General features: G+C 35.0%; 1 protein-coding gene and 1 pseudogene across 2 annotated transcripts; both read left to right on the top strand.

Annotated features, from left to right (window-relative positions):
- The first annotated feature begins 45,099 nt into the window (after positions 1 to 45,099).
- Positions 45,100 to 115,798, top strand: Klhl4 (kelch like family member 4). Of its 2 annotated transcripts, none has more exons than XM_016009427.3 (11): positions 45,100 to 45,703; positions 83,368 to 83,532; positions 84,053 to 84,189; positions 90,264 to 90,460; positions 94,813 to 95,025; positions 100,543 to 100,711; positions 106,398 to 106,622; positions 108,258 to 108,420; positions 110,322 to 110,534; positions 113,690 to 113,861; positions 114,404 to 115,798. In XM_016009427.3, the coding sequence occupies exons 1-11, from the start codon at positions 45,282 to 45,284 to the stop codon at positions 114,461 to 114,463; spliced, it is 2,136 nt and encodes a 711-aa protein (XP_015864913.1). In that variant the 5' UTR covers positions 45,100 to 45,281; the 3' UTR covers positions 114,464 to 115,798. The 2 variants fall into 2 exon arrangements, with proteins under 2 accessions (XP_015864913.1, XP_006991217.1); XM_006991155.4 differs by having other exon boundaries at positions 45,131 to 45,703; positions 100,543 to 100,729.
- Positions 61,521 to 62,914, top strand: LOC102923865 (tubulin alpha-1B chain-like; annotated as a pseudogene).
- Positions 115,799 to 144,179: the final 28,381 nt, after the last annotated feature.

The raw sequence follows: 144,179 nt of genomic DNA, 5'->3' as shown, positions 1-144,179 counted from the left end.
AAACAGATAGAAAATAAAGGATAGCCTCGAGAGGGCCTGGAACCTATTCCAACAGGCCCCGACTGTCTCTGCCCCAGGGTTTTTATAGAGACGCCAAGGGGTGGAGCAAAAGACCTCCTCCCCCAGCACAGCCAAGTGCAGACCATCTCAGACACCTGCACTAAGGCCCCAGTTCCTGATCATCCTCTATTCGGACCAGCTGGGTAAAGCCACCAGGAACCTGAGAACGGGCTCCCACAGCTTTCATGACTCCTTTGTTCCCCTCCATCTGTTGATCCCATCTAAGTCATCACCTGTTTTATGGGTTTTATTCTTGAAATACATATATTTATTCTGTACATTTTATATTAATTGAAACTGGTCTAGTCAATTATAAATTTTATTCTCTCTTGTTGTATCTGATTCTATGCTTAGACTCCTGACTTCTCTGACCAGTTATTTCTCAACATGCTCTTTGATAACCATCATGTTGGAAGTATTTCCTTTAATAGCATTATGTTTGTTTTCTTCAAAGTACTTACTACAACTTGTTGCTTTCTTCTAACTTGTTAATTTATTTTCCCTCTTCTTTGCTAGAACTAGTACTTTTGAAAGCAGAACATACAGCTAAATCACTTACTTCTTATTCCCTAGTGCTTAGTACTATACTTGGCATATATAGTCAACTAATAAATAATTGCTAGGTGAATGTATTATTGTAATTCAGCTTATGTTTTTCTATTTACTGAAATCCTCCCCAGAACCTTCATGAGAGACCAGAGATGATCAACTACAACTAAATTGTATGAAATAAATGGAATATTTGATTAACAAAAAGCCTAAAAATGATTGCTTTATCTCTTATTAACAGTTATTCTAACATGCTACTGAAATTGATAGGAGAGGATCACAAGTTTCAAACAGCTTTTTTTTCTAGTTTAATTATGATAGCAACAGCTCTCTGCTAGAACTTTAGAATAGGTATTGTCCTAATTAGAGCATTGGCAAGATATAAACCTATCATTCAAGTTTGTAAATCTCCTTAAAGGAAAATTGAAAATGCAGTCACAAAGAGACTCAGAGTATGAATTTTCCATTTTTTTTTCAAAGATTATTTATTATGTGTACAGTATTCTGCCTGCATGTATGCCTTCAGGCCAGAAGAGGGCACCAGATCTCATTATAGATGGTTGTGAGTCACCATGTGGTTGCTGGGAATTTAACTCAGGACCTTTGGAAGAGCAGCCAGTGATTTTAACCTCTGAGCCATTTCTCCAGCTCCCAAGAGCATACATTTTCCATCTACACTTCTTATAATTGAGAAAATGTATTCTTAGCTGGGTGTGGTGGCACACTCATGTAATTTCATCAACTGGGAGGTGGATGCATGGGGACACAACCTCAAGGTAAGCCCAGGCTACATAGTAAGAATCTGCCCTAAAAATTTGGAGTTAGGAATGGAATGTAGTTTAGTGTTAGAACAATTGTAAAACATGTGTAGGCCTAGGTTTTATCCCTAACATGCACACATATGAGGGGGAGAGGAGAGAATTTACCTTAGTAAGGGGTTTAGCTAATGGAAAATGTAATTTGTCTTCAAATATGTGTCAATGTGCTAGTGTCCACCAGTGGAAGTATTTGTAAGCACCTCTATAAAGCATTATCAACCCTAGCATGAGAATCTAGTTTGAACTAATTTTACATTTCAAAAGACTGAATTATTTTTTAAGAATTTGTGTAAAATTTAATTCAAATGTCATTATCTATGATTTTCCAGATAATAGGTAACACTATTTACTTTATATTATGATACAAATTATAATTGTCATATGACTAACTGCTGGCCTTTTATGCCACCACATTATTTTGCTTTCAAAAGGGCTTTTTTATATATTGGTAAGCACAATCTTTAGTTTGCCTAAGAATTATTAGGATTGGTATCATTATACCAATTTTATATATTATAAAACAAACATAAACATGTAGTAGGGTCCTTTCTGTTGTTCCCTTTGGGGGCAGGGGCCAAGTAGGCACAGAGTCAAACCACACAGACTCTGGGAGAATGTCAAAACAAGCTCAATTTATTCAGGAAGAGGCAAGCCTTATATACCCTCCACCCCACCCTTGGGGGAGGTCTGATGAATATGTATCTGCTGGTGTGACATGGCTGCCTCTCATTGGTCCAGGCCATCTCCAGATCATGTTTCAGCTGCTGTTGCTAAGACCCTTAGGCAGACCCAGGCTGGCTCTCAGAAAGTATCTTTTTTACTTGTTTGGGATGGCTGGCCCTCAAGCCTTTGGGGGATTAGTCATCCCACATAAACATATGAGTTGATTGGTGTAGAGGCAGACCAGGCATGTGGCTCAAATTTAAAAGGTTTTCAATTATTCTTATTATTTACTTGCTCTTGTTGTCTCTCTGAATTGGGTTGCTATAGCTTAATTAACAAATAAGGACTACCTGTAAACTCTTAGGTAATACTGAAATAAAAATTAAGTGCCCTGTATAGAAGCAATGCCAACTTATGTCTCTCTCTCCTCTCTCTCTCTCTCTCTCTCTCTCTCTCTCTCTCTCTCTCTCTCTCTCTCTCTCTCTCTCTCTCTCTCTGTATGTGCACATCTGTATGCATATACAGGGCAGAAGACAAGATTGGGTGTCATTCTTCAGGTGACATCTATCTTTGTTTTGTGTTTGTGACACAAGGACTCTCATTGACTGACACTCATGAAGTAAAATGTGCTGTCCTAACAGTGACTCCCAGGAATCCACTTGGCTTTGTCTTCCTGGAGATGGGATTATATGTTTGTACTGCTATACTTAGCATTTTTATGTAGGGTCTAGGAATCAAGCTTTGGTCTTCATGTTTCTAAGAGTAATACTTTATTGACTACAATCCCAGTGTATGTTGATCTTTATGGACTTTTCAACTGTTTCATTATATTAACCTGTGAACATTCTATAGTATTTTCTTGTATTATGTTTCTTTTGTAAATCTTATTTTATTTTGCCAAATTCACCCCTTCCTTATCCACCTAACTTTCTCTATTTTTTAAGTTCTTCAAGACTAATTTGTGCCATCCAAGCATTCTTGGATATGTGGTCTTCCACTGAAGAGTGGTTGACTTACCAAGGACTACACTATTAAAGGAAACTGTCTCTCCTTCTACCAGAAGCTAACAATTTCCAATAGCTCCACAGATTGAGGAGGATTTGTGTGTCTGACTCCACCCTTTGTGCTGGGATATCCTCTGGCCTGACTTTGCACAGGTTTTGTGCATGCTATTGTAAGCACTTTGAGTTCATATATGCAGCTACCCTGTTGTGTCCAACAGTCAGTTTTCTTATAGCAATCCACCACCTTAGGCCTTACACTCTTTCTGCTTCCTCTTCCAAAATGATCCCTGTGCCTTGAAATGGGAAAGATAAATTTATGTTACCTCTAAGGCTGGAAAAAAAAATTCTGAAGTGTCTTTTTCTCTACATCTTGACCAGTTGCATGTCACTGTGTTAATAACCATATACTGCAAACAGAAGCTTCTCAGCTGAAAGATGGGAGAAGCATTGATGTGTGGATAAGCCATTACTGTTCATTTAATTTTTTGTTCAATTATCCGACTATTGTTAACAGGTTCTCCTCTAGCATCTATGACTTTTTAACCATAGATTTTTAGACTAGTAATAGTGCCAGGTATGTTTTTTTTCTTGTGCAGTGGAATTTAAATCCAATCAAAAAAGTGGTTGGACATGTGTGGTTGATATATTGTGCACCCCAATAAATTTATCTGGAGGTCAAAGAACAGAACAGCCACTATATTAAACATAGGTTTAGGCAGTGGTAGCACACGCCATTAATCCTAGCATTCAGGAGGCAGAGATCCATCTGGATCTCTGTGAGTTCAAAGACACACTGGAAACAGACAGGCATGGTGACACACTCCTTTAATCCCAGGAAGTGATGGCAGAAAGTAGAAAGGTACATAAGGCATGAGGACCAGAAACTAGAGCCATGTTTAAGTTTTTAGCTTTTAGCAGTTCAGGTAAAATCCATTCAGATGAGGATTCAGAGGCTTTCAGTCTGAGGAAACAAGATAAGTTAAAGAATTGGCAAGGTCAGGTTGGATGTGGCCTGTTCTGTTGTTCTGATCATTCAGCATTCATCCCAATATCTGGCTCCAGGTTTGTTTTTATTAATAAGACATTTTAGAATTTCGTGCTACAAGCATGCCTCTCTTGCACCATGTATTTCCAGCTCTGTCATTATTGCATTTCACAAGGTTCATTACTGAGTACTTTTGATGATTACATTTCTCATCTGGTTGTTTATATAGACCTTTCAGCACTATGAAAGCTAGCCATTAGGGTTGGAGCTAATAGGTGTGTACCAGATTGTTTTTAGCATGCTCTGACCCAACTCCACTCCTTCACCCCAGTTTTACTTCCATGTTCTGTTATTTCCTTTTAACCCTTTATACTGGTACATTATATCTCCTCTTCCTGGCAGTCCCTCCTCATAGCCCCCTTAGTAATTCCCTGATCTCTATGGATATTCCAAATAAAACATATACTTCTGAACTTTCAAAAATAGCACCCCCTGGTTACAGAAAATTTGAGATGTTTATGTTTCTGGGTCTGTATTATATTATCCAGAATACATATTAAGAGCTAATATATGCAGTAGAGAAGTACTTGTTTCTTATATTAACCTGGAAGATTTTTCCTCACAAGTACTTTGATAAGATACAACTAATAAGTCCATGAAAAAAATCTTGGCAAAATTAGTTTAAATTTGCTTTGCTAAAATTGATAACATTTAAGTAAATATTTTGGAAGGCAAAGTAATGTTCAGAGTAGCTAAAAAGTAGATTTAGATATTATAATAAATTAAAGGATGTGAGACCAAAATGAGCCATCTTAGAAATAAGACCAAAATGCTTTCACCCTAAAATTAAGGCCTAAGATTTCTCCTTTTGGGAATAGGCCATTAGTTACTGAAACCAGTCAGTTCAGATTCCAGAAAACAGGAAGTGTAAAAGTACAGAGTCACAAGATAATCACGAGGTAATGCCTGCCAGACTATGGAATGTCCTCTCCCTGGTTTCCAGGGTAACTGACCACAGAAATGTCCCCATCTGAGGGCAGCCAATGAGAAATGGTGGCAGGCAACCACTCCCTTAGAAGTAATTTCTAGAAGTCCCTAGAAGCGAGCCAATCAGAATTGTACCCGTACTAGCACCCCTAAATGATGTAACCTTATGATTTTTCCCTTTAAAAGCTGAGCTTGCCGATAGGTGGGCACTTCCTCCAGCCTCCACTGCATTGGATGTATTGGATGAAGTCCCTGCCTAGGCTTGTATTGCTTTTGGATATCCTGAAATTAAACCTTGCTTTTACATTCCAGCATGCTCGTCTTTGGTGGTCTCTTTGGGGGTCACGATCTGGGCACAACAGGAAACACTAGATTAACGGTTCAAACAATATAGTGTGTGAGAAGAAATTTTAACTCAAGTCAAACATCCTTTTTTAAGGAATTAATATAACTAAATGTATTAAATTTCAAAGTGGCATCCAGAGCAAATATACTTAGCAGAAAATTACTGTTAAAGAATTCTCATGGAAATTAATTTACTGCATAGATGGTATTAAATGTTCTAGAGATATGGTAGAACATAATTTATTAATTTTTGTAGCTAGTTTGACACAGATTAAATTCTTTGAAAATGTGTTAGCATTATTTTATTGAGTACCCGGGGTCCAGGGGCTCAGCTAAGTCCAGCATGGGATCTGAGGGGGAAAAAAATCTACATACACTATGTTCTTATGTCATTAACTTTATTCCTCTAAGACAAAATTACATCAATACAGCTATAGCTCCACCAGGCATTCAAGGCAGGAGTAACTCTAGACATACCAAGCTCTTTATCTGTCTACTTTATTTCTCTGAGATGAAATATTGTTTCCATAACTACAGTTACATCCAGTTCCCCTAGTTCATAGCCCTGGTAAAGACTAAACTCCTATGTTTCCAGCCTCATTTTTGTCCTCTGTATCCTCTTTCTCCATCTCTTCTACTCTCTACTCTTGGCACTCAGAAGACTCTGAGATCTGCTTACCTTCTAAGGAACCTCTCTCATCCTCTCTTCTATCTTGCCATGCTGTTCTGTCCTTGTCTACAGAAAATGCCTGCCCTTTCTTTCACTGGGCAAGTGGTTCCCTACCTCCTCAGGACTGTTATTTTACCTCTCACCTTGATATGTAAAAACCTTTTTTGTTCTCAGTAAAATGCTCTGGAGAACACTAGGCCTCCTCAAGGGGAGGGGATAGTCTGAGCTTCATTAGCACAGGAAACAAAGCAGAGTGTCTCTGGCCAGCTTATCTCCTAAGCTCAGCAGGGGAGTTAGTAACTTAGTAGGTTCAGCAGGTCTGGGGAGCTGAACTGTTTACCAATTGGTCTGGGCACAAAAGGATCTCATAGCAATAGACAGCTGGAATATTAAAGGCTGGATAACACCAAATATTTGTAATAAGTGGCTTTGCCTTTTGACAGACCTTTGGCTGGTCAAAGTTTAGCTTTAATACACAGCTGAATCTCCATGATACATTCTTGCAGCTTGCAAGACTATTTTAATTATAACATACTTCTTTTACACGTTATAATTAGTAAATTAATTTTATTAGTCTAATCAGTCTGTTCTCTTATCAATAGTGATAATAATGAGAATATCTGAGGAAGAAGAATAAAAACACTGAAATAATTGAATGTTGTTATTTACAAAGACCATATGCAAACTGATTAAAGTAGGCTTTGCTTAGAAATGGAAAAAATTAAATATATACATCAGCCAAGACATTAATATATGTATTTGCAGCTGTTCTTAATAGAAGTACAGACATATTGATAATTCCTAGCCACTTCCCAAACACATAAAACTTAAATGTAATCATTATACCTTTAACATTTCATTATGTCAGACATTCAAAAATTACTTTGTAAATATAAAACAAATATTATTTAACAGAGTCTCACTGTTGTGATGCTATAATTTCTAATTCTTGAAACTGGAAATTTCAAAGGTAAGTATTTTTTGATATCACAATGTGTAAAACAATCAATCCCTGTGATTCACAATTAGTGAATATTAAGATTATCTGTAGTTTTACATATGTGCATATTCTATAAAAATGTAAGTCCTGCTAAAAGGAATTAATTATATTGTTGTCAATATCCAATGTTCCTTAAATTCTTCTTTACCTCTTTGAGGTTATTTACTATAGATTCACTAACTATATCTTGAGACAAGTGATCTAGCCTACAGAATCAATACTATATTATACTATTAATTTTATGCTTTATCTTTGGGAATCAAAAGTGAAATATATTTAGTACATTTGCTTTGAAATTTAATATGTACTGCATAAACCCTGAATCTTTGCTAACATTGTAAATACAATTTTAATTAATTATACTTAGAAAATCGATAGACAATATTAATCTCCTGCTATGCATAAACACTGTATAGGATTGAAAGAGAAACAAGAGAAATCCATGTTATTAAAGAACTACTTTAAGCTGTGCTAAACATTTTGTGTTCTCATTTCCAGTTATGAAGATTAAATTATCCTTATTTTTGGCAAATACATGCAGACATTGTAATTTCTACAGCTTACTTTATCAAATTTATCAAAAATTTATTGAGTTTTAGTAAGGTCTGTGCCAGATACAGGGTATATCATGGCACTTATCTCATAACTTATTTTTCCTCTTAATTAAGAGTTAAACTAATTAGATGAAAGTGAGCAAAGAAGAGTAGGATGGTTAAAGAATATAAGAGTCTGAGATAATAATTTTGTGGTCAGACAGCATCTAGTACTTAACTCAAAAAGAGTGATATAATTTTATTATAAATTATTTGGGGACTGTGACTGTAAAGGTCATCAAAGTTTAGAGTGTATATGGTTGTGCTCATGATGACTTAAGTAAGGCAGCAAGTTACTTCATGTTCAGTTTCCTGCATAGGATTCCCTCTAGTTGCCTCAGAAACAAAGACACTTCAACAACAGCAAACATTAAAATATTTGTTGTATAACTATACCTTAGAAATGGCCCAAACTGAAAAGTATTGTGTCCTGAATTAACATCTCTTTCCTGGAACTTTCATTTTGATAAAAATGAATTATTCTATATTTTTCAGCTATAACATATTTTTTTTGTACATAGAGTAATACATAAGAAAAACATGCCACTAAGTGGAAGCCATATATCTATATATTAATATATTATGGGTTCTTATTGATCATAATTTTCTTTGATAGCACACTTTTAGACACAGAATGACTATTTCTTGCCTTCTCACTGTGGGATAAAATGTTACTGGATAATTTAAATTCCATTTACTTCATTTTAACAGTTTGTTGAAGCTGAGGTAATTGAAAGCAATATATTGAAGTGCAGTTTGAAGTCCAATAGAAATAGTTGTTTTCAGTGTAATGCATGCCAAAGGGCAGTATGATTCAGAGTGTGCACTGTTTGTTTTTCCTTAGTTTAGGGAGTTGTGTGCTATGAAAAAAGGGTAAAATTGGCCAGTAATAATATTTTTGTTATTATTGTTGTAACAGTGACAAAATATTTTTTTTACTAAAAGCTTTTATTTTGTTTATTTTGGTGGAAGTCCACTAATTATCCAGTAGTAGTTATTAACTAAGAAATCATCATTATAAATAATTACAGGAGAAGAAAATATCAGTATTTATTTCTTTTGCTCTTACTTTAGTTGTAACCACTAAGTTGCCTTTGTATACCATCTAAATATTATATATTTTCTCTCCACCTTAAATAATGGATTGGTTGATTGTGGGGAAATTTGATATATGTATTTAATTCTAAAGATGATGACTAATTTACTAGTTTTCCATTGAAGTCATCTCAAAGATTTATATGCCTACTATTACAATTTTGGTAAATTAAGTTGTGAAGTTTTAATTTTCTGGAGATAATTTTCTCCTCTCTAAGGCAAACTTGTGCCTCTTCTGGACTATGATTAAAAGTTTAATGGAAGGAAGGTATGTGAAAACTTGATTTCAGAAAGATTTTCTACCAGGCACTAAGAGATGTAAAAGGGTTTTGGTAGTTATCGGGATGAATTTAGGGTCTCATGTATGTTATGGGTGAGCTCTACCACTGTGCTTCACCCAAGTTCCAAGAGATATGATTCTGATTTTATTCAGTCATAATCATGCAATTTCATAGGAAACATAGGATTTTGTAGTCTTCTGAATTCATGTTCAGACTTCCTGCCCTTTTCAGGTTTATCACATCAGGGTTCAAAACTGATATGGGCAAAATTATGTTATAAAATAAACATTAACAGAAGAAAAGAATAGAAACATTTGACAAAAGAATTTTCAGAACATTTTAATATTTTAAATTAATGAATTTTGTTAGATCATTTGCAATTTAATAATAACTTATGACTACTTATGAAATACTAACAACTGTTCCTCATTCAGAGTTTGAAGTCAAAGTAATCTAGATTGTATCAATTATATTTTTAAAGATAAGCTGCAGAAGACGTTTTTATTGTAATTTTTATGTTATTGAAGAAATAAAAGTTTTACCAATTCAATTTATTTTGCACATATTTGAAATTCAATGTTTTGTACAACTTTGTGATAATTCCAATATTCAAAAAGCACCATAAGCTGAATGTTTACTCTTTATTTAATGTAGTATTGACCCTTCTACAAGCTATAAACCCAAATGGATTCTATGTAAGAATTGTAGTGTCGCATTGACTAATGAAACTAAGAGGATCAAAATTTCCTTTAATGTACACATTGTTCAAATCAGTAATGGCTGGTGTCCATAGTACCTGTTATGTCTACTCTTGAATGACAAAAGACTTAGCATATTAATTAATACCTTGTGAAAATAGAGTTATATCTTAGAGTTATCTAAATTCTGTGCCAAGATACATTTCTACAGTCAGAACTAAACTGAATGACCATTATTTTCCTTAGGAAAAATGTCAGCTAATTGGCAGTCACTTAAAAGAGAAAATACAGATTATACCAACTGCAGAAACAATATTTCATATTTTTGTACAGTTTCTGGAGAAAATCACATTTAATATACTTTTGTCAGCTGGTCTAAATGTCCTCTTATGACTTATCAAACAGTTCTGTTTGCACACCCTTTCAAACTTTCTCTAAAATATGACAACTAAGGGTTACAAACCGATAATCTATACTACAGTGGGCATATGGGCAACACAAATTGGACTTAAAGGTTTTTTAAGAAGCATAAATAGGAATGGTTCAGAAAGTAATGAGGTATGGGTGCCACCTGGAGAAATTGAGTAGTGAGTTCAAAGCACATTGTGTAAAACTCTTAAAGAAATAATAAAAATATTATAAAGAGAAAGATAGTCTTTACTGGGAAGTTTGATACTCATTATTCTGCATCTTTTGTCAAAAATATAATTTCCAATTTTGGAAATGCATAAACATTAATAATTGTTCATTGCATCACTGATTTCAAACTTCATCAGGATTCTTTGTAGTATTACTTCTCAAAGTCTTTATCATGCTAAAGCAAATTATGAGTCTCCTACAAGATGATTTGAAATCATTTAAATAGTCTCAGCACACAGCCTATTTTGTGGAAAAACTATACTAGTTTATAAACAACCTACCCTGCTTCAGTGATCCTACCCATCATTGTTATCTCCAACTCCCCATATCTACTGATTTTAATGAGAAGTCATTAAATGTCAGTCTTAAACTTTTTCATCTATTTTGGTGAATCATTGTTATGAATTAAAAATGGTCACTTATCACCTGGGCCAGGTTTTTCTCGTATGAAAAATCAATTAACTATATATATTAACAATATATATGCTCAATTTAAAAAACCTATTATTCTCATATATCATACTATTTCAAGGAATGACACAAAAGTATATTTACCTTATGAATTACAGTATAAAATTCATATTTGGAACACATAAATTATTCTCTTGATGTTAATAATTAAAAGAAGTAAATGAATCCTAGACTCTCCACACTAACTCCCATATGTTCATTATCTTTCAGTTACCAAAGAGGTTTCTTTGCAAAGTATTTTTCTGCTTTTGTTAATAGCACAGCATTATACAGGAAGATTTGCTTTTGTGATTATTTGTAATAGAAAAAAAAATCATTGACAGACATATCTAAACTCTATGAAGACAGAATTAGGGATACTTATACAATCTATTAAGAATTTCTTTCTTTAGGAATTTCCTCTGATTAAATTGAATATGTCTGAAAACCAAATTTAGAGCATGGCTCTCACTAAAATATTATAAAGAAGCATATTTTCAATCTAACCTTTGTTTCCATTTTTTCCACATAAAGTAAGGCTTTGCTAACTTTTGAAGCTTAAGATATTCCTGAGTCTCTATCCCCGATATTAGTATATGATACTGATTTTTTATTCAATTAAAAGTATATGTTACAGAGCCATTAAATCTCTGATATTGAAATGTATGGGTGTTCTTGGATTAATTGAGGGGAACTAATGTCAGTTAAGATAATTTCATGTGTCAGTGTCTTCAAGTGTCCTCTCCATAAGTTGTCTAGGAAACCATTATTAGAGAAACATTGTTTGTACATTAGTTTTCATACAATACATGAAAATTATATATAATGGCTTGAGGACCACACACAGAGAGTCCTACATAACTCCACCAAGTAGAGATACCCACAACTTTCACCTTGCCACCAGAGTATTACATGTCCTGAGCATCTCCCCAGGTAGCATCATCCACTCCAGATGTGACCCCAGCACCTGTCATCTCTGGACTAACTTTGAACATTATGAACCTTCCATAGATGTCTAAATTTTGCAACTAGTACCTGATAACTCTACAGAAAGCTTAATCTATACAAAGAAACTGCATCTAACCTTGGTTAAGCTATGGACTACTTATGTCTTATTTGCACATCAACACCAAGTGGCCCTAGGATTGAACTCAAAACACCACTCAGTTGGTTCAAAACCTGACAAGTTAGGGTAAGACCAAATAGAGATCCAAATACTTTTAAAGCACAGTGATGGAGGTGGGGTACATATATCCACATCAAAAACAACCACAAATGACCTAACCCTGAGGTGTGTAGGTTCCATCAGAAAAATGAAAAGAATATAAATAATCAAGACAATGTAAAAATTAGATGGCATAGTAATGTTCCCTGAGGAAAACAGCTTATTGACTCACAGGGCAATAATTTCCAAATAACAATTTCAAATATTTTTTAAAAACTCAAAGAAGATATTAATTAAATGCCATCATGAAAACAAAGCTGAATTAAATAAGATACAAGTCAAGATATGAAAAAAATAATGAAGAAAATAATTTACTTTTATTAATTAAATGTGCTGTTTAACATTATTATATATGTGTAAAAATGTATTCTAATTATTCTCTTTTTCCATCATGGTCAACCATTCTCATTCCTTAAAATTCTTTTTCTTACATTCATGTCTTTTGTTTTTTTGTCCCATTTCCTGCCTTTAGTTCCTGACCTAACTTCCATTCATGATGGACTGTAATCTGTGAGGTGAAATAAGCCCTATTATCCCCAAGATTTTTTTCTTTATTATTTGTTATTTATTTTCAGTGTTTTATCACAATAGAAACCCTAACTAAAACTGGAATCATGCACTGGAGTGTGGCCAATCTACCAGGAACCAGACACTTAATGAAAACTGATCTTCCCTCCCCTAGAAGGCTCAGCCTTCCATACTTCTCAGTTTCAGGGGATCACTCACCCATTTTCATTCTAAACTAGAATGTAGACTGATCTTGTAAAGGTCTTGTACAGGCCACCACAGCTGCTATGAATCCATGAGTGCGGTAGTCATGTCATGTCGAAAAGACCCTGTTTTCTGTAGTCCCCTGGATCTTAAATGTTTCTGATTTACGCTATGATGGTCCATAAACTTTAAAAAAAAGTGGTGTGATATACATGTCTCATTTGAGGCTGAACACTCCACTAATACTTATTCTCCACATTGTGACAAGTTGTGAGTTCCTGCATTAACCATATCCACTACACAAAGAATTTTTCCAATGAGGTCTGATTAATAAGTTTAATGCTATGTCCATTTAGCAAATACGAATAGTTGGTATACACCTGGTTCTCATGAGCTTCCAGACCATGGGTTCTTGACCAGATTTGCCCTATAAAGTATGCGTTTCCTCATGGGAAACAGGCCTTAAATTTAATCAGGAAGCACTTGACTTCACCTTTAACATTGGGTCACGATTGCAACCACGGTCCTATCTTGCCACACTGGTCTTTATTATAGTTCAGAGGTTTCACAGTTGGGTAAGACTGTTGATAACTTTCCCTACCAGCTACCTATCAGAGATATGAAAACTAGTTATCAGGGAGAAAGTTTTCTAATAAGTACTGAGTTTATTTCTCTTTGTTATGACCAATGTGTTATGACTTGACCAGTTGTGTATTGGCATCAAGTGATGAGGGGTAACTAAGACCAATACCAGTAGCTTATATTGTTTTGGAGTTCTCTAGGACAACCCTGACCAGTAACTTATGAGGAGATATTCCACACCTGAAATTGGGCTTTTTATTTGGTGATCTATGGCCCACTGAATGAGCATAAATCCCCTAGTAAAATAACTACAATTAAATTACCTTATAGGAATATATATGCACGTGTGTGTGTGTGTGTGCGTGTGTGCGTGCGTGCGTGTGTGTGTGTGTGTGTGTGTGTGTGATCATTTTATACAACAGTAGAATTCTATATGGCTTTTCCCTCTTGCACTCTCAGAATGCAAATTGGCAGTTACTTAGAACATCTGAGATACACCTATTTCATTCCTGGGTATACACTCAATGGACTATTTTCTACTATCAAGACACATGCTCATTCATGTTCATAGCTGCTCTATTTATAATAACTAGGTCATGTAAACAGACTAATTGTCCATCAATTAATGTCAATTAATGGCTAGTGAAAATTCAGTATTTATACACAATGGGATTTTATGTAGCTGTAAAGAGAAATGAAACTTGCAGATAAATGGGAGAAGAATGGAGAGGGAGGGCAAGAGATGGTGCTGGGGAGGGAAACAAACACTAGCATATTTGTTATGATGTAATAATCTTCAATTTGACTCGTGTTTTCAAAATGACAAGACTCTTATAAGGATACCATTATATCATATTTTACATATTGATTAATCATTTGGTATACACTGAAACTATTTCTGATTCTGGGAATAAATTCAGGAACTTTGTTCAGTTTATGAAATCAAAATATAATAGTGGGGAAATAACTGTTGACTAGTCCATTTCCCAAGTCTTAGATGAACTAGAAGCTCCTGATATTAATAATGTACTAAAATAATAATTAACATCTGAATATTAGTAAGCCTTATTTGTGGAGAAACACCAGCATCTTGATACATAACTTTAACTTACAGCAATACATGAAGATATTCATAATAGGAAAAAACATATGTTTTGGAATTAGGCAAACATAAAAAGCTTCAAACCCACTTCCTATTAAAATGAATTTAGATAAATTAATTGCTATTATATTATGTTAAACTCTAGTCCTCAATTTTTTACATAAATTTTCAGTATAATGATAGAATTTGCCAAAAAATATATTGCCAGAGGACATTATGAAGATTGTGTTCAGAATGTTTGTGAAGTGCTTAGCATAGTGTCTTCTGGCATCGAATTAAAATTAATTAAATGTTGCTGAGGTCTTGGTTCATGATACTCTCTGAGACTGACTCTAACAAAGATTGCTAATAAAGATCTTGTAATTACTTCAGTATACATTTGTTGGGCAGTTACTTAAAAATATTGACATACTGCATGTCCCTGAATTTCCTGGAACTCAAAATTGTAGCTAAAAGGATAAGTGATTGTAAGTTTATGATCATTCTCTCAAGAGTGCTTGTTAAATTTTCTTGAACATTATCATGAATTTTTGAATGTTTCACTTTATTGTCTTTGAAAGATATAGTAGAATTTCATTCTAATTTGATATTTCATATTCAAACTTAATAGATGCAAATAAGGTTATTAAGATAACTTTAATCATACATTTTGATTTATATGGTCAAAATTTTAAAAGATACATTCATTTAATATCTTTGACATAAGTGATAATGTCTGGAAAGCTGATAAATCTCTGTGAAAACTAGCTTCTCATTAATTTTGGAAACATTGTATACGTTCTTGTTTTTAAAAATTAAGCAGAAATATGGCATTAGAGAATAAGTCATCATTAGCACACAGAAGAAACTTCTCCAGAATTTGCTAATAGATGGTGATAATTAATAGAAAGCATAATATCTTTCTCAAGGGGTTGTGATCTTGGAACTTTTTACTATTCATAGATGTTCTCCAGGGTTAGAGAAAACTTCACCAAAGAACTATTTCCACTCACAAGTGCTGGATCAATTAAAGTAATAATGAATTTTATAGGTTCACTGGTAAGTTTAAGAAGATTGTGTGTAGCAGTATAATAATAAAATCAAGTTTAATGTTTCTAACCATTCATGTATTCCTATAAATCGTCTCAGAGAAAGTATTTGCATTGACATCTTCGTGTGGGTTACTTAGTTCTCTTCTTGAATCTGCCATATGTTAAGGTTTGTTGAGAGAAGTGTAGTAAGAAAAGAGAGAAGCATTTTTGCATCATCCAACACACTGCATGTCATTTGAAGATTACAACGGTTTCTACAGTATTTCTCTAGAAGTAAACTTAGTTCATCAGATCATTAAAATTTCATTATTTTTTGTAATATGCTTGTTTTAATTGAAATAATATTATTTTAATGCTATTAACATTTTATGTGCTCTAGCTTATTTCCTTTGTAATTTGTTAGTGGGAATTGAAATAATATTATATTTTAATGCTCTGCTTTTTTTAAATGTGTGTGTATGTGTTTATGCATGTAAGTAAATGTTCCACGTGTGCTGTGGAAGACAGAGTTCAACATCAAGTGTCTTTCCTCAAAAGCCATCTACCTTGAGTGTTTTTAATATGTTATTAATATGTGTGTTTATGATATGCCTGTATGAGTACAGGTGCACGACTGCCATGACTTAGTTACAGATGTTAAAAGACAGCTTTGGAATTCAGTCTTCTCCTTTTATCATGTGTTCTGGTGATAAAACTTGGATCATCAGGTTCATGAAGAAAGTACTGTTTTACCAATTCTACTTTAAAAAAATTATCTATATCTATCTATCTATCTCTATCTATCTATCTATCTATCTATCCATCCATCCATCCATCCATCCATCCATCCATCCATCCATCTATCTATCTATCTATCTATCTATCTATCTATCCATCTATTTTTGAGACATGGTCTTTCATTAAGAACTGAGGCTTGTCAATTTATTGTGAGACTTGAAGTAAACTCAAGGGATCAACCCATTTCCACTTCCAAAGCCCTGGGAATACAATTGTGTACTGCAACACCTGGATTCTGCTGTGGAATGTTCTGTATGTGCTGTGGGAGCCCATTCTTGGGTTCCTCGTGGTTTTACCCAGCAGGTCCGCATAGAGGATGATTAGGACCAAAGGCCTGAGTGCAGGTATCTGAGATGGTCTGCACTTGGCTGTGCTGGGGGATGGTCTGTATGTCAAGTTGCTCTGATTGGTAAATAAATAAAACCTGATTGACCACGGCTAGGCAGGAAGTATAGGCGGGACTAACAGAGAGGAGAAATAAAAGAACAGGAAGGCAGGAGTCACTGCCTGGAGATGCCACCAGGACAAGGAAGATGTAAAGTACTGGTAAGCCACAGTCACGTGGCAGGGTGTAGATTTATGGGAATGGATTAATTTAAGCTATAAGAACAGTTAGTAAGAAGCCTGCCACGGCCATACAGTTTGAAGCAATATAAGTCTCTGTGTTTACTTGGTTGGGTCTGAGCGGCTCTGGGACTGGCGGGTGACAAAGATTTGTCCTGACTGTGGGCAAGGCAGGAAAACTCAAGCTACAGGATTCTTATTAGGGACTCAACACAGGTTCTCATGTTTAAGACAACCAATATGAAATTAGTTTATAATTAAATTTAAATTATAACACACCTTTAAAATACATCAGGTACAATCAGCAATATAATATCCTTTGTCCTATAAATTAAATGCTTTTGTTTCTTTGGTTTAGTCCCACTTTATTCAAGTGTAATAACTTATTCATAAGATATAAAACACAAGACACCTCTGATTATTAACCTAGACTGAATATACTTATCTATTTAAAATTAATAACAACTTAAATCACAGATGAACTCTCTACATTGTTGTTTTCTCCAACACACTTTGTTACTGAAACAAATGTCTCGATTTTGTACATGTGTATCAATTTAGAAGTCTTGGGATTTATTGTTATTTTTAATTCTTTTACTTAAACTTTTATATTAAGGTTAAGATTGATTTAATTACCATCAATTCAATTTGTTTAAGCATGTACTTTACCAGTAAGATTTGTATTCTCATGTGCTGTTGTTTGAAGTTTATTCAGCTGGACTCCAAGGTCAAAAAGGCTGTTGGCTAGGCTCCCTGGTAGGGTGGGGCTGTTATTTAGACTTTTGGTTAGCTTTCACTGTTGGCTAGGCTCCCTGGTTGGGCGTGGCCTCTCCCACAGAGTTCAGCATCCTTAGCGGATGCTAACTTGCTTCCTCAGTCAGGCAGTACAAATTAGAGGAACTCCATGTTTGTGTGAAGTTATTGGTGGCAATTCTGGCGACTAGTGCATGTGGGTCCAGAGTCACCATTTATGGTTCTGTGTGATGCCCCCTCTTACGTTCTTTGCCTTCCCCAGTAGCATAGCTGTAGAATAACCAGCATGCCCTGTTTCCATAGTGGAACATAATGAAAGTGAGCCCAGAACCTCCTGTTCCACTATGGAACATAATAAATACTGAGTTTCTTGCCCAATGCCTTGAATTGTTGTCATTGAACACTCATCTTGGTCTGTGTTTCTTGCTCAAAGAGCAACTGATTTCAATGTGATCTTTTCCTATATGGTGCTTTACTGACGCAGGTAAGAGCAAGTAGAAACAAATGCCATTTCTACTCTTAGCATTTATCATTCCATTGAGTTTCTGTGCCCTCACCTTATGTTCTAGAATTCAAATAAAGGCATTCTTCTTTATAAATAGTTAAATTTGTGTTTAATTCAAGGGACCACAACTGTGGGCCCCCTGTTCCAGTCTTTCTGAGATGAGTTCAGAGTCACCATGAAGTTCTATGTATTAATCAGTGTGATGAATTCTGTCTTTCCAAGTGTATTTAACAAACTTGGTAATTTACTGTATTTTCTCTGAACATAATTGGTTTCATTTTTTTACATTTATTTATTTATTATGTACATAGTGTTCTGGCTGCATACATGACAGAAGAGTGCACCAAATCCCATTGCACATGGTTGTGAGCCACCATGTGGTTGCTGGGAATTGAACTTGGGATCTCTGGAAGAGTAGTCAGTGCTCTAACCTCTGAGCTGCCTCTCTAGCCCCATAATTTGATTCTGAATCTTTACATATGCAACAATTTCTGTCTCCTGTATCTATCCATCATGTCTTAATATTAAGACGAATCACCCATGTAATTTATTTGTACAAAACTCCATATAACTGCTCCATATTATTTTATTATTTTTTAAATACAATTCTCCAAAGAAAAGTTATTCCTTATCACTATTAATTCAAAATAATTTTATTTTTTGTCCCCATAGTTCCATTGAATTTCCTAAGTCATTTTGTGATTATGACATCTGATTTGAGAATGGAAATCATGTAATTCTGTTGGGATATGTGGAATGTCTGTGGAATTCCCTAAGAGAATATTAAATAGAAATGTTTTGAATCATGTAGATTTCAGAAAATATTCATGAAATTAATTATCTCTTAATAATAAGGTTGAGTATTAAAAATAGAATCTCTATAGAGTTCTATTATTAGCTAGAATGATGATTGCATTATTGAAGCAATTCTAATGAGGTGACCTAGAATGATTCAAAGGCCAAACTTTGCATCATTATTAGGTTATCTCACAACCACAAAGTATAATTGAATTCTTACAAAATCTCTTTTTTAGCATATATTAATTTTAACAAATGAAATAATGGGTTTCAGTTATGACATTTTCATACAAATATGTCATACACTTTGAAAACATACGTTTTTCTAAGTCTGGTTTACTTCTGTAAAATTATCATCTTTGTTTTCATCCATTTTCTTGTAACTGATGTAATTTTACTGTTCTAAAGAATATGGTCTCTATAAGCAATGAAGTTTTATTCATCCATAAATTGTGCTGTTATTCTAATGATAATTATTTATAATGAGATACAGTGTTTGTGTACAGATTTAACATGGCATGAGCACACTGCCATTTGATCAAAATCAGTACAAAGATCAATCAAGTCTATCTTCAGTAGCTACTGTGTGTATCAGCATTTAATTTCCGTTGAGAATGTAAAAGGCATATAAATAAGTAACTTCTGAACTAAGTGAAATGATATGAATGATGTATTTAGACAGGAAAATAGCAAGCAAAGGGATCATGACTGAGCTAAATGATACCATTAAGTTATTGATTATTTTACATCTTATTTGAATTACAGCTTTGAAATTGTCATTAAAAAAACTCGACTTTCTCCTAATGAAAATGAAAGCAATATTTTTACAGGATTCAAGGACCTACTGAGACCCACTGAAGTATCTTACAAGGATAAAGATATCCTGATGTCAGAAGAAAGGAGAAATCAGTGAATATGGATCAAGTAGATGTGAGTCCTGAAGAAAAAAAAAATGAGTTGTCCAGAGTGGAAATGGTGATTTTGATTTTTAAAATCAGAGAAAAGAGTGTAAGCACAGATCAACGTTGATAATGAATAGTGTATTGTTCACTAATATGGCTAGAATTGAGAATCTCACATAGAAATTTGTAAGCAATATAGGGGAATAACTATACCACATTTTAGGATCCATAATACACCAAGAAGTGAGAGGACCAAAATAATCTTGAATTATCCAGATTGTGCTTGCTCACATAAGTTGTTCATCAGTTTTACTAGTATTCTTTACTCTGACTGATCTGTAACACTTTAAAAGTTTAGCTAGTGCTATAAACCTGCAGGACTAATGAATAACAATCTCACCTTAATGTTGTTTCCAATTTCTTTTATGAAACATGATTCTTGTTCCACATTTTCAACTTGAGACTAGCCTTTTAAGAGGAAAAACTGAAACATTATACTCTATAACATACCGTGCTGCCATATATGAACAATAATAGATCCAGCTTTCACAGGAATGGCCTTTTCTGAAGCACAGTAAATTGCTCATAGCTTTTACTCATATCAGAATTTATCTCTTAATTTAATGTTTTGAGTTGATACTCAGTAGTCGCATTTGAGTGTTTGTGCAAATGGACTATTTGCTGTTTGGGAAATGACAACTACACATATGCCAAGTCACTATAATACTTGTAAGTAAGTTATAAAATAACATCCATTACACTGCATCAAGTAATTATGGTGTAGAAGAGTGGTAATTTCTGTTTATAATGGAGGGGAGAGGTAAGGGAAAACATTCAGTCTTAGTCTTTAAAAAGCCTTAAGATAGCATCAAAACCATGTTGCAGGACTTCTTTCTCTACTACAGACATAATTTCATCTGGCTACTGGATTCCAACAGCATATCATATAGACATCCCCAAGACCAAAATATTACTTAATCAAACACTCTCTTCCACTAGTGGTCATACATCATGGTTGGTGAAACAATTTAAGGTAGGACAGAATTATGCAAATTTGGGCAGATATTCCTTATATCTTGTATACAATTAAAAGGTCTATTGATATTCCACTGGAAATGGACCACACATTTTTTCTTTCTTTTGTATTCATAACTCTCCTCATTTCACGCAGGCCTATGTCATCTCTTACTACAGCTGTTATAATGTCTTTCATTCTGCCATCTTTAACATTTAAAAGTTTTCTCAACATTCACTCCCCAGTTCAAATTAATTTGTTTATTGATTTTGTATTCTTAATTTGGTAAGGTATTACAAAACTTTGTACATGTTGTAGTTTGCCTTGCTTTCTACTTGGCAGATACATTTGTTTGACTTATGCTAAAGGTATAGTTAATGAAATCAACTGAATTTCACATGAAAGTTTAGAAACATATGAGATAGTAATTTATACATGTTTCTTGTTTCCCATTTTTATCAATAAAATTTTAAAAGAATTTTGGGCCAGTGATATGACCAAATAGGTGAAGTCAGTGGCTTCCCTGAGTTCTAGCTGCATGACTCAGAGTGAAAAGGGAGAATCAACTCTTCAAAATTTCCTCTGACTTCCACATGCACACCATGGTAGTTTAGCTCATATCCATATGTGCACATGAGCACCTGGACACATGTGAATACACAGACACACACACACACACACACACACACACACAACACACACACACACACACACACACACACACACACACACACACACACACACCTCAACCAAATAATTTCAAGGTTTTTTAAAATTATGTATATCTGCATGTGTCTGTGTATGTGAGTGCAGCTATTCATAGTAGCTAGAAGAGATGTCATATCCCTTGGAGCTGGAGTTATAGGAGATTATGAACCTCCTTTCATGAGTTCTAGGAACCAAACTCTGCTCCTCTGCAGGAACCATACATACTCTTATATTGGTGAAATTATTAAGGCCACTCCACGTAGATAAAAGGGAGGTTTATTAGTGGCATAACTTACAAATTATGGGATAGGTAGGTCACAGGGTCTGGGGAAGGTGTTTCGCAGTCCAGGGGTGTTCTCTGGAGAACTCTGCTTGGTCAACCTCCACTGTCCCGGGGTCCAGGAACAGAGGGAGCACGGTGCATCTGGATCTCATGTCTTCAGGGTCCTCTCTTGGCCCTGCCTTGTAGGCATGACAGTTACTGAAGCCTCAATGGGGGTTGGAACTTCCAGACGAAAGCTGGAATGGCTACCCACTACATCTCCCCCTTTTGTCTAAATAAGAAGGTTCTAACTAAATACAAGACTATATACAAAGGAATGGTTATCAAGTATTGTCCAGGAGTAATGAGGGATAATGACCTAGATAAGTTGGGACTACAATTAATGTGAATAATATCAAGCAAGAAACACATACTAAAATCCAGAGAAGTCTAGAGCATAGGTAAATGGTATGTTACAATGATCATTCCAAAAGGTGTCCCATCCTAAAAAACCTGAATCTAATACTTAATATGTTTTATCTAAGATATAAGATATATATATATACTAAATTGTAACTATAACTGCTAGTCTTTAATCCCATCAAAGACCTGAGAAGGAATATAATGTTACCTGAGAAATGGTAGATGGATGCAAGCAACTTTCAGGAATCTTGTAAGAGTAGACTGACAGCTGGCAGCCTGGACAGTCACCTAATGTTTCTCAGCATTGTTGGTGCAATGGTAAATTATTGCAGGTTTTGACGGAATACAATGGAGTGTTTTAACCTGTTTCTTAGGAAGATGGATATGATCATAGTAAACATGCTATAAAGTAGTAAAGATTAAAAATAGTAGGTAAATTGGAAAGCCCTTATCTAGGAATACAGTATAGTGTTTTAGTTTCAGAATGAAGTAATCTAGAAGTGACTTCCATGAAAAAATGCACACCACCTTCTACGTGCACTTAAACTTAGTGCTAAAATATAATAAAATATGTGTGAGCTAGGAAGACAACTCGGGTTGTAAAGTATTTTTCATACAAACATGAGGATCAGAGTTCAATCCTAAATACCTACATGAAAAAATAAGGGGCTAGGACTAGTGTGCTCCTGTAACTACTCGCAGAGCTGTGGAGGCAGAAAGGAAGAAGACTTGGTTCTTGATGGTCTGACAATCTACTTCAGTGTGCCCCATGTTTAGTGAGGAACAATCTCAAAAAATACAGTGGAGAACAATGTAAGATAATACCCCAAATTGGCTTCTCATCTACACACCCATACTCAAACAGGTTACACACTCCAGAAACACATGTAATACATGAAGAAGCACACATACACACACACACACACACACACACACACACACACACACACACACACGTGCGCGCCTATTTGAAAGCATTTAAAGATGTTTACTCTCTGATGATAAACTGCAACCTCTGCCAATAATTAGTACTGAAATGACAAAATCACAGTGTTGATACCTATATAAAATATATAACTGATTTCCCATAAAATTTAAATTTAAAAAGTTGTCTACCATCTAATAAAACCATTGGATAGAATTGATTTCTAATAGATTTATGTTGCGCAAGCAAAAAATACCTCCTATGCTTTAGGAATTATGGAAGGCTAGTATCAAACTTTTAAGAGTATCTTTAGTCAGTAAAATAGATTAAATATACAAACCAAGTCATCATACATGATTTATACATTCAACAAATATATTCATAACTAGTCCTTTCCAAAGTCAAATCTGAAGATGAAATAAAATCTGAAATTCTTTGAAAGTTTTAATAATTAAATTTCTTATGTACATGTGTTTAGGTACAATATACATTTACCATAATTTTTACTGTTAATGGTGGTTTATATAAATTCATAATAAAAATAGATATTATAATTAGGAATTTGTGGCTGACTTCCTGTTGTACCTAATTAGATGATCATTAGTTTATATTAGCTCTATACTGAATAATCATATTTGTTGTTTACTTTCCTATTATTTACAGGCGTTTATACTGATGCTATAACTTCAATCTTCCAGTTTTCTGATAGTCACACAAGCACAATAAATTTGAATTATTTGCAGTAATTACACACTTACAAGTAATTGTGAACTCATAATTAATAATGATGAGGCAAGTTTCCTACGTAACTTTCTGACTCCTTGTTCATAACATTTTCCTTAACTGATCAACCTATAAGATTCTTTTTAAAAATGTTTATGCAGCCGGGCGTGGTGGCGCACGCCTTTAATCCCAGCACTCGGGAGGCAGAGCCAGGCGGATCTTTGTGAGTTCGAGGCCAGCCTGGGCTACCAAGTGAGCTCCAGGAAAGGCGCAAAGCTACACAGAGAAACCCTGTCTCGAAAAAACCAAAAAAAAAAAAAAATGTTTATGCATGTATGTCTATGTGTGGTATACTCATGGTGCCTGCACAAGTGAAAATGCATCAGATCCTCTAGGAGTTGTAGTTACAGAAATTTGTGAGCTGTTGGATGTGGTTGCTGGAAACTGAACGGGTCCTCTGCAAGAGCCATCTTCACTCTTAACTGTTGAGCCATCTCTCTAGCCCTCAAGTAAAGTTCTTAAAGCATATTTCTTCTTATGGACATCTCAGATTTTATCATCAATGTACTTTAATGATTTTAACAGTATATTCATAACCACCAATATTATAAGTCATGATTGAATGAACTCTAACACATTTTTTCCCCTGCAAGACACATTATAACCTCCTTGTTCAGAAGCCAAATTACAGAGCACTATGCATTAAGGGGCATTTAAAACAATAAACTATTAACCAAAATTATGAAGTGGAATAAATTTGGCACTAAACAGACTGCAAAAAATCAGTTGTTTATGATATGAAACACAAAACAAGAAAGTAGAACAGATAAACTGACTATGCAAAAATATGTGCATATACATACTTATATACATGATATAAAGCAAATCAAAATTTCTCACTCTCTTCATAAGGGTTAGCAATGAATATGTGATGGTATACTATACTGCTAGGTTGTGATGTTCAGTGGTAGGTATATTTAATGTGTTTTTATCTTATAATTTCTTTTTACTGCTAATGGGTTTATTGGAACCCAACCTCATTGTAATCCAGGAACATAAATACTTGGAGTGTATAAAGAATTAATTTAGTTAATTATCTCTAAACATCCTATTATGTACTATCATATCAGCAATCCCAAGATTTGGACAATTGTTATATACTATATTTAATTCTTTGATACACTCCAGCTTCTCCTAAGAAATGTTCCATAATATGAGTCATTTTTAATATTAATCAGTATTAATTATGAGTGAAAGGAAATGCAAATTCACTTTATTTTGGGAACTTCAGTATATTCTCTGATCAAAAAAAAACCCAAGAACATAGGATTGCTTTAAATTAAATTGCATGTGTTCAATAGGTAAGGTATGGGGTATAGGCACAAATTCAAATTGTACCTTCACAAATGATAAGTAATGATTAATAGTTTATAAAAATACAGCATTTGATAGAATATAAATTCCCAGTGTTTTATTTGCTTTCATATAAAAATACAAACTGAATTATACCATTTATTTCTACAAAAGAGACTTTTGTACTTTTTTATTTATAAAAAGTTGCTCCTGTAATTACACATATTTCAATGATAGTTCATCACGGCTTGCACTTTCTCAAAAGTAAATACTTGCACATATGAAGTAAGCATATTTTATTTTTATGATGTAAAGAAGTCTTAAAATGATAGTGATTGTATCTTTATGGGGTCTGTAGAGAAATAGAACTGACATAATGGATATATACAGGATTTATTAGATTGGATTAAAGCTTATGGCTCAACTATTCCTACTTCTACCTAATGCCCTTATCCCTCTCTCCTCAAGAGTCCCTGGGTAGATAGAAGTGGGAGCTGGTCTCCCACAACATAGAACCACTATGATATCTTTCTATGAACCAAATCTACATTCATTATTTGTCTGTTACTTTGCAAATCAACAATTGTTCTCCTTTCTAAAACTTTGTGCTTTCAATAACACAATAGAAGTAGAATTATAATTAAGAGAATCATAAGATGATGGAAATAGAATCATTTTTGTCATGGCCTTTTTGTAATAGGCATGATTTATTTGAGATTTCAAAAAAATGTTTCATATATAAGAAGCTTATTATTTCAGATGGTAGGTAATATATCACTATATAAATATAACATAGACTCTTTATTCATTTCTTGAAATATAGTTGAATAATTTACATATTTGGACTATCATGATAATAAATCTCATGAATATTATGTATGTTTCTGCATGAAAATAAATTTTAATTATTTGGGGAACAAGTTACTCAAGAATAACATATCTGATTGTATGGCAGTCATATACTAAATTTTATAAGACACTATCAAATTCTTTTACATTACCACTATTCAACATATAAGTGATTGACATTCTAGACATTCTTACCAATACTTGATATTGCAACAATCTCATTTTTGCCATTTTGTTAGAATGTTATTGTCTGTTCATAAAACAAAATACATCACAGTGGATAATTTAAGAAGAAAGGAGGTTTATTTTGGTATACTGTTCTGAAGGCAAGACATGAAAGTACATATTACCCTGTATTTAGCAGTATGGAAAAATTGAGGAAAGGTGCTCACTTTGATTGACAACTAACTCTTTGAAGAACTAATCATCTCTCCTTAAAAGTAATCTAGATTTCCAAATAATCCATTCTTGAGTGTGATAAGGTTATAATCTTATTACCTCCTATAAATCACACTATCTTAAAAAATGATTCACACAGAGCAAGCCTCAACATGTGGCAAGCCACCGTCATACTAGAACAGTAGTCAGGATGTAAATCTTTATTTTTCCCAGCAGTGAAAGATACTGAATAGCTCCTCATACATCCTCAAATGGCACCTTACATTCATTTTCTTTCTAGTCAGCTTATGTCTTTTGTCAGGTTTTTAGCTGAATGATGTCTTTTCATTTCATTGAGTTCTTTATATATTTTAAATCCTAGTCCTTTATTAGCTATGTGACTTGCAAACATTTTTATTTTTATTTTATATCTGTGGGTGTTTTGCATACATGTATATCTATGCAGTGCCCTCAGAGGCCAGAAGATACCACCAGATCCCCTGGTATTAGAGTTACAGATGGTTGTGAGCTGCTATGTGGGTTCTGGGAACCAAACCCAGGTCCTCTGGAAGAGCAGCCAGTGTTCTCAAACTCTGAAAAACTTCTCCACCCAACTCCCCAGCTTATTGTTATTTTTTTCCATTGGACTGATTTTGTAACTTTGTCAAAATTCAGTTGGAACTGGAGGGTACAAGACAGGCCTACAGCACAATCTACTCCAATGGCTGTGATGGGATGATTATTTGAGTTCACAAGTTTGAGATTTGCCTAGACACATATTGAGACCACATTTCAAAATATTTCTCAGTTGTTCATCAAAGTGTAAGTCAGTTTTTAAGTTCTCTTATTTTCACCATCAATTTATGCCTATCTCAATTAACATCACAAAGTCTTGGCTACTCTTAGGATATACAAAAGTCTCATTGTTAAATGTCAGGTACTGCTTTTTCTCCTACTTTTCCCTTACTTTTCTTCTTTGTCCTTTTATTTTTTTAAAGTTTAAATTTCATTTGAATTATCAGAAGCTTTACAATGGTTTTGTTCTTTTCTGTTGCTTTTTAAATTAATTTTTATTTTTAAAATTTTCGATATTTTTGAGAGTTTTATACCTGTAAACAGTGAAACACAGTCATATATAGCCTGTATTTATCCCCTGCAACTGCTCCCATTTATCTCCAATGTAAGAATCTCCAAACTTCATGTCTTTTTCTATTTGTCTCTCCAAACTTCATATCTTAAAGCAATAACCATAAAATCCAGTTAATGCCTCCCACATGTGCCTGGGTGTGGAATCACCCACTGGAATTTGTGAATCCTATCCTCAGTTGTCATATCCTTACAAAAGAATATGTCTCCTTTATCTATAAACTTTCAACTACCAATAGCTCCTAAGTTCAGGATGGGGCCTGGAGATTATTAACGCCATCAAGGACAGAATTTTTACTCTTCTACAAGTCCCCCTGGCTGTCATGAGTTCATGTGTCTGTCAGATACATCATGCCTGGAAGACAGTGTTTCATAGTACTCATTCCCATCTTTCAGCTCTTTCATTCTTTTAACCTTCTCTTTTATGATCTTCCTGGAGCCTTGGTGTGGTGAGGCTAATATTAATACCCTATTTATGACCACGAATCCATTCTCTTTTTTCAGCACTTTTACAGTTATACACTGTCTCTGCTGACTGCCATGCACTGAAAAAAGGAAGCTTTTCCAGCCAAGACTGAGATGAGCCTAGGTCTACAGGTTTAAGCATAAATATTTGGTGGCAATTTGACAACACAACCATTAAGTAAAATAACAATAGCAAGTACCCTAGGGTTTATGACCACCCTAAACATGGGCTTTTATCCATGATTGCAGTACTGGGTCTGAAATCCCCTATTGTGAAACAGGCCTTAATTCCAATCAGAGAGTAGCTAGTTACTCAATAACAGCTTTGCTACTATTCCATCAGTGTGCATACTTTGCCTGGCAGGTCATTATTGCATCATGCTGAATTCAGTGCTGGGTAAGACCATTGCTGACATTTCTCCCCCAGTAGCTTATATAATAATTTCTGGTACCATGGCAGCTAGTCAGTAGAGAAGAATTTTCCCTGTTGGTTTAAGATTTATTTCTTTATGTCTTGCAACCAAAATATGTGGTATCTTAGGTAATAGGGTCTTACCACAAAGTTCTGAGAGATAACCAAGAGCAATCACATTAGCCCACCCTGTTTTGGAGAGCTTTGGGGTCTCCCTCATCCTGATGATTTGCACTGAAATTTCCCTTTAATAACTACTGTATTTGAGGATGGTATTGAACCCAAATGTACGGTAATTCTCTTCCAGTTCTGTTTATTTTAAAGTAGTATTTTAAAATTAGCACACTGACTTAAGATTTCCATAAAGCTTTTTCATATATCCTTAAGTTTGGCTAATGGGTCTTCTATCTCTTCCTTTCTCCCAACCCCCTACACCATTCTCACTCAAATTTTTAATCTCCCAATATTCCTTACTATGTTCCATTTTTCCTGTATTATATATTTTTACTTTTCAATAATGTCTTTGCCTTTTAGGCTTATATCTTTCCTCATAAATATTGTGGTATCCTGTCTACATCTACAAAAATCTTTAGTACTGTTGATAGTAGTTTCATTAAGGTGCTCTATCATTCTTGTAAGTGTATGTTTTTCACATATGTGTATATTGACTATATATATTCTAACATTCTAAATTTAATCTGTATATGTCTCAAAATATATATCCTAATACATATGCATATGTACTTTTCATATCTATATATGCACATATGTATTTGCATTGGTTTGTCTTGCCTAATACCTGCAATAAGACAATATTTTAGTGTACTACATTGTGTTTCTCTCTCAGATTCCAAGCTCTCATTCTTGTGATGATATTTTATTTGTGCACCCCAATAAAGCTTATGCAGGGATCAGAGTACAGAGCCAGCCACTATATTAAGCATAGAGGTTAGGCAGTGGTAGCACATGCCTTTAATCCTAGCATGGGGGGGGGGGGAGATTCATCCGGATCTCTGTGAGTTCAAGGCCACACTGGGAACAGAGCCAGGCATGGTGGCACAGGCCTTTAATTTCAGCACTTGTTAAACATAGAGGTCTGGAGGTATGTACAGACAGACAGGAAGTGATAGAGCTCGGTAGAAAGAGGAAGTAATGTAGCTGGGCAGAGAGAGGAAATAAGATGGCAGGACACATAAAAGTATATAGGTGTGAGTATACAGGAAATAGTCTCTCTTGGGCTGATGATTTCCTAGTGGTAAGAACTTGTGGCTTGGCTTGTTCTATTCCTCTGATCTCTCAGTTTTCACCCCAATATTTGGTTGGTTCTGTTTTTTTAATTAATATGACTATTTAGCAATTTGTCTTATACCTTCTCTACCAATAAATACTGGCAGACAATTCTTTCCATAATATTCTTTTTGGCTATCCTACAACTTCTCCCAAATGCACCCACCCAAATGTGTGACCTTTATTGTTTTTAAACATCAAGATCAGTTTATCATGTCTACATGTCCTTGGATGTGTGGCCTTCTACTGGAAAATGACTATCCTACTAGGGGCCTTAGTCTTAAAGATAACTGATTTTCCTCTCCCAGCAGCTGTCAATTGCCAATAGTTCCTTATCTAGGCATTGGACTTTATGCCCACCTCTTCTGTCCATGCTGGGATTTGTTCTTACTTGACATTTTTCAGGTATTATGCATGCTATCCACAAACTGCCATGAGTTTGTATGTGCAATTTCTCTGCTGTACCCTGAAAACACTATTTCCTTATATCTATCAAATGTTTCTCACTCTTTATAGAAATATTTATGCTTCATCTTCTCTGACGATTCATGAACCTTGAAAGGCAGGCATGTTATATAGATTTCACATGTACTCTGCACTTTCTTTTTCTCTGCATTGACAAGTTGTATGTCACCGTTTTAATCTCCATGCTCTGCAAGAAGAAGCTTCTCTGTTGAGGGAGGGGAGATGTACTAATCTGAGTGTAGTGATTAAGTCATTAAGAGTTTGCTTGATACTGTGTCCATTTAGCAGTTAAATAGATACAATACCAGGTGTATTTTTCATGTGGAGTTGAGCTTAAATCCAATCAGAAAGTGGTTGGTTACTTCTGTGATGTTTGTTCCACTATTTCACCAGTAAACAGGTCTTTTCAGACAAGTTTCTATTGTAGTCTGTAGGGCTTAAAGCTGGATAAAACTATTGTTTGCTTTTGTCTATTGGTAGCCAGCATAGTACTTTCCTGTACTACGAGAATCAATCAGTAAGAATGAAGCTTCGGTATTTGTACCAACCAATCTCTCCCTGTTCTGAACTAAGATATAGAGTTTCCTCAGCAAGAGGATCTTACACCAACTTCTAGAGGATAACTGTGATACTTGTCAATTAGATTACATCTGGAATCAACTAAAACCCAAATATTTGTAAACATCTGTGAAGGATTTTCTTGATTGGATCATTTGAGGTGAGAAGACCTGACCTAAATCTCAGCTACAGTTTCTGGTAGCAGTCTACATAAAAGGATATGGAAGAAGAAAGCTTTTTACTTTTTGCTTGCTTTCTCTCAGTCTCATTGGCAAGTTCATCTATCCTGGTGCTGACATGGCTTCACTGTATTAGAACCTATATCTTCAGGATTCCAACATAGACTGAAGACCAGTTGTGATATCCAACTTCATGGGCTGATTTATTGACTTTTCTATCAGAAGGTAGTCATCATTGAATTGGCTAGACCATAGCATGTAAAATCACTCTATAAATCCCATATTTATATATTAACTGATTCCAGGCACTGGGCTTTTCATTTACTGGCATGAGGTGTCTAATTGTGTGTTTTCTCCCTGTTATATTGTACCTCCATTCTTACTCTTTCCTATGTGTGTATTTATATATTTTAGGAAGATTCTACAGGAATAGGTTTCCCTATGAATTTTTCCACTTGTATTCAACATTATTCATCCCTTCTAGTATTACTTATAGTATGCTGACCTCTCTTCTCCACCCCATTTAATAGATAGTGCTCTATTATTTCGTTTAAATGGTAGCTACTGCTTTATTTGAACTATACATGTATACATATATGTAAAATGATAGAATATATGTATAACTTATATACATGTATGTAGATGAATCTTAAAAGGTCTTATTAATAAAAAAAACTCAGTGCCAGGTATTGAGGTGAATGCTGAAAGATCAGAGAAACAGAACAAGCAGAATCCAACCTCACCTTGCCAATTCCTCAGCTGATCTTGTTTCCTCAGATAGAAAGTCTCTGAGTCCTCATCCAAATGGAACTCAACTGAACTGCTGCTAAAAGCTAAAAACTTAAAAAGCCTAAGCCGGGCGGTGGTGGCGCACGCCTTTAATCCCAGCACTCGGGAGGCAGAGGCAGGCGGATCTCTATGAGTTCGAGGCCAGCCTGGGCTACCAAGTGAGCTCCAGGAAAGGCGCAAAACTACACAGAGAAACCCTGTCTCGAAAAAACCAAAAAAAAAAAAAAAAAAAAAAAGCCTCTAGTTCCTGGTCTTCATACCTTATATACCTTTCTGCTTCCTGTCATCACTTTCTGTGATTAAAGGCATGTGTCTTTCCCAAGCAAGACATGAGATCTCAAGTGCTGGGATTAAAGGTGTGTGCCACCATGCCTGACTATTTCCAGTATGGCCTTGAACTCACAGAGATCCAGATGCATTTCTGCCTCCAGAATGCTAGAATTAAAGGCATATGCTACCACTGCCTATGTTTATTATAGTGGCTGTTCTGTTCTCTGATCCCCAGACAAGTTTATTGGGGTGCACAATATATCAACCACGTTTCCCTTTTTTGCTTAAAATAAAAAATTGTAACTAGTGTAAGAAAAAGTATATACAATAAGTATATACAATATATACAGTCAAGAATTATATTAACAATGTCTAGTCCATTAACATTTGACAAATTCAGACAAAAAACTCCATCATATATATTAACAATGTCTATTCCATTAACATTTGACAAATTAAACAAAAACTTTCCTTATTTATCCTATTTTGGTGAGTTCAACACAAAATTTGTGTACAATGTAAAAAATCCAATCCAATGTAATATGTTTAAAACAAGTAGTTTCTTTTTAAAAGTAGATTCAATAATCTACATTTTATCTTATCATTTCTATATCTTCCCTTTTCCTTTTCAGAGTAGATTCAATTATCTATCCTTTTATCCTATTATTTCTACCTTTTTTTCCACAGTAGATTCAATTATAGACATCTTATCTATATCCTCTGTTTTTTTAAACAAGAGCCCTGACGCCAATCTCCTTTGTTTACCCTTTTCCCCGACTATTAACAATTAACAACTTGTAACCAACCATCATAAAAAATGACAATATCCATAACTCATTAAACAACAATAAAACATTGAAAGACCAAAAACCACCCACCCCACCTCTTAGGAATGTGGGCATCGTTGTCTTAAAATTACTTCCTGCTGTTTGTGGGTGAAGGCATCTTTAGGGGATGCTGAAAAGAAAAATTTGGTGTTAATAGTCAAGTCCTGGGAGAGGTAGCTATATCATTTGTTGTCCAGTCTATGTACAATGGGAAAATGCAGGGCTTATTTACGCCCTTGCTCAAATAGTCTGTGAAGCTGGATGAAGCTGGATCATCTTAGCTAGCCACCTCAAAATTGTCCTGAGTAGTTTGTAGTTCAAAGCCGATCTTTTGGTGGTGTTAATCAGCCTAATGGTATTATCATAGTCCATGTGGAATTGTCAATTGTTGTGGGGTCCTGTCATCTTTTTGAAGATTTCTAAGTCACTGTGAGGTGTGGTCATAGTTCCCTGCAGAATTTATTTGTTTATTTGTCTATTTTTTTTTATTTTTTAGTTTTTGTGCCTCCTCTGTGGTTTAGAGCAATCACAGTCTGATGTCTGCCTCTTGGAACCACAAATGTTCCTTACTACAAGCAAACATCTTCACAGCAATGTCTCTCTGCCACTTGCCCCACCAACTTGTCCATACTGACCTTTGCTGATGCTTTCTTGTAACATGATGGTCCTGGCAACTGTTCTCTGAACAAGCAATGGTAAATGCTTCTGTGGTGGTATTCTAATTGTACTGAAATGTGATTTTGATTGTATGTTAATAAATAAAGTTGCCCGGGGGTCAGAGCTAATAGAGCCATAGCAAGAGTGTGGCAGTGGTGGCACACGCCTTTAATCCCAGCACTTGGTAGAAGAGCTAGGTAGATCTCTGTGTGTTCAGGGATACAGCCAGCATTGGAGACATATGCCTTTAAGACTTGGGGGGCTGTACATACAGACAGTGACGAGGCAGTCACATGTTTGGGTTTACAACCAATGACAAGGCAGAACAAAAAGACTATGGAAAGATGTACACACAGGAAGTAGCTCCTTTTCAGAGAGCTAGGACCACTGCAGGAGGAAGGGTGAGATTTTAGCTCTGAGCTCTGACCTCTTGGCTTTCTCTTTTACATTGGTTCTGTGTTTCTTATTTAATAAGATGGTTGGTTATATCTACATGCTTTATTCTCAGTAGTAGCACCGTGGCTGCCACCAACATGATGAGAAGCAGCTGGCAATGTGGAGCAGCAGCTGCCACCTCCTTGGTCCCACTGCACACAGTTTGTGGTTTGGCCCAGCCGCAGCTACTCCTCAGCAAGCCTCTCAGGCTGGCATCGAACTCGGGATCCTCCTGCCTCTGCCTCCTTCAGCAAATCCTACCATCATGTGCCACCACAACTGGCTGTGTGCAAGGCCACAGGCAACTAGCTTTTTCGAGAATTTGTACCCAACAAGTTGGGCACCACATACATAAAATATATCTATGATATGATAGGATATATACATATATATGTATAATTTGCTTTTTATTCTAGTTTCACTTTTTACAAACATATTCACAGGGCTGTACAGGTGGCTCAGTGATTTTAAAGCAATTTTGGTCTGGCCTAGGACCCGGTTTTAGTTCCCAGTAGCAGCATTGGTGGCTCACAACAACATGCATGTCCTGTTTCAGGGGATGAAACTCCCTATTCTGACTTTCATGTGCATTAGGCAAGGAAGTGGTATACATTCATGCATGTAAGCAAAACATGAACACAATTATTTTTAAACTTATTCTTCTCTCATATATTACAACCTAACTACAGTTTCCTCTCTGCTCTTCCCAGTTGTCTCTTCAAGATCCACTCCTCTTCTGATTCCGTTCAGAAAAGAACAGTCTTCCCAGGGATATCAACTGAACATGGCATAATAAGATATAATAAACCTAGGCACAAACTCTTATACCAAGGCGGTTTTTATATCTTTAAAAATAACACTTCCAAAATGATTTTTTGTACATGTATCTTCATTTCTTGGATATATATGAAAATTTATCACAGTCATATATTTGGGGGTGAAACACCTGCCTGGTATCTAAGTATTGTGCAACTTCAATTTTGTGGAGTTATATCACAAGTATTTTGATAATGTATTACTGTAGTAGAACTGAGAATGGTTTCCTGTTGCATTACTTAATATTCTAGTCAATGATTGATATTTTGATGCTATTAAATAATATTTATTATTTTTTCATTTTGTTATTAATATTTCTGGTATTTTTTCATGTAGGAGCCTTTAGTTTTCCTATTTTTTTAGTTGTCTTTTATGTACTGTGCTGATTTTAAAATTGATTATTTTTAGGGAGACCATTACAGAAAATTACAGCTAATTAAAATGAAGACTTTTGGAGCTCAGTCCCAGTGGATATATCTATAAAACAATCCCACTCCTAAGGCTCAGGGAATATTGTGAAAGAGAAGGCATAATGTATCCAAGGATCAAAAACTTTGCTGTGAGATGGTATATCCCTGGAATGTCAGAAGCTGTACCCATAACATCTCACCAACATGACTGCCCAAATATGAACTGGACAAGAATGGCACCAAGGGATATTCCAAAATGGATAGGGGAAGGCTCTCCATTCTACACAAAGAAATATAGGGAACTTGAGGATAGCCGGGAGTAAGAGAGGTATTCCTCTAGAAATTAATACAACAATTGTTACAATGAAGACTGGTCAGCCCTGAAAAAATATAGCACTTAGCATTATATGGACAAAACAGATTATATTTAAATATTTAAATATATATTTATGCATATGCAAACAGAGGCCATGAATTGTAAAGGGTATATTGAGGAACATATGGGAGGATTTGGAGAGAGGAAAGGGAAAGGAAAAATGTTCTAATTATAATCTCAAAGAAAAAAATGTACATATAAAAATTATTTGCTTAAATACACATATTTTTAATACAATTATAAATAATATAGATTCCTAATACATATACCTTACACATAGACATATATATAATCAATACTCTAATAATAAATACATATTATATATAATGTATACATATATTTGAACACACAGACATTTCACATACACACACAGAGAAAGAGAAAAACAGGCAGAAAGATATAGTCAGAATTAGAAAAAACTTTTGTTAAAATAATATAATCACATTAAAACAAATTTAATCAAGTTTATCAGTGACAAAATATATATTTTTTACTATAAAAACTATAAACATTGATTTTGAAAAAAATTGAAAAACAGGAAAATCAAAGCACCTTCCTCATATTTCTGATTTTAATTCAGTACCATTTTTTTCTCTGACAGCACTGACGGCAGCACACTTTAATGTATTTTCTTGTTATATTGCTTTGATCACTCTAAACTGGCAGGTCTACACATGCATTCACAAGGGATAAATGCATTATTTAGGTGAACAGTTAGCTCTCTGAATGTGTTTTATTTACCTTTCACTAAAAGAACTGCAATTTCATTTATATATAACACTATTAACCTCAATTCTAATAATTCCAGTGTGTCTGCCCATATGGGGTGGTTTGAATGTAATTGACACCCATAGGCTCATAGGGAGTGGCACTATTAGGAGGTGTGGCCTTGTTGGAGTAGGTGTCACATTGTTAGAGGAAGTATGTCTCAGTTCACTTCCTATTGCCTGTGGATCAAGATGTAGAACTCTCAGCTACCTCTCTAGTACAATGTCTGCCTACACCTTGCCTTGATTTCTGCCATGTCAATAATGGGCTAAACCTCTGAAACTGTAAGCCAGCCCCAATTAAATGTTTTCCTTCATAAGAGTTGCCCTGGGTCATGGTGTCTCTAAATAGCAATAAAAACCCAAACTCAGACACCATCCTATTACATATTATTTTATTTAGGACTGAAAATTGAGGACTACAAATTGTTTTGTCATGGCAGTTGTTAGACAAAAAGATGCATGCAAATACATTTTACTAACAGTAAAAGTACTCTAAAATAATAGCTATGTAATGGAATTTTTCTACATTGCTTATTTGTAGATATCTATAAACACTTTATAGTTTAATTTGCCTTTCTTTAAAAATTTTATACACTAGAAAACTATTTATTTACTTTCTTTTATATAGACAACCTGAAGCATGGGAGAAATTTTTTTCATAATTTTTCTCAGAGGTGCCTGTGGTAAGGAAGCTGTGAACACTATACTTCAATTATTTCCCCTTTAAATAACTCTAATTATTTCATTGTATGTTATTATTTATTACAGAAATATTGAAATATGCAATTGTCTTAAAAAATCTAGGAACTTCTTTTAAATGTAATTTTACTCAGAATATCTCAAATATACACTATGAGTCTTCTATAGAGCTCTTCATTTCTATATGACTAAGTGAGCACGAATCATATTTGAATGAAATAAAATTGTAAATTTAGCTCTTGGACTATTATTAACAGCTATATAAATGCATTCACTCAGCCTTGATATTAATTGCGATTTCTAATTACCTGGAATGCTTATAGTAAGAACTGATAGTTGTGTGCATTTTTATGTATGTTCACAATTCATATTTACAAGACTGTTGAAAATGCTGGTTATATAATGCTCATGTGAATGCCTTTCAATTTGATAGGTAATTAATATAAAGAATGAATCATGAAATATGCCTGTCTATTATTCTTTACATGAAATGATGTACTATATAAGCAAATACTAAATAGAATTTTTGTGACCATGAGCTCAGTGTTCACTTCTAAACAACATTATTCTTCTAAATAATTATAATTATTCCAAAAATTGGAATTATAGTATATGAATCATATAATATAAATAAGTCAACTTTTAGCTTTGTTCCACTGTGCCTAATTTGTGTGGTTTGAGTAACTCAGCATGAATCTAATTTTTCCTATATTTTATTTTCATTTAATCACTATATTGAGTGGGAGGGAAATCATGAAGTTGTGTGTAACATGAGTTGGTTGGGTGGGTAAGGATATGGGTAAGATTTGGGAAGAGTTGATGGAGGGGAAAAACATAATCAAAATATATTGTGTGAAAAAGATTAATTTTAAGAAAAGTATTTCCTAACCTCTGACTCTCCATGATTCTTTTTTGTATCCTCCTCCATTTTAACAGCCATCTCTGTATAATTTGGTACATAAATTTATTTATTTTAATTGGCAAATAATTATATACATATTAAATTGTAAACAGTGATATTTTGGTATATGTTTACATTGGAAAAAGAACAATTCAGACTAATGTGATTAGCATCATTTGATTTAAAAAATTATCATTTCTTTATGGTAAGAATATTATAAATAATCCCTAAATGTTTTAGAATATGCAATCAATCATTAATTATAGCCATCTTATTGTGAATAGAACAATGGAATTCACTTCTGACATCTGACTGTAACTTTGTACTCCTTGACTAGTTTTTCCACTTTTCATTTGAAACCCTTTCCCAACATTGATAATCATCTTTTTATTTTGTAATTGTGAGTTCAATTCCTTTTTGATTCCATATATAGATTAGCTAATACTGTGTTTCTCTGTCCCTTGTTTTTTCTCCCAAACATTATGTTCTCTAGATTCAATCATTTTGTCAAAAGTGACATAATTTGTGTTTTCAAAGTTCAAAGAGTATTGATTTGTGTAGTTATGTGAGAATTTTAATACGTTCACTCACAGATGAACATCTAAGTTATTTCCATATTTTCATGACTGTGAATAATGTTTCAATGAACATAGTAGTATTGATGTCTGTTCAATGCACAGATATTAATTCTTTTGTGTATATTCCCAATAATAAGAGTGTTGATTTATATGACAGATTTACTTTTAATTTTTCAGAAGCTTTCATACTGTTGTCTACAATGACTGTACTGATTTATCATCCTATCAAATGTGTAAAATTTCCTTTACTTGAACATTCTCTGGACCCTTGTTTTATTTATTTAATATCTTTTAAGTTAAAATATAACCATACCCATAACATTTTCCCCCTTCTCCTTCATCCTTTAATAATCCTCTCTCTCCAGTCTCTCCAATGCCACCAACTCTCTCTCAAATTGATAACCTCTTTTTCTTTGATTATTACCACTTTGTAATGAATAACTAGTTAGACGGTTTGTCCCTGTGTGAGGTTAATTCTCCCACTCTCAGCAGTTATTGGTTGCCTGTAATTCTCTGTCTAGGGGATGGGACTCCATCTGTATCAGTCTGTCTATTGATATTGATTAGGCAGCCATTTCTAAAATACACAGTCTCATAGCCAACTTCCTGTTCCTCTGGCACTTAAAATCTTTGTGTCTCCTTCTCTGTAATGTTTCCTGAGCCTTAGGTGCAGGATCTTTTTAGCAGTAGCTAACAGATGCAAAGTGATATTTTTTGTATATTTAATGTAAATTTCTTATTATTGAAGATGTTGAATGTTTTCACATACATCTGCTGGCAAATTTTTGTTCAAAATTCTCAAATCTTACAGTGGCAAAAAATAAAAAAAATCTCAGATCTTTATTTCCAAACTTGATCAGCATTGAACTAGAGGTATAAATATTCAAAGTACAGTTGAAGCTATTCATACCAATATTTCTTTAAGATACTAAAATATTGATTTCAAATTGAATTTATCAATTCAGAGTAGCTATACTTTCGTTCTACTTAATAATATTTTACTATTTTTGTAGTTTTTATTTTTGTCATCAATCTCTGCTGTGGAGGGCAAAAAAATGTTTTTACCTTCTTGAATAAATTTTGAATAAATGTCTTAATTAGCAGCAAATTTCACTGGTAAGTAGATAACTGTGATAAACCAAACTGGTAGATTTATAAAATTGAGAGAGTAGGTTTAGTTCAGTCTGTACTTTTTTAACCTTCTTAAATTTATACTTACTTAAAATAACTATGAATTTATGTGTGTACACTTATTAATATGCTACATGTCTCTGCTAGGTTTCATGTGCTTATCAGTGTATTTTTGTAGTGGTGGAAAATGAATATCATTTTGTAGAGGATTTTTTATTTTAAGTTTTTTAAATGTTTATCTATAAGAGATAATTTGTTTCATCCTATGTCAATGTATGTATAGCTTTTTGCATTTTAACAAATACATGTATACAATCTACATTACAAGATATGTATTTATAAAATGTTATACTGAATCTGTACCCAAAAACTTGGGATTAGATTTTTCTGTTACAATGAAACTTTTAAATTCACTTCCAAGTTCCTTCTGGCTTTCCTAATTCCAGAGTGTTAGAAATTAAATTTAATCACACTCCTTTAAAATGCAGACATTAACTTACATAAAACATTAGCTATATTAATCCAAATTAATGTATACAATAATCTGGTATCAAATTTCCTTGTTTTCAAGAGTGTGTCCCTCTAGTTCAAAGACATCTTGGTCTTAAGAAAAATAAATTATGCAAAGGCAAAAAAGAAGAAATTAAATTTAACTATACTTCTTTAAAAATTTAGACATTAAGTTATATGAAACTTAGATATATTAGCCCAAATCACTATATACAATTCAAACCCAATATTCTTCTTGCTTTGAAAGCAAGGTACTCAAAAGTGGAAAATTGTTTTAGAAGAAAGGGATTCCATTGAAAATACTGTAAAACACACATGGGTACCACCACACACACTTAGAGGTACTTTATTTTAAAGTCTCCTTTTTCATATTTTCATATAAAATAAGGAAATAGACTGCAAATTAAAACGAAGACATTCTTGTGGTGGTATTGTGTTCCCCAAAATATTGTGTACTCTAATAAACTTCCTGCTACATCTGGCGCCCAACGTTCGTGTTACGAATTCATGAAAAAGCTGTTTGCCTGTGGCCTTGTGAGCCCCAGCTCAGGCCCAAGCTACATTCAGGCGGTTGTGGTGGCGCACACTGGTAGGATTTGCTGAAGGAGACAGAGGCAGTAGGATCCCGAGTTTGAGCCGTCCTAGGAGGCTTGGGAGAAGCTTTGGCCTGGACTGAGCCACAAACAGTGGTGGGACCATGGAAGCAGTGGCTACTGCTCCACGTTGCCAGCTCCTTCTCATCGTGTTGGTGACTGCGGTGATGCTGCTACCTGGGACGAAGGGTTTAATGCTGCTGGTTCAGAGAAGAATTGCCAGGACCATCGTGTTACAAGAAAGCATCGTCAAAGGTCAGTTTGGAAAAGTTTGGCAAGACAAATGGTGGGGAGAAATTGTTGTGAAGATTTTCTGTTCTAGGGAAGAATGTTCATGGTTCCGAGAGGCAGACATTTATCAGACTGTAATTGCTCCAAACCACAGAGGAGGAAAAAAAAAAAAAAAAAAAAAAAAAAGGATGACAGGACTCCACAATGGTGATTCCACATGGACTATGGTAAAGCCATTAAGCTGATTAACACACTGAAAGATTGACTTTGGACTACAAACTGGTCAGGACAATTTCGAGATGGCTAGCTGAGATGATCCAGCCTGACAGACTACTTGAACAAGGACTTGAAACAAGCCCTGAACTTTCCTATTATGCAGAGACTGGACAAATGATACAGGACTTGATGATTAACCCCAAAATTTTCTTTTCAAGATTCCCTAAAGATATCTTCACCCCTAGAAAGCAAAAAGAAAAAGAGAATATAGATATGAGATAGATCATCGAATCTACTCTGAGAAAAAAGATAAAGAAATAATAGGATAAATAGATAGATCATTGAATCTACACTGAAGAAAAAGGGGAAGATATAAAAATGACAAAAGGTAGACTACTGAATGTATTATGAATAGAAAAAAGAGAGAATATGGATATGATAAGATAAAAAGGGAGATTATGCAATCTACTTTTAAAAAGGAACTACTTGTTTTAAATAAGATAAGTAATGAAAATTTTTTGGTCTGAGTTTATCAGATGTTACTGGACTGGACATTGTTAATATATATAATGGAGTTTTTATCTGAATCTGTCAAATGTTAATGGACTAGACATCATTAATGTAATTTTTGGCTGTATATATTGTATATGCTTATTGGATAGTTTTTCTTGTATTAGTTATAAGCTTTTTTAATTTTAGACAAAAAGAGAGGAGATGTGGTGGTATTGTGTTCCCCAAAATATTGTGTACCTTAATAAACTTACCTGGGGTCAGAGAACAGACAAGCCACTAGTTAGGCAGTGATAGCACACGCCTTTAATCCTAGCATTCCAGAGACAGAAATCCCTCTGGATCTCTGTGAGTTCAGGGCCACATTGGAAATAGCCAAGCATGGTGACACACGCCTTTAATCCCAGAAAGCCAGCCTTTAATCCCAGGGAGTGGTGGTAGAAAGCAGAAAGATATATAAGGCGTGAGGAACAGAAACTAGAAGATTTTGGCTGGTTAAGCATTTGGCTGGTTAAGCTTTCAGGCTTTGGAGCAACACAGTTCAGCTGAGATTCATTCTGGATGAGGACACAGAAACTTCCAGTCTGAGGAAACAGAAGCTTCCAGTTTGAGGAAACAAGACCAGCTGAGGAACTGGCAAGGTGAGATAGCTGTGGCTTGTTCTGTCTCTCTGATCTACCAGCATTGACCCCAATAACTGGCCTTGGGTTTGATTTTATCAATAAGAACTTTTAAGATTCCTGCTACACATTCTACTTTTATTATCTATGGTTATATACAAAATATATATTTAGTTTTTAAAATTAAATGACAACAGTAACCAGTTTTGCATTATTATGTATTCTTTCTTCCGTAGAATATTGCTAATGCTTCTATAATATGTTCCTTCATTCTGCGTGATGTTCTCTTGGAACTGAATTTAACTAAAAATATGAATTTTTGTTTAGAGTATCAAAGCTATAGCACCTTTGGCAACTTGCTTCTAGGTAAGAATAGTCTTATCCTTAATTTCACCATAGAGGTAAGAGCACATGCAAGAGGGCAAGAGGGGAGAAAAATCACATGACACAGGAAGCCAGAGAATGGTTAGAGAATCAATCTTGACATTTTGTGTTTTTCTATTTCATAAACTGTTGGTTCCTATGACAACTATGTTATTTTTTTCTAATTATAGGTTCTCTAATCACTTTACTCCCATAGTTCCCATTCAGTCAGATTTCTACTATTGCCCTCATGGCTACATAGCAGAAGAAGCTTCCAGTACATGTACTCTAATGGGAGAACCTACCTTCAAACCTTAGCATCATTTGAGCCAAATTGGTTGGAATTCAGTACTTATTCCTGTTACACATCATGTACGCATCTATTAAAACTCTTCAGTCATTCTATCTAGTATATACAATTTAATTTTTCTTTGTGCAGCAATGTATTTTATGTATAGTGGGTCTAAAACGTATACCACAAGTCCTAGATGTTTACTTAGAGTCTTACATACTTAGATAACGAGAAAGGATTCCAGATATAGTTGTCTGCACACATTGGCCACATAAAAAGTACTATTTGAGATTTTATTTGGTTATTGAGAGTTTGCGTGATGAGTACTCTTCACAAACTGTTGAAAATGTATGACTACAGATGTTAACACTAGGATTAAAGAATCTATGGGAAAATAGTTTAAAATTTTGGAGATGAGAATAAATTGCCCATAACTCATAAAATGAGCTCTATATCTGATCAATATGTATTTAGTGACTTTTGAATATCAGACAAACCAGAATTAGCAAGAATTCTCTAGAGAAGATAGCTAATAGAGTACATGGTGGGAGCGAAGAGGCTAGAGTTTCCATATCTGCAACAAGGAAGCTGGAGAAGCATGGGATCTGGTGCGTAGTTCTAGTTTGAATGATTTCAGGCATGAGTCCCAGGAAAAGGCAACATTAGTTTAAATCTGGACAACGATTCATGCATCCAACTGGTTAGATGTGTCACACTGAATTATGCCAATCTCTTTTACTCACTCTGTTAATGTAAATATTAAACTTACACTGACATCCTCACAGCAACAGCCAAATGAATGTCTAATCAAATATCTGGGCATTTTATAGCCCAGTCAATTTCCCATAAAATAAGTCATGCTTACTAAAGCAAGATGGAAAAGGGAAAGTTGCAATTAGATTTATACACAACTGGAGATTAACCCCAAACTTAGAAGAGTAAATTTCCTTCTCTAATTTCTTCTTAAAGTCATTTTGCACTGGTGTTGGTAGATGCTTAGAAATCATTTCAACTTCTCCATATTATAGTGACGTTAACAGGGTCACACAACTTACTAACTACAAAATTGAAATTCAAAACTTACAAATTCAATATTGATTTTAAGGATGTTCTAAAAATAAGTTCCATTTTATTAATATGAGTGTAAACCACAAGATCTGGGTGTACTTCAAAATATATTGCACCATGATGTTAGTGTTATGCTATTGATATATGCTTGTTTGAATTAGAAATACTTGCCTTGGCATAAAATAGTCATTCTGAATCAGATGTCAAAGTATTTTGGATACTACTAAAGAGTGGTGATTTTGAGTGAATTTAAAACATGCCCTGCTGCATCCTTTTATAAAGACTTCTGAACAAAGAAAATAAGCCTTACTGCCTGTGAAAGTACAGGGCATGATAAAGAAGTGTTTATATAGGCAAGAGGCCAGAATGATGTGTTCATTTTCAAGCTATGGACAACGAGAGAAAACATCTATTTCAACCTAACTTAGAAAAGCACTGTTTCTCCATATGTTAGCTTAAGTTAGTTACTATTCCTACAGCACTTAGTGGTGTGTGTGTGTGTGTGTGTGTGTGTGTGTGTGTGTGTAGGGGTGTGGGGGTGTAGTCATGGCTAATCAACATGATTTTACAATTTTCATAGCTTCTATTTTCAAGTAGAATGTTTATCCAGAGGCGTTCACATTTTTAGAAAAGCTTTGCATATAATAACTGCAGATCTGCATAAGGGGACTGAGGATACGTCGCTTTTCCTTAATGAGCTATATTCAAATTTTACATAAGAAGAATCCAAAATAGATCATAATGAATTCACTATGACAAACTCTCCTGGGACAAATTGGCACAGTTTTGGAAGTGGGCTACTGAGGAGTGAATATGACAGTGGGCTAGAGCAGGAGGGATGTAGAAGTGACTTTAAACAGGTTGCTTTTACTCACATGCCTGGGTTTATGTAGCAGCTAGGCACTTTGGCATCCAAGAAGCTGGGTTAGATATTTACGAGTTCAGGCGTGAGGGCTGTGAGTTTGCAAATCCAGCAGCTGGAGTGTGTTTGTGGTAGCTGCTTTCCTGTGCTAAGCTGATTTACTTGTTTAAGGTCTGACCTCATCATCCTGTCAGTATGGGTTCCCACCTACACTGTTAGCGGCAGCTTTCTGCTTGAGCTAGGCTGGAAGTATTCACAGTGTATCACAGGCAGAGGGGGAGGGGAGAGAAAGCAAGAAAGACTGCTCTCTCTCTCAGCACTTGTGCTTTTGTTAGTTCTACACAAGAGGCAGAGAAACAAGAGATAACAAAGGCTCCATTTCCTTTCTGTTAGAGAAGGCTTTTGTCTTTCCTCCGGCAACAATGTCAGTGTCCGGCAAGAAAGAGTTTGATGTGAAACAGATCCTGAGGCTTCGCTGGAGATGGTTTAGTCATCCTTCTCAAGGATCGCCTAACACTGGAAGCTGCCTTCAGCAGGAAGGATATGAGCATAGAGGGACCCCGGTTCAGGGCAGGTTGAAGAACCACTCACGGGACAGAAACGGACTGAAGAAAGGCAATAGTCCTGTCCACCACAATATACTGACGCCGGTGCCAGGACCAGCCCCTACCCATCAAAGAGTCCTCCAGAATTGGCACCAACAAAACGTGATAGTACATCTTCAAGCAAATGAAGATACTCCTAAAGCCGTTCCAGAGGAGAATTTGCTCAGAGAAGCTTGTGAGAAGCGCTCACGAGATTTGGAGATGATGGGTGATGACAATATAGAAGATTCTAGAGCACGGTAGGAGTTTTTGGTTATGTAATTGAAAGCTTTAGCCTAGAATAACTTATTCTACAAGACTCTCATTTCGTACTAAATAGAAGTGTTACAGTATCTCTGAGTTTGTGAGCAGCCAATCAGGGTCTTCAAGAAACCCCCGTCTCTAGTCTATGAAAGAACACTGTAATCATGAATTTGTTTTGATAATTAGTGAAAAGTTATTTTCCCTATGGTCGGTTTACTTCCTTTACATTCTCAACCCATTCAGAATTCTCTTTCGGTTTTAAGAGACGTTTCTTTAAATGACTAACTTCTGTAGATATCTTAAGCAGCTTAAATGTTCCAACAGTGAGGATTGTTAAACAAGTGCATTAAATCAGAACTCTTGCTGATTTTTTGAACAGAGCTAACTTTGACAAAAATAAATCCAAGCTTGAACTGCTGAGCATATTGTTGTTTACAGATTAGGACATAGTAATAGTTTGAAAATTGTGTGTCTCTTTAAATAAGAATATGTAAAATTCCTTAGCATTTGAGAGTCAGTCATTTCAAGTGGCATTACTTTCACAGCCTGTTTGTAAACAGAAATGTTCATTAGGCAAATAATAAAAAGCTGCTCACATTAGCAGGATTTTAAAATAGGAAATGCCAAGTTTCTCAAGACATTAAAATGAGCTAAGAAAATGAAATGTGTATTTTGGATTAGAATTCTTATGACATGCGATTTTATCCTAACTTGATTTCATCAGTAAGGTTTGAATGCAAGAAATGTTTATTCTATCCTCTAGTATTGTCAAGTATAAGTAAACCTAGTGCATTGCCCATTTTTTTGTATTGTTTTGTATTGTTAATTTGGTTTAGTCATAATTGAGTTTTGAATTGAAATTAAGTTTTGGAAGTGATGTAGAATAAAGAACCTGCTTTGATGTGTTGAAAAATCACATACTAATCTACAATGATCCTATATAAACTTCCTTGGAAATCTAAATGCCTGACAGTATGTTCCTGTTAAGGAATGGGATATTTTCCTCATCATGTGGGCTTATTTAGTATATTTAGAAAATGCTATCTTATTTCCATGAGTTCAAATCAGAATATCAAAAGAAAATGAAGTGTATCAACATTATGATAGAGAAAAATCACATATGCAAAATGACAATTATATAGGAACTTGGTCTTAATGAAATGCAAATGTAAAAAAATTGTGAAATGATTTTAGGCACAATATTAGCTCTCCTGTAATATAGATCTTTTAAGATATCAAAGTGTTTCTTTGAGAGCATATGTATTTTTTCTTTACCTAAAGAAAACAATATAACTATTAAGATTGAAAACTGAATTTAGCACAACTAAAGGACTTTCAGAGGAATATGCAATTAGTGTTTTTCAATTCAGAGCATTTTTCTGTGAGTTGTTCTCACACATTTTAACTAACATTTTGAAGGTTAATGGATATATTTAACTCTGCTATATACAAACTTTAAAAGTCCACTGTCATTTCCTAAGAAAATTCTTGGGTATCTGGGAATAAAATGAAAAGAATAAAGATGAGTCTAATAAATTAGATGCTAGAAGAAAATGACAGGTAGTTGTCCAGTCTAAAGCATCACCAGATGATTTTACTTATGATTTTGACATTCCTTATGTTCCAAAGAATTTTACTGATAATTAAAATTTCATTGGAAAGTTAGTATTTCTTAAAATAAACACAGGAAGTACTTATAGGTGTGCCAGTACTATATCAAAGCAGAAGGGGAGGACTAAATTGAGGAGCTTATTAGTTAAAACATTATGTCTTATTATCTTCTTACTGCCTATTATAAATTTCTATGTTTTGTTTCAAGAGAGTTCAAAGAAAAGCTTTTGGATTTTTTGCTCCTTTAATTCTCTCTTCTGTAGTAAGATAGCAGAACTGGAGGAAAAGACTGTGCTAAATTGGTAGCAGCCTGCCATATCCTTGATACAATTATTTTGACTAAAATGAAATAAAATAAAAACAGCAATCAGTATGGAGAAATTATTAAACTACTATGGGTGAGCTCTGATATCACAGCAAAGAATGCTTTCTATGACATTCCACTTTCTGTAAATATTATAAAAATTGAATCTGTAATGAGCTGATTTATAAGTGTCTAGTACAACAAAATAAGTCAAAATAATTCCCCAAAGATATTAAAATCCTTGTGCTAGTTTTATTAATATGTTGATATAATAAATTTAAAAATTTAAAAATATACCTATAAGCTTGAATCACAAGTATGTAGTATATTTAAGAATGGCTGTCATATGTTTAATCACTGTGAGGATGCATATATCAATATTCCCATCATTAGAGTTCTGAATTCTTTTGTCATTTTATTTTTATGATAGTTATCTGCCAACTCTGCATCTTTACTTTTGTGTAACTACCTAGTTCAAGAAAAGATTTTCTCTTCTTTGTTTCAATCATAAAGTTCCAATAATAAACATTTTAATATTACATTATGACTGTGCTAAGCTATAGCCACAGTTAATTACTCCTAAATAAATAATTGTATTAATGTTTAGGTGGAAATTACAGTGTTAACATTAATCCACATTATACTAAACAACAGTTATTGAATAAAATGAATGTGACATGTTTATGGTATCAACACACACATTTATGGTAGCAACACACACCTTAGTAGAAAGCTTCCAATTAAAGAGCTATTTAGTTTAAAGACATCAAAAGGAATGGGGATCATGCTGCTGTCCTGTTGGACTTACAAGGTTTTGAAAAAGTGAACACTCTACAGATAAATTAATCTGTATATATTTCTAGTTTGGGAGTGTGAAATGAAACTCAAAATTGTCTTTGCTGAACACTTTCTATTTTACAAGTGAAATTTGCCTTGAAAAATTGTAGTTGTAATTGTAAATATCAATATAGAATAGGAAATTGGAACTGTATTAACAGAATTTTTCAGGAAGTAAATCCACAAATATTGAATATCCATTGTGTTCAGGAATTCTTCTAGGTGTTAGAAATAAAATGGAATCAAAAGAAATAACCCATTTTCATTACATATACATATTATGAACTTATATTCATAGACAGAAAGAGAGGGAATAAGCAAGCCAAAATATAAAATTTAAATGATTGTAAGTGGTCTTAAAGAAAATTAAAGGGGAAAGAGTAGAAAATGAGGTTTTCCTTCAGATAGTGACAGGTTTTCTGAAGCAATGAGAGTTGAGCAGAGATTCAAGTACAATGAAAGAAGCCAAGCTTCTGATTAACAAATACAAGGCAAGTGAGAGGTCACTGCCCCTGTTCCACAGAAGAGACCTTAACTACTATACATCATTTTTCTGTGCAAATCAGTACTACATGTCCCCACATAACAAACTGAATCAAGTACAAAACGTCCTCAGATTAAATGGTGACTACAAATTTCACATTGCATTGTTCATTGTGGTGTTCTTATGATCACATTCATTGCCCTTGGACACAGAGGTGACTTCTCAGTCATCCTGTAAAGATGGTGACATTGTGCTATCTAGGGAACTGGATACCCTGCTCCCATACAATATGCCTCATGCACAGAGGCATATGCCCTTTGTAGGAAACATAAACATGATAGTGTACAAGATTTTTTTTTTTACAAAATATTCATGTAGAGACAAATTCAGTATGGGCTTTTATTCTCTGTCCAAATCCACCTGTAATATGGATTCTACTTAGAGAATATTTAAGCATAAGGAGAAACCTGAATTGAAAATAATGAAACCTATTATAATATTTTTTTCTAATACAAAAAAGTGGCAGCTGTATAGTATTGGTAGGCAGGCTCCAAGAAAGTAAAACAGTGATTTCAATGACCCTATGCCTGAAATGTACTAGGTACATTCAAATACCAGTGCATCTTCTAGTAGAGTGCTCAACAGAAACAGTGAGTGAAGAGATGTTTTGACAGGTAATATTAATAAGATAAAAGTAATGCTAAAATGAGACTGACTTAAAAATATCATTGTTATCTTTATTTCTAGGTATGAAACATGTTTTAAGAAACCAGTTTTAGATGTCCAAGTGAGTGTTATATCAAAAAGTGTAAAATATGTCTTTTAATCCCTCATTAGTGTAAGGTTTCTTCAAAATGAATGTACGTTGCAGGATAGGATGATGTGTGTATAAAACATCACCAGTACAACACCGATGGTTACAGTTAGGGTATACAGAAAGCCTGATAAGTATCTGGGAGAAAAAAAATAAATTTATCTTTTATTTGTTAAAAAGATATTTTAAGGTATAAATTATACACTTTTATATGCATTAGAAACAAATTTTCATCTTAAGTAAATCACAATTTGAAAACTGAAGGATTTGCAAGCACAAATGAAGAAACAAAAAGAAAAAATGGTACTTTAAAAAAAATAGTACTCTTTTAAAAACTGATAGGCAAAATGATGTTTACCATTTCAAATTTTACAATGAATATTATCACAGTTTATTTTGAATGCTAAGCTCAGTACCTAAAAATATGGTGAGATTGAATTGATCAGTGCAATTTTCTCCTACAATAGACTCTCTGATTTCCACAATAAAAAGTTGTACTCTTGCATTTGTGTTCTCATACAAGCAAAATACAAATGTATCTGTTATCTGGAGTAATATGCATAGTGCATGTTTTCCCAAACATACAAAAATGCATTGATTTTTTTATTTAAAATCTATCTAGTACAGTCACAAGTGCCTCACTGTTTTCTTTCTCATCCTTTGCACACATAAGCTTATTCTAAGGTATTCAAAGAATTAATAATATATAACATATGGATAATTTAGGGTTAAAAACCTTGTGGATTTGGTCAGTGTTGCTTCAATTAGCAATGACAACTCTTAAAGTGACTGTGATCCTAAAAATTCAGTTTTTACTTTGCCATTAATAAAATGTTTTGTTAAAAAAAGCATTTTTGTATATTAACAATAAATACTTGCAAATAATCAGCTAGTCCATAATGAATTGTAGTGATTTATAGCAAAGGGACAGAGTAGTAGCTGGTTTTGATGTGGCATACCTGAATGGTACCTTATTTCAACATTTACTGTATTCCAGGTACACTCACTCACACACACACACACACACACACACAGAATTTTTACATGATTTTTTTCTCTCTCATTCTTTTAAAGAAAAAAGTTCATTGTAAAGTTCATATTCACATGGATAATTAGTATTTCTCTGGGATTGTTTTTCTGGATATATTTTTTTGCATATTGTTATGCAAAAAGTTTGTGTTTTTCTAAGGAAGAAGGCCTGCATTATTTAACTTTACACTGCATTATTCAACAAAAACTGATTTCATATTGAACAATTAGGAATAAACTACATTTTTTTAAATAAAAGAGTTGAGGCTAAATTTTCTTAAATCTGATTTGAAACAAACTATACAGAAGTATATGAGTTCCCAAAGTGTTTTGCTGAATATAAAACATTTTAACACATAATTTAAATTCAATGAAGTAATTTTAGACATTTTAGAGATGGAACCCTGTTTCTGATTTTTAAACTCTTTTTACCCATAGTGTCTTTTCTGCAAAAATTAAATACTGTGGTTTTCATGTTAAAGAGATTTACACTCTTTTTACCAATAGCTTCCTTCTGACAATTAAATCCTGTGGTCCTCAAGTTAAATAGAGTTTCTAAGTCAACACTAGTGGACCACAAAATTATAAAAAGTGAGTATTTGCTGTTTCTTAATTTGTTTGTATTCTTCCATAACCATTAAAATGATAATGCTGTTGATTCACCTTTTCTAATGAATATGTCATATTTTGTGACAAGATAATATACTAAAGATAATATTCTAGTGGAGGGAACTGAAGCTCTAATAAAAAATAACAAGGAGTAGTTTTATCCAGATAAAATTATTCATGATTATCATTTAATGTGTATCTATTTGAGGGTTACAGAACTCACAGAATTACAGTTTCCCATTACAAAAAGTCACATTTTAATCACTAAGTATACCATGGAGACTAGTGAACTAGTAAATATTTATTGATGCTTGAAATAAAAATCACATCTAATTTTAAAATGCAATTTCATTTTTGTCTATTGCTTCTCCTTTGGAAGAAAATATTGATACATATGAAACAATAATCATTATATAAAATCTTTACCTTCCAATGATAAATGGATCATATTGTCATTTAGTATATTTTATTTGTTTATTCTATTCAATTCAGATGTTTTCACTAAAGAGAATGCCAAATATTTAGGCGTAGTGGGAGAGAGATAATATTTTTTAATTGTGTATTTAAAAAACAACTACTTAAGGCAAGTAAGTTGGAAGTAAAATAATTTAAATCAAATTGTTTCTAGTCATCTAACTGTAAGGCTGGAAGAGCAATTGTTGGCATTTTAAACAAAAAGCATTATATATGTGTGTGTTCTGGAAACAGTATAAAATATGAGTTTTTCAAGTCAACAAATAGACACAATACTTTAGACAGCATTATTATTTACATTGGGGGAGACAAATACCGATGATCATTTTTATGCAACTTCTAGAAACGCATCGTTAATCCTCTAGTAATTCTCATTTTATTAACCTGTCCTGTATTGGTCACAGTGACTTAACCTTTATTTACTTTCAAATGTTGTAAGAAATGTACCTCACACCCTTTTATCTTCCTATTTCTATTGGATCCTCAATAGCCAAAGTTTAGTAGTACTTATAAACAATCACATCCTACAGGAACATTTAATGAAAAACAATTCAAAATGCAGGATTCTAATAAAGTAACTACCAATTTAGCATATTTAAAATATCATAACTTTTTAAGTTCTTTAATACTTGGAAATACAGATTTATCGTCCCTGAATCTCAAAGAGTAACGTGCCAGCATTTGAAAACACTGAGAAAGTTCATGGTGTGTTATACTTCTAAATTGTACCATTGTTAATGAATAAACTTACTTTGTTCTTATTAGTAAAAAGTTTAAAAAACTTTTATAAAATAAATAATCTTAGAGCTGACTTAGAGACTAAAAGCCATGTGCTTTTAATCCTACTCTGAATGAAGATGAAGCCAATAATAGAAAAATGAGAGACACCATAAGACAATAGATGGCTCTATTTCCTATCATAAAATTTAACTACATTGCTTAATTATAAATCTCTAGGTTAATAATTAGCTATCTTAAATCTCAGGTACTTCCTGTTTCAAGTTTATTAGTCCATTAGTATACAATGTGAAGTTTTAACGAGAAGAAGCAAATAATGCTCAAAATAGCAGGCCTGGTGTGTTAGAATTCATCTCCTTGAAACTGAGATGTGATTTAGATGCTAAAACTTAGTTTGTTGGCTCAATTTTTTTATTTTTGCATCTAAATTTTATTAGCAAGAATAAGTGTAGTGCAAGAAGTATGATTAAGTAAAGGGAGTTGAATAGAACTAATACTCATTTTATTTGGCAAAAATCGGAAGTTTTTTACCTGTAAATTTATTTTTATAAAGCTGGAAGTCTGACTCTGGAGTTAAAGAAGCAGAAAAGGCACCAATATTGTAAAGCTAACCTTTAAAGCTCAACAGGAATATAAAGAATAAAGCACCCTTAGTAAGTCTCGACAGCTATAAAGAGTGCAGCAAAGTAGCCTGAAACAGAGAACATACTACAATCAGCTGCTCCCTGGAGAAATTCTGGGATTTATAGTCACAATTACTCATAGTATTTCTAAAGGAAAAGTCTTGACAAATAGTCCACAGCATTACTTAAGCCTTGTGCCACTTTGATATTTAATGGGCTTTATTAAATTCTACCATAGAATAGCAAATAGTTAAAGATCATGCCCTTAAGAAGTTTACAGTGTAGTCTGAATGGTAAAAAAAAAAATGGAAAGAGGAGATACACTTCCCCCATAAAAACCTTAAATGCAATTACAACAGCAGAAACTTGTTTTAGTGTGGGACAGTGAAGATGGAAGGAAGTCTAATGATTCACAATACAAACAGGGAAAGGCTCAATTCAAGAAGAGAAACAAATTCGACAATGTGAAATTTTTTATTTGGTTTCCATTTTCCAGCACCAAAAACAAAATAACCAATAATGTACTATTATCACTAGGGTTCCATTCAACTCTCTGATGAGCAGTTTGGAAGATTTCTAATACAGTCCTATATATGCTGCAAATATTTCTTCTGCCAATCATGTTCTGTCACAGCGCTCAAAGATTTCTCCTCACCTTCCCTAGGTCCCCCAACAAATTTTCATAGATATTGTATATCTAAGGATAAGCAATACTGCTGCACAGAATTTTGATCATTTTATTTCCACTGAGCTGCCCATGATAATCTCACTCTAAAATATCATGATGTTTCTGAGCTTAAAAGGTTTTAAAGAACTATACAGATTTACAAAGTAAAACACAACTATAAAATGACCACAGCTAATTCAAGGGAAAAAAATCAAACTGTAAACACATTTTTCTAATGACTCACCATTTTCCTTTCTCAGTTTCTTGTTTGGCTTCTTTATTCTGAAGAATTTTGTGCTTGAAGTTAGCATTATAGTTGAAATTAGAAAGTATCAAGATTAAGTTGTACAGAGAATCCTGTGGAATTAAGTATTTGAAGTAACTGCCATTTTAAAATGGAAAATTGTCATATCAAATATTCACATAAAAATACTTCACAAACCTTTAGAGAATGGACATGGTTAAAGTACCTTGCTCACTATTTAGAAAAAAAATACCTATTCTAGGTAGTCAATTTGTAAGTAGGTATTAGTCTCTGTAAGTTGTATATTACAAAAAGGAGCTTTGCAGATTCTGTGGAATTTGAAAGTCAGGAGAATAAGGTCTATTGTTTGTTTGGCTTCTGCCTGTTAGTAATATAGAGAGCAAAGAACTAAATGAGTTGCTATTTGGGATGTTTTTGACTATTGTATTTGGTTTTGGTTGGTTTGAATTTAAGACAAGGTTTATTTCATACAATATATTCTGATTATGGTTTCCCCTCCCCTTACTACTTCTAGCTCCTCCCCATCTCCTCTCCAATCCTGATCCACACCCTTTCTGTCACTTATTAGAAGACAAACATATGTCTAAGGAATAAAAATAAAATAAAATAAAGCAAATGAATCAAAATAGGATGAAACAAGAATAATAACCAAAGTAAAGCATATGAAATGCTTATAGACACCGTGACACACATGTGTACACACACAGGGATTCAGTTAAAAATGTATACAGAATGCACAGGTAAGATGTGTGTGTGTGTGTGTGTGTGTGTGTGTGTGTGTGTATGTGTGTGTGTGTTTGTGTAAGATATACATGCACAAAGGACTTGTAAGGTAAATATTTTTTCAAGCCCTGAATTGACATTATTAGACAAAGAACCTCCAAAATTTGTGTTGAATTAATTTTTTGTTTGCCATCTAGTAAGCATGGGGCCTGACCTTACAAGCGGTTTGTTTCCCCAGTGAGACTCCCTTGGAGAAAACTATCTTTTTATTTGCAAGTGGATATCAATTGGAGATAGCATGTAGGTTAGGGAGGGGGACATGTTTCCACGTCTCCTCTCAGCTCTAGGACCCTGTCTGAGGCAGAAACATGTAGTCCCTGTGCAGGAGACACAGTCTCTGTGAATTCATATGTGCATCAACTCTGTTGTGTCTAGAAAGTCTTGATTCCTTGCCATCATCTATCCCTTGTAGCTCTTACACTTTTTCTGCCTTTTCTTTTGCAGAATTTCCTGAGCCCTCAGGTAGTTATTTGATGCGGATATCCCTTTTAGCGCTGAGTATTCCGAGGTCTCTCACTCTTTGCAAATTTTCTGACTGTGGGTCTCTGTATTTGTTTTTATCTGCTGCAGGAGGAAGCTTCTTTGATGATAACTGAATAATGAACAAATTTATGAGCATAGCAGAATTTTGTTAGGAGTCATTTTATTGCTATGCTCCTTTATCAAAGCAATAATATTTGGCATTTCCTAGGTTCCTGGCCTTTCTAGTCTCAGATTCATGGCCTCCCAAACAGTGTTACGTATGGGTTCCATCTCATGGAGTGAGCCTTAACTCAAATAAGATATTAGTTGGCTACTTCCACAGTCTCTGTGCCACTATTGCACCAGTGTATATTGCATGTGTGTTAGCTATTCTTGTAAATCAAAGGGTTTGTAGGTGAATGGAAAGATGACTCAGCCGTTAAAGGCTAAACTCACAACTTTTTTTTAAATGTTCCTTTAAATGAAGAATTCTATTTTGTTACAGTTTGGTAGAATGCTATAGGGAAGTATAAAGAGGTCCTCAATTCCACTACTAGATATTACTCATGATATGAATGAGTTTTTACCATCACCCACTCTCCATTCTATTGTTCTCCTCCAGTTAAACCTTAAGGGTTTACTGCAAGAAAGCAAGGTAAGATACTACAGACCCCATGATGCACCTCTTATTGTTTTTCAATTGCTTCTAATTCTGGACAATTATGCAAAAATCCTTTAATATTTCTCATATTACAGTCAAGACGGTAGGTCCTTTACATACTAAATGAAAGAAACCATATGAGATGTAAAATTTATTTTCCTTTTAAGGAGTAGCTGTGGCTGAAATACCTTTCAGTATTTTTTCATACAATAAATTTTAGTCATTTTCTGTCCTTTTCCCAACTCTTCCCAGATCCTCTCCATTTCTCTATGCTCCCAATTTTATGTTCTTTCTCTATCAAGCACTAATAAAATCCTAACAATCAAAGAGACAGTAAGACAAAAAAAATGAAACAAAATACAACAAACATAAATTGGGTCTATTTTTGTGTAGGCCAACTACTCCTGGGCATTATCCCTGCCCTGGAATGTGGTTGATATACACAGTGACACTCTATTGTAGAATACTTCTTTTTCCTTTTTCCAGCAGGTACCAATTGCAAATGCCTTCATGATCAGTGGTGAGAATTGGCGTCAACTGCCCCTTCTCAGTGCTAGGACTCTGTCTTGCTTGAACCTGTGTAAGTCCTGTGCTTGCTGCCACAGTCTTTGTCAGTTCATAAGTGCACCAGTCTGGCTGCTTCAGGAAGACACTGTTTCTTTGGATCCATTCACCATGTATCTGGTTCTTACAATCTTCCCACTTCCTCTTCTACATAGATCCTTATTTAATGAAGACATCCCATTTAGTGCTGTTTGCTCCTACTCACTGTCATCTGCACAATGTCTCACTTAGTTACCATCTATTGCAAGAAGAAGCTTCTCTAAAGAGGCTTGAGTGACACAATAATATACAGGTATAGCAATAGGTCATAAGGAGTCATTTTATTACTAAGTTCCTATAGCAGGATAATAGTAAGATTTTCCCTAAGTCCATGACCCATCTAGTCTGTTCTTGGCCTCATTAGCAGTCCTTTATTTGGGTTCCATACCGTGGAGTGTCTCTAATACAATAAAGCAGTGGCTGTTTATTCTAATCAAATTTGTATCATTATTGCATCAGTACATTTTGCAGGCAGGTTGTTGATGTAGGTCACAGACTTTGTAGCTGGGTGATACTCACAATTACTTTTCTCCTCTGGTAGTGTGGAAAGTACCTTCCAGCACCATGAACTCTAGTCAGTAGGCAGAAAGTTTCTAGTTGGGTGCAGCTAAATATTTCCATATTGGACAGCATATGTAAGTGTTAGTCATCAGTAACAGAGATGTACCATCAAGTTATAGATGGTAGTCAATAGTGTTGGCAATAGCCTATAATGATAGGGTGATATATGGGTTCCCTTTGGCCAACAGCTGAACAATATGTAACCCATTTTTGGCATGGTGGGTTTTACTTGTTAGCATGAGATATCTGATTGGAGCATTGTATCCCCTATTATGTGTTGACCCAATTTAAAACTCACATATACGTGTGTGTGTGTGTGTGTGTGTGTGTGTGTGTTAGGAATCTTCTAAAATAGTTTGCTTTCATATGGCTTTTCAAAAGACCTTTAGTATTTTGTCTTTTCCTTTTATTCTCTTTTATCCTACCTTCCCATCCTGCTCCCCATTTAACCACCTTATTCTCCTTTCTCCTTTATCTCTTTATGGGACTATATTCTATTTCCCTTTTTTTGAAAGTGCTCCTTAATAGTTACCTAAACTCTGTGGTTAAAATGTTTGAAACATACATGCCTAAAGCTTAAAAGCTAATATCTGCAAATAAGAGGAAAAAGGAATATGTGTTTCTTGGGTCTGGGCTACCTCACTCAGGATGGTTGAGTATCTTTCCATCTATTTATCTGCAAATTTCATAATTTCATTTTTCTTAACATATGAATAATATCTCTGTACATAAATGTGCCACATTTTCATTAGCTGTTCATTAGTTGATGGATATCTAGGCTGTTTCCAATTTCTAGCTATTATGAATAAAGCAGCAATGACCATGGATGACCAAATACATCTGTAGTAAGATGTAGAGTCCTTTGAGTATACGCCCAAGAGTGATGTAACTGGACCTTGATATCCCTGGGAGTCCTGCTTTTTCTTTTTTCTTTTTTTTCTTTTCTTTTCTTACTTTCTTCTTTCTTTTTATTTCTTTCTCTCTTTCTTTTTTGAAGGGAAATAGAGGAGGAGTTGATCTGGGGAAGAAGGGATGTGGGGGGAGGGACTGGGAGGAGTGGAGGGAGAGGGAAACCTGCAGTTGGGATGTAATGTATGAGAAAAGAATAAAAGTTAAAAAGATAAAACAAAACAAATTAAAAATAACTTAAAAGAGTATACCTAAAATAGATATAACTGCTTGTAATAATTTCATGAGATTAACAAATATTAAAATAATTAAGAATACAAAAATTGTATTCTGTCTATTTTGTATAAATATTGATAAATAGGAATGCTCATATGTGGTAATGGTTGGACATTCTAATCATTTTGTGTTTAGATTATTTTGATGCTATCATCTCAGTAATTTGCAATTCCTGAGGATTCTCAGCATTATATATCATCTACTGCATTCCATAAAGAGAAATACAGAGGGCATAATAATTTCTTCTAAATTCAGTGTCCTTTTCACTCTTTTCTTTTATTTTCATTTTTTGCTTGTTTGTTTGTGTCTTTTTATGTACTTTGGCTGTGCCTGTAGTGGAATTTTACTATTTAGTGGAACTTACTAGGTAGATCAGGCAGACCTTGAGCCCACAAAGATCTGTCTGCCTCTGCCTTCTGAGTGGGATTAAAGGCATACACCACCACACCCAGGTCAATCATTTCTAATAAATGGCATCAATCTATCTATCTATCTATCTATCTATCTATCTATCTATCTATCTATCTATCTATCTATCTATCTATCTATCTATCCAGTTTTTGCCCAGAGAATATTATTGTTTTAATGTCTCTTCTCTATACTAAAATAAATATATCTCTTTTGTTAATACATTATGGTTTTCTTTTTTTTTCTTTTGTTTTTTGAGACAGGGTTTCTCTGTGTAGCTTTGTGCCTTTCCTGGAACTCACTTTGTAGACCAGGCTGGCCTCGAACTCACAGAGATCCTCCTGCCTCTGCCTCCTGAGTGCTGGGATTAAAAGCCATGTGCCACCACTGCCCAGCACAACATGGTTTTCTAATTTCTCCATAATCTTGTGTGTTTGATATAGCTAATATACAAATTTACACTTTATGGCTGCTAACAATAATATAAAACTTGATTTGTTGTCTTTTACAGCTCTCTCCATTACTATGATATTATTATCATATACACAGTTTTTCACATCAAAAATTCACATTGTGTCACTGTGTTAATCAGATTCTGGTAGTGGCTAGAATCTTCATATCTGCCATTATAGATGCAATAATGTTTCTTACTAAGTAGTTTATTATTCAGTATTCTCTTGGCATATTTCTATCAATCAAGTGGCATTTCATTACCATTTACTACTTAGTTTTGGTTTCCATGATGCAGTTAGAAGGTATGGAGGGGAAAGCCATTGCAAGGTAAAATTTGCAGACATTTGGAGAGCAAAGACTTGGTATGTACATATTTGAAGTTCAATTTCTTTGATTTTTTCAGGAAAAATGGAAATAATTCTCAAATTTTAAAGTATAGATACACTGAAATATAGATAATTCTAGCAAATTAACAGACTTTTATTGTAACTGAAAATTATCTCGGGATATTTTCTAATATGTGAAACCAGTTATTTGAGATTCCATATGTGCAGATTACCTAATAACAAGGAATAAACAATGGTGAAGTAATCTTTACCTAAAACAATACTGAAATCATATACAATTATATAAATACATCTCTAATTTTCACTATGATCTGACATTAAAAAAGTCAAAATGGGAATTTGTTAAGTTTAGCTTCTTGAATCAATATCTCAGAATTTCAAGACAGCTTTACCATAGTCAATTCTTAGCTGACTTATAAATATCTATTGTCGCTAAGCAGATCCAAGCCAGTTTTCCTCCCAACTTCGGATTTTTTTCACTTTGCTACTGGCTCCAAATGTAGAGATTAATAATTGTTATGGATAACAGACAAAGTGTGACATTGTAGTTAGTTGTTTGATTTCCTAGTCTGTGTCAGTTTGTAGTCATCACTGCTTTTATAAAGCTACCAGAATGAAGAAGAAAACACTTCGATCAGATTTCTAATATGCTAAATGAATAAATAATTAGTCGACACAAGCAATGGAATTTATTTTTAAATTAAGGAAACCAACTTCCAAAAATGTTTATTATAGGTAACATAAAAGCTATTGCCCTCCAAATGAAATGTGTGCTTCTTGCAAAGTCTATATAGAAAAGTATGATTGAGTGCCTTTGCAAAGTATCTAATTCCAAGTGCCAGTTTCTGGTATTTAATGCTGTTGTGAACTCCATTGAACTGTTTAATCTCCTTGAGCCTCAATTTCTATCATCTATGAAATGAAGTGCAGCTATAAATATTTCATATGACTATGTGGAGTATTTGCAGAGACAATAAATTGAGAAATTTTGGAATATTTCCCTATCCAAAAGTGCTCAGTAAATGTTAGCATTATGAGTTCACATGTCTGAATAATTTTAGAATGCCTCATCTGTATTTTATGAAAATTAAAATAATTAAGGAAATTTAGCCAGCATTGCTTTGGAGTGAGGAAAAATTCCTCCTAGTCATTTCTGATTCACTGAGTTATTCTATAGAGTGATAAGTAATTGTTATTATTATAAGCCTTTCATTTCTCATTTGGAGAGATTTCTATAATCTAGTCTATTATAAACACCATTTGCTAAAATTAATTTCTGGAATAATAATGTTTAAAAACTAATATTTTCTATTAATCCAAGCAGTGAATGGAATATAAGAAATTCAACCTGAATACAGGGAAAGATGCTTGGTCTTATGTCAGCTTGATACACTATGCTTTGCTGATGTCCATGGGAGGCCTGCCCCTTTCTGAGTGAATATGGAGGAGGGGTGGATTGGGAGGGTGAGGAAAGGTGGGAGTAAGTGGGAGGAGAGGAGGGAAGGGAGGCTGTAGTCAGGATGTAAAATGAATAAATAAATTGATTGATTAAAAATAATGAAATGCCAAAGTTGGAGAATTCTTTGAAAATCGCATATAAAATATGTATAAACTTAAATTCTTCTAAATCAAAAGAAAAACTATAAATTTATTATGTAAGTTTTACTCCCAAATTAAGATAACTTGAATTTCAGCTCTCATAAAAAAAAACAAAATAATTCAACAATTTCTTATGTTACTTAACTGTACTCTTAGCTTGTTGGGGAGTGTAACTGGACACAGTATCCACATCTGTCACCCTGGCCTCTTATCCTGTAACTACCACGCATGAGTGAATCTCCATATACGTTGGCTAGGCTGGTGTCCAGATCAACAATGCCTGCTCATAGCTGTAATACCTGGAACATATCATCCAGCTGATGGCAAGTTGCCAAATGACAAGACCATTGGGGGAGGAGATGACTCCTTCAACACCTTCTTCAGTGAGACAGGCACAGGCAGGCATATGCTCAGGGTAGTATTTGTAGACATGGGTCCCACAGTTATTGATGAAGTTCATACTGGTATCTACCACCAGCTCTTCCACCCCACATGGCTCATTACCGGCAAGGAAGATGTTGCAAATAACTATGCCTGTGGCCACTACACCACTGGTAAAAAGATCATTAACCTTGTCTTGGACCAAATTCTCAGGCTGAGAGACTAGTGCATAGGTATTCAGGGCTTCCTAGTTTTCCATAGCTTTGGGAGGGGAACTGTCTCTGGGTTCAACCTCCCTGATGATGGAGTGGCTCTCTGTTGAAGATGGAAAGTAGTTCAAGATGGAGTTCTCCATTTTCCCAGCACCTAGGTTTCCACTGCCATTGTTGAGCCCTGCAATTCCATACTCATCACCCATACCACCCAGTAACATTCTGATTTTGCCTTCATAGTAGACAAAGATGCCATCTATGGTATCCGTCTTAGAAACCTCAATATTGAGGGCTCAACATACATTAACCTTAACTGCCTTTTTAGCTAGATTGTGTCTTCCATCACAACTTCCTTCCTATCTGATGGGTCCCTGAATGATGGTCTGACAGAATGCCAGACCAATCTGGTGCCCTACCATTGAATCCACTTCCTGCTGGCCACATATGCTCCTGTTATCTAAGCTGAGAAAGTCTAACCAGGGCAGCTTTCTGTAGCAAAGATCATCAATGCCTACTTTCAGCCAGCTAGCCAGATGGTGAAATGTGACCCTTTCTATCAGCTTCCTCCTGTGCAGTGGTGATATGATTCCCACAGATGTCACTGCTGCCACTGCAACCATCAAGACCTAGTGCAGCAGCATCTAGTTTGTAAACTTGTACCCCATTGGCTTAAGAATTGGCATTAATTATCAACCTCCCACTATGGTACACGGTGGGGAGATGGCCAAGGTACAGAGAGCTATGTGCATGTTGAGCAACACCACAGCAAGTGCTGAGGCCTAGGCTTACCTCGACCACAAGCTCGACCTGATGTATGCCAATGATCAGCCCTTGTGCACTGATATGTTGGCAAGGGCGCAGAGGAAGGGGAATTTGCTGAGCTTCTTAATGACATGGCTGCCCTAGAAAAGTTTATCAGGAGGTTGGTGTGGATTCTCTTGAAGGAGAGGGTGGGGAACAAGGAGAGGAATACTTACCATTCCTTTTAGCCCCATAGTGATTCAGATTCCCAGAACTTCACCTTCAACATAGCTGACAATCATAAATGTCTCCAATTATGTTATTTTCATTCTGTGGTGATGTTTATCTTGTATATATGTTCCTTAAAGGGTTTTCATGATGTCTCAAAGAAAAGCATTTAAAAAAAGAAATTGAATTATTATCTTATTCCATCATTGCCTTGTTTATATTATATTAAATGAATTATCAAATGCATAAGACATGATAATAAATGTTATTTTAGTCTTTTCTATGTGTTCTAGAAGCACATCCTGAAAAAATGAATTTAGCAAATGTTTTAGAACACAGGTAAATTTATTTTTTTCTATAAAAACACAAAGAATAAATATTAAGGTTTTGTGGTCATCTGTTCAACTTTGCCAATTGTACATGAATTAATTTCAATAAAACTATATTTACATAAGTTGAATTTTAAATTTTCCATAGTCCATTTAAAAATTATAAAATAGAATCATAATTCATGCTTCATGAAAAATAGCTAGCTTGTCTTATTTAGCCCACAAACTGTAACTATTCTAGCATGCTGGGAGACACAAAATTAATATTGCCAGATTAGAAAGACACGAAAAGTACTCTCAAGTTGGCAGACTTCTCTGAGTTCCTTAGAGCTTTGAACTTTCTTAAAATTCTCAGTAGATGACTCTTGCTTACTCTTTTAGAAGTGTTTCGATTTCACACTGCATTTAGACTCACTTTGTTATGTCAGGATGCTCTGAACACTGTTAAACTAAAATAAGCTGCCTGCAAGTTGTTTTACACTAATATAAAACAGTAAAAGAGCATGCAGAACATATTTCCATACGTGATACTTAAGTTCAATAGATATTTGTAAAATGTATAATAAATGTATGAAAGGTCAAAATGGAAAATACATCTTAAAAACTTGCTTTCTATTTGTTTCCATTCTAGGGAAGAACAAGTAGTGTATACCAATAACTATAATAATACAGTAGTAAGTTCTAAATAACAGTATATCCCAAAAGTCATAAATAACATGTTTAACTAAATTAGGAAAAAAAGCTTGCAAGAGCTAAACTTTTAATCCCAGTATGTTATCTACTAATGAGTGTGTGTGTATGTGTTTGTGTGTGTGTGTGTGTGTGTGTGTGTGTGTGTGTGTGTAAATATATACTTCTCATTTGAAGTATATAATTTAGGTACCTACTACTTTCATAAATGACTAGCTCTTTTATGTATACAGGGAATGCATTTGTATAAAAATAAAATCACACTACTTAATGGTAATATTGCCAACAAGCACTTATTTTTAGAATCCTATCACAATATTACTTCATTCTTCCTTTAAAATTCCTCATAACATAAAGTTAGGTAAGCAAAGAATTACTTAAAGACTAGTAGAAAAACATTTCACAGCCCAGATATTCTGCCCTCATACATCTAGCTGATTTCCCGCATTTATTTTTGGAGATTACTTCCTCTCTTTCAAGGCTGTCATTGTCTTTTGTTTAGCTGTAAATAGCCATGGCCTTTCTGTTACTACTTTCAATAGGAACATGTTCATTTGTAAACAACAAATATACTTTTCCATATGTTACTGGCTCATTGTATTGTGGCAAGTATTCTTAAAATTAGTTCTAAATGCTTAACAAATGTAAATGTACAATACTATAGAATGATATTATATAGCAGATCTCTGTAATTTATTCTTTCTGTATTACTGAAACTTTACACCCAATCTGGAACAATTCCATGTTGCCATTGCCCATAACCTCCTAGCAACTAATGTTCCACTCCATCTTTCTATGAGATTGTCTCTTGAGGATATACCATATTAGTTGAATAATGTAGTATTTGTTCTGCTGTTGTTGCATAATTCTATCTAGCACAAAATAATTCAAATTTATGCATATTTCACATCACAGGATTCTCAGCACTGAATAATATTCCATTGGATGAATAAACCATGATTTATCCATTAAACCATCTTTGTTAATTTAGGTGTTTCCCTATTTGTGGATAATGCTGCAATTAATACGTGATTATATTTAGTATCATCTTCATAGGGTTTAGAATCTTCCAGCAGACAACCTCTGGGCATGCCTATGTGGAGTATCTAGATATCTAGTTATATAATTATCCCCCTACTCCAACTATTGCTTCCCATATATTAGTGACTGTGGGACTACCCACCAGGGCATAGAAAACCTACTGGCAGCTGCAGCCTCAAAGAAAGCTGATTCTACTTCCCTGAGCAGACATCAAGTTCCACTAGTTCCTCAGCTAGGGGAGAAGACTGCTGAGCCCTTCCCCTAGTTCATATTGGAAATTTGAATGGTGTGATCTGATGCAGAAATTATGAAGTCAGCTACAGCTAATGTGAGTTCATGTATGAATCAGCCATGTCATGTGCTTTCAGCCAGAATAGATTCTACTTCTTCCATAAACCTATTCCTCTCTAACACACAGTTGTATTATCTATTCATTGTTTTTTTTCTGGCTATTTGCAAAATTTGAAAACCCATACGCCTTACATCCTTCCCATATTTAAATTTATACTATTTGTTCATACTTCTTTTCTTCTTGGATATTTCATTTTAGATTTATTCTGAATTTGATAGCACTCATTTATAATAAATTATATATAAGGGTCTGTTATCAGCAATACTCCATAGTCTGCACATTACAGTAGAGAAATCATGCTAAGTATCTAATTATTGTAATAGTCTTTTTGTCACTTGTATTCCACACTATACTGTGAACTGTTCATAGCAAGTATATTACCCCATTTCATATATTTGAACTTATTATATCTAGCAATTGTTTTAGAATAATCTATCATGTTAAAAAATAACATTACATTATAGTTTATGAACAAATTCTAGGAAAAGTATAACTCAATGGATGAGATAGCTTTACAGTTCAAAGAACAGTGACAAACTTACTGTTCAATTTTATACTCAGCATTATAAAACAAGTTATGATTGTCACCAATTTTTAAATTTGTGAGTTATAAATATATATTATATACTCTCACTCATTTGTCATATTACCAAATCTAGTATCCTCCTTCCATACTATAAACCCTCTCCAGATGTTGCTGATAATTACATACATGCACACATGTATTAATTTTGCTGTTTCCACAAATTTCAATCCCCTTATTCATAAATCCATTTCTTTATATTCTGCCTTATTGCAAAAGAGGGTTGAAATTTGCAAACTGAAAGGCAGACATTAGGTAGGTAAGTTTAATTATTGTTCAATGTAGACATTTAGGAAAAGACCATTTAAAGCTTTATTTTAAAAAATATTTTATTTAATATTTATACATGATATAATTTTGAATCAAATTTGCTCTCCTTTTTCACTCCAATCCCTCTCCTATATCCCCCCTTCTCTTTTACCTCTGAACTTCATGTTTTCCCTTTTGTTTAGTACTCAATGATTCCCATTCAGTGCTGTCTTTATGGACATGAGTGTGGAACCATATACTGTAGCCTCTCAGAGCCCAGTCTCTAAAGAAAATGGAATGTCCCTTCCCCAACAGCCATCAATTGCAAAATGTTTCTCAGATAAGGGTGGGAATTGATGATCCTCTCCTCCATTCATGCTGAGATTTTGACTACCCAAATGAATCTTCTCCAATGAGGATAGAGAGAGCCAATAATCTGTGTGTATAAAGTTAACAACATAGGAGAGAGATTATTTTATGTCCACTTAGCAGAATAGTAGTCCTAGGTTTTCCTCTAAGGTCTATGACCTAAACAGCACGGAACTTTTGGACCAGTTAATAGTACTAGACATGTGTTCTAGCTCATGGATCTGGATTTAAATCCAACTAGAAAGTGTTTTGTTATTTTCATAATTTTATGACACTATTATACCAATGGAAATATCTCGCTATCTCAGCTGTTACTGTAGATTGCACAAGGTAAGACTACTGATTACTCTTACCTCCCTAGTAGCATGCATAGAACACTCCAGTGCTATGAAAGATATTGAGTAGGAATGAAGCTTACAGATCATTACCAACTTGATTTCTTCATACTCTATGACACAGATATGTGGTATGTTTAGCAATTTGGTCTTATAATCGAATTCTAGAGGGAAACCAGGAGCAATGAGAATAGGCTGTCATGATTGGGATTGTGTCTGTAGGAACTCATTAATCAAAAACTTAAAAAGAGTTAATATATATATATATATATATATATATATATATATATCACTGTATCTCCATTATAGGGTAATTCCATTTAAACTCTCTCCTCTCTGTTTCTCTCTCTCTCTCTCTCTCTCTCTCTCTCTCTCTCTCTCTCTCTCTCTCTCTCTCTTTCTCTCTCTCTCTCTCTCACACACACACACGCACATATATATATTAATAAGTTTCTCTAATAGTTCTCATAATATAATACATATTGAAAAAAAACATTAGTTGTGGACAATGAGGTTGTTCCATTAAAATAGTTAAGAACAATATTTGACTTTTACAAAACTGTGTCACACTAGTTAGCTTTAGATGTCATGGTTTAGAATTAGTCGTGTGCCCATTATATCTTCTCAAGATACATGGGTATTTGCAATTCTTTGTTTTAGAATAAAATAATATTCTAAGATCATTATAATTGGGGTTATTATTCATTGCCATCACATTTATATTTGAATATACGTTATTCAATAATTATTTCTCTCTTATAAATTCACACTTTATTCACTGTATGTCACAAGCATATTTGCTATCATTCATTCACATAATAAATTGTCTTAATTGTGAGAAGATCTTAAAATTGAATTAATTAATTAATCTGTTATTGGTTGTCATTGTCTTAGTCAAAGTTTCTATTGCAGTGAAGAGACACCTGACCATGGTGACTCTTAATAAGGAAAACATTTAATTGAGGCTGGCTTACAAGTTCAGAAGTTTAGTCCATTATCATCATGGCAGGAACTCAAAGGCACACAAGCAGACATATGCTAGAGAAGGAGCTCAGAGCTCGATATCTGGGTCAGAAGGCAGCAGGAAAAGAAAGTGAGTCATTGGGCCCACCACCAGTGACACAGTTCCTCCAACAAGGCCACATTTACTCCAACAAGGCCACAAGTCCTAATTCTTTCAAATAGTACCACTCCCTTTGAGCCATGGGGGCCATTTTCATTTAAACCACCACAGTCACTAAGAACTTTCTATCTCTTACCTTAGTTAGGGTTTCTATTGCTACAACAAAAAAAAAAAACATGACCAAAAAGATAGTTGGGGAGGAAAAGGTTTATTGACTTAAATTTCCACAGCATTGTTCATCATTGAAGGAAGTCAGGACAGGAACTCAAATAGGGAAGGATCCTGGAGACAGGAACTGATGCAGAGACCATGGAGAGTTGTTGCTTCCCCTGGCTTGTTCAGCCTGCTTTCTTATAGAACCCAGGACCACCTCCAAAGGGATGGAACCACCTACAGTGGACTAGGTCTTCCCTCATCAATCATTAATTAAGAAAATGCCCTATATCTGGATCTTATGAAGGCATCTTCTCAGTTGAGATTCCTTCCATTCATATAAAACTAGTTTGTGTGTCAAGCTGATCTAAGAATAGTCAGTCCACAACTCTAATTTTTAATTTTTTCATTCAGTTAACTTGGGTGTCCTTTGGCAATTTCAAACATGTATGTAATGTATTCAGAATACCCTAGCTCCCTCCCCTCCCTGACTCTTTTCTTGCTCCTGCCCCTATTATCTTCCTACTCAGTACAAGCCCCTTTCCCAAATCTATCCTCTTTTGTTTTTGAGTGTGTGACCTCTGATTTTAACATGTACTTTCCTTATGGCCACTTGTTTGGAATTATATACTGGAGTCTGATGGGTAGAAATGTATACTAGAGCTTGGTGAGCCCATCAGTTGCCTAATTTACACAGAGAGAAAATGCTTCCTGAACCTCCCATTGATCTATGACTGACGTTTGACCGACACAGTCTCATAGTAGCCTCCATGCCAAGGGCCTGTTGTATGACTACATTTGTAGTGGTGATGTCATGCCCTGAAGATAGTATCTTACATATGTTCTACCTTCTAGCTCTTACATTCTTCCTATTCTATTCTGAAATGTTCTATGAGCCTTAGATGAGGTGGTATAAATATCCTGTTTAGGGCTGAACACTAAGATCTCATTATTTTACTTACTGTCATTTTTCTTTAATATTCAACATTAAATTACCTCATCTAATTTTTCACATTATTTGGTCTCTTACTGTTAATATCCTATGTAATGTCCAAAATACTGAAGGAACATTGGGATTGTGTGATGAATTTCTTTTACATTTTTGGGCAAGGTATTATACATTTAGTTTTAGCGCATTGGGGGTTTAGACTATTTTTTTTTCAATTTAAAATTTGAAATTTCATACATGTGTGTTATAATTATGTCACTTTCATTCCACTTTTTCCCCCTTCTTCCTGTGTCTGTCCCACACTTCCTCATGAATTCATGGAATTTTCTCATTTAATTGCTACCATTTAATTGTATGTACATATATAAATTTAAATACCACATGCTGAGTTCATTTAATATTGCTCATTTATACATGTTTAGGGCTTACCACTTAGGTGTGGATAACCTATTACGTATTCCATCTCTTAAAATACCATCTCTAAGAGAGGTTCAGCATTGAACATTAAATTTTTATAATGCCTACATATCAGATGATTCTATGCTCTGCTTTTATATAAAACTAGTATTGTTCTCAATAAATTGTCTCACCATTCATCATGGAAATGAATCCCAGGATTATCATTTATAATTTCATCAACAACATGGACTATTAATATGCCATGTTCTATCCTTCCCCTTCAACTAATTCAAGACCGACTTTTCTAATTGTTCTCCATACTATAGTGTTTCTCTAATGTATTCACAGCACTAGTCACTGCTGAAATTATCTTACATATTTACTTATTTACATGTGTCTCTGCCTCTCTTCATTCCACAGTAAAAGCACCAAAAGAAGTAAAATCTTGTATGTCCCATTTTTTTGGTACATAGAATATTCTTAGTAAATCTTTTTTGGTTTGGTTTGGTTTAACAAAATAAAATATTGTATGATAAAATAAAAACCATAATATTGAAGTTGAACAAGGCAAACCTACAAGAGAAATCATAAGAATCAGACTCACTCATTCACACACTCAGAAGTACCACAAAAACACTAAACTGAAAGCCATCATATACATTTAGATGGCCTAGTAACAACTTGTGCATCCCTGTGTATGCTGCTTTAGTCTCCATGAATTCATATGAGCTTTGGTCATGTTGATTTGGAGGGACTTTTTCTCCTGGTGTCCTACATTCCCTTTTGTCTCTTATACTCTTTCCACCCCTCAGTAAATAGTTTAAAGTTGTGACTTATTAGAGAATTCAACAGTGAATCCATTACCAATCACCACAAGTTTAAGTAATAAATGCTTGAAAGTATAAGTAATTAATATGTGAAAGGCACAAAGAAATGGATGGTTTTGTGTGTCAACTTGACACAAGCTAAAGTTGTCAGAAGGAGTCTCAGCTGAGGAAATGCCTCCTTGAGTTTCAGCTGTAATGTATTTTCTCAATTAGTGATCAATGGGGGGTGGACTAGACCATGAGGGTGTTGACATTCCTGGGCTGGTGTTCCTGGGTTCTATAAGAAGGTGGACTGAGCTCATGGGAAGCAAGCCAGTAAGCAACTCCCCTCCATAACCTCTGCATTAGCTCCTGACTCCTGGATTCTGCTTTTTCAGTTCCTGTCCTGACTCCCTTCTGTGATGAAGAGCAATGCTAAAGCCAAGTAAACCCTTTATTTCCCAACTTGCTTTTTGGTCATAGTGTTTTATCACAGTAATAGAAATCCTAATACAAATTGGTACCAGCATAGTGGGATGTTGCTGTGACAGACCTGAGCATGTTCCAGAGGTGGTTGTGGTTGTACCTCATTCTAGTAGCTGGACTTGGTAATGTGCAAGTGTCACCCAGGTGGTACTGGTTTTGAAGGCATGAAGGGGTCATGGAGAGAAGTGGAGGGTTCACACTGTGAAGGTCCAGGAAAGGCAATTGGTGAAGTTGCAGCCTCAGTAGCAGTTGAAGGCCCAGGACTGAAGGAAGAAGTTAAGTATTGGCAACATAGAGAGCCTATGAGAGGCTTTTGGTGAAAGTGCAGCCCAGTTGCAGCAAGGGACCCAAACATTTTGGAGATGCCAGATGACCACCAAGAACAGCTGAGCTGCAGCAGTGGAGTGGAGCCAGCCTGAGCCTAGAAGACAAGCTGTATTTGCTGCAGAGGGAAGAGCTGGAGAAGTTATTCAAGTCCTTTGCAGGAGGAATCCAGAAGGTTGTGAGTGGATCCCAGATATTGGCCAGTTAGAATTTTGTTTTGCTTTGATTTGATTATGACTGTGCCCTGTTTTTTTTTTTTTTCCTTTCTTTTGAAGTAAGAGAATTTCACTGGAGCCCACAGTTGAGAGACTTGAATTTTAAAAGACAGGATTTTTTCAGAGTTAGCTGTTTTAAAGTAACTGAAATTTTAAATGTGTTTGAATTTGTAAAGACTGTCTGACTCTAAGTTATTTAAGATCTTGGGGACAAATAAAAAAAGGAAGGGTTGTGACTTAATAGTGATTTGTTTGTGTGTCAAGTTGACAAGTTGTCAGTTGTACTTGGTTTTGTGTGTCAACTTGACACAAGCTAGAGTCATCAAAGGAAGGTGTTGCCGGAGGGCTTCTCTCCAGGTTCCCCAAGCCCCGCAGTCCCACAATCCACATATAAAATAATCACTCAGACGCTTATATCACTTATAAACTGTATGGCCGTGGCAGGCTTCTTGCTGACTGTTCTTTTATCTTAAATTAACCCATTTTTATAAATCTATACCTTGCCACGTGGCTGGTGGCTTCCCAGCATCTTCACATGCTGCTTCTCCTGGCGGTGGCTGCAGTGTCTCTCCTCCTTCTTCCTGTTTCCCCAATTCTCCTCTCTCTTTGTCCTGCCTATACTTCCTGCCTGGTCACTGGCCATCAGAGTTTTATTTATATAGAGTGATATCCACAGCAGGAAGGAGCCTCAGCTGAGGAAATGCCTCCTTGAGTTCCAGCTGTAATGTATTTTCTCAAATAGTGATCAATGAGGGAGGGTTCAGCTCATGGTGGATAGTCTCATCCCTGGGCTGATGTTCCTGGCTTCTATAAGAAAGCAGGCTGAGCAAGCCATGGGAAACAAGCCAATAAGAAGCTCCCCTCCATGGCCTCCAAATCAGCTCCTGCCTCAGGGATCTTGTCCTGTTTGAGTTCCTGTGTTGACTTCCTGTGATGATGAACAGCAATGCTGAAGTTTAAGCCAAATAAACCCTTTCCTCCCCAAGTTCCTTTTTGTCATGGTGTTTTGTCACAACAATAGAAGCCCTAAGTAAGACAAACAATAAAAAGTATTATATCAAAATCAAGCAGATATGGCTTTATTTTTGTTATTAATTTTTATTAATTTTTTTTATTTAATTTTTATACCAATCAAAGATCCCCCTCTTCCCTCTTCCCACCCTTCCAGCCCCCCCCTTAACGTACCCCCCATTCCCTCCTACAAGAAGGTAAGGCCTCCCATGAGGAGTCAGCAGAGCCTGGTATATTTAGTAGAGGCAGGTGCAAGGCTCTCCCCCTGCTGTGTGAAGTGTCCCATCATAGGTAGTGGACTCCAAAATGCCTGCTTATGCACCAGGGATGGATTTATTTTTATAAAATATTCTAACCTGGGTACTAGGCTTACTAGAAGAATTCTGGGTTTTGGCTGAAGGAACTGGTGTTGTTTAAACATTTTGCCAGCATTTTACTAATATAATCGTTTCAATAGATAGAGCTGGTCAATGTTTGAAAGCCAATGAGCTATGGAAAATTGTAATTTTCTACGTAGGGGATTTATATAATTCTGTCTCTGTTATATCATCAAGATGCATTAATAAATGAATTTTACAATGTGGTAATTAAAACTAATACCTTTGTTGAATTTATAATTTATTTATTGCCTTCATATTTCATTGTTGGCCACTGAGAAACTTTTATATGAAAATCTTGCTGACTTATATGACTCTAGTCAAAGAAATTCTCTTTGAGTAAAATAATATTTATTATTTCAATGATTCAGCAAGAAATAGTCTCCCTCACAATGAACTTGTACACTTAAGGTTTTATAAAATTTATGACAACATGCTTTCCTTTTGTATTGGTTTATGTCAAGTGCACAATAAACTTTAATGTTCTACTGTAAAAACTAATTTGCTCTATATACCCAGTAACTGAATCTTTTATTTGAAATATTAATTTGTGTCTAGAGCTTTCTTTTAAAATATTCATTTTGATTATAATTGTTCTTTCATGCACATTTTAATATTTTCAGATAACAGACAACCTATTTAGTAAAAAGTAGAGAATATATTACAAAAACAGAATTTTTACATAAAAATCGGAATGTATCTTTATTTGGGTACACAGATGTACATGAGTATTAGTCATCCTAAAAGTGGGAACTCTTCCTCTTGCTAAAGGAACTCCTCAGGCCATATATTACAATCCACCCTTCTTTTATAATCATTTTCTTGGAACTTTGTTATTGATTTTGTGGATTGAAGGGCTATACTTGTAGACCAAACACCAAATTTTTGTTGATGCCAGAGGAGAGAAAGGTAAGTAGACAATTTGAGAATCAGTTCTCTATGTACTTTAGTTCCCAATAGCACTTAAAGTAATATGATTCATTGAGAAGTGTGTGGATGTGAGCTTTTGAATGCTACTGTGCTGTGCTGTGAAATTGAAGTTCTGAAAGCACATTGTGTTTACTAATTGACAAAAATGTTCACCTTAATACAGCTATTTTAAGAAATAGAAGTACAAATAAAATTTCAAGTTATTGCCTAAATGTTATTTCTTATTTCTCATAGTAATAAGAGTTTATTCTTTTAGCAAGTGCATCAACTTCTCCTTAAAGCCAAACACTAGACATTATATTCTGTTTTTCTCAATATTATTTTATTTTTAATTTTAAATGTAGTGAATATACAGTTCTTAATGATATCATAAGAAATAACCAATATATATCACAAAGAAAAAAAGAAAAATAAATATGGAGTTCTACCAGGCAAAAAGATATTCTTCAGAAAAAAAATATAAAATTGTCTTAGAAAATATCTATTTTGTAAAGAATGTGTATACTGCAGTTTAAGAGAAAATATAAGACTACTATGATTGAATAAAATTTAAATGCTATATAACACTAAAGAAAATGTTTTTAAAGTATTTAAGCATAGCTAATATTAGAGGAAACATTTTTTTTCTATTTTTCATGATCTTATTTTGTGTAGTGATTTATTTTAAATCAAATGAAGAAACCACTACATTTTTTCATACTACTGGGACCACATCTTTCTTGATATTGTTAAATAATTTAGTCATTAGCAGATTGTGAAAACATAAATTTGATCTTTGCTGCATTTGATAAACAAATTTGAGTTGTTTTGTGGTCTGGACAACATTTGAGTTTTTATCAGTTGTGGGAAAAAACATTATTCCTGATGCTTAAATTGTCAAAGAGTGAGAGTTTCCTGGATAACTTTTTTTTTTTTAAGATTTGTAATCAGATTTATTTTTTACTAAGAAATTTTTTTTGTTCATTTTACATACTAACTACAGATTTCCCTCCTCCCTCCTCCCATCCCTCCAGCATTCTCCCCAACCCAGCCCCGCATTCCTTCCTACAAGAAGGTATGGCCTCTTATGGGGAGTCAACAGAGCCTGATACATTTAGTAGAGGCAGGTCCAAGCCCCTCCCCCTGCCTCAAGGCTGTGTAAAGTGTCCCGTCATAGGTAGTGGGCTCCAAAAAGACTGCTCATGCACCAGGGATGGATTCTGATTCTACTTCCAAGGACCCCACCCCCACCCCCCAAGCAGATCAAGCTAAGCATCTGTCTTGCTATGCAGAGGGCCTACTCTGTGAATGCTCTACAGGTGGTAGTCTAAATTCCATGAGTTCCCATTAGTTTGGTTTGGTTGTCTCTGTAGGTTTCTCCATTGTGAACCAGTTGTGGTGGCTCATGGCAGTAGAATTTGCTGAAGGAGGTAGAGGCAGGAGGATCATGAGTTCAAGGCCAGCCTGAGCTGGATAATTTTTATTTATCCTTGCACTTTCCTTATTTATTCTTCTTTTTTATATTTTTATTGAATACACACACACACACACACACACACACACACACACACACACACACATTCCGACCACAGTTTCCCCTCCCTCCATACCTACCAGCTCCCCCTACTTCTCCTCTTCCCCAGATGAACTCCCCCTCTATTTCCTCTTCAGAAAAGAGGCAACCTCCAAGAGATGACAGCCCAACAGGACAAAACAAGATACAATTAAGACAAGGCAAAAGCCTTCACATCAAGGCTGGGCAATGCAATCCAGTAAGAGGAAAGAGTCCCAAGATCAGGCAAAAGTATTAACTCAAAAAATTAAAAACAGAGGCTCAAGTAAATAATTACAGCAATTTTCATAGAATCATTAAATATAAAATATATAAGACATTAGCCGGGCGGTGGTGGCGCATGCCTTTAATCCCAGCACTCGGGAGGCAGAGGCAGGCGGATCTCTGTGAGTTCGAGGCCAGCCTGGACTACCAAGTGAGTTCCAGGAAAGGCACAAAGCTACACAGAGAAACCCTGTCTCGAAAAACCAAATATATATATATATGACATAAACAATGTATGTACATATTTACTTGTAAACAAAGTAATATATTCATGCGATGAGTCATCCTCACCTTAAAAGGATTAAAATCTTAATACACCCTACAACATGGATGAATTTTGAAATATAACTTGACAAAAAATAAGGCAGACAAAAATGAAGAAAACTGTGTTGCTGTGCTTAGATATCTGGAGTAGTTCACTATGATTACCACTAAATCTGCATACTCATCTGAGAAGTTAACATGTTTTCCCAGAAAGGTCACATTTTACAGGACTACTCAAAATGTACAAGAGTTCTCATTTCTCTAATTCCCTGTGAATACTTACTCTTTTCTTTTTTTGAGGGGGGGTATTTTTGTTTCTGATAATAGACATTATCAAAGATATGTGGTGGTATCTTGTTATGATTTTGCATATCTTTATTTTTTATTTTATAATTTAATTTAATTTTACATATCAGCGACGGATTCCCTTGTTCTCCCCCCTCCGGCCTCCCCCACCTGCCTTCCCCCCCAGCCCACCCCCCATTCCCATCTCCTCCAGGGCAAAGACTCCTCTGAGGATTGAGTTCAACCTGATAGATTTAGTCCAGGCAGGTCCAGTCCCCTCCTCCCAGGCTGAGCCAAGTGTCCCTGTATAAGCCCCAGGTTTCAAACAGCCAACTCATGCACTGAGGACAGGACCTGGTCCCACTGCCTGGATGCCTCCCAAACAGATCAAGCTAATCAACTGTCTCACTTATTCAGAGGGCCTGATCCAGTTGGGGGCTCCTCAGCTATTGGTTCATAGTTCATGTGTTTCCATTCGTTTGGCTATTTGTCCCTGTGCTTTATCCATCCTTGGTCTCAACAGTTCTCACTCATACAAACCCTCCTCTTTCTTGCCAATTGGACTCCTGGAGCTCCACCTGGGGCCTGGCCATGGATCTCTGCATCTGCTTCCATCAGTCATTGGTTGAGATTTCTAGCATGACAGTTAGGGTGTTTGGCCATCCTATCACCAGAGTAGGTCAGTTCGGGCTTTCTCTTGACCATTGCCAGTATTCTATAGTGGAGGTATCTTTGTGGATTTCTGTGGGTCTCTCTAGCACTTTGCTTCTTCCTATTCTCATGTGGTCTTCATTTATCATGGTCTTTCATTCCTTGTTCTCCCTCTCTGTTCTTGATCTAGCTGGGATCTCCCGCTCCCCTAAGCTCTCTTTCTCTTGACCCTTGCCCTACATTACCCCCACTCATGTCCATGTTATTCATGTAGATCTCATCCATTTCTTTGTCATTGGGCGATCCCTGTGTCTTTCTTGGGGTCCTGTTTTCTAAGTAGCCTCCCTGGAGTTGTGAGTAGCAGTCTAGTCATCTTTGTTTTACATCTAGTATCCTCCTATGAGTGAGTACATATCATGTTTGTCTTTCTGAGTCTGGGTTACTTCACTCAGGATGATTTTTTTCTAGATCCATTCATTTGCCTGCAAACCTCATGATGTCATTGTTTTTCTCTGCTGAGTAGTATTCCATTGTGTATATGTACCACATTTTTATCCATTCTTCATTTGAAGAGCATCTAGGTTGTTTCCAGGTTCTGGCTATTACAAACAATGCTGATTAAATAAGTTAAGATCTTCTGATTTTCATAATCACCTATCAAGTGAGTAAGATAATTTCTATTCCTAATTTGCTGATTTCATCAGGAATAGATACTAGATTGTATCAATGTGTTGTTTCATTGGTTGACACATTCTTTTACTTTTGATTATTTTAAATGGTTTTAAATATTGGCTAATTTTTGAATATTGAATCAACTTTCATGAGATAAATTTCACTTAGTCACTGCATGTATTCTTTTAATCTGCTGATATTGGGTTTTTGGAATTGTGTTGATGATTATTTTGTGTTTGTATTCATGAAATAATTGTTTTTTATTTTTGTGTTTTTTTTATATTTTTGTTACTTTAATTTTTCACATAACACAGAAAATATTAGTTTTGTGATGTTTACACATATAATTAGCTTAAGTTCACACTCTCCTACCACATGCTCTTCTATCTCTCTTTCCCCTGCCACCATTTATGTTCTAATACAAGTATTCTCCTTTTTACTTTCATATCACATATATTGTTAACCAATTTGGTCCTCCTTTGATGCCTCATTTTATCTATCTCATGGAATAATTTCTAATATCTGAGGATCTATCCACACTCAGGACTGCACGCACACATACATATACATACACAGTTTAAAAGGTAGTATCCACATATTAAATAAAGAATTAAATATCATGAACTATTGCTCTTTCTGAGCCTGAATGGCCTCACTTAAATATAATATTTTCCAGTCCCATCTGTTACTGCATTATAGTATCTGGGCTGGCTTTTCTTGACCTTGAATTTGAAATAATCGCTGATAGGGATTTAAAAAATAATGAGAAAACAATATAGGAAACAAATCAACAGTTTGTATCAGAAAGAAATATGCTGTCAAAATTAACAACAATCTACATAAATGAGGGTAATCGTAGGCTACCATTTTCACTAGTGGTTTTCTTTGGTGGAATTAAAGAGAAGGAGGACTTTGGTTGCTAAGAGATATATTGTGGATGGTTCTTTGTTTTGGATTATGTAACCTTTGACTAATGTATCTATCCTTTCCCATGATGTTTCAATTTTTAACTTATGTGTGCCCAAATGTCCATAGACATAATATGGCAATGAAGAGATACTTAAAGTGTTCCCTTGCAGGACAGAGACTCTTATTATACATGTACCCCAGACTATTTCAGGCCATGTTGCCCATTATGTTTCTTTTTCTTTCTTTCTTTCTTTCTTTCTTTCTTTCTTTCTTTCTTTCTTTCTTTCTTTCTTTCTTTCTTTCTTTCTTTCTTTCTTTCTTTCTTTCTTCCTTCCTTCCTTCCTTCCTTCCTTCCTTCCTTTCTTTCTTTCTTCCTTTCTTTCTTTCTCCCTTACATTTCTAACCACAAGTATTAGGGATGCATTATAAGAGAAATTGCCCAATTTTGATTGTCATAAGTGGAGAAAAAAACTTGTTCCATTGTTCAGAGGGTAGTGTGCTTGAACCTCAGTACAGGAGAGGTCCTAGGTTACCAACAGGTATACTTTTAACTTTTAGAACAGGATGAGGATATCTCAGGTTGTCAAATGCATTATTAGAAGAGGTGTGTATGTATAACCTAAGCCAAGTGGAATTCCAGGCTGTTAAGCTATTTCCAAAGCTTATCTACTTCATATCTATTTTCTTGGAAACATCTTTCTCTATGGATGAATAAAATTTCTTGCATAAAATTACCACATGGATAAAATTATCCATTCATCTGTTGCTAGGCATATAGTTTGAATCCATTTCCTTGCTATTATGAATAGAGCAGCAATAAATATGGATTAGCAAGTATGGTAAGATATAAAGTTATTTGGGTATATACCCAGAAGAAGAGATATAACTGAGTCATAAGGTAGCCTTATTTTAGGTTGTTTATTGTTGTTGTTGCTATTATTATTATTTATATTACTTCCCTAACCTCAGCAGGGCTTATTGTCTGCCTAGGCATGTGCATTTGACCAGGCTTACAGCACCAGATTTGAGTTCTTTCCTGTAGAAGAGGCCTCTCATTCAATCAGAAAGTGGTTGGCTATCCATCTATAAGTCATAACACCATAGCACCAATGGTCATATTTTCTCTGGTAGGTCAGAAGTGTAGTAGGTGATGTCTAATAGTGTTGTTGAAAATTCTCCCCCAGAAACATATTGTGATATCTGTAGTAACTGTACCATTTTACAGTCCCATCAGCATTGAATAAATGTTTATCATTCTGCTATTTTCACTAGCATTTTTGTCATATGTTTGGTTGTTTTATTTATTTTTTATGATGATAGCCATTCTGGTTGGGATAGTATGGGATTACAAATTAGTTTTGATTTGAATTTTGCTGATGGCTAAGGATATTAAACACTTCTAGGAATATTTATTGTACTTCTTCTTTTGAAAACTATCTTTTATTTAGTAGAGTTGATTAGCAGGTACATTTATTTTTCTTTTTGGTTGACAAAAAATGTTTCATTCATTTTACACACCAATTAAAGATCCACCTCTTCCCTCCTCCCACCCCTCAGCCTGCACCTCCCAACCCATCCCCCACTTCTCCCCACAAGAAGGCAAGGCCTCCCATGGAGAGACACATCCAGTAGAGGTAAGTCTCAGCCTTTCACCCTGCCTCAAGGCTGCACAAGGTGTCCCATCATAGGTAGTGGGCTCCAAAAAGCCCCCTCATGCACCAGGGATGGATTCTGATCCTACCACCAGGGGGGCCCCCCAAGCAGATCAAGCTACACAATTGTCTCGACATGCAGAGGGCCTAGATTTATTTTCCACAACTCTAGAGAGGAGGGATTCTATGAGCAAGAGATATGCAGACCATGAGTGGAAAAAGTACAGAGACAACTGGCCAAACTAGTGGATACACATGAATTGTGGACCCAAAACTGAAGAGCCCCCATGGTACTGAACTAGGCCCTCTGGATAAGTTCTCAGTTGCTTAACTTGAACTGTTTAGGGAGTCCCCAGACAGTGGGACCAGGACCTGTCCCTAGTGCATGAGCTGGCTTTTGGAACTTAGTGCCTATGGTGAGACACTTTGCACAGCCTTGGTGCAGGGAGGAGGGGACTGGACCTGTCTCAACTGAATGTACCAGGCTCTGCTGACTCCCCATGGGAGACTTTGCCTTGGAGGAGGTGAGAATGGGGGATGGGTTGGGGGGAAAGGCTGGGGGTGGGAGGAGGGAGGACAGGGGAATCTGAGGTTTATATGTAAAATGAATAGAAAAATCTCTTAATATTTTTCATAACTCACTATGAATTCTACATAGTAAACTCTTATTTGAAGTATGGATGGCAAAGATTATCTCCTATTATGTATTGTCTATTTATTCAGGAAGTAGTTTATTTTGCTGTGCAGAAGATTTATAATTTCATGTTATCATGTTTGTTAAATATTAGGGACATTTTCTGTTTTATTAGCATTCTATTCAGAACTTTCTTACTTAAATATATATATATTGAATATTTTTCTCCAGCAGTTTTAGTATTTCAGGCTTTGTGCTAAGGTTTTTGATTCACTTTGAATAGGTTTTTGTGCAGACTGAGAGATCTGTATCTAATATTCTTCTGCAGGGGATTATCCAGGTTTTTTTGGGGGGAGCATTTATTAAGTAGATTGTCCTTTTCTCTAAAGTTTGGAGGAGGATCATCTGCAAGCAGGATCTTAGAGTGCTGAGAATGAGATGGATGACAAAAAGGACAATGGATTGCCAACCTGGGTCCCAGCCAGGTGTGGCCACTGCTGGAAATGGCCACTGGTAGAAAATGTTTCTAGTTATCAGCAGCTGGCATAAAGCAATGGGGATAGGCTAGAATGTAGGGATAAAAGGTCTACACAGAATAGTCAAGCTTAGTCTCCATTAAAATGCAGATTATCCAGGGAATGGAGGTACAGTGACACAAGGAACATCTGCAAACAGGCTGTCACAGGACTGTGAGTGAGAATCAGCATATTTGAGAAAAAGAAGGGTAATGAAAATCACCTCCCTTGAGTCCCAGCTTGGTGCGGCCAATGGGGGTCCATGGTAGAAGGTGTTTTGGATCCCAGTTGCTGAGTCAAATGAATGGGAATAGGCTAGAAAGGAAGCTGAGAGGGTCCACAAGGAGGAGCAAAACTGAGTCTGCACCAAGAGCCAGTGGAGTCACCAGTAAAGGAAGGAAGCATTAATATTCCCTTCATATAAATTTTGTAAGATAAAATTAATATTTGGAAAGATGAAATATTTGTTCAATATAATTTATCTAATACATAGCTATGGTTGCATTTAATGTAAGCATTTTAATCTCATAGACTATGCTTTTCTTGATACCTTATACTCCCCATCCCCCATGTTACAAACTGTGGTTAGAAAATCATGAAGGACAGAGAGTCCAATGCTGTGGTTTTCATTGTAATATCTGACCTAACAGTATAGTATTAAAAATATGGAAGGTGAAAAACTTATGAACTCTACAAAATTATTAAAATCAATTTAGGAAAATGGGCTGGCTTTGTTTATAGTAATAGTGGTTTGATTATTTGTTTCATTACTCTCTCTTTAAATAATAACAAGACATTTTATTTTTATTTCATATTATAACTTAAGATAGATATGTATATTTATAATATATTATATATATTGCATTTGCATTTTCATCTACACATCTTCAAGTACTGATTTCTTATTTCTTAAACTGACCAAACACAGACTTATGTCTTTGTTTTGAAATATTGAAAACTTGATGCTCCAGTGGTACAACTGCTTATAAGTCTTGTGGTACTTACATAACATTTTGTGAGCTTATTTAGGGTCATCTTTGTAGGATGTTTAGGGTCTAAATATATGCATGATAAAAATAAATACACTTAAAATATCTCATCAGTCATTATATGTTAGTAAAAATCTGAATTAGTTGGTATTTAAAGAAATTACTTTGTTGTTAACCAAATTGGTCCAAAGAAATATCACAAAAAAATCATTTCTGGTCACAAAATTCCAATTATCCAGTCCTCTCTATTGAGAATATATTCCACTATTTTAGTAACTACTGGTAATAACTAAAACTAATAGATACTAAATACTTGATTGACATATTAATGTAAATTAAATCATCAGAGGAGATGGTGAGTTAGGTACAAAAATCTTGACCCCAAATTAGTGAAAGTAGGAAGGGAGCTAGATGAGAAGTGATGGAGCATGATATTGGGGATGGGCTAAGTAAAGGCAGTGAGGGTGAGAAAAGATACTATATTTTTAAAAGGTCCATTCAATGAAGGAATTGTCTTTCAAAAAGTGGTACAGCACAGTCATAGAAAACAGAATAGTCTATTTTTAGTTTCAATTTTATTGTATTTTAAATATCATTTTTATTGAAATACAAGTACATGCAGAATATTATTTTAAGCTGTGTTACTTTTGTTTATGTTACATTTGTTTAACTCTGTGAAGCTGTGGTACTGTGCCTGTTTAAAACTCCTGATAGTCTAATAAAGAGCTGAACAGCCAAGAGCAAGGCAGGAGAAAGGATAGGCATAGCTGGCAGGCAGAGAGAAGAAATAGAAGGAGAAACCTGGAAGAGTAAGAGTGAAAGTAAGATTATTGAAGTAAGAAAAGGAAAAAGCCCGGAGGCAAAAGATAGATGGGATTATTGAAATTATGAAAAGCTGAGTAAGGTGAAGAGAGAAAAGAGGGATTCTATGAGCAATGACATCAAGATCATGATGGGGAAACCTACAGAGACAACCAAACCAAACTAGTGGGAACTCATGAAATTTAGATCAATAGCTGTGGAGACTGCATGGGCCCTCTGCATAGGCAAGAAAGTTGTGTAGCTTGATCTGCTGCTGTCTAAATGTTTATTTTTTATATGATTTAAAATATTATTTTGAATTATGTCTAAACATAATCATGATAACTATAAGAATTAAAGAAATAGCAAAAAATAGGGTGATATTTTGTTGATTATATTTATACATATAAAAATACTGGTTGTAGTGTTGTTCTGAATAAAAATACTTTAACTCATCATTTGAATGGAAGTTTAAGCAGTAATCATAGTGAAATATTTATTAGAAAATTTTAATGTAATTTACTCAAATATGTTGTATATAGAATTTGTAACTAGATTTCCACTAGACATATATATGTATATGTATATATACATATATACATATATTAGAAGATGGAAATGTGAAAAATAGTGATATGATAAATCATATTCTCATTTTCACTTAACTTTCAGACTATATGCTGAAGAACCTGAAGAAATGAATATCATTTCTGAGGATCACTTCCGTTCTCGAAACCATGCAGATCATACTCTCTGTAAAATGGAGAACTATTTGAAAGAGAAAAAATTGTGTGATGTGCTACTTATTGCTGGACCTCTCAAAATCCCAGCTCACAGGTAAGTATCATTATGCAGACAGAACATCCAAAGGATACAAGTATGAATGAGGAGGAGTTTGTAAACTAATTATAAATTGGACAATGTGAAAATCATTTTCACTTTGAAATATTGAACAAATATTTTTGTCTGATATTTAATACAGGCAAAGTTTGATATTTTGATGATGCAAATGAAACAACATGAACTCTAAAAAGATCAGTCTACTTAATTGCCCTTTCTAACAACAGTACAATTTAACAAATTGTGATATTTTGTATGTTTGTTTTGAGACAGACTTTCACTGTATATCCCAGTCTGGCATGGAACTTGCTATGTAGACCAGGCTAACCTAGAACTCACAGAATTGGCCTGGCTCTGCCTCTCTGAGATTAAAGGCATTTGCAACCATGCCTGGTAACTGTGAACTTTTAATGAAGAAAGCATACTGACAAGTTTCACAAACTTATTGAAAGTATTGCATGATTATTTTTGATACTGTTGACTGAAAAAAGTATTGATTGAACATTTCTGTTTCTAGATTGGTTCTCAGTGCTGTGTCTGACTATTTTGCTGCAATGTTTACTAATGATGTGCTTGAAGCCAGACAAGAAGAGGTCAGGATGGAAGGTGTAGATCCAAATGCACTTAATTCTTTGGTGCAGTATGCTTATACAGGTAAACTCTCATTGTTCATTAACTAACATTAACTCTGCATTATATATTGGGATATTTTATTTGTGCTTAATAAATAAAAAAAAGTTTTCCTGGAGATCAGAGGAAATAACAAGCCATTTTAAGTAAACAAAGAAGTCAGGCAGTGGTAGCACATGCCCTTAATCCTATCCCTTAGCATGCAGGATCTCTTTGTGTTCAAGGCCACACTAGGGAACAGAGCAAAGTGTGGTGACACACACCTTTAATCCCAGTACCAACTATAGAGACCTGGAGGTCTGTACAGATAGACAGAAAGTGAAAGAGCTGTGTAGGAAGAGGAAATGAGGTAGCTGGGTTAAGAGAGCCAATGAGCGGGCAGAACAGCAAGGGAATAAAGGTGTGGGTAGACAGGAAGTAACTCACATTTGGAAGCTTCAGAGTTGGTGAGGTAAGGTTGGCTGGTGGCTTTCCCTGTTTCCCTGAACTCTCTAAGGCTTTCACCCATATATTTGGCTGTTTTTTTTTAATAAGGCCATTTAGAAATTCATCTACAATTATACATCATGTGTTATAATTATTTATGCTCTGCAAGTATGAAAATATAACATTTAGCAGTTAAATCACTTTCTAAAACCGGTAAAATAAAAAAAGACAAAATAATAAATTAATTACCATAATATAAAATATAAAGAAAGTGTTGTTAAATATTACTACCATGAAAGGATTGGGGTATTTTAGCATAAATATATAAGAATGTGTCTTGTCTGGGTTAAAAGTATGGAGTAAGCCGGGCTGGTGGTGGCGCACGCCTAATCCCAGCACTCAGGAGGCAGATGCAGGCAGATCTTTGTGAGTTCAAGGCCAGTGTGGTCTACAGAGGGAGATCCAGGAAAGGTGCAAAGCTACACAGAGAAACCCTGTCTCTAACCGTCCCCCAATGTATGGAGTAATTCATCTATATTAATTTTAAATATGTGTACTTGGTGGGGAGGCAATGTGCAACTGATTGTAAGTGCCATCAGGGATACAATGGATTATTGGATTATCGAGCTGGAGTTAAGGGCAGTTGTAAACTCTTGAAATGAATAATTCATCAAAAAGAAAGAACAGTTATAAAATCAATACAGCATCTATCTGATTGCAATTGAGTAAAACCAGAAATCAATAAAAAAAAAACCCACAGAAACTATAGAAACTCATGGAAATTTACCATATATTATTAAATGATTAATGTATCATCATAGACATCAGGAAGGAAATTAAATATTCCTACATTCAAAGGAAAAATGAGAATAGCATACTAGAAACAGTGGGATAAAATGGAAGTATTTCAAAGAGCAAAATTTATAACTATAAATGTCTACATTAAAAAGTTAGGTTTATCTCAAATAAGCAACTTAATGAACATTATGGGTATCACAACAATGTAATTTCAATATTAGTAATCAGAAAACAATAACTAAGATCAGGGCATACATTAATTAAATAGTTGAGAATAACACAATACAAAGGATCAATGAAACAAAGAATTGGGTCTTTAAAAAAATCAAGTTTAATAAAATTAGAGAGGAAACGGGAAACATCAGAGAAGATAATAATTAAACTCAGAGAATCATTTGAGTATACTTTGAAAATATGTATTTCAATATATTAGAAAATCTAAAGAAAATGACTAAATTATAAACACATATGAATTACCAACTTTAAATTAAGATAATGTAAAAAACAAAGCTTCAGTAAATCTAAAACAAATAATGAAATTGATAAGGCAGTTTAAAAGTTCCAACAACGCAATTTAAATAGCTCAAACCCAACTTCATTCACTTTTGAATTTTACCAGACATTTAAAGGACTAATATGAATACTTCTTGCATAATTCCACAAAATAGAAAGGAAAGGCATGCTTCTAAATTCATTTTATGAAAAGAGTCTTACACAAATAAATAGCAAAATGAGTAAACAACAAAAATGCAGTTACAGGTCAAACTCCATGATGAATATGGATGCAGACAGTCTTGATAAATTTTCAAGTTCAACAACAGATAAAAATATTAATTGTCGCCGGGCGTTGGTGGCGCACGCCTTTAATCCCAGCACTTGGGAGGCAGAGCCAGGTGGATCTCTGTGAGTTCGAGGCCAGCCTGGGCTACCAAGAGAGCTCCAGGAAAGGCGCAAAGCTACACAGAGAAACCCTGTCTCGAAAAAACCAAAAAAAAAAAAAAAAAAAAAAAATTGTCAGGATCAAATTGACCCAAGAGAAGTAGAATATGGCATACAAAAGTACGTCCACAAATGGCATAATAGTGTCAGTCATAATTATAAAGAATGAAAAATCAGAATATTTATAACCTGATGAAGAATATAGATCAGTTAGATGCATAATATGCACTGTTAATAGGCAATGAATTTTTAAACACCATGCTAGTTGAAGGAATCCTACTGTGAAGACTATCATATGATTCCATAGTTGCAAGGATGTAAGAGAAATTGGAGGTTTAAAAATACAGGATATGATTATATTTCTTATTTTATGAGATATTAAGAGTTCTCTCCTCTTAAACACATTAAATGTGTAGATTTACTGCACACCTTGGAAAGTATTTTTTGATCTTTTTGTTTGTTTTTATTTTTTAAGTATTGCTTAATTCAGTGCATTCTTCATTGACTACAGCAAAATTTAACATGATCATGTCAATTTTAAATCTTCATAAACTAAGAATTGTTTAATAGCTTCTCATAGCACATGTGGTCCATTTTTAATATTTTATTTTATATACCAACCACATTTCTCCCTCCCTGTCCTTTTGCCACTCCCCCCTCCCCGCCCCTGACGTATTCCCCACCTCACTTCCCAACCACTCCTCATAGGGGATAAGGTCTCACTTGGGTAGTCAATACAGGCTGGTTTACCAAGTTAGGGCAAGACCTAACCCCTGTCACCTGGATACTGGCTGAGCAAGGCATCCCACTATAGGGAATGCACTCTAAAAAGGCAATTCATGCACCTGGGATAAGGCCTGGTTCCTCTTCCAGGGGCCCTACAAACAGATCAATCTACACCACTGTCACCCACATTGAGAGTTTGAAATAAATAGAGCAAATGACAGTACATATTACTTTTATTTATGATTGTGAAAAACCTATTGTTGCTGGAGAGCTTCTCTCCAGATCTCACCAAGCCCCACAGTCCCACAATCCACATATAAAATAATCACTCAGACGCTTATATTACTTATTAACCGTATGGCCGTGGCAGGCTTCTTGCTAACTGTTCTTATATCTTAAATTAACCCATTTTAATAAGATTTCTTAGAATGAAAAACAAAACTTTTAAGAATAATATTATTGTAGCTAGAGTTTTCCTGCTTTGCCCACAGTCAGGACAAATCTTTGTCACCCGCCAGTCCCACAGCCGCTCAGACCCAACCAAGTAAACACAGAGACTTATGTTGCTTACAAACTGTATGACCGTGGCAAGCTTCTTGCTTACTGTTCTTTTATCTTAAATTAACCATTTCCACAAATCTATACCTTGCCACGTGGCTGGTGGCTTACCAGCGTCTTCACATGCTGCTGGTCATGGCGGCGGCTGCAGTGTCTCTCCGCCTCAGCCTTCTGCTTCCCAGAATTCTCCTCTCTCCTTGCCCCACCTACTTCCTGCCTGGCCACTGGCCAATCAGTGTTTTATTTATTGACCAATCAGAGCAATTTGACATACAGACCGTCCCACAGCACTTCCCCTTTCTTTTTTTTAAAAGGAAGGTTTTAACTTTTACACATCTCCAAAGTCAGCTTAGTATATTTGGGAATTTGGGCGTAGCTTCTCTTACTACTTCCTGCTGGAGGGGGGCGCTGTATCTTATGGGGACACAAAGAAAATTTTAGGATCATGGAGTAGTCCGTGAGACCGTATCGACTGAGCCAGTTGCCTTGAAACAATTCTGGATGTTGGATCATCTGGGCCATGGTGTCATCGGAGACCTTTCAGGTGGTCTTGGCTGGTCAAACCTGATGTATCTTAATCTGGAACAAATCCATAGCCTCTGGCTTTCTGTGGAAACAAAAGCAGAGCCTCCTTTCCAAAGCAACATATCCTTACATCCAAATTTTGAAGTTAAGGTACCTTTAAAACACACATTTTGGCATAACTCAACAGCTTTTGCAATCAAATGTTTCTCTTCAGTTACGAATATCAAAGAGAACATAATCCAGATTCTCTGTGTGGTAGCCATCTTTATGTGGCTTATGTTTTATATTACCTTGAGCCTATTGCTTTAAACTGCAGCCTTCTAAGCCTGAAATGGCGCTGTGGCTGCTGGCTCCGCCCACTTCAGCTTCCCAACATGGCAGTGGTACATTTTCCGCCAGCTCTGGGAGCCATCGTGGGTCTATGCTTTTATCTAAGCAGCGTGTAGCCCAGAAACCTCTTTTTTTGTACTAGCAAAGGCTAAATTCACCATGCAGCTTAATGTGCCACTTGCAGAGGCCTCATTCCCGCCATACTGCAGATCGAGCTTGCATGCTAGGAACCCGCCAGTAGCTCAAACCGGCAGGCTGCCGCTCATTTGAGAGAGACAATTAGGAAGCTGTTTTTAGTTCCGTTTTAGAATCTTTTCTCAGGTTTTAGGTGGAAACTCTTGCCAACACGTTGGGCGCCATTTGTTGCTGGAGGGCTTCTCTCCAGGTTCCCCAAGCCCCGCAGTCCCACAATCCACTTATAAAATAATCACTCAGACGCTTATATCACTTATAAACTGTATGGCCAGTGACCAGGCAGGAAGTATAGGCGGGACAAAGAGAGAGGAGAATTGGGGAAACAGGAAGAAGGAGGAGAGACACTGCAGCCAACGCCAGTACAAGCAGCATGTAGAGACTCTGGTAATCCACCAGCCACGTGGCAAGGTATAGATTTATAAAAATGGGTTAATTTAAGATAAAAGAACAGTTAGCAAGAAGCCTGCCATGGCCATACAGTTTATAAGTGATATAAGCATCTGAGTGATTATTTTATAAGTGGATTGTGGGACTGCGGGGCTTGGGGAACCTGGAGAGAAGCCCTCCAGCAACATATTATTTCTATAAATCATTTGAGGCTAGGCATGGTGGCACATGTACCTAATCCCAGCAATTGGGAGGCAGAGACAGGCAGATTTCTGTGAGTTTGATGCCAGCCTGGTCTGCATAGTAAGTTCCAGGACAGCCAAGGCTGTTAGAAAGAGAAACTCGCTGTTCACAAACCAAAAAATAGTAATATTCTTTGTGTAAACCATTGGAAACAATGTTTATAACTTCTGTAACTTGGCTAAAATGACAAAACATAGGGGTATATTTTGTTTACAAATTTTTGTAACAAATCATCAATAATTCTTCCTAAAACATAACAGAGCATTATAAACACATGATTTAAATTGCTTCTGATAACTTCATAGTAAAATGTTAATTCAAATGAGCAGTTTTTCACTGTGAACTCTGCAATATTCTCCTCATTTTCAGAAAGAGTCAGAGGTAATTCTGAGCCTAATGTTTGGACAAAGATAACCCTTACCTGATAAATTTATGTATAAAAAGCAGAAAAAAAAATATTCTTATGTCTCTTGTTTATAAAGATATATACCCTTACAAAATGGTCACTATACTTATGATCAATGTTATTATCCTTAGAAAATATGACATAGCATTCCCTTAACTCGTAATGTGAATTTTTCGAGCTTCATTTATATATTATTAAAATTTAAATTGTATAAATTTAAGGTGGTATTCTTATATATGTATAGAATGTAAAATGATTAGTATAAAATTGAAATGCAAGCTTTTCTTAAGTTGATAAGAGAATACTGTTACCATTCTTTGTAATATTCACTATTCATTTACTACAGTCATTTTGTATAATCTTGCTGGACAGCCTTTTCCCTCCTCATTTGTATGTACACAAAGACTCCTTTGTGTTTCTATCTTAAAACCATATTCTTAGAGAAGCTACTGAACACTAAAAGGCATAGATGCCCCTATAAAGAGCAACAAAAATGTCACCTAAATTATCTGTGTCTTATTTTATGTGATATACAATAATTTTTTTACTAACTTAAACCATTTAGGTGTGCTGCAACTGAGAGAAGACACCATTGAAAATTTGCTGGCTGCTGCATGTCTCCTACAGCTGACGCAGGTCATTGATGTCTGCTGCAATTTCCTCATAAAGCAACTACATCCTTCAAACTGCCTAGGGATTCGCTCATTTGGAGATGCCCAGGGCTGTGTGGAGCTCCAGAACGTGGCACATAAGTACACTATGGTAAAATCATTTGTTTCAAATTAACTTATTGTAATAATATATACTTTCTCTGATAAAACTGAAAGCCTATATAAACTCACAATAGTTTTCAGGTGACTTGTACATAATACATATTTTTAAAATGTTTTGTTAATTTGAATAATACTCAAAAGTTTCTCTTTAGAACTAAAGTTTTACTAAATCTCTAAACTCCAGAAAATTAAAATATTGGTTATTATTAAACTGAACAACTCTGTATTTGTAATTGAATCTACAGCATTGAAAACATTACCTCTATGAGTTTTTGCATAATTAGCAATTTTTGTAAAATTGTACAAATTAGGATTTCTACTGAAATTATATATTACTCAACTTTAAAAACTGCTAGGACTGTGGATACAGCTCAGTTTTTAGATTGTTTACCTAGCATGCACATCATCATGGGTGCCATTCATAGGCCTTTCATAAACTGGGCATGGTGGCTAATATCTGCATTCTAGCCTATATTCTAGGAGGCAGGAGGATTAGGAGTTCTAGGTCATCTTCAACTCCATAAAGAGTCTGAGGCCAGGCTGGGATACATGAGACTGTCTCAGAAAAGCAAAGCAAAGTGTAAATAGTAACAGATCATTAAGATTAGTAACTCAAATGTTTTTTTTTTAAATTGCTTTATGTATTAGAAAAACCTTGTAGTTTGGTTAAAAAGAGAGTTTAGTTCATTCATTGAATTTTAAAAATCCCTCTTACCCCTACCAATTATCATGAAGCAAGTGAATATATCAGTAGATCTTACTTATTTAGAATTTGTTCAGAATAAAACCATCTTTATTTAATTGAAACAATCAAATGAAATACAGAATATAAAGGGGCAAGGAAAACTGGACATTCGATATAAAGTAAAATCTTTACTGTGATTATTAATACTTGTCTGATAAAATGAAAACAAACTATTTAACCTCTGAAACAGTAGCTTAAAAGAGAGACGGATTGCTTTGAAACTTCATCACAAGATAAATACTTTGAACAAATTAAATTGCTCCATTCATTTGAGTTTTTTTTTTGTTTTTTTTTTTTTTGTTTTTTTTTTTTTTTTTTTTTTGGGTTTTTCGAGACAGGGTTTCTCTGTGTAGCTTTGCGCCTTTCATGGGACTCACTTGGTAGCCCAGGCTGGCCTCGAACTCACAGAGATCCGCCTGGCTCTGCCTCCCGAGTGCTGGGATTAAAGGCGTGCGCCACCACCGCCCGGCTCATTTGAGTTTTTAAAAAGAGCTAATTGCATACTAATGAAAAACATAAAACTGAATGTAAAATTATTCAAAACAAGTAACAGACTGTATGACAAATACACACACACACACACACACACACACATATAAGTACTTTTCTAAAGCTTAGCACATCAAATTTGAGTTGTGTAAGTTTTTTTTTTTTGTAAATTTTCTTCTTCTTTCTTCCCTCACCCCCACCAGCTCATTGCTCAGAATTTGAAGTTTCAGATACAATCTTGAAACAATGCCAGTATGTGAAGAATCACATTATCATAGATTGACATTTTACAATGTGTTATTTAGTCATGCTATTTATATTCCTGTGTCCTAAATACAGATGCCATATAATCTAAAAGAACAGCAGTTATGTAGTTCAAAGGTTAATCTTACCATAAAAGCCAAACATGAAAACTTCCTGTTAAATTGCTTAAATTCTTGAACTAAGTATTATCAGTTTCCTGTCTGGTATCTTACTCTTGCAGACAAAATACACTTTGATAAACAACTTGAATTATTTTTGTTGCTCAAAATGAACTTGTCTTCCTCTTTGCATTGTGCTCTCCAAACTGAGTGTCAAAGCAGGATGTCCATAAAAATGCAATAGAGCTTTGTCCCTTAACATCCATTCCAATAATATTATTATCTATTCTGATTACAATAAAGTTAGAAATACTTCTTATAATATTTTTACAATTCTGTATTGATAGGATAAGAACATAAATAATTACATCCTAAGAAAAATGTTAGAGAAAATAAGTATTAAATTATTGCAGCTATGTAATATTGTTAAAATATCTCTTACATTCTGAAAGACTGTAGCTTTACTAGACCTCACAGCCACTTAATAGTACACCTTGAAATCACTTAAAATTTAAATCTGTTGCCCTATTGTGTACTCAAATTGTCCATCTAGCCTACTTGTAAGAGAATAAGTTGACAAACAAGCTTACTTCCTTTGGATTTACCACATAACCAAGTTTCACAGCCTAAGATAAGGAATGCATACCTACAATTTGAAATTATATACTCTTCCAAAACCCTGACCTAGACTATTCATGTGTATACTATGGTGAAAGCAGCAAACACAGAAGTTGAAAACAACTTCCTAAAATCTAACATAAAAATTAAAAGCAGTGGATATTGGTTGATGTTTGTTGCCTGGATCAGTAGGAATCAGTTGGAGCCAGTGACATAATATCTTATAAAACTCTGTTAACTATTTCTGTAAAGTACCCCATTCCTTCTCCATGTGATGTTTTCTGTGCTGCTCAATAAATACAAAGTTCTTGGTCAGTGGGAGACACAGAGACTCACACAGACAAATACAGAAGGACAGTTACAGATACATATTCAGGAACAGATTCAGACTCATACAACAGACAAAAGAGATCAGAGCACACAGGGAGTATAAAGTAGAGAAGTCAAATCTAGCCTCAATCTTGGTCAAATTACTCCAAAGGGAAGTGCTTTCATTTCTTTCCTTAATGAGACACCAATGCACTATTGGTGACTCAGAGTTAATCCCTAAATTGTAGTTGAGTTGGTAGAATAAGAAAAGCAGCTTGCTCAGCCTGATTTGGGTGGTATTCATCCACAGTCAGCCTCAGATACATACCACAAGCTGACACGTAAAAAAAGTCTATCTCAGTCATATAAATACTCAAAATAGAATAAACAGTACATTTATTTTATAAAACTTATATGAAATTAAGTACAGATCCTAATGGTTAACCAAAAACATAGAAGAAATTTTTGGGAGAGGTTGCATAAAGAAAAGAGCATTAGGTTTAATAGAGGACAATTTAAAAGGATTTCTTGTCTACAGTACGAATTTCCACAGTGGCATGCACAGATATTTGAACATATTATATATACTTTTATTTAAGCGAATCTATATTGCTCATCACTTTTCAATATTCTTATGAAGCAACAAACTCTGTTATCAATTAGATCACAAATTGTAATATATGTTTTTATATTACATATCATATCAACAATTTCTTATCATTGCTTTAACTCTCCATAGAGGCTTTTTAAATAAACTTCTCTATGACCCATTTTGGCATTGAGTAGGTTTGGCACACTGAAATCTTCTGTCTCTGGTTTCCCATTTTTATTTGAGGAATAAATACATTTTCAGAATTAACACCTGATAATGGTGACAGTTAAACATACATTTAATTTTTATAGTGTTTCATTTTTTCTTAACATTTCTATAAATGCTTTATCAACTAGAAAAGACAGTTGTATAATTAAGCAAAATATAATAAACATGATTTCAGATATTAATGCTTGAGTTCAGAGTTTTCAGCTCATTATATAGGAGTTCAAACAATGTTTCTCATTACAGTAACTCCATGTCCTCATAAGATCCCACAGTGATTAGTTAACACTTGCATAATTATTTATTAATGTGTGAAACAGCATTGCAATGATTTGCTATAAATGGGAGGAATGTTAGGCATAGCGGTTTGCTACAGGAAGAACATCAATTCTGTCTCAACTGATTGCATTAATCAAAAAAGGGTTAATTGTCTAAATAGGCATACCCATTTGTGAATTCATAGCATCAGCCTTTTATTATGGAACTAGCAGCCTTTTTTATTTTTTTACTTTATGGGCAATTTTGCTACTTAGTCTCCTTTTGCTAATGACTAAACTAGGAGTAGAGGTGATGTAATGATTTGATTTAATCAAAGCTCCCAATTATTTAAACTCTGTTTTAAGATTCCCACAGAATATCTACTTTGTATGCAACTCAAATTACAAACTAAATACTTAATTCTGTTTTAAGAGTATAATAGTTTATTATACTTAAAGCTTGAGTTATTCAACTATGTAAATATTTGAATAACCTGTTCTAATAATATGTATTTAAGAACTAGAAATTATGGTCGTGCTTTGATGAAAAATTGAAATATAGCTGCTTGTACTTTGATACCAGATGAAATATATGGCAATTACAAACATGAAAACATGAAATAAAATACATTAAAATGTGTTTTCTAATCTTTGTGGAAGTTAACAAAATAAAAAACTGTGTATTCTTATTTTTATTAAGCAGATTCTCAACTACTATATCAGAAGATGTTGTTTCTTTTGTAGGAACATTTCATTGATGTAGTAAAGAACCAAGAATTCCTTCTGCTTCCAGCTAATGAAATTTCAAAACTTCTGTGTAGTGATGACATTAATGTGCCTGATGAAGAAACAATTTTCCATGCTCTTATGCAGTGGGTAGGTCATGATGCCCAGACTAGGCAACGAGATCTGGCGAAGCTGCTTTCTTACATCAGACTGCCATTACTTTCGCCACAGGTATGGAACTTTATTAAGGTAATGTAAATTAGATTTCTAAATAACAGCTAGGCAGCAGGCCAGTCATTATATAGATAGTAATGGTGTATAAAGAATTCACTTCATAGAACAACATACTCTTCAATTAAAGATATTATAATGGAGCAAAGGAATTGCAGCTTAAAAGAGTAACCTACAGATGATCCTGAACATTGTGATATCCATCAGTTTCAGTTTCCTCCCTTGCCAAAGAGCATTATAACAAGCAAAGAAAATGACTGGCGATCCTTTTCTGTTTCCACTCACCTTCTAAGCAAAGTGGTAATAATCAAGATAGCAGCTTTGTGTAAGGGGCTTTAGGAGGAGTCAGATACAGGATAATACCTATAAACATGGACAATTATCTGTTGTAATTGAAAGCAAGCTCCTGTCTTTTCATATGCACTCATTATAATGGTATTCTCATTATACATACTGAATTAAAGGGTTGTAGTAAAGATGATTCTAAAAATAAATGTCCTTACTTAAGACCTAGGATTGGCTCATATGTTGTTCAATTTTAACATGAATTTTCACTCAAATGCAGTGCAGGCCCATTGTATAATTGCAACATTTGCATTAACAACCATTTATCACTTGTAAAATGATCTATAGTAAATATAGTTGGTACAATATGGAAAAACACATTGCTCATATGAATTTCATATTTATTGGATCTGGCTAAAGTGCCCCAAATAATTTACTTTTGAATGAAAAGAAGTCTTGTAAAATTAATATAAAATTCATACATTTTATAACATATTCCTCAATTAAATTTTAATATTGAAAAACAAATGTTACTGTATTGATAATTTCTCTCTTCATTTTCAGTTGTTATTTATTTGTATGTGTTTATATAAAACATTATGAAACCAAGCAATAGGCCAAATTTGTTTTCTAAGGTGGTTGCTACTCACATTCTAATGGCGTGAAGAATAGTTGTCTGACATTTTTATTTTTTTTAATTTGCATACAGTGCAATTAAGGCTCTCCTAATGACATTTCATATGCATCAATTATAGTTTGTTGATATTCAGCTTACTGTCACCTCCCATGTCCCTTTTCTGCTTTTCTTTTATTCCCCCACAAATAAACATGGCATGAAATTATAAGGGACACACCCTTGAGTACACACACATATAACTAAAAATAGATTTTGTACATGAGTGGAAAAGGTGATATTTCTCTTTGTGACTAGCTTATTTTGCTGAGAATGGTTTTCAGTTCTCTCCATTATCTTGTAAATTGTATTGTCTAGTGCCTCTTTATGGCTAAATGAAACACCATTTTCTTTCATCCAGTCATCTGTTGGTGGGCATTTAGGTTTATCCCATATCTTAGATTCTGTGAATAGTGTTGCAATAATCATGGGTGAGTAGGTAACTGTCTACATAGAATGTTGAATTAGATTTCTTTGGATATATTTCTGGGATAATGTAGCTAGACTATATAGTAGCTCTATTCTAGATTTTTGAGGAAACTTCATACTAATTTTCTTTTAACCAGATTACATTTGCAACATCAATATACAAGGGTTTCTTTGTGTTTACATCAGCCAAATATGTTATTTATTAGAGGTTTTAAATTTTGAATTTTAAATCCTTAAAAAAAATTCTTACAGGTATATATTGATGATGTCCATTTGGACTGGTGTGAGATGGAATGTCAGTGTGGTTTGTGTTTTCCTGATGGCTAAGGATGTTGAAACTTGTTTTCGTTTGTTGAATGGTCATTTGTGTTTTTTAGTTTGAGGATTATCTGTTCTGTTCAGTTCATTTGTCCTTTTATTTATTGGATAAATTGTGTATTAGTATTTAAAGTTCAGAATGTTTTTTGGATTCTAGATATTAGCCTTTGTTAAATGTAGAGTTTATAGAAATTTCTTGCATTCTGAAGAGGTCTGTTATACTTGTTTTCTGTGAAGTTTTTTATTTATTTTATGCAATCTTCACCCTGTTCCTTGATCCATTTAGAATTGATAGGTGCAGTGTAATAGGTAGAAACTTATACTTACTCTTAAGCATATGGATATCTGATTTGCCTCCCTCCATGTGCTAAAGAGAAAATCTTTGCTACAGATAGTCTTTATCCAAAGTTAGGCTGTAGGAGTATAGTTTATTTCTAAGTTCTCTATGTTGTTCCACTACTCTATATCTCTGTGACCCTGCCTCGTGTGTGTATGTGTGTGTGTATGTGTGTGTGTGTGTGTGTGTGTGTCCATTCATTTGCATGAAGAACACTATTGTCATTTTGTTTGGGATGGCTGTGAATCTATACATTGCTTTCATTAATGTAACCTTTCTTAGTAGTTTCCATGACCTTCTTCAGTCTTTTAGCGTTTTCCTGGTAGAACTCTTTTGCCTCCTTAAATGGGTTTATTCTTAGGTATTTTACTTTTTGCTGCTATTATGAATGGAATGTTTTCCTCAGCAAAATTTTCACTAGCATTCAAAAAAATCTACTAATTTTTGTTTATCAAGTTTGTATCTTGTTACTTTTCTGAAAGTGTTTAGCCCATCTAAGACTCTTGTAGTCAAGTCCTTAGAGCCTTTTACATATATAATCATAAGTATGTATCCAAATAATTGAAGTTCTTTTCCTATTTGAATCACTATTATAGTTTCCCTCATAGATTTAGCTAATAATTCAAACAATTTATTGAATAATAATTGAAATATTATTATTATTCAAACAATTCTATTGAGTAGAAAGAGTGGCCACTCTTGTATACTCTGTGCTTTAAAGGGAAATTCTTTCAGTTTCTTCCCTTTTAATAACTGCCCAAGTAATGCAGTTTCTTTCACAGTCTTTTGCCTGTTTCAGTGATCTATACGTATATGTGTGAGTGTGTGTGTGTTTATATGCACAAGTTGTTATGACAATGCCATGCTTATTTTGTTACAATGGTTCTGTTGTACTATATGAAATTGAATATCATGATACCTTAAGCAGAATATGAATTTCCCTTACATACTCTTTATTATATTGAGGTGTTTTTCTTCTAGTAACAATTTCTTCAGAGCTTTTTATCCTGAAGGTATGTTGAAATTCACTGAAGGCTTTTCTTGTTGTTGATATTGTTTTACATTTATTAAATTCATCTTGTGGTTTCTTTACCTGAGTCTATTAACTTACTGTTTTACATTTGTTGATATACATTTGTAGTAGCTTCTTCATATACCACAAGTGAAGCACATTTGATAATATTGTATGACAGTTTTTATATATTATTCAACTCCATTCGCAAATATTTTATTGATATATTTTGTGTCTAATTTTACTAGGGAAATTGGTCTAAATTTTTCTATTTTGTGTGTGTTTCCTTCTCATACAAACAAAGGTTCGGGATAATCATAGCTCCTTTTAGTAAAGTTTTTTTTATAGAATTCCATCTATTTCTCCTTTATTGCATGGTCTAAGATACATTTATGTTAATTCTTCTTTAAATATCTGGTAGAATTCATCAATGGATCTGTCCAGTCTTGTCTTTTTCTTTGTTGGGATACTTTGATAAAGCTTGAATCTTTTGGCTCACTATTTTTATACTATTATTAACACTTTTATAACCTCTGAATTAAATTTTAGTAGGATGTATCTGCCTATGAATTTACGCCTTATCATAGACTTTCCAGAAGCTTTGAAATAAAAATTTTGAAAGTATTCACTAATGATTCTTTGGAATGAATTTGTCTCTATTTTAGTGTTTCTTTTTTCAGCTATCATCTTGGTAAATTGGGCCCTTACCTTTGTGTATTTCATTGATTCTTTTTAATGTTCTTCTATTCTCCATTCCATTATTTTCTGCAATGACTTTTGGTATTTCTTTCTATTTATTGACTTTGAGTATAGATTGTTATTAATATAATTATGGTATCAAAATGCATTGTTACATTGTTTGGATTTTGTTTTTTTTAATGAAAGCATTAGCATCTTCTTAGAACTGCTTTTGCTATCATATAGTTCCTAATAAGCTCTTCTGTTAATTAAAAACTATGAAACTTCATATGCCCTTTGAATATATACATATATTCAATGACATGATATCAACTGCATTCTTGAGCATATTGTTTATACAAAAGAATAGACAATAGTAATACCTAAAAGATTACTCCTTAAATATATATGCATATATAATGTTGCTCTCAAGATACTAAACAAAGACCAGATAGCTGAAATTCAGAATTTGTAGAAAATTTATTTTTGTGTGAACATGAGTTTCTAGACAACTTATTAGATTCTGTAATTCAATGATGTATGAAATGTCCTCAGAGCAGCAACAAGATATCGTCTATGACCTTTTTAGACTCTATGTTCTTAGGCCCTACTCTGACCAGCCAAATCATTGTCTATAATCAGACTTAATAATATATCTCTTAACATGTGTATCAGATATTTTTAGGCATACAAAATCCTGAGAAACATTTCTGTATCTGAAGCTCTTAAATTTACAGTTCTTTGTGTAGATTTGGTATTTCTCAGAATGTATTAGTTTATACTTTTCTGTATTAGAATGAAGGGATGTGTCATGCCTAATCATACAAATCTTGTTCTCTCAAATTTAATAATGCTTTATTACTAAAATATGTTTTATGTGAAAACTTCCTGATACTGTTAGTAATAGGCAATGATATGAGCACTTAGGCTTTCTAAGACAAGTTAATAAATTCTAAACAAACACTATGAAAATAGAATATATGAAGATGATAAATCTATAAAGTGTTTTTAAGAGGAAAGTTGTGTAGCTTAGTCTTCAAACCTATTTCAAATACCACATTAAAGAAATGCCTACAGTTTTATCAGGCAAACAAAATCGTGATTCACCAGAGAATTACAACTTTAAATAAAAGAGAACTAAAGTTAACCAGAAAAGAAGTAAATGTCATAGAAATCTTATGGGATGAGATTAACAATTTTACTCCAGCAAATGTGTTTGTTATTTCTTTTGATATACTATACCACTGTGGATCCAAAACTTCAAAGAAATGAATAGAGTATAATAGATGTCACCAATCTGAAATATGTCTTTGAATTTTCCCCAGTTAATCTTGGGAGCAATCTTTTACCTATATTTCATCATTGTTATTTAGGATCCTATATTGTATCAGGTAATGACAATATCTATCACCCACTTTTGCTGGTCTTGACTAGTAATTACTCACATATGTACATTATTTCACCTTAAAAAGCATACACTTTCAGAGCAATGCTGTGATGTAATGATAAAGATACAGTACAAATACAGGGAATAATATCTTAACAGATCATGTTTTCATGACATCTGTAATAGCTCAAATATACAAAAATATGTACTGCTTGCATTAGCTACAAGTAGTAGATGAAGATATCCAGCTTTGTGTGGCTATAGCTAGTCTATTTGATTACTTTTGAAAATTCTTTTTGTGTCTTTTCTCATACTTATACTTTCATGATATAGAAATGAACCATGCTCTTTCTGATGTTGGAATCCTTATATATGTGCTGTGCATCATTACTTTCCAGTTACTTGCAGATCTGGAAAACAGTTCAATGTTTACTGATGATCTGGAGTGTCAGAAGCTGTTAATGGAAGCTATGAAGTATCATCTCTTGCCTGAGAGAAGATCCATGTTGCAAAGCCCTCGTACAAAACCTAGAAAGTCAACTGTGGGGGCACTTTATGCTGTGGGAGGTATGGATGCTGCTAAAGGTAAAAGCAACACATTAATTGATTGGGAAAATATCTCCATTTGAAAAAGAAGAGCTATTTCTAACAGCCTCCACGTTATAAGGATGCTATTAAATCCTTGTTAAGTAAGTGTATCCGAAGCTGATTTTCATAATTAGGGTAGCTTATGTGATTCTGTGACCTCATTTTTCTTCTCATCATATGGATTGTACACCATGAATTATGACTGGCTAAATTCTTAATAGGGATTTTACTTTATGAACACAATTCTAGTTTTGAACATTCAGTTTTCCCTGTCAAATCATTTCAGGGAAAATTTATCTATCTACCTACCTATCAGTCTGTCTGTCTGTCTGTCTGCCTACCGGCCCGCCCATCATCCATCTATCCATCCATCCATCCATCCATCCATCCATCCATCCATCCATCCATCCATCCATCCATCCATTTATCTATCTGTATGTCTATCTATTTTTGAAAGAGATAAATGCATCCAAATGTACTTTTGCTCTCAACTCAGCTACATGCTTAAAGACTAATTATAAAAAATACTGATTCAGTTGGGGGCTCCTCAGGCCCTTTGGATAAGTGAGACAGTTCATTAGCTTGAACTGTTTGGGAGGCCCCCAGGCAGTGGGACCAGGACCTGTCCTTAGTGCATGCGCTGGCTGTTTGGAACCTGGGGCCTATGCAGGGACACTTTGTTCAGCCTGGGTGAAGAGAGGAGGGGACTGGAACTGCGTCCACTGAATCTACCAGGCTGAGCTGATCCCCAGGGGAGTCCTTGCCCTGGAGGAGATGGGAATGGGGGATGGATTGGGGGGAGGGTGAGGAGGTGGAGGAGGGAGGACAGGGGAATCCGTGGCTGATATGTAAAATTAAATTAAATTATAAAATAAAAAAAGAAAATCAAAACAAACAAACAAAAAATACTGAAGTGCTGACAGTAAGACCATCAATTCAAAATTGCAATAAAAGCTTAATTTTATATAAATAAGAATTCCAGGAAATTAAAGAAGCAGTTTCTAAAGCCATTATCCTTCCCTTTCTTGAATATTTTTTTTGCCCAGGGCTTTGCTATTTGCATGTGATTTTTTTTGCCTTCTTATGCTGCTTTTGGATAAAATAACAAAGCAAGGATTTATTTATTTATTTTTATTATTATTTATTTTTTTTTTTTTTAGTGGCTGGAGAGACAGCCGTGGGTGCTGGGAACCGAACTCTTATATTTTTGGTTGTGAGCCTAGCCTTTAACGGCTGAGCCATCTCTCCAGCCCGGATTTATTTTTTATTATTTTATTTTATATGCAAGGGTGTTTTGTTTTCATACATGTCTGTGAATCATACGTATGTTTGGTGGCCACAAGTAGAGTCTCAAGAAGACTAGAAGAGATAGATATCAGATCCCTTAGAATGGAGTTACAGGTGATTTTGAGCCATCAAGTGGGTGTTGGAAATAGAGCCTGTATCCTATGAAAGGGAAGTTTTTGCACTTGCCAATTGAATCATCTCTCCAAACTGAAGCAAAGATGTTATAAATAAAGTTTATTGTGAAGAAAGTAAGCATACTGGTAAATCATAAACTGAAATGTATTTATTTGTTTATTTATTTAGTGGTTTTTTTTTTTTTTTGGTTTTTTGAGACAGGGTTTCTCTGTGTAGCTTTGTGCCTTTCCTGGGACTCACTTGGTAGCCCAGGCTGGCCTCGAACTCACAGAGATCCGCCTGGCTCTGCCTCCCGAGTGCTGGGATTAAAGGCATGCGCCACCACCGCCCGGCTTATTTATTTGGTTTTTTGAGACAGGGTTTCTCTGTGTTTTTTGGTGCCTGTCCTGGATCTAGCTCTGTAGACCAGGATGTCCTCGAACTCACAGAGATCCACCTGGCTCTACCTCCTGAGTGCTGGGATTAAAGGTGTGCGCCACCACAGCCCAGTGAAATTTACTTTTGATAGATTGGCAAAACAACCTATAACTTGAAGGTTTATCCTAGGAACAATCCATTATTTCCATTGAAAATTGGAATAGGACATAAAAAATATGTCAATTAATTACAAAATTTTTACATTTAATGAATTTTCTGTTACTATAACCGAGTATCTGAGTCTCAGAAATTTAAAATAATAAAAAAATATATGAGCTGGAAGGACAGAAAAGAAAGAAAGTGAAAATAGTAAAGAGCATACAGAGGAGCAACTTTGAATTTTATTAGTGTCCATTAATTGTAGAATACAGTAGTATCGTTATGACATTTTCATATATGTACATATAACATAGAATTTTTTATTACTATTCACTCCCTCCATTAATCATTTCTCATCTCCTGTCTGATTTTTGCTTGGAAATAGTCAGGTTTTATAATAACTGAGTATTGTGATAGCAGAATTAATCCATTTTGGAGAGTAACTATTCCTCATCTTATCAGTTCTTCTAATGCAAACACCTCTAAATTTTGCCATATTTTGCACTAAATTTCAGTATATAAACTCTAGAAAATATATATAAAATTTAACACTTCTGAAAATGAGATTGTAGATGGAATTATTTCCAAAATTTTGAAACTACTTCATATAACTACTGTTCTTCAGAAAATAACAAATCTTATAGGATACCATAATTAATTTAAGGTTTGATAATTTGGTATTTTATTGTTTTATTTTTCACATTTTGGTTTACCTTTTGCTTCTGTAGCCTAGGCTGACCTAAAGGTAATGGCAACCCTCCTGAATCAGTCTCCTGAGCTTTGGTATTATGGACATGAGCAACTAAACCTGACTTTAGTGCATTGAATAGAATAACATTAACATCTTCTTGGTACTTAAAATAAAAGCTAAAGGTACTAAGTGCAAAACATGAATGCAGTTATCATTCGTTGTGATTTTTTTCTTTCTGTGCTGGGAATCAGTCCAGCGTTTAACACATGCTAGACTAATGCTCTAACTTTGAGCTATAAATTCTGGTTCTAGTTTGTGATATCTTTAAAGACACAATCTGCAATATAGAATCATTTTTAAGTGTTGAGACTTTTGTTCATTTTATTTATTAATTGTATGTGTGAGCATATGTGTGTCACAGTGTGTACATGGAAACGATTTACAGGCATCAGTTGTCACCTTGAGATCAGATGCAAACCATCAGATTTAGCTGCTGGCACTTTGACCCACTGAGACACTTCTCTGGTACAGTAGAAAAGCCATTATGTGTGTGTGTGTGTGTGTGTGTGTGTGTGTGTGTGTGTGTGTGTGTGTGTGTTTGTTACATTTGCTTCTATATTGTCATTTTCAAGCATTTCTTGTCTATATTATCCTTAAATGAAGGGATTTTTTAAACAATAAAATGATTATAAGTATATAAAGTTTGATGTCTGATTCTAAAGATAAGCAAAATATAAAATTTTTATATCTGAACTCTGTTACCACAGTTTTGTTTGGAAGGCAAGTAAGCCTTTCATTTTGAGGGTCTCTGAGTTCTTTGTATATAGAGACACCATATAAAGCTCTATTGGAAGTTGCCAACTATTAGGAAAATAGTAAGAGCTAGAAGTTTCAAGTACTTTTGAAAACACTTCATGTCTGACCATAATACTGGAAGAGAGCTTCTATTACTTCTACTAGGGGCAATATAAGATTACATAATCTTGAAATTCTATTGAATGAATTCTTACTAAAAGTCATGTTCCTTTATCTCTATTTTCCCTATTCTAGAATGGATAGCAGCAAAACCCTCCCTACACTTTGTGGTTTCAGGTTCTTGAAAAACCAGAGTGAGCACTTAAGAACAACAATAAAACAGTAAAGAATTTGATACAAAATCTAAGTAGTAAGCACAAGAACATATAAAGGGTAGTATCTGCTTTTATATATCAGTATTATATTGAAAAAGCACTTATCGGTACATTTTTTTCACAGTGCTATATATGCCTTTCCTTATAGTATATTTTTTCAATTACCTTAAAGATGCCTTTTGAAATTTCACCTATTAATGTCTAGGAATATAGTACTCTGTTGTTTAGTTTTGGTTCTGTATCATATAATAGATACAGAACTACAATTAAATACAGATATCACACAAATGTCTAATGCTAACATTAATGACTACAGTATATCATGAAAGAACCACTAATCAAAACTTTTGTGATTGTAATAAAGAATTAAAAGAAAATCTTACCTTCTGTAGCTAGACTAATGCCCTAGAAAACTGATCTGACATAAAGCAGATAGCTAAATATTTCAAGCTCAATATTTATGAGATAGTAAACTAATGCAGCCTTGTGTAATTTCTTAACCTATTTACCTTTCCATTGCTCTCTATATTTTCTTAATAATTAGCATAGCTTAATTTTTAATTCTAATCTAAATTAACTATAATTTTTACTGATTAAAACAATAATAAAACAAATCAGAAGAATGAAAAGAAAGATTTTTGAAAATTGTAATAATTAAACAGAAACATAATAACATTCACAGAAAACTGGATTTGAAATCATACAGGAATTTGTATGTACTTCATTTTTAACAGTGTCATCTAAATATTTATAGTGCAGAAAAGATGACCTAAATCAAGATAAATTAGCTATAGATACAATATATGTTCTGCCTATTCTGCCTTTATATGCTCCAGACAATAGCCGTACAGCTATCAATGACAGCACTGCAGATGTTAACTTCATTTTCATTGTTATTTTTATTTCAATGAAGTATTTTCCCACAAATCTACCAGTTAAGAATATGTGGGAAATGTTTTGCTTATCCATGTGATAAACTGTAGGAGTGAATACTAATTCAATCAACTTGAATCTTTTCATTAGAAGCCTAGCCATTGTGCAAAACCAGCTTTAACTGAAAACACTCAATAACAACTTTTAGTGAATGACAAAATACATTGTTTACAGAATTGAATCATTCATTACAATAATAGTTAGAATTTACTATTGCACTGATGAGAGTATACTACATCACTAAATTGATATTTCAGAAGTTTAAATTAAAACATTCATCATTGAGGTAATTCTTCAGAATTCTGTAACTTTACTGCAATTTTTCACATAACCACCATGGAAAAGTTTGAGAAACAATGCCAAAAACCTACATGAAAGGAATTTTAATTCCTGATTATTTAATCATCCATCTAATATTTACTTTGTTTTAAATAATTTTAAACACACACACACACGCACACATCTATATACATAGAACAAAGAAATTCTTAAATTATAGAAAATACAAATAAAGAATGATTATCATAATTAAAACTTCAATTCACTGGATTCAGTGAACTATAGATAGGAGTGAATATTAATTCAACCGACACTTTATATAAATATCTAATAACAGAATCCAAGCTATGGGCTTTTTCATTATGTATACGATATTCAAGACCTGTATTGGTATGACCAGTAATTTAGCCACAATTATATTTCATGTTATATTTAATATTAGCACCAAAATCATACTTTGATGACATAAACCACATATATTATACTATTTTCTTCTCACTATTCCAGTTTAATTCAAAAGTGGTGGAGTTATCACTCATTGCCTTATTCTTCAGTTAGTACTGTCATCTGAGCTAGTTAATTTAATTTGAGCTCTTTTTCCTGGTGCTAAGCTGTCAATTAAAACAAATAATGTGAAATAACCCAACTTAGAATTTTAACATGATTTTGTCATTGCTAATTACATCTTTAACAGGTACTACTACAATTGAGAAGTATGACCTCAGAACCAACAGTTGGATCCATATTGGCACTATGAGTGGTCGTAGACTTCAGTTTGGAGTTGCAGTTGTTGATAATAAACTTTACGTCGTGGGAGGAAGAGATGGTTTAAAAACTTTGAATACTGTGGAATGTTTCAATCCAGTTACCAAAACCTGGGTTGTGATGCCTCCTATGTCAACACATAGGCATGGGCTAGGTAAAATATTTAATGTTATATAATTTCTCAAAAATATACAGGAAAGCTTTTCAAATTAGATATAGCAGCACTTTACTGGACTTATTCCAAGAATAATAGTGGCTTAAAAGTCCTGTGAAGGTTAAGCAAACCTGAAGAGCCCATGGAAATTTTCAATTGTAACATAATGGTATATTTTAATTTTATGTCCCTTCCACCAACTTCGAAAGGGTTCCATTTCAGAGAAGATACTATTTTTCAGAAAGAATATTTTATGGAGATTATAAAAGGCAATAGAACACTTTCTCTAAGCTCAGTTGAGAGTGTAAAAGTTTTGACAATGGTAAAGTATTATAAGTTCTAGTTAGAAAATTATGCCTCTGCCACAACAACCAAATTTGCATTCACTGAAAGATTTTGGATTCAGGTCCAGGATAAATATATTTATTATTAACACAGAGCTCTAAAGTATAACTAAGTCAGCGGTTTCTAAGCAGTTTAAGAGTGAGTAAGGTTATTTAGAATAGTGGGGAACTCTAGTTCTCCTGGGTATTTTTCAAGGTACATTCTTTATACTATGTTCCATGTGCTTAAAATATTATGGTACTTGAAAAACAGAGTATTTGACATTTTGTTTACACAATATGCTTTTAAAGTTCATTTTAAAAATTAGTTGTAGGCAAATGTGTCTATGTGTGGGTTTATGAACATGAAAATGGTGCCTTCGAGATCAGAAGAAGGTGTCAGATTTCTTGGAGCTGGAGTTACAGACAATTGTGAGCTGCCAAACATGAGTGCCAGAACTTAACTCATCCAGTCCAGAACTTAACTCATCCAGTCCTTGGCAAGATCAGGACCCACTTTTAAACACTGAGTTATTTCTCTAATTAGCACAATAAACATATATATGGCTACTAAATGTCAGCTCCTGGACTGGAATTTTCTCACCATTTATTTAATAGGTTGTTTCTGCTAAATCATACACAATGTAGTTATTATCTGTTATATCAAAGTAATACTTACATATGTACATGTCCTGCAAAGAAATAAAAGCAAGCTTTTAAAAATACAACCTAACAAATGTTAGTAATCACATATGTGAAATGGATGTTCAAAACACAATGAGAGTCTGATTAAGATGTAAGTGAAAAAAGAGATCATTTATAATTTCTAACAAAAACTTCCAGGTAAACTTCAAAAATGAAGGCCTAGTGAATTATCTGAAGGAAATAATTTTAACCCTGTATTCAAATAAGAATTGAAAAAAAACATTCCACATTAAGCCCAAAAGTTCATCTTATGTTAAGCATCCTATCCTGTATGTGTTTTCATTTTTAAAAAGTGCTGAAATGATCCCAGAGAAATGTTAGTTTCCATTTTAATTGCTTTCCTAGTATTATGCTCTTTACTTCTGTTGATTTTTAGTTATACAAGAATGATAGTTTTCCATGGTATATAGTGATCAGTGGAAGTTCTTCTATGATAATAAGACAATATTTAGCCTCATATGAGAAGCAATTAATTATTCACATGGGCAGAAAACTATTTTAGATACAAAATACAGTTTTCTTAAAGCAGTTAGTTGCTTCTAAAGTGAAAATACATGTATTGCATAAGACATACATAGACGATCCCTTATACTATGTTATCCTTTAGGTGTAGCCACACTTGAAGGACCAATGTATGCTGTTGGAGGTCATGATGGATGGAGTTATCTAAATACTGTAGAAAGATGGGATCCTGATGGACGTCAGTGGAATTATGTGGCCAGCATGTCAACTCCTAGAAGCACAGTTGGAGTTGTTGCATTAAACAACAAGTAAGCTTAAACATAAAAACTATTTTTGCTACCAGACCATGCAGTATAGAGTTTCAGTATTATGATCATCAATCAATAGACATTCTACACTATCAAAACATCCTTATTAGCGATTATAAAAGTCATTTAGTGGAAACTTCCATTCTTTATGATGGAAAATAGTTGTCTACAATAAATACTTTGTTAAGTATTTTATAGACTTTTCCTGTTCAAAATTTGGTCCTGGAACAAGAAATATGAGCATTCTTTGGGACAGATATTGCATCTCAGCCTTGTCTCAAAATACTTAGAATCTCCTTTTTAATGAGATTTTAATGAAGAAAAGTATATACATATGAATTTGAGAAATACTATTGAAGATAACCATTTCCAATTTACCCTAAATGAATGGTACATTTTGCATTTCTATTTACCCTAAATATATAAAATCATTTGCCCATATTTATGAATAAGGTAACTTTTTTGTTTAGTAATCTCTCCTCTGAGAGTTTAAGGTTCAAAAGTATTAAATTCCATCTGGTTTTCCCATTCTGAAGATTTACTTTTTCCTGATCTTGTGAAAACAAGCTAATAATGTCTAATGATATTGCCAAGCATTGAATTAGTACCACTTAATTTTAATGGTTTTCTTTAGTTTTTAATTTTTTTATTCTATCATTAAGATTATATTATAATTATATCATTTCTCCCTCCCCTTTCCTTCCACTAAACTATCTCAGATAATTTTCATTTCTTTCTTTCAAATTTATGGCCTCTTTTTCATTCATTATTTTCACATTCACATATATATATATATATATATATATATTACTAAATATAACCTGTATAATGCTGCTTACATGTTTGTTTTCATAGACATGGAACCTCTCAAGGTAGCATATAGGATAGCTTACATGATAGGAATTTCAGACAATAGAGTAACCAGTGTCAACAAGATCTATGTAATTCTATACTACTATGCATAAAACATATAAACACGTTCAGTAGAAAATCAGCACAGATATATTTTAGAACTCAACACAAAAAGAAATAGGAAATATTTAAAACAGAAATAGGTCCCTATCCATAATATTTTGAAGTTTCACATAATCTTAAACTGACAAATCTAACCTGGTGATATCAAGTGATTCAGTTCCATAATCACCTCTATACATCACACCAGACTCAAATCAACAACTTGGAATTTATTTCATTTTGATTTACTGAGTTTCTGTTGTTTGCAATTCAGTGTGAAAGAAAGTTACAAGCATATGGTTTAATAATGTTTATCATCTTTATTATTATAGTATAAAATTTAAGTTAAAATATTATATATTAAAATAATTGACAGTTATAAGCCACTAAGGAAAGTTTAATAGCTACATTTTCTTCCTAAGAATAATCCACCTTCTCAATTCTATTCTATTTCTTTAGTATGTTTATATAAATATCTTTCAGGAAAAATATTTCATACTAAGCAGTTTATCCATGACAGAAAGTGTCAAGTGGAGCAGTCGGACTTCTATAACTGCAACTGCACTGAAATTGATTGTTGGGACCATATACAAAAATAAAACATTGTATACCTTCTGGCTTTCTGCCCATAATCATTTTCCAGACCTTTTAGTGTTAAGTTAGATTTACTTTAACAAAAATCAAAGAGGAATATTTGGAATAGACTAAGCTTTACCAAGAGCCACATATAAACACCCATTCATAAACCTAGCCTTTCTGTTGCAAATAGTGATGGATTATAATATACATTATGAAGCATGAGAAAATAGAAATGCCTTCATTTTCATTTCTATAAATGAATTTTGTATGAATATGTGAACACACACATACACATGCACACACACACACACACACACACACACACACACACACCACACACACATATTTAAATGTCTCTATTTTTCTAGACTGTATGCTATTGGTGGGCGTGATGGAAGTTCCTGCCTCAAGTCAATGGAGTACTTTGACCCACACACTAACAAGTGGAGTTTGTGTGCTCCGATGTCCAAAAGACGTGGAGGTGTAGGTGTAGCAACACACAATGGATACTTGTATGTTGTAGGGGGACACGATGCCCCTGCTCCTAACCATTGCTCCAGGCTTTCTGACTGTGTAGAAAGGTAAGTCTTATACATGTGCTTATCTGTGCCTTTCTTTAATAAGAAAAAATAGAAACTACCAGTATGTGATCTGATATGTTAGTCTTTTAAATAGATTTGTTCTTTGTAACATTCTACACCTATGGTTAAACACAAAGTATTTTTTAAAAAGCCCTTAAAATTTAGTATCAAACTTTATGAAATATATTTGTTTAGTTATTATAAAGTGGTGACACAAAAGAGCTAAAAGAGTAAGGACATTTTATGAAAAGGTATCAATCAACTAATGCCATTCAAATCAAATTAAGTTTACTGTTTTTAAACTCAACTCAGTCTCCAAAGTGCAAACACACACACACACACACACACACACACACACACACACACACACACACACACACTATAGGCAGAATTTCCAAATAAAATTAATGTTCTGAACACCAACCTTACTTATTGCAAAAAGTATTTCCTTGCTCAAAGCTAAGTTTGTAGATGATTGTTTTTACACTTTGCTCTTTGGGGGCCCACTCACCACCCAAGTGAATACATGGAGAATTATTCTTACTTATGAATGCCTAGCCTTAGCTTGGCTTATTTTTAGCCAGCTTTTCTAACTTAAATTATCCCATTTTTCTTTAAATGTGTTTTGCCTCTGGCATTTTACCTTTCTCTATTCTATGTCTTTCTTTCCTTCTTATTCTGTTGGCTGACTGGGTGGCAGAGTGGCTGGCCCCTAGCGTCCTCCTCTTCTCCTTTTCTTGATCCTCTTATTCTCTCTACCTGCTAGCCTCTCCTTTTTCTCTCTCCTGCCTCTCTCTTGGGCATTCAGCTCTCTATTAGTCCAATCTTGTGTTTTAGGCAGGAAAATAATACAGCTTTACAGAGTTAAACAAATGCAACATAAATAATGCAACACAACTTTGCATCATTAAACAAATACTCCACAGCATGAATGAATGTAACACATCTTAAAATAATATTCTGCAACATAAGCTCCTTGAGTGGAAAACATTGATTCAGATAAATAGCATGATATGTTGCTTAAAATAAAGATCATCTGTCTGTATTCTCTTTCAAAGTTTGTGCCACACAAAAACAGTTAAAATAGTGTTAATTTATCATCAAATCATAAATTTTCAGTTGGATCTCAGAAGACACAGATGATTTAGGGAATATGCCCTTAATGAAATTCATGAAACAGGTAGAATTTGTACTTTGTGGACATAAATTTCTGTTGAAATGTCCTTGCTAATGCACACACATACACGCCCCCCCCCATGTCACATATGATTAAAGCCATTACAGAAAAAGAAAGAAAGGTTTTCTAGTTGGCTGTTTTGCTTCTCTGCTGACCAATCCTAACTTAGTGGAGGAAGGGACTTATTTCAGTTCATAGATGAAAATGTGCAGTCAGAAGTGAAGCAGAGACTATGGAGGAACACTAATTGTCTTGTTCCCCATGGTTCACTAAGCTGGTTTTCTTATACAGCCCAGGTGCATCTGTCCTGGGATGATACTGCCAACATTGGTATGCAATACCCCACATTAGTCATTAATCAAGAAAAAAGTGCCCACAGAAATGCCTTCAGGCCAATCTGATGGAGACAATTCCTTAACCGAGGGTCCCATTTTTCCAGTGATTCCAGTTTGTTAAATTGACAAAAACTAACCAGCACAACAGAAAAAAAAAGGTGCTTTATTTTTACAACATTGTTATTTGTTGAAAAAACGGTTAACTTGCCCATTATCCTGGATTTCTCTTAACCATTATTTAATACAGAAGCATTTAACTCAGATGGTTCCCAAACCATCAGTGTTCATTTTTTTCTATAATGTTAATTAAAAAATGAAGTTCAAGAAGTCAAAGAAATTTTCCCAATTATTCTATTATATGTGCAATGAGCCCATGATTAAGTCTCTTGTTTACAAGATCACTAGAAATTTCCATTATAATTAATATATATTTAATGTATTTGTCTATATAGACTGAAAAGATGGAGAAATGGAGATAAATGGTGTTTTTTAAATTGAATATGATGAAATAGTCAGCATGTTACTTGATAACTACTACTCCATGTCTTTACAGATTGTAAAAAAAAATCTCAATAATTTTATTTCCTTCTTAAAATTTCATATTTCCTGGGCTTGGGTTATAGCTAAGTGGCTTAGCCAGCACACTTGTCAACCATGTTAAGGACCTAGATTCATTCAATCCTCAAGAATGCCAATAATGAAGAAATAAACCAGAACCATAACAATTCAACATTTTCTTCACTAGATAATAACCTGATAATATTAATATTTTGAGATTTATTTATGAATGAATAGAAAATCATTGAGATTTTATGTAAATATGTAAGGAAACCCCTCTTCAAATTTTCACTCAACTGTTGTACATGTAACTACTTTAACTCACAGCAGCCTCAATTGCAGTATTACTTGGAAAATACAACACATAGAGGATCAACTGTAGATTTTCTTGATCTAGGTCTCAACATATCATAACAATTTGAGGTGACACAGTAAGGGAATTCAATAATAAATATGATACATAGAGGTTGTCTTGATAATTTATAGCTTTCTGATAGTATTAAAATTGTATTTAATTGATATCAATTCAGATACAAGTTAAAATGGGATATTTTGGATATCTATTGAAAATTTTTTAGATTAAAGGTTGTAATCCTAACATAATTAGTAAAAGGTAATATATGAAAAAATACTTTAAATGTGCTTTTACAAATAGGTCAATGTGATTAGAGAGCATTTCCTGTATACTTACATGAATTTGCTTAACTTTTCACACTTCTCAGATTCAACATTATATGGTTTTAGCGTACACTTCAAAATTGTAGAAAAGTTTTCTATTAAAATGTTTCAATACTGAATTTGTATAACATATGAATTGAGTTGATTGAAGAAATACATGGTACTAGGAAAGGAAATACTTCTTTCTCTATGCTTTCCATGCCATCTAGTGGCTAAAGTGAGTTATGTCCTGTACATGTTCTTAGATGAAAATTCTTTTGTCTTGTATTGCAAACCTACACTTGATATTGCTTTTCAATATTTCTAATAATGTGTTTTACACAATAACACATTTTATTAATGCCTATTGATTTTCATTATAACTTAACTGGATTTTGCCTCTCAATTTTCTTCCTAAATCTCTTAAGATATGACCCCAAAAGTGACTCGTGGTCAACCGTGGCACCTTTGAGTGTTCCTCGTGATGCTGTTGCTGTATGCCCCCTTGGAGACAAACTCTATGTGGTTGGCGGATATGATGGTCATACTTATTTGAATACTGTTGAATCATATGATGCTCAGAAAGATGAATGGAAAGAGGTATTCATGTAAAATTCTTCAAATTGGTATATTTCAGAATTTAAGGAGTTTTTAAAGCTTAATTTTGGAATTAATTTCACGTTATTCCTCTGTACAGCCAGACCAGATCTTTTCTTAGTAGACAGGTACCCAAGAGTCCTAAGTTCTGACTTTGGCTCTATCACTGTCTCATTGTTTGTTTACTCAAAGCATAAAAGAACACTAACAGAGAATGTTAATATAATTATATATGCCAAATTCTTGTGATTGATTATTTCATTTAATCTTCACAAAACCTTTAAGTAGTAGTAGCATTAGCTGTTCACCGTTGGAAAAAAAAAAACCCTGAGAAGATTGTCACCAATGTAAAAAGTTATCCCAAAGCAACTGAACTTTCACCTGAGATCTATTAGCATTCTGCAGTCTATAATGATCTGAGCTGCAGTTTTCTTATTTTAGGACAAGGCAAACGTTGGGCCAAAACATGTAAAGATTCCCTGAAGGTCAACATTCTCAGTTATGCTAAAGACAGTGTTTCTTTTCTTTCTTAATTTGTGTTTTAGGAAGTCCCTGTCAACATTGGACGAGCTGGGGCATGTGTTGTGGTTGTGAAGCTGCATTGAAACTCTCATTGGCTAGTGTAATGAAATGGATTTATTTCAAGAATGAAGAAGAAATATGATCTTTTATGAAGCTGATAACATTCAAATTCTGTTGTGTCATTTTTATGTATAGTTGAAATTGTTAACATTTGTAAGGCTGAAAAATGTGGATTCCATGTTAGTTTTGAGTGTTATGTGCTGTCTCAGATTATAATCTAATGAGAAATCCAATAGGTTATGTTTAGCCTCATTACCATAAAATGTTAAAGTACCTAACAAAAATTTGGCAGTTGGCAGTATTTGAAGGTGATGAATGCATTAACAATTTTCATGTAGGGATCTAAGAAGCAAAACATTTCCTATTAAAGGTACTATACTGTCTGAAATAACTTAATATAAAATAATGACAAGCCTTGAAGCATCATGTGTGGTTTCAAACAATAGTTCACCTACATAATAATACCTCACATTTGCCAAGAAGAAGGGGTTTTCTGTGTCAAAGATGAAATAGACTATTCATTGATATAATTTGCTATACTAATCACACTGTCAAACTTTTCACAGGCTATTATTCTTAGCTAACTATCTGCCAAAACATGTGTATAGATTTTCTATTCCATGCCGTGGTGTGTTAGTAGATTCATTTGCAGTAAAATATCATAATGTCGCCTATACAATCTATATTCTGTAACAGTGAATATCATATTGATACAAACTGTGCCTGAGCTTCAGAATGTGAGGGCCTCACTTGTACAGAAATTAATTCTCTTCTCAAGCATTTAATGTGTTCTCTATAAACACCTTCCATTAAGTTAAAAGTTGATCTAAATAATTCTAAAGATTATAGTTGAGAATATGATGCACAGTGTTAACACTTGGGAACACCAAAATGTCTAATAAGTACAGTCAATTCTATAACTTCTCTTTACCCATCAATGCCTGATTTTCTTTCAATTTCATAACCATGTTTACCCAGTAGTAAATGGTAAGGACACATGTACTATAAATCTACACTTTGAAAGTAAAAAAATAAAAAACTATTTGAGTAGTATTTTAGCTTTTAACTGTATTTTCATTTATTCTACCTAGTGATTAAACAATATGGTGAAATATTGAAAACTCATGTTTATGAAGTTAACTTTTCAAGTAAATGTTCCATTTTAGAATTTCTATAATATCTTCTCTTAAATGAACTTTGTATTGTAGAATATCAAAGCAACCAACAAAATCCAGAGAGATGCTTATAAAACATACTACTCCTGCCTATTAATTCTTTTTAAATCACAGCCTAAGTTGCACAAAGGTATTTGTACTTTGACAAATTGAATTTAAATAAAATCTTTTCCCTCTGGTTCTAAAGACTGTGGTTTTAGAATACGCCGAGTGCATGTTGAATGATCCTTCTGAGGCTGTAGTGCCTCAATAACTAAAATATTTGAACGTTAATGTACAGTTCCCCTCCTTTGTTTCATATTTTGTCTCTAATTCTCAACAGAGAGCTACAGATATTTCTATGTCTAGAGGTGAGACAGGGAGACTATCATACAGAATTAAAGCACATAAGACCTTGCTGGATTTTACTGTTTACTATTAGCATATTTTAATTATCCATAATAATGAGTTGCCTTGTGACATTTCCTACATTTACATAATGCATGTTGATAATATTCATCCTTGAGCTACCATCTCCTTTTTTCTTTCACTAATACTAATCTCGTCTCTCTCCTTAGCCAAGTCTTCCTTTCATGACTTTGGTATTTGTCTTTTATAACTCATTGTGACCAAATGAGTTCAATTAGTGCTGTTTACAGTAGCATGGGTGAGAGGTTGGTTAGATGTTTTAAATTAACATTTCTTTTTTTTTTTAATCAAATCAATGTGAAAGTACAAATATCTCAGCCTTTAACCCCATCTTGCAGTTTAAGGCGCCCACTTAAGTAAGGTTGTGAATTACAATTTGGTAAGCTACATGTTAAATGGCCTGTTGTTTAGCACAAATTGTCAACGTTACTGTAATGATTACATGGTATCAACAAACTAACTGTGCCCATACTAATGCCTAATCAAACAAACAGACAAAGAATGCCATGTTTTTTTTTTTTCCAGCTTGATATTCTGTTTAAATGCTTATTAACTTCAAGGAGAAATGCACATGACGCCTAGGGCTACCATTTCACAGCTGCATATGAAAGTTATGCTTGGCCACTCTATCCTAGAATGAACTCAAAATGAAATCCAAAAAACTGAGCAGATGTAACCAATATGTATAGAGACCTTACAGTGGCCTAGAACAAGAAAAACATAGCTCTAGTTGTCTCAGTGAAAACATAGCTGGGAAATGGAGTGAAGGCAGTTCCTTCTTTCCAGGTATTCATGGAGATCATCTACCAGTATAATTTAGGCAGACTTAGGTAGAGACATGTCTTAGTTACTGTTCTATTGCTATGAAGAGACACCATGATCAAGGTAATTCATAAAAAAGAATATATTTAATTTGGTGTTTGCTTACAGTCTCTCAGGGTTAGTCCATTTTTGTCATGAGGAGGGAACAGACAGACATGGTGCTGGAGAAGCAGCTAAGAGGTTTTTATCCTGATCCACAGGCAGCAGGCAGAGATGGGGAGAGGGAGAGGGAGAAAGAGAGAGACTGGGCCTGGCATGGGCTTTTAAAACCTCAAAGCCCACTTCCAAAGACACATCTGCTACAATAAAGACATAACTACTCCAACAAGGCCACACCTCTTAATTCTATCCAAACTGTTCACCAACTGGGTATTAAATATACACATATATGAGCCTTTGGGGATCATTTTCATCCAAACCACTACAGGAAATGTTTTATTAATTAATATATTCTTTCAACAAGTATATGAATGCATACATTTAAACACTACAACTTGTAGACACAAATATTGCATCTCTCTACACACACACACACACACACACACACACACACACACACACACACACACATAGATAGATAGACAAATAGACTGATAGATAGCTGTATTATTACATTATAATGGGTGACTGTGGGGCATTTACCCACCAACCCTACAGTTCCCCAGAGGTTTTTTTTGTTTTTGTTTTTTTTTTTTTTTTGGTTTTTTTTTTTTGAGTGAGAACAGCAGGAAATACTAGATAGAAGGATTTAGAATGTGGATATAAACAGATAGAAAATACAGGATAGTCTCAAGAGGGCCTGGAACCTATTCCAGTGGGCCCTGATTGTATCTGCCCTAAGGTATTTATAGATATGCCAAGGGAGTGTAGCAAAAGACCTCCCCCCAGCACAGCCAAGTGCAGACCATCTCAGACACCTGCACTCAGGCCCGTGGTCCTAATCATCCTCTCTACACAGACCTGTTGGGTAAAGCCACGAGGAACCTGAAAATGGGCTTCCACAGGTGACAATTCCACTACAACACAGGCTAGAAAATACAAAATCCAGGGCCAGAAATGGGTTACCTCTTTTGGAATTGTTTGCCTATGGGATCCTATAGACCTTATCCCAGAATAGACAATAAGATTCTATTGCTGATGGTATCACATATATAAGTCATAAAATTTAGAGAAATCAATCTGGTATTGACCTAGAAGCTTCATTTCTATTCTTTAGCATTCATATTGCTGAGAGGTTCTATGCAAGTTATCAGAAGAGAAAAGCATCTGCTGTCTTACCCAGCGGTGAACCCTGCAGGATATCATAATGACTTGCATAGCAAGATAAACCCATTGGTGAAATAGTGGCACAAATGTTACAGAGAATAAGCAAACACTTTCTGATTGGATTACTGCCCAATCCACAAGATGGACCCCATACCTGTTACCGATAATGCGACCAAAAACCTCTAGCTAGAAAATCTTAGGCTCTATGAGAGAACTTACTATTATTATGCTGCTAAATGGACTCCTAATGACTTCTGACTTTAACCACAGACTGGTATATCTCTCAATCCTCATAGAGAAGCTACTTTTTGCAAGAGATACTGATATGCAGTAAGATCTGTAACATATCCACATGTGGAAAATTAGAAACTGTTGAATGCTTAGCCATAGATAGTAAATTTACATCCTACACCATCCTCCCAAGTCTCAAGACTCTTGGAAGAAGAGGAGACAGATATGCAAGAGCCAGAGGTGGTAGATGACTGCAATGAAATGGTGTTTTCTGAACCAATAAGAGAGTTACACATATGATCCCCCAGTGTTTGTGACAGCATGCTCAAGAACTTCACAAGCTCAAGTCAACAAAATCTGATCATGGAGGGCAAAAGTGGAGACAAAGTCCCTAGCCAAGGAAAATTGGCCATTGATAACTTCTGAAATAAGGAGAGTCAGTTTTCTTTAGGGTTGTGACTCCTGGTAGATTTACTGCACTATAGGAGGTAGCCCCAAACCTAGTACAGTGCATTCTATTCACTAGGTTTGGAAGAAACCAAAAGAATATGAAGTTGTGTAGGTAGAGAGGTATGGGTGGATCTGGGAGGAGTTATATGGCCTATGGTTAGTCACAAAACAAGAGGAATAGTATGAATCGGTGAGAGAAATTTTGGGGGAGGAGATTCACTCACAGGCGTGGCAGGGAGGTAGAGGTGAGAGTCTTGAATGAACATAACACACAGGTAAAACTATCTGAAAGCAAGTTTAAATGATAGAAAATATTTAAAAGGTTTCTATAGTCAGGAAGAATTATCTTGAACCACAGTGGAGGGTACTGAAGTGAGACTAGTCTTAATTTAAAATAAGCCTGAAATAAGAAAATCAGATGGAGATCTTTGGAAGCCATACCTTCACAAATCTTCACAATTCCATTTGTCTTAGTTCTTCCAATTCTACACTAACAAAATGTGGTTCAGAAAGTCTATCTGATCCTATAGGACACTTCTGGCCAGCCCAATGCACATTAATTTGCTTGACTGAGCAAATGTCAAAGTCAGTGAGAAACAGATAATTCTTTTCCTGTAATCACAAGATGGCTCTTGGTTTTATTTATTTTAGTATGTCCAAAGCATGTCATAGTTTCTAGTATAAAAATGGTTTTCAATAAACAGCTATTCAACTCAATAAATAAATACATCTTGTAATTGTATCACACGCCTTGTATTTTATGAAGATTGGATCCAATTAATAGCACTGAAAGAATATATAGATAGAAGTGTCACATCCTATAATACACATCCAAATCAAACATGGAGAAATGGATGTGAACAGTGTAAGGGTTTTGGAATGTAGAAGAATGTAAAATTTTGCCTCCTGGATATGATTTGCAATCATGAACACACAGTAGCTCTGGTTTATTGCACAAGAGTACACAAAGATAGGAAAGGTATTAGTTGGGAAGTAGAAGAGAATCATCAGAAGTAGGTGTAGATGAATATCTAAACAGTCTTATTAAATAAGAAACACAAATACAGAGGTAATAGCTGAGAGATCAGAGCAAATAGCCAAGACTAGCCTTAGCTTACCACCAGCAGTAGCTTCCACAGAGAGAGAGTTTCTTCCTGTCTAACCTGTGCTTTTATTGCCTTTCTGTTCTGCCTTCTCATTGGCTCTAAGCCCAGCCACATGGCTTCCTCATCACTGCCTGTCTACATGGACCTCCAGGTCACTATGTTTGGTATTGAGATTAAAGGCTCATGTCACCACACTTGGCTGTGTCCTTGACCACACAGAGACTCTGCCTGCCATGTGATCAGATTAAGGGCATGGGCTACCACCGCCTGACTTCTGTTAATGGCTTCCTGACCGCTGATCTCCAGGCAAACTTTATTTATTAACATACAAATAAAATATCACATTTCAGCACAAATAAAGTATCACCACAAGTAGGTGGGGTATAAAAAGAGACTTTAGTTGTGAATATGATCACAGTATATTTTAAACATGTATAAAGTTGTGAAAACAGGAAAGGAAAAACATACTTAAGAAGACAAACTGAAATGGCATATTGACCAGATTTGAAGAATTGTCTCTGAATTTATTTTATCTCTTTGAACCCTGAAGGTTCCAAGAAGTTTACTTATAAGTATACTTTGATGAAAGAACTTATTGTGGATATCTAATTATAGAGTGCCTGAATGAGTTAAAAATTCAGTTTAATATTACATCAAAAGCAATTTAATTTCAAACTAAAATTTAAATTTTTAGTGAAGCCTGATATCAAATATGTTACCCAAAAGTTTCTCTCAGATGAATACAGGTCTTTTGAAGATATTTTAATAAAATTAAAATTAAAATCTGAAACACAAAAAATACAGTAATATAAGATGAAAAGTAAAAATATTAGATACATAGCTAAGCTCTAGAAAAGTAAAATCAAACCACTTGGAACATGAAGAAAAGTACATTCATATGGTATTAGCGTTAATCTTGCAATTAATGAACTCAGTCACACATTCTGAGGACATGGGTTCTTAGTGCCCGTGCACATTTGGGTCATAAAATCTGGAGAGAGTTGCTAGATGAATAAAGTATGTTTTCAGAAAGGGAAACATTAAATACTAAAAGTGAAAATTCACTGAAAAGGTGAACTAATAAATGAGGTAGAGCTAAGTAAGAGACCTAAGTACATTCCCCAGACTATAGCACTGAAGATTAAAATTGTAAATATAAAAATGTTCAGACAGCAAATAAGATGACTCCATGACTAAAAGAATGTATAATCAAATTTGATGACATAATTTAAATCTTTGAGACCTATATGGTATAATTAGAGAACTAACTCTTTCCAGTTGTCTTCTAACTTTTACATACATACAGGAGCATGCAACACAATAAAAGAATAATGTAATTTTAAAATATTTTGATGAATAGAAGATCTAACTAAAATAATTTATTTTATGTATAACACCAACATATAATCCATGAAATAAAAGTTGTATTTTATTGGATTAAAAAATACTTCTCTGTAAAAGATATTATAAAGAGAATGAAAACAAAAGCTACAGGGTGGAAGTAAATATTTTCAAAAAACATCTGGAAAAGATAATTATTCAAAATATACAAATAACCCTTAAAATCAACAATGATAAAAATAATTGTTTTCTTAGCTTGTGAATACCATAAACACAGTGGTTTATCAAAATAAGATATTTATTTGTTATACTGATTGATAATAAGATGCCTTGGTTAGGGTGCCAGCATGATATAATTTTGGTGAGGGCTCCTTTTCTGCTTTAAGACTGACAATTTCTCCCTAAATCCTAACAAAATGGAAAATAGAGAGAAACATGTTTTCTTTCAGAGTTCTTATAAGAACATTCATTCCATTAAATACGGCTGTATCCTCATGAGATCACACTTGTTTTTAAAAGACCTCCCTTCCTAATATCATTACAAATAGGAAATAGGACTTCAATGTGTATTTAGGTAAGAGGTATATATACTCTACTTACATATTTAAGTCCTGATTCTCTAGGACATATGCCAATGTCACATGTGAAATGGTTATTCCATTAAAACCGCCACAGACACTTAATACTTTGTAGATTCATTTCGAAATTCTGAAGTCTAACATTTTATCTAAATATTAAAATCAGATATGGGGGAGAATCAAGATATGCTTTATCCTAAGGAAAAATTCATTTTCATCAATGAATCTATGTAACCAACCACATTAGTGTGGATATAAATTGTAATAAGTTTCCTTTGGTTCAGCTGCTTATACTTAAAAATACTTTCTACCTGGAATACCCATGTGCCACATCTGGCTGGGACTGAGGTAATAGGTTATTACTCTCCTTCCTATCTTCATTACAACCTCTCCAGTCTCATCCCCAGCAGCCTGTTAACATGTGTCCCTCCTCTCCCTCTACCCTCATTTCCTGAGGACTCCTGATAAACCTTGATGCTGAACCAGCACTGGTTTTACCTCTGGACCTTCTCAGTCCTTCCTTCTAGCCTATTCCTATTCCTTTGCATCAGCCCCAGATAACTAGAAACCCATCCTAACTGGGACACCCCACATCCAGCTGGGACTCAGTAGGAAATATTTATTCTTCTTTCTGTCCTCCATTATAATCTCTTCTGTCTAGTAGATATCATTCCTCCCAACCTACCTCCATTCTCTGGAACCAAAACTTGGTAAGAACTCAGTTTTGCTCCTACCTGTGGAGCAACTCAGCTTGGCTCCTACCCTCTTTCTAGTCCATTCCTATTCATTTGTGTCATCCCTCTATACCTCAAATCACTTTCTACCTGGGACCTTCAATGGCCATGCCAGGTAATTGATTCACACTATACTTCCTGTCCTCCATTACAATCTCTCTATCCTCTCCCTCAGCCCTTTAAAAAACCAGCTTGCAGTTTCCCCTTGTCCCACCTCCATTCACTGGAGATTCCAACTCTCAATGCAGACACAGTGTCTTCCTCTCTCTCTCTCTCTTTCATTCCTGTCTTTCCATATTATTCCTTTTTTACTGCAGTCTACATTCAGAAGCTCCTCCTCCCACCACCCTGTCAACTCCCAGGGGACCCTGCCCCTTGATATGGACAGCATTACCTTAGATCTTTCCTGCAGTCCTTCTTACCCTTCTCTCCTATACCATTTCCATTCATCTCTGCCACCCACCAACCGGTAGAAGCAATCTGTACCAGGGAACCTACAACAAACCCACTTTCCTAAGATCCAGAGCAGGAAACATAAATCAATGGAACAGCCACCCAACAAAGATAAAACCAGATTCCAACACCTATTATCACCTCAATCACCATAACTCCAGAAGACTAGATACCAATGCAAAAACAGTAACAGCCAAGACAATATGCCTCAATCAGAACCAAGTAAACCTATGGTGATATTTTATTTGTACTGAAATGTGATTTTAATTTTATGTTAATAAATAAAGTTGCCCTGGGGTCAGAGCTATTAGAGCCATAGCAAGAGCGTGATGGTTAGAAGAGCTAGGTAGATTTCTCTGTGTTCAGGGATACAGCCAGTATTGGAGACATAGGCCTTTAAGACCTGGAGGGCGGTACTTACAGGCAATGATGAGGCAGTCATGTGGTTGGGTTTACAACCAATAAGAAGGCAGAACAGAAAGACTATTTAAACACAGACAAACAGGAAGTAGCTCTCTCTCCGGGAAGCTAGGAGCACTGCAGGAGGTAAGATTTTATCTCTGAGCTCTGACCTCTCGCCTTTCTCTTTTCATCGGCTCTGAGTTTCTTATTTTAATAAGATGATTGGTTACATCTACATAAACCTATGAGAGTAACCTCTGGGAAACATAACATAGATGAAGCACAAGACAAGAACCACAAACAACAATTATAAGTATGTTTTATTTATTTATTTATTTATTTTTATTTTACAACACCATTCAGTTCAACATAATAGCTACAGATTCCCCTGTTCTCCCCCTCTCGCCCCCCTCCCCCTCCCCCCAGCCCACCCCCCATTCCCACCTCCTCCAGATCAAGGTCTCCCCTGAGGACTGGGATCGACCTGGTAGACTCAGTCCAGGCAGGTCCATTCCCCCCCTCCCAGACCGAGCCAAGTGTCCCTGAATAAGTCCCAGGATTCAAACAGCCAACTCATGCAACGAGCCCAGGACCCGGCACCAACGCACAGCTGCCTCCCAAACAGATCAAGCCAAATGACTGTCTCACCCATTCAGGGGGCCTGATCCAGTTGGGGGCCCCTCAGCCTTTGGTTCATAGATCCTGTGCTTCCATTCATTTGGTTATTTGTCCCTGTGCTTTATCCAACCTTGGCTTCAACAATTCTCGCTCATATAAACCCTCTTCTTTCTCACTAATTAGACTCCCAGTGCTCCACCAGGGGCCCAGCCGTGGATGTCTGCATCCAGATTCCTCAGTCCTTGGATGGGGTTTATGGCACAACTATCAGGGTGTCTGGTCATCCCATCACCAGAGTAGGTCAGTTCCTGCCATCTCTCGACCATTGCCAGCAGTCTTTTGCAGGGGTATCTTTGTGGATCTCCGTGGGCCTCCCTAGCTCTCTGCTTCCTCCCCTTCTCATGTGGTCTTCATTTAACGTGGTCTCCTATTTCTTGTTCTCCCTCTCTTTTCTTGATCCAGCTAGGATCTCCCACTCTCTTTCCCTCGACCGTCGCCCTTCATTGTTCCCACTCATGTCCAGGCTGTTCATGTAGATCTCGTCCATTTCTCTGTGTCTTTTTTTGGGGTCCCATTTTCCAGGTAGCCTCACTGGTGATGTGAGTAGCAGTCCAGTCATCCTTGTTCCACATCTAGCATTTTCCTATGAGTGAGTCCATACCATATTTGTCTTTCTGAGTCTGGGTTACCTCACTCAGGATGATTTTTTCTAGATCCATCCATTTGCCTGCAAACCTCATGATGTCATTGTTTTTCTCTGCTGAGTAGTATTCCATTGTGTATATGTGCCACAATTTATTTATCCATTCTTCAGTTGAAGGGCATCTAGGTTGTTTCCAGGTTTTGGCTATTACAAACAATGCTGATATGAACATAGCTGAGCAAGTGCTCTTGTGGTATGATTGAGCATTTCTTGGGTATAGGCCCAGGAGTGGTATAGCTGGATCTTGGGGGAGATTGATTCCCAATTTTCTAAGAAAGCGCCATATTGATTTCCAAAGTGGTTGTACAAACTTGCATTCCCACCAGCAATGGAGGAGTGTTCCCCTAGTTCCACATCCTCTCCAGCATAAAGTGTCTTCAGTGTTTTTGATCTTAGCCACTCTGACAGGCATAAGGTGGTATCTCAGAGTTGTTTTGATTTGCATTTCCCTGATGATTAGGGATGTGGAGCAATTCCTTAAATGTCTTTCAGCCATTTGGGTTTCCTCTGTTGAGAATTCTCTGTTTAATTCTAAAGCCCATTTCTCAATTGGACTGTTGGTCGTTTTGATGTCTAATTTCTTGAGTTCCTAATATATTCTGGATATCAGTCCTCTGTTACATGTGGGGTTGGTGAAGATCTTTTCCCATTCTGTAGGCTGTCGCTTTGCCTTGTTGACTGTATCCTTTGCTCTACAAAAGCTTCTCAGTTTCAAGAGGTCCCATTGATTGATTGTTTGTCTCAGTGTCTGTGCTACTGGTGCTATATTTAGGAAGTGATCTCCTATGCCAATGCATTCAAGACTATTTCCTACTTTCTCTTCTAGCAGGTTCAGAGTAGCTGGATTTATGTTGAGGTCTTTGATCCACTTGGACTTAAGTTTTGTGCACGGTGACAGATATGGATCTATTTGCAGCCTTCTACACGTTGATATCCAGTTATGCCAGCACCATTTGTTGATGATGCTTTCTTTTTTCCATTGTACACTTTTGGCCTCTTTGTCAAAAATTATATGTCCATAGGTGTGTGGGTTAATGTCAGGGTCTTCAATTCGATTCCATTGGTCCACATGTCGGTTTTTATGCCAATACCAAGCTGTTTTTATTACTGTAGCTCTATAGTAGAGCTTGAAGTCAGGGATTGTGATGCCTCCAGAAGTTGTTTTATTGTACAGGTTTCTTTTAGCTATCCTGGGTTTTTTGTTTTTCCATATGAAGTTGAGTATTATTCTTTCCAGGTCTGTGAAGAATTGTGTTGGTATTTTGATGGGGATTGCATTGAATCTGTAAATTGCTTTTGGTAAGTTTGCCATTTTTACTATGTTAATCCTGCCTATCCATGAGCATGGGAGATCTTTCCATTTTCTGGTATCTTCTTCAATTTCTTTTTTCAGGGACTTAAAGTTCTTGTCATATAGGTCCTTCACTTGCTTGGTTAGTGTTACCCCAAGGTATTTTATGTCATTTTTGGCTATTGTAAAGGGTGATGTATCTCTAATTGTCTTCTCAGCTTCTTTGTCCATTGTATATAGGAGGGCTACTGATTTTTTTTTTGAGTTGATCTTGTATCCTGCTATGTTGCTGAAGGTGTTTATAAGCTTTATCAATTCCTGGGTGGAATCTTTGTGGTCACTCAAGTATACTATCATGTCATCTGCAAATAGGGAAAGCTTGACTTCTTCCTTTCCAATTTGAATCCCCTTAATATCCTTATGTTGTCTTATTGCTCTGGCTAGAACTTCAAGTACTATATTGAATAAGTATGGGGAGAGTGGACAGCCTTGCCTCGTTCCTGATTTTAGTGGAATTGCTTTGAATTTCTCTCCGTTTAATTTGATGTTGGCTGTTGGTTTGCTATATATTGCCTTTATTATGTTTAGGTATGTTCCCTGTATTCCTGATCGCTCCAAGACTTTTATCATGAAGGGGTGTTGGATTTTGTCAAATGCCTTTTCTGCATCTAGTGAGATGATCATGTGGTTTTTTCTTTGAGTTTGTTTATATGGTGTATTACATTGATGGACTTTCGTATGTTGAACCACCCTTGCATCACTGGGATGAAGCCTACTTGATCATAGTGGATAATTGTTCTGATGTGTTCTTGGAGTCTGTTTGCCAGTATTTTATTGAGTATTTTTGCATCAATGTTCATGAGGGAGATCGGTCTGTAGTTCTCTTTCTTTGTTGCATCCTTGTTTGGTTTAGGAATCAGGGTAATTGTAGCCTCATAGAAGGAGTTTGGTAATGTTCCTTCTGTTTCTGTTATATGGAACAATTTAGAGAGTATTGGTATTAACTCTCCTTTGAAGATCTGGTAGAATTCTGCGCTGAAACCATCTGGTCCTGGGCTTTTTTTGGTTGGGAGACTTTTAATGACTGTTTCTATTTCCTTAGGGGTTATTGGACTATTTAAATAGTTTATCTGGTCTTGATTTAACTTAGGTATGTGGTACCTATCCAGAAAAATGTCCATTTCTTTTAGGTTTTCCAGTTTTGTGGAGTAGAGGTTTTTGAAATATGACCTTATAATTCTCTGGATTTCCTCAATGTCTGTTGTCCCCCTTTTCCTTTCTGATTTTGTTGATTTGGATTCTCTCTCTCTGTCTTTTGGTTAGTTTGGATAAGGGCTTGTCTATCTTGTTGATTTTCTCAAAGAACCAACTCTTTGTTTCATTAATTTTTTGTATTATTCTCTTAATTTCTAATTTATTAATTTCACCTCTCACTTTGATAATTTCCTGGCATTTATTCTTCCTGGGAGACTTTGCTTCTTCTTGTTCTAGAGCTTTCAGGTGTGCTGTTAAGTCACTAGTGTGGAATTTCTCCAACTTCTTTATGTGGGCCTTTAGTGCTATGAATTTCCCTCTTAGCACTGCTTTCATAGTGTCCCATAAGTTTGGGTATGTGGTGTCTTCATTTTCATTGATCTCTAGGAAGTCTTTAATTTCTTTCTTTCTTTCTTCCTTAACCCATTGGTGATTCAGTTGAGCATTATTCAGTTTCCATGAGATTGTAGGTTTTCTGTAGTTTTTGTTGTTGTTGAAATCTAACTTTAAACCATGGTGGTCTGATAGAACACAGGAGGTTATTCTAATTGTTTTGTATCTGTTGAGATTTGCTTTGTGGCCAAGTATATGGTCGATTTTAGAGAAAGTTCCATGGGGTGCTGAGAAGAAGGTATATTCTTTCTTGTTAGGATGGAATGTTCTGTAGATATCTATTAGGTCCAATTGGGTCATGACATCAGTTAAGTCCTTTATTTCTCTGTTAAGTTTCGATTTGGGAGATCTGTCCAGTGGTGAAAGTGGGGTGTTGAGATCTCCCACTATTAATGTGTGGGGTTTTATATGTGGTTTAAGCTTTAGTAATGTTTCTTTTACATATGTGGGTGCCCTTGTGTTTGGGGCATAAATATTCAGAATTGAAACTTCATCTTGGTGGATCTTTCCTGTGATGAGGATGTAATGTCCTTCTTGATCTCTTTTGATTGATTTTAGTTTGAAGTCTATTTTGTTGGATATCAGGATGGCTACCCCTGCTTGTTTCTTAAGACCATTTGATTGGAAAGTCTTTTCCCAGCCTTTTATTCTTAGGTAGTGTCTGTCTTTGAATTTGAGATGTGTTTCTTGTAAGCAGCAGAAAGATGGGTCCTGCTTTCGTATCCATTCTGTAAGTCTATGTCTTTTTATAGGTAAATTATGTCCATTGATATTAAGGGATATTAATGACCAGCGATTCTTCATCCCTGTTATTTTTGGTGGTAGTGTGTGTGTACTTCTCTTCTTTGGGGTTTACTGTTGTGGCTTTATCTATTGCCTGTGTTTTCGAGTGTGTATCTGACTTCCCTCGGTTGGAATTTTCCTTCTAGTGCTTTCTGTAGGGTTGGGTTTGTGGATAGGTATTGTTTAAATCTGGCTTTGTCTTGGAATGTCTTGTTCATTCTGTCTATGATGATTGAAAGTTTTGCTGGGTATATTAGTCTGGGCTGACATCCATGGTCTCTTAGTGTCTGCATTACATCTGTCCAGGTCCTTCTGGCTTTCAAAGTCTCCATTGAGAAATCGGGTGTTATTCTGATGGGTTTACCTTTATAGGTTACTTGGCCTTTTTCCTTGGCTGCTCTTAATATTCTTTCTTTATTCTGTACATTTAGTTGTTTAATTATCATGTGTTGAGGGGACTTTTTGGGGGTGTCTAGTCTGTTTGGTGTTCTATAGGCTTCTTGTATCTTCATAGGCATTTCCTTCTTTAAGTTGGGAAAGTTTTCTTCTATAATTTTGTTGAATATATTTTCTGTGTCTTTGAGTTGGTATTCTTCACCTTCTTCTATCCCTATAATTCGTAGGTTTGGTCTTTTCATGGTGTCCCAAATTTCTTGGACATTTTGGTTCATGACTTTGTTGGCTTTAGTGTTTCCTTCGACTGATGAAACTATTTCTTCTACTGTATCTTCAATGCCAGAAATCCTCTCTTCCATCTCTTGCATTCTGTTGGTTATACTTGCATCTGACGTTCCCAATCTTTTACTCAGGTTTTCTATTTCCAGCATTCCCTCTGTTTGTGTCTTCTTTATTTTTTCAATTTCCCTTTTCAGTTCTTGGACTGTTTCCTTTGTTTGTTTCATTACTTTTTCATGATTTTTTTCCAGTGCTTTTTTGTTTTCTTGTAGGACTTTATTGTTTTCTTCCAGGACTTTATTGTTTTCTTGGAGGGCTTTATTGTTTTCTTCTCATTTGTTTGCCCTTTCCTCTAGTTGTTTACAGCGTTCTTCCAATTTTCTTGTCTTTTCCTCTACACAAGCCTCTACCTTCTTCATGAAGTTACTCATAAGGCTACTTTCTTCTGCTTCTTCCAATTTTTGGTGTTCAGGTCTAGATGTTGGAGGCGGGCTAGGTTCTGGTGATGCTGTATTGCTCTTCATTTTGTTGTATGTACTTCTGCCTTGATGTCTGCCCATCTCCTTGTGGTTCCTTCTTGGTCTTATCAGTGTACTTGTTTCAGAAAGAGCTGACAGATTCAGGAAGTCTCTCTCTCTTGTCCAAAAGGGAGTTCTCTTGTCCAACTCTGGTCCAGAAGGGAAGTCGGGGGCAGGATGGGAGCTGGTGGCCGGTCTCTAAGTCTCAGGATGTGGCTGGGGTCTCGGGCAGATGGGCGTGGGGGCAGGCCGCGGGAATTGCAGGGGCTGCCGGGGGCCTTGGAAAAGGGGATCCCTCCCGGTGGGGCTAGAAGGGGACCTGCCTGGTGGCCAGAACCTGTGGCCAAGTTGGGCAGGTCTTCCCGGAGTGGCTGGTGCCCAGGGATGGGGTCCGGGTTGGACCCGGATACTCACCTCTGGTCCAGAAGGGAGCTAAGTATGTTTGAAGACCTTAAAGAAGGTATGAATAAATCAGTCAATGAAATCTGTGAGAACGCAATCAATTGAAGAAAATAATAAAACCCATTTATGATGTGAGAGTAGAGTTTATCACAAAAATAGAACCACTAAAGAAACTCCAAACTGAAATAAAAGTAGAAATGAAAAATTTAGAAATTCAAACAAAGATTTCATAGGTATAACTCACAAAGAGAGTACAAGAAATGGAAGTGAGAACCAAACATATTGAAAATGAGATAGATGAAATGAATACTTTAATCACATAAAATGTTAACTCTAAAATAAAGTCAGGCACAAATATTCCAGAAAACCTGTGACACAATGTAAAGATCAAATCTACAATAATAGCTGTAGAGGAAGAAGAGACCCAAGTCAGTGGAAAGACTGAGGCCAATGGAACAGAAAATATTTTCAACAAAATTAATGAATAAAAATTCCCCAACCTAAGCAAGGAGGTGAGAGTCAAGGTAGAAGAGCTTACAAAACATCAAATAGACTGGACCAAAAAGGAAATTCCCCATGACACATAATAATAATAATGGCCCAGAGACCTAGGATAGAACTAAACATCACTGGAGAAAAAAAATAATGTCACTATAATGATGCCTAACAATATTCTGCTATAATCATAGGTTGGTGCCTAGATTAATTATCATCATAGATGCTTCATCTAATAACTGATGGAAACAGATGCCAATACACAGCTTCTGTAGAATAATGCTTTTGTAAACTGTGAAGATGTTTTGCTCTCATTGGTTTAATAAAGAGCCAACTGGCCATTAGCTAGGCAGAAAAACATACTGACACATGGTAGAGCGGAGATAAGGTATATTGGTTAATTTAAGTTGAAAGAGATAGTAACAAGGATAAGCTATTGGCTGAGTATTGATAATTAATAACAAATCTCTGTGTGGTTATTTGGGGAGCCAGCAGTCCTGACTGAAAACTCTGCCTATACACAACTAAACATTAGGTGGAGCTCAGGGAATCCTGGGGAAGAGGTGGACAAAAGATTGTGGGAGCCATAGGGGTCAAGGACACCACAAGAAAATCGCCCACATAACCAGGGCTCATAGGGGCTCATAGAGACTGACTCACCAATCAGGAAACCTGCATAGGACTGATGTAGGCCCTCTGCATGTGTTATAGTTGCGTAGCTTGGTTCCCTTGTGGGAGTCCTAACAGTGGGAGCAGGTGCTCTCTCTGACTCTGTTACTAGCACTTGGGACCCTATTCTTCACACTGCATTGCCTTGCCAAGACTTAATATAAGGGGAGGTACCAAGTCTTACTGCAACTTGATATGCCACATTTTGTTGATATCCATGGGAGACCTGTAGTTTCCTGAAGAGAAACAGAGGAGGAGTGGATTGGGGATTGGGCACAGAAGGGGTGGGGAGGGGAAGGCATAGAAGGAGAGAATTAAGGGAAAACTGTGGCCGGGATGTTAAATAAATGAATAAATAAATAAATAAATACAGAACAAAGTAAAAAATATTATACTAAGCAAATGGGAAAGATCAAGTAACATCTAAAAGCAGGATAATTAGAATGACATCTGACTTCTCAACTGAAACTCTAAAAGCCAGAAGGGCCTGAACAGACATTCTTCAAACTCTTTAAGACTACAGTCTATACTACTATACCCAGCAAAACTATAAATCACAAAATAGAGAGAAAAAAATCATTCCACAATAAAAATCAAATTTGTATCTGCAATTTGAGCTTTACCAAAAGTGCTAGAAGGAAAACTTCAGTGCAAAGAGGTTAATCACACCCATAAAAATACAAGAAATATAGGATTATAGACTGGTTAATCCAAAGAGGAAGGAAAACTCAGACCATAAGAACAAGATAACAGGAATCAATGAACAGTGCTCACTGACAACTTTAAATATTAACAGTCTCACTTTCCCGCTAAAAAGACACAGAAGAACAGACTGGATTAGACTGCTTCCAAGAAACACACCTTAACAGAAAAACGATAGACATCACCTCAGGGTAAAATATTGGCAAAAATATTCCAAGCAAACAGATGCAAGAAATAAGCTAGTGGAGCCATTTTAATATCAGATGAAATAGATTTCAAAATTAATCAGAAGAGATAGAGAAGGACACTACATAATCAACACAGGAAAAATCCATCAAGAAGATATTGCAATTTTAAATATTTATGCACCAAACACAATGACATGCAAATTTGTAAAAGCCACACTACTGTAGCTTAAATCACATATTGTTCCTCACACAGTAATTGTGGGAGACTTCAATACTTTATACTCTCTTCAATAAATAGGACATCAGTCAAACACTAAACAGAGAAATGCTGGACTTAAGTAACATCATAATTCAAATGGACAGATATTTACAGAACTCAGTGGCATTTTTTGCAGACTTTTTGTCTCATACAGCAGTGCTGGGAAAAATTTTGTCTTACTGGCCATTTGCTTATATATTATAGTTTCCAGTTTTGTGCTTTTAATGAATTGTGTGTGTGTGTGTGTGTGTGTGTGTGTGTGTGTGTGTGTGTGTGTGTCTACATACACACACTGTCCTGTGCTTTTTCTTAGTGTTTTTGTTATTTTTATTTTGGTTTGTTTATCTATCTGTTTGTTTTCTAAACAGAGAAAGAAAGAAAAGGCCTGGAGATGGATAGTGATGGTGGGGATTCTGGGAAGACTTAGAGGAGGGGGAAGGGATTCAGAATACAATGTTTGAAAAATTTTGATATTTATTTATTCATTTTCAAATATACATATATGTTTATATATATATATATATGATGGACAGGTATATGAGAGACAATCCCTTCTCAAATAGAAGTAGCAAAAATGAGAGAAGTGAGAGATTCCAAGTACCAATTATAAAAAAAGAAAACAAGCCAGGTGGTGATGGCACATGCCTTTAATCCCAGCACTCAGGAGGCAGAGCCAGGCAGATCTCGGTGAGTTTGAGGCCAGTTTTGGCAACAGACTGAGACCCAGGACAGGCACCAAAGCTACACAGAGAAACCCTGTCTTGAAAAACAAAACAAACAAACAAACAAATAAACTACATTGGATCTTGAAGTCAAGAGTACAAATATTTCACAATTTATGACAGTATTATTTCTTACTAATTCATCATAAATTGAAAACATCCAAGGTACAAATACATTTAATGCCCATAACCTACTAAATATGAAAACATTAACACAATGAATAATAGAATATCAACTACTTATATTTGTGATCATGTAGCTGCCTAGAAGTTGCAGTTCTCTGCTGCTGTCCTGCCTTTCAGATATTAGAAATATATATGCCTAATATGTGTATATAGGCTGGAAACAGACAATAGCCTAAAACTTAAAGTATGGATTCCATTTTATGCATGTTACTTTTATACCATCAATCAATAAAAAACAGATATCAATCAAAACATTATAACTTTAGTGCCATCTACAAACATTTTGGTTGAGATGCTTTCACCTCTAGGCCATAAGTCTAGAGGTTTCACAAAAGACACAGAGTGCAAGAAATTGATAACCTTCCATAACTATTGAGAGTAGTAGTAACATCCTTCAGACATATTGTATTAGATTTCTCACCTTCTGAAACCTGTAGTTCTGTCTTTACAGATTTTTTGGTAGGCACCTACATCATGTAATTCCATTTATATTAAGTGTTTATAAGTGAAAAATCACTGATAAATTGGGCTGGAGGTAAAGGCTGGCTAAAATACATGATATAAAATAATGTGGTTGAATTTTTTTTTTGCAAAATTACACAGATCTACAGTTCCATTTTGGTTATGGTAAAGTAACTCTACAAATAACATTTTACAAACACAAGTTCTGTCATTTAAATGATTATTGTTTTAGTCTGTACATTTAATTTTAAATAAAACATTATAAAATCATTAAAATAGTATTATGATGTTCTGTTTCTTATTGTTTGAGAGAATCAGGCTGAAACACGAGTTGCTGACACCTCTCATTTAGCTGAGTGGTTACAGAGATATCAGTGCCAAACACTCACCAATCTTGTTCAAGGGACTATTTCTGGCTTTTCTTATGTAACAATCTAAATTATACTCCCAGTCTGAAATTATCAGAATAATGTAATTCACATTAAAATATTGGTAGATGTATATATAAGAAAAAGAGATTCAATAAGACGACATGTTAAATTACAAGTAGGTTTTCCTAGGCCCCCAGTTAAGTTGGTAAAGATACCATGGACTTAGAAAGAAAACATCATGAGAAGAAGATTGCTGATAAAACAAAATAGTCTAAGTGTGTGTGTGTGTGTGTGTGTGTGTGTGTGTGTGTGTGTCTGTCTGTCTGTCTGTCTGTCTGCGTGTCTTTGTGTCTGTGTCTGTGTGCTAGTCACAGGAAGATCTTGTCACATTCTCAACTCCTTTGTGTCTTATGAGCAAAAAGACCCCTCGCTTAAAATTAAGAATCCCATAGCAAATAGAATGTATGAAGTTCTGGTGTGCCATTTAGAATTATACTGACTATACACAACAGTTACACACTATATTTCAGAATGCTAGAAAAATTTAATGCTCTGATCATTTTTAATTTTTTTTTCTCATCCGAATTACTGCTCTTTTTTGCAATTAAAAAATCCAAAGATATACTTATAAAATATATTCTTCCTCCTCCTACTATCTACTATTTTTTAATGCACAGTATAAATGGCACAAAGGTATTTGTACTTTGAAAAACTTGAATTTAAGTAAAATCTTTCCCCTCTGGTTCTAAAGACTGTGCTTTTAGAATATACTGAGTGCATGTTGAATGATCGTTCTAAGGCTGTAGTACCTTGATAGCTAAAATATTTGAATGCTAATATTCTATTTGAGTTTTTTGTCTACAATTTTTTCTTATTTTGTCTAAAATACTCAACAGAGAGAACTGTAGATGTTTCCACATCTTGAAATGAGATAGAGAGATGTAGAGAGGCTATTATACACACATAAGACATAGAAAACCTTACTGGAGTTTTAATTATCATATATTAATTATCCATAATAATGAGTTGCATTGTAACATTTCCTACATGTACATAATATATGTTGATAATACTCACCCTTTTTTAACCTTCTTTTTTCCTCCCTCACTCCTACTAATATCCTCCCTCTTCTAATCTAGCTGTTCCTACTTTCGTGTGTTTTGTGTTGCTTTTGCAACCAAATGAGTTCCATTAGTGCTGTTTACAGTAGTGTATATGAGGGGTATATGTTTTAAAACAACATTATTTTAATCAAATACATGCAAAATTAGAGATAACTCAACTTTAACCCCATCACATAGTTTGAACAGCCAAAATAAGTAATGTTGATGTGTGTGTGTGTGTGTGTGTGTTTGTAAATGTGTTTATATATTTTCAACTCCCTTTCTTGGGGGCTCAGGAAACATTACCTTGGAAAAGGACATTAAAAGAACATAAGTTCCAGATAATGGGGAAGAGGGCTGTGAAATACATTGTATTCTGTACATGACAGGGTTTTTTCACTCATGAGTTCACAGCAACTTTTGTTACCTGCACAAGATTATTAAAGTTTAAACAGGCAAATTTCCAACATGTATGGGGAAGGGTACAGAAGTCATAGCCCTTGATGAAGAGCTACTGTTATTTAGTGGCTACAAGTAGATGATGAGCCATTTTCTTCCTTATAAGAGTATAGCTCATACAGATGTCCTTGTGTGTTGCTTATGTTCCAGTCCATGACCCCATAATCATTTGCTATGTCCATATTGTGTAGAACACTTTGTGGATTTAGGGGGATATAAAAATCAATACAAAAAATTAATAAACCATGAAGTTGGGAAGAAAACATGTTTGGGGAAAATTGAAGTTGTGGTGGTTTGTGTGATCAAAATACCTTCTCAAAAATAAGCAAAAATATTATTGGAAAATCATACATGGATTCTCAAAAAACCCAAAAATATTATTGAATAATCATATCCATTCTGTGTCACTGTTGTATAATAAAGTATCTGAAAATTTTATTACAACAAAGATTAACTACATACCACTTTTTGAGAATCACATATACAGCAGAAACTTAAGTGGTTGGTTGTAGTTCAGAGTCTTTATGCTATAGTCAAACTGTAATCTTGGATTGAAATTACCTTAAGGTTTGATCTGAAATCCATTCTAGGATCTGGTAGACCATGAAGAATAGGGACATTGACTTAATGGCTTCTGTGAAGTAAAGAAATAGGCTTCTAAATGCAAACAAAATAAAACAAAACAAAATAACAACAAAAACCAGAAATCATTTATATTTGTTATCATTCATTAAATTTTCATTAGATGTACATATTTATGGACATTTACTGCTAGTTGTAGCTCTTCATTAGACTTGGAATGAAATGGATGAGTCTGGGTGAAAAAGAATGTTTAATAATTCTGCCCCAGAATTACTGTGGAAGAATGCAGATGCATTTATAAACCTTTGAAGCTTTATAGCCTATACTAGAAGCTGAAGATAAAGGAGTTGACCTGGTGACTGTTACCAGAAATTTCATCTTAACTTTCTTATGCCTTCAGAGCTCATTTTTCTTCACATTGTACTTTTGTAATTTTGACACTGATTCCAGGAAACCACAAGAAGCATTGTGGCCCTCTAATTAAAGCAAGGGCTTTTGGTGGCCAGATTATCACTGGACTTTTGTCTAAAGTCCAACACATAGTAGGTCCAGTGGGTCCCAGAACTCAACCTGTTCCAGTTCCAGAATAATATATATATATAATATATTAATATATATATGTTAGTATATTTCTCACATTGGTTCCCTGACATGTGTGGTGAGTTCCATTATGGTTGAAAAGGTCAAATAGAAACCATTGCAGTTGATTCTGTAAGGCAAAATACTGAAGCAAACACAATGTGGCATCTCAGAAGGAATTGTAGAAATTTGTGTCACCATCAAGGACTTGAAAGATGTAGGTATTGGTTCCCACCACATTTCCCTTTCACTCTTCTATCTGGCCTATACAGAAGACAGATGTATTATTGAAAATGTCAGTTAACTAAAGCTTAATCAAATATTGAGTTTGATTGCAGCTACTGTACCAGATGTGGTATCCTTTCTTGAGCTTATTAACACATCTATTGTAGATGGTATGCACTTATTGATCTAGCACATGCCTTTATCTAGGTGTTTAGAAAAGAACCACCTGAAGCAATTTGCTTTCAGTAGAAAGGCCAGCAATATATCTTTACAGTTACCTCAAGGGCATATTAATTCTCCAGTCCTATGTCATAATTTATTTTGAAGAGATTCTGATTGTATCTTCTACAAAATACAAAATTGGTCCACTATATTGATGACTTTATCCTAATTGGACCAAGTGAGCAGGAGGTTGCAAACACTTTGGACTTGGTAAGACTTATCCATGTCAGAGGATGGAAAATGAAGCCAAACAAAATTCAAAGAACCTCTACCACAATGAAATTTTAGGAGTACAGTGGTGTGGGGGTATGCAGAGATATTCCTTCTAAAGTGAAGGATAATCTATAACACCTGGCCTCTCCCATCATCCAAAAATAAACACAATGGTCAGTGGTCCATTTTGGATTCTAGAGACAACATATTCTTCACTTGGGTGTGTTACTATAGCCTATATACCAAGTGACTCGAAAGGTGCTAGCTTTGAGTGGGGCCTGGAACAGAAGGATCTTCAACAGGTCAAGGCTGCTGTGTAAGCTGCTCTACCATTTAGACCATATGATCCAGCAGACCCGATGGTACTTGAAGTGTCAGTGGCAGATAGGGATGCTGTTTGGAGCCTTTGGCAGCCTCCTAGAGGTAAACCAGAGGAGGCGATCTTTGACATTTTTGAGCAAGGCTCTACTGTTTGTAGTCTGCAAACAACTATTCTCTCTTTAAGGGACAACTCTTGCCCTACTATTGGACCTTATTGGAAATTGAATGCTTGACAATGAGCCGCCAAGTTACCATGTGAGCTAAGCTTCTTTTTTTTTTTTTTTTTTTTTTTTTGGTTTTTCGAGACAGGGTTTCTCTGTGTAGCTTTGCGCCTTTCCTGGAGCTCACTTGGTAGCCCAGGCTGGCCTCGAACTCACAGAGATCCGCCTGCCTCTGCCTCCCGAGTGCTGGGATTAAAGGCGTGCGCCACCAACGCCCGGCCGAGCTAAGCTTCTTATCATGTGCTGGGCATTGTCTGACCTACAGAGTCATAAAATAGATTGTACATAGCAGCAATACATTAGCTAATGGAAGATATATACATATATACATATGCATATATATATATATATATATATATATATATATATATATATATATATATATATATATATATATGTGTGTGTGTGTGTGTGTGTGTGTGTGTGTGTGTGTATAAACTGAGTGGGTCCAATCAGGTCCTGAAGGCACAAGCAAGTTACATGAAGAATTTGCCCAACTTCATATGACTTCTACTGCTGTTACAATGTTGACTGTTTTCAATATGCACTTATGGTCTCATGGTGTGTCCTCTATTATTAGTTGACTAAGGAAGAAAAGAATAGGGCCTGGTTTACTGATGGTTCTTCACATTATGAAAGCAACCCCCAGAAGCACACAGCTGTTGCCTTACAATCCCTTTCTTAGGCAACTCGAAACAACACATGCAAAGGGAAATTTACACAAGGGGCAGAAATTTAAGCAGTACATGTGGTCATAGGAAGGAGAAATGACCAGATGAGGTATTGCTCACTACTTTGTGGGCTCTAGCCAATAGATTGGCTGGATGATGAGGGAAGTAGAAAGAACATGATTGGAAATTTGGTAATAAAGACATCAGGGGAAGAATTATGTGAATGTATTTCTTAAAATGGGGGGAGGGTGTGAAGATACTTGTATCCCATCAAAATCCTCATCAAAAGGCGACTTTAATGGAGAAGGAGCTCAGCAGTCATGTAGATAGGATGCCCCATTCTGTGGATAGTCAGCCTCTTTCTTCTGTCATCCTTGTCATCACTGAATGGACCATTGAACAAAGTGACAAAGGTGGCAGGATGGGGGATGTATGTAGGCTCTACAACATGGATGTCCACTCACCAAGGCTGACCAGGCTATAGTTGCTTCTGAGTGACAGATCTGCCAATAAGAGAGCAACACTGAGACTCTGATATGTCACCATTCTCTGAGGTAAACAGCTAGTGACCTGGTGGTAGGTTTAATATAATGGAATACATCCTTCATGAAAATGGCAATGCTTTGTATTTACTTTAGTACATATTTATGCTGGTTATGTATTCGTATTTCTTGTACATAATGCTTCTCCCAAGACTACCATCCATATTCAACTGTCATTATATTCTATACCATATTGTTTCTGATGAAGGAACTCATTTCACAGCCAGAGAACTGCATCAATGGGAACACAGTCATGAAATCCACTCATCTTACTATATTTCCCACCATACTGAAGCAATTTGCCTTATAGAATCTTGCAATGGCCTTTTGTAGACACAATTAAAGCATCATTTATATGGCAGTGTCCTGGATGGTTGCATCAGGGTTCTCCAGAGGATGGTATAAACTTTGAATCATACCATATGATATGATCTTTCCCATAGCCAGGATCTATAAGTCCAGGAATCAAGAAGTGGAAAAGGGAATGGTTCCACTCACTGTCTCATCCCTAGTGACCACTAGGACAAAAGAATTTCTGTTCCAACAACCTTAAGTTCTACTGGCCTAGAATTTTGTTTCCAGAGAGCAGAAGACTCCTGCTAGGACACACAACAAATATTCCACTGAACTAGAGTCTCAGACTACTTCCTGGCCACTTTGGTCTTCTGATGCCCTTAAGCTGACAGGCTAACAAAGGAATAACAGTATTAGGAGTGATAATTGTTCCAGATTACTGAAGAGAAATGTGTAGTGGGTAGCCATTCCAGCTTGGATCTGGAAGCTCCAACCACCATTGAGACTCTGGCAACTGTCACGCCTACGAGGCAGGGCGAGGGGAGGTGCTGGAAACCTAGGAGCTGGATGGGCAAGCGCTCGCTCTGGGCGCGCTCTCTGCGCCTGGACCCTGGATGGTGGAGATTGATTGTGCAGAGCTCCAGAGAACACCGCTGGATTGCTATACGCCTTCCCCAGACCCCCGCGACCTATCCATTCTTTCATTTGTAAGTCATCCACTAAATAAATCTTCCTTTTAACTACGTGGAGTGGCCTTTATAATTTTCCCCAATAGAAATGGGATTGCTTCTTCACAGTAGAGGGGAGTAAGATTATGTCTGGAGTACAGGGCTTATTTTAGGGTTTCTCCTGGTGTTACTGTGTCCTGTAGTTAAAGTCAATGGGAAACTACAAAGACCCAATCTGGGCAAGATGATAGAGGGCACAGACCCTTTAGGAATAAAGGTATGGTTAAGTCCCCCAGGGAAAGAATAACGGTCTCCTGAGGTGCTTTTGAGGGTGGAGGAAATACAGAATAAATAGTAGAGGAAGATAGTTATAAAGACCAGCTAAGACCATATGACATATGATTGCTTCTGTTATATTTTGTTAATAATGTGTTTGGACCAATATTTGAAATTTCTTTCCCCAAATTCTGTATCATTTCATATAAAATCAATTGAGATAATCTTAGTGATTTCCATATTTAAGCTTTGAGATACTGAAAAATATCCCTCAAGGGACATTGCCACCAATTCTAAAATATATAATGTGTTGCAGTTGTATGTGGGATATTTATATCATATTAGAAGTAATTATGATCTGATTATTGTTTTTACTTAGAAATTAAGCATGATATAAAGACATATGATTTTGTATCAAGTTGACAAGGGATGGACTTGTAATGGCTATTCTTGTTTGACTACATGTGGAATTAATTAAAACCCAAGCCTCTGGACCCACAAGCAAGTGATTTTTAGCTAATTGGAACACTTGAGGTCAGAAGACCAACCTTAAATCTGGATCATCTGGACCACATCTTCTGGTAGCTGCCCATTGCTGGATCCTAATGTCTCCCTCAAGGGATGGTGTGAGAAGGTGCAGCATCAAGGACACAGACCTTGGGAGTCAGTTGAAGGCAAACATAGACTCCTTTATTCAATAAGGGGAAGGCCTAATATATCCTCCTCTTAGCACCCAAGCTGTGTCAAAATCTGGTGGCATTGAATGTTTATCCCTCATCGGCTGTGCATGATCAGGAACTCTGACAGTGACCAGGAACTCTGAAAGTGCCTGTTACTAGGACCTCAGGCAGACTCCACACGATCAGAAACTCTTGACAGTGTCTAGGAACTCGGACAGCACCTGTTGCTAGGCCCTCAGGCAGATTTCAGGTTGGCTCATGAGGGAGTACATTATGTACATACCTTGGCAATTGGTTTGAGCTAATTTCCTAGACCCTATGGGCCTGTCCTACTACAGTTGCCTTTGTAAAGGACAAGGAAGAAAGATCGTGCTGTTTGACTTCTTGCCCTCATCCTTGCTGGCTCATTTATTTTTTCACTGGCATTAGAACCTTCCAGATTCTTATGTATACTGAAAACCAGCAGAGACAACCAGCCTTGTGAGATTCAACAACTACTGTATTCTTGGACTTTCCATTGGGAGACATGTAGAGGGCAGGAAAGTCCTTGTGTACACAATTAAGCACTGAAGAATCCAGGGAAGTTAAATGCACAGCTTATTTCTTCAATGGTATGAGGTGCTTAGCTGTAGTTTGTAGCTGGGTAATCCTTTGGTACATATTGAGCTAGCCCCACCCATATCTTCCAGAATTTATGTTTTACTTACCCTAGACCCTTTCTTCTAATTCTTAGAATTGCATTTTAGCCATTAAATTCATCCATATGAGAGCTATCACTTGTACTTTATCATAGGCTAAGTGACTTCTATGTTATCTTAGGGCCAGGCCAGTCCTGGCACCCACAGGCATTATGTTTACCTCAGTTATCTCTAAGCCAATAGTACCCATTTTTGTGAAAGAAGCCAGATGTACTTTGTAAAGACTCTCAATGTAACATGTCTTAAAATTGTTGTGTACTCAGGAGTGAGTTAATTGTTATCAGAAAACTTCCCCCCCCCAAATTGTACTTTGCTGAATATGGTTAGAGTAAAATGATCTGAGTCAGACTCTAGAAGTTCTGGCCATCACCAGTTACCAACACTGTGCTGATCTGACTTTCATTCTTACATTACCCTTATTGTTTTTTTTCTTGCTATAGAGCCTGCAGGGACCCTCCTACAGAGAGAGCCATTGCTGGAATCATCTGACCATAACTCATAAGCCACTATAAAATGCCACATATAAATAAATATTCATATGTATTCATATATTTTCATTCTATCAATTTTATTTTTCTAGGAACTTTGACTAACATAATTGTATCTCCTAGTGTGACTCTGAATAAGATGAATAAATCTAGACTAAAAAGGATAATATTTTATAATTTTGCCTCAGAGTTGCTGTGGAAGTATGTGGATACATATATATACACCAATGAAGCTTTATAGCCTGTACAGTGTATAAGATGTTGAAGATGAAAGTGTTATACCTAGTGATTGCTATCAGAAATTTTATATCTTTTTGATGCATTCAGAACACAGTTCTGTACTCTTGATAGAATAATATCTGACAAAATTAGTAATAGGTTCCCTGTTTGAGAAGTTCATCTGATTTCTTTCTTTTTCACACCAAAGCAACCCTGAAATTTTCATCCAGAATAACCTGCTAAGTCCAATAGTTTCTAGCTTAGCACAGCTAACTAAAATGATCTGATTTTCTGAAGACATCTGTCTCAGAATCATCTCTGCCACTACAACTCAATATGCCTAGGACTCTGCCTTGGTACTTTACTGACTTCTCTGGATCCCAAATTCATGACTTGCTCTAGAAAGTGATATGTTCCTGTGTTCGCAAACTAAATAAAATAATTGGAAATGTAAACAGGTATGGATTTTGTTTCCCCTGAATGTTTTATTAAAGTCAATGAAGAATATGATCCAGAAATTGCTATTTCATACTAAGAAACCAGGCAATGCTGATAATACAAAAATCGAAACTGAATGAAATTTATTTTAGTCCCATCTTCTGTAATCTCAGATTTTCTCAGTAGATGGTGGTATATAACTATTTTTCTCTTCATTTCCATCACCACATGAATACTGTTATCAGCATCAACTAGGTGGCAGCTTCTCCATATGCATTTCACTGTTTCACAAATTTACATCTTTCTAGACTCATATAATGCTACAATCTTAAGTAAGACAGACAGACAGACAGACAGACAGACACACACACACACACACACACACACACACGTAGAAGAGAGAGAAAGAGAATGGATTGTAGGCCAAGTTTATAGCAGTGTAGAGATCAGGATGGCAAATATTTTCTGTAAAAATCATATAGCCAGTATTTGGGGTTTTTACAACTATAAAGTCTCTTTAGTAGCTTTTCCTTTCAGTTTATTTACATAAAAACAGGTATAGAAAATATATTAATGAAGGAGCATAGCTCTCCTCTGGTATAAAAGATAGTAGGAAATAGGATAAAGTTTAAATTTTCAGTAACCCTACATATAACATAGGAAGTGGTGAGGAGGGTCTGGTTTAGAATCAGGCTCAGGCTTGCCTCACTCCAGAATACATGCTTCTGCTGCTGTGATCACTCCTTTCTGAGCTCATGTGTGTGATGTTAGGGGTAAACTCTATAGGTTTTTATAATTTTAAGCAGCAATAGTTATAAATTTTGATTTTCAAGAATTACTGTAATTCACAACCAATATGACAACATGTATGTTCAAAGATAATTGCTTAGGAAATTAAAAATTGTAGATAGTATGGTAGCTTTGTATGTCATTTGACTAGACCACAGTACCCAGTTAATCAAACATGAAAGCCTATATTATTTTGGACACAGTTTGTAAATATGACTAATCTTAAAATCAATAGAATTCAATTTTAGGATTACCTTGATTGTATTGGTGTGCCTCATTCAACCAGATTAAAAGCCTTAGGAGAAAAATTGAAATTTCTCCATAGAAAAAAGAAAATCTGCTTCAAAATGGCAATAATTCTTCCTTTAGAGTTCCCACCCTGCCAGTCTGCCCT

Source organism: Peromyscus maniculatus, chromosome X (assembly GCF_049852395.1).
Source record: "Peromyscus maniculatus bairdii isolate BWxNUB_F1_BW_parent chromosome X, HU_Pman_BW_mat_3.1, whole genome shotgun sequence".
Lineage (NCBI taxonomy): Eukaryota > Metazoa > Chordata > Mammalia > Rodentia > Cricetidae > Peromyscus > Peromyscus maniculatus.
This window is presented reverse-complemented; position numbering and strand designations above follow the sequence as displayed.

Excerpts from the sequence above, each read along its gene's own strand:
- Klhl4 (XM_006991155.4), top strand. The coding sequence starts at position 45,282 with ATGTCAGTGTCCGGCAAGAAAGAGTTTGATGTGAAACAGATCCTGAGG. Across the intron at positions 83,533-84,052 it reads CTCAAAATCCCAGCTCACAG|ATTGGTTCTCAGTGCTGTGT; the intron begins GTAAGTATCATT and ends TTCTGTTTCTAG. Across the intron at positions 90,461-94,812 it reads TGGCACATAAGTACACTATG|GAACATTTCATTGATGTAGT; the intron begins GTAAAATCATTT and ends TTTCTTTTGTAG.